This window comes from Cynocephalus volans, chromosome 4, assembly GCF_027409185.1.
Source record: "Cynocephalus volans isolate mCynVol1 chromosome 4, mCynVol1.pri, whole genome shotgun sequence".
NCBI classification, from domain to species: domain Eukaryota; kingdom Metazoa; phylum Chordata; class Mammalia; order Dermoptera; family Cynocephalidae; genus Cynocephalus; species Cynocephalus volans.
The window spans coordinates 50,260,079-50,404,257 of record NC_084463.1 but is presented as its reverse complement, the minus strand read 5'-3'; the positions used below and the strand labels follow the sequence as shown (position 1 = coordinate 50,404,257).

Here is a 144,179-nt window from a genome sequence, read left to right as displayed (position 1 = left end):
CCAGCACCATTTATTAAAGAGACTTTCTTCTCCTGAATATGTACATATATTGTATTAGTCCATTTCTGTCGCTTATAACAAAATACCTGGAACTGGGTAACTTTTAAAAAAGCAAAATTTATTGTTTAGAGTTTTATAGTCTGGGAAGCCCATAGGCCATGGAACACTTATGGTGAGGGCCTTCTTTGGTGGTGGCTTTACAGCAACACAGAGGTCTCACTGGCAGAAATGGTGGAGCAGAGAGATAGTTCCTCATGCACTTTCTTTTTAGAGCCCTGAGAACCATGCCCATGACTGCCATTTTTAATCCACTCACTAGACATGGTCCTACAGTCTAATCACTTCTTCAAGTCCCCACCTTTCAATTACCATAATAGGATTTCCCACCCTCAACATTTACAGTGGGGATGAAATCTCATTGATGTTAGTTGGGGGGGGGTGGCATTCAATCTACAGCAAATATTCTTGGTGCCTTTGTCAAAGATCAGTGGTCTGTAGATGCATAAATTGATTTCTGGGCTCTCTATCCTGTTTCATTAATCTAGGTGTCTGTTTTGGTACCAGTACCATGCAGTTTTGGTTACTATAGCTTTGAAGCATATTTTAAATTCAAGTAGTGTAATGCCTCCATCTCTGTTCATTTTTCTCAGGATTGCATTGGCTATTTGAGAGCCTGTTTTGTTTCCATATGTACTTTAGGGTTTTTTCCCCCTATTTTTGTGAGGAATATCATTGGTATTTTGATAGGAATTACATTAAACCTGTGGATCCCTTTGGGTGGAATGGCCATTTTACAAAATGAAATTTTCAAAACTGTGAACGCAGGATATCTTTCCATTGATCTCAGTCCTTTTCAATATTTTCTTCAAAGTTTTATCGTTTGTATTGTAGAAATCTGTCACCTCCTTAGTTAAGTTAATTTTTAAGTATATTTATGGTAGCTATTTTAAAAGGAACTGTTTTCTTAATTTCTTTTTCAGATAGTTCACTACTAGTATACAGAAATGCTACTTTTGTACGTTGATTGGTATCCTGTAACTTTACTGAATTCCTTTATTAGTTCTTAAATTTTTTTTTTGTAGAGTCTCTTAGGGTTTCCTATATATAAGATTATGTCATCTGCAGAAAGAAACAGTTTGACTTCCTCCTGTCCGTCTTGGGTTCTTTTTATTTTTTTCTCTTGTCTCATTGATCCAACTAGGACTTCCAGTATTGTGTTGAATAGATGTGGAGAAAGTGGGTATCTTTGTCTTGTTCCTGATATAACAGGAAAGGATTTCAGCTTTTCCCCATTCAACATAACATTATCTGTAGATTTTCCATATATGGCCCTTATTGTACTGAGGCACAAACCTTCTATGTGTAGTTTGTTAAGAACTGCTGTAGTGGGCTGAGCCCGTGGCGCACTTGGTAGAGTGCTGCGCTGGCAGCGCGGCGACGCTCCCGCCGCGGGTTCGGATCCTATATAGGACTGACCGGTGCCGGTCACGAAAAAACGACAAAAAAAAAAAAAGAACTGCTGTAGATCGGATGCCCCCCACCCTAACCTCACTGACCCCATTCTAACTGTTGAGGGCGGGAGATCCTATGATGATAATTGACAGGTGGAGCCTTGAAGAGCTGAATAGATTGTAGGACCACGCCCTCGTGAATGGACTAATAATAGTGGCCAGGGGCATGGTTCTGAGGACTTTAGAAGTAGAGCACATGAGAGGTTAGTCTCTGCTCTGCTCTCTCTGCTTCTACCATATTGCAATGTGAGATGCCTGGGTCACTTGTTCCCGCAAGAGCACAGGCTGGCTGCAGACGCACCGCAGGAACAGCAGTCGTCGGGGAGCGGGCCGATCGCAGGGCCCCGCCGCGTGAGCGCACGACTCGGAGGCTGCCGGCCCCGGGGCAGCGCGCGGGACCTGCTCCAGCTGCGCAGGAAGGTGCCCGCTCGCCTTGTGCCCTGAGCTGGCCGATGCGCTCCCAGGTGCCGGAGTCCGCCGCCGGCGTGCCGCGTGCCGGGGAGGGGGACGCTGCCCGCGGCGGTGCGGCAGACAACCATGGTCGGCGCCTGTGACAGTCCCGGGTCCGCCACCGCCAGGGGGCTCAGGGGAGCAGCGCCCCCGCCGCCCGCCCGGCCGCCCTCCGGTGCCGGACCGGGGCTCCCCCGCCCTCCTGACGCTGGGGGATCCGCAGCCGCCCGCCCGCCGCACGAGAGCAATTCGGCTGCGGAGCCTCTCCCGTGGGAACCGCTCCAGACCTCGGCTCTTCTCCGCTCGCTTTTTCCGGGCTCGCGAGGGCTGGTCGCTCGGCCCGGCCCCGACCCCTGGCTTTTAGCCATTCTCATAGATGTGTAGCCGCCCCTTATGTGGTTTTAAGTTGATTTGTATTATTAAAATTGCTCACATTTTTATCATCCTTAAAGAAATGTTATTGACATTGTGATTATACTATCTATGGGGTACGATCTGATGCTTTGATACGTACATGTTGTGTAATAATCGGGTCACTGTGGTTATGTCTTACTCTGCTCATGCACTTATCGACACAGAAAGAACTCTCTGCCTTCCCCTATCTTCCTCGAAGGAGAATATAAATTCCTCCTTGTGAAGGTGTCCCCGCTCTCCCACACGAGAACAATCCTATCACCAAATGCAGAGACAGCACCGAGGCGGATCTGTGTAAATACATCTTGTTAAATGACCCTTATCTATTATGTTTCCTTATGTATTTGCCTTCCCACAATTTACCAGCAAGAAGCCCAGACCTCCTCTGCTTCCCTTCGTCTAGTCACTTACCCACAATTTATCACCTGCTGTTACAGTGGCTATAAGTCCCCACGCTTTTTAGCTGTTTATGTTTTTTGGTTTTGTTTTAACATCTGGGAAGCCCCCATGCACATTATAAAATAACTTAGCATCAGGACGGCCAGTTATCTCGGTTGGTTAGAGCGAGGCGTTATGACACTGGTTTGGATCCCGTCACCAACCAACCACCAAAAAAGAAAAAAAAAGAAGAAAGAAAAGAAAATAAATAAAAAAACATTTAACACCAAATGAAATATATAAGGTTTTCTTCTGTTAAACTGTCTTTTGTCAGTTTAATTCACTAAGAGAGTTTAGGAAAAGGTTTTTCTCCCCTACACCTCAGAAAAAGAAATGTTACAAACATACGACTTTTCATTTGAAAGTTTATTCATATTTTTCTACACCCAGTTTTGTAAATTTCAAATAATAGTTGTTTGATTTGGAATTTGGGTTTCCATCCCTCAGGCTCATGGGGCAATCATGGACGGAAACAAAAATAATAAAAATTAAAATCATACAAACTTCACAAAACCAAATAAGTAGAAAAGAGCTAGATATGCTGCCAGTCCCGCGCTGGCTCCATCAGGTTTTCGTGGGGTGAGGCGAGACTCTGAAGTCCAAAGTCTCAGGCACTCAAGTGCTCCTCAGTCCTATGGGATGGTTTTTCCATTTAATCTTCTCCAAGATCCTGCACCATCGTCCACAGCCTCCCTCTACTTTCTACAAGCACCGTGGCCAGAGCTGCTGCTGTGCACCTGCCCCACCTGATCGGGCTTCCCACACTGGCCAGAACCCCAGCAAACACCCCCAGGCACAGGGCAGATCTCAGAGCCCATCCCAGGACAGCTTCGGGTGCATGTGCTCTCAGTGTTCCTCCAGTAACCTGCGCTGTGGAGAAGACAGGGCTCTGTTACCTGCAAGCCCTGAGTAAATAGCCTTTTGCCTCTTCTCATTAGGTGGTCTCTGTTTAGTTCCACACCAGGAAAAGTGGGGGGTTCTGGGGAAAGGAGCTACCCTCTGGATTTATTTGTCCTTCTGCATATCAAGACAACCTTTATTCACCCTCCTGTAACTTGTCACCACGCCCAGAAGCCCCAGCTCTATTCCTTTCTGTAGCTCAGGACGCTGTACAAACTCCAGTCATGTGGCCCTTCCTTGAGTCTCATGTTTTGCGGGACTCCTGTACCTATGCACACAATTAACATAGTTTTTCTCCTGTTGATCTGTCTTATGTCAATTTAATTCATTGCCCATCCAAAGAACCCAGAAGGGAAGAGGGAAGCCATATCCCCCTCCCCGACAGCATTAAAAAGATGAAGTAGAAAAAGATGAAGAAAAAAGTATTAGAAAAAGAAAAGAGAAACAATACTAATGTAAGTCTTAAAAGACCTCAAAACCGTGTTAGGATCCTGACTCAAACAAACCAACTTTTTACACACGCACGTTTTACGTAATAGGTGGAATCTGAACAGGAATCAGAGGTCAGAAAAAAACAGGAATTACTGTCAATTGTGTTGGGTAGGCAAAGCCTTGACTATCGGTAAGACGCAAATGAAACTTCTGGAAGTGAAACTACTGATGTCTGGGATTTGCTTTAAAAAAAGAAAACCCTTCCGTCAAGACAAAACAACAGAACAGATGAAGAAAATGCAGTAAAATGCTCATTTGGATTGTTTATTTATGGAGTTCATTGTCCTGTTGTCTTGGGTGCAACTGCTTGAAATTATTCATTAAAGGTTTTTTCCTTGCTGTTGTTTTTTAATCCTGATTGTATTTTCTAAACTGAAGGAAACCCTCAGGCCACATTCCCCCATTGATGTAAACAGCAGAGAGGGTTCCGGGACCGGGAGGGGGGTTGGTAAAGTAGAATTAACAGCAGTTGTTCGCTCATGCAGAGAACTGTGCGCGCCCACCACCCGCACCCTCCGGGCCACACGGAATCGAAGGCCAGACCCCGTCCTCGTGTGTTTAGTGAGGAGAGACCACGGAAAAGCTCCAGCCCGGAAACCCGGGGAAAGCCAGTCGTCTACACTGGGAGCCAGGCCGCCTACACCTGCGGCCGGGCCGTCTACACCCAGAGCCGGCCATCCACACCTGCATCCAGGGCGTCTACACCCAGGGCCGGCCATCCACACCCGCGGCCAGGCCGTCTACACTCAGAGCCGGCCATCCACACCCGCGGCCAGGCCGTCTACACCCAGAGCCGACCATCCACACCTCCAGCCAGGCCGTCTACACCCAGAGCCGGCCATCCACACCCGCAGCCAGGCCGTCTACACCCAGAGCCGGCCATCCACACCTGCAGCCAGGCCGTCTACACCCAGAGCCGACCATCCACACCTCCAGCCAGGCCGTCTACACCCAGAGCCGGCCATCCACACCCGCAGCCAGGCCGTCTACACCCAGAGCCGGCCATCCACACCTGCAGCCAGGCCGTCTACACCCAGAGCCGACCATCCACACCTCCAGCCAGGCCGTCTACACCCAGAGCCGGCCATCCACACCTGCAGTCAGGCCGTCTACACCCAGAGCCGGCCATCCACACCCGCGGCCAGGCCGTCTACACCCGGAGCCGGCCATCCACACCCGCAGCCAGGCCGTCTACACCCGGAGCCGGCCATCCGCACCTGCAGCCAGGCCGTCTACACCCAGGGCCGGCCATCCACACCTGCAGCCAGGCCGTCTACACCCAGAACCGGCCATCCGCACCCGCGGCCAGGCCGTCTACACCCAGGGCCGGCCATCCGCACCTGCAGCCAGGCCGTCTACACACAGAGCCGGCCATCCACACCTGCAGCCAGGCCGTCTACACCCAGAGCCGGCCATCCACACCCGCAGCCAGGCCGTCTACACCCAAAGCCGGCCATCCGCACCTGCAGCCAGGCCGTCTACACCCAGGGCCGGCCATCCACACCCGCAGCCAGGCCGTCTACACCCAGAACCAGCCATCCACACCTGCAGCCAGGCCGTCCATACTCGCACCCCCAGGAGGTGGCAGAAAGGTGCTGCTCAGCCTTCAAGGCCTTCTGCTCTCCTGCTCGCTTCCCCACACCCCACGCGTGGCCGGAGCCTCAGTTTCCTCCTCTGTCCGCTCAACCCCAGGACTCAGACACGGGTTGGTCAGGGTTGGGGGGCGGCATTTCGGGGCTTGGTAACGTCCCCCGCCCCGCCCCAGGGGACCGGACCTACCTGTCGCCTCCCCGCAGCCCGGCCTGCCCCGCCCACCGTCTCCGCCTAAGCCGGACGCCCTCTCTCTTCAACCCCGGACCGACGCCGACGATGCCCGGGAGAGTTGGGGGATCGCTACCCCCGGCGACCCGCTTCACCCTCCCAGGGGGGCACCCGCCCCTGCTCGCTGCCGCCTGTCCCCCCGACCCCCTTCACCGACCGCCCACGGGGGCGCCCTCTCCCGCCTCCTCCACAGGGACCCCCTTCCCCTCCCAACGACTCACCCCAAACACAGCGGACAGGCTGCCGCCCCCTTTCCTCCCTTGTCCCCCAGTCCCTCCCCCACCAGCAAACCTCCTGTCCATCCCCCTGCCCAGGACAAGCGGCCCCACTCCCGGCTGTCCCAGGACGCCGAGGCTCCTCCACTCTCCTCCCCTCCCCCACCCTGACCCAGCTGACGCCACCAAGTCCCCCGCGGCCCGGCCATCGCCGATCAGCCCCGGACGCCTGGCGTGGTGCGAGGGCCACCTCCCTGTGAGTACCGGCCCTGCAGGCCACCCTCCTGCGGCCTCTGGGTCAGGACCCCGGGTCCACCCCCGCCTTCTAACGGCGGCGCCTTCCCGCCCCTCCCGGGCGTCCTGTCCCTGCAGAGGGTGATACTTGGGAACCGTGGACACTCAGGTCCCGCGGTCACCTGGATGAGCCCGGCATTAACAAAGGAACATCCCCGGGACTGAAGGTGACCAGAGCCCTGATGACAGCCTCTGCCCAGACCGAGTCAGACCCCCCAAGCTCACTGGACGCTCCCCATCCCTGGCTTCTGTCCGCGTAGACAGCGTCCCCCAACCCTGAGGACCACGGAGAGAGCTGACGCCAAGAGCTAGGGCGCAGGAAGCGCTGATCAAGTTCCCAGGGGACAGACTCCGAATGTCTGCAGTCCATAGACGCCATCACTTTCGGGATTGCAGAAAAATAGAGGAGGGTGGTGCTTGGAGTTTGGAAATGATTTTCAAATCCCTTTCCTAACTGGGTCCCAACAGCACCCCCGTGAAGTAGGCAGGCGAAGGTGTGGATCTCCACTGCGTGGGGTTACATATTCTAACTCCAAAGGGTGCCTGTGTGCTCGCATGTGTGTGCCTGTGCACGTCTGTGTGAGTCTGTGTGTGGGCCAGTGTGTATGTGCATGCACGTTTATGTGTGTGTGTGCCTGTGCATGTCTGTGTGAGTCTGTGTGTGGGCCAGTGTGTATGTGCATGCACGTTTATGTGTGTGTGTGCCTGTGCATGTCTGTGTGAGTTTGTGTGTGGGCCAGTGTGTATGTGCATGCACGTTTATGTGTGTGTGTGCCTGTGCATGTCTGTGTGAGTCTGTGTGTGGGCCAGTGTGTATGTGCATGCACGTTTATGTGTGTGTGTGCCTGTGCATGTCTGTGTGAGTTTGTGTGTGGGCCAGTGTGTATGTGCATGCACGTTTATGTGTGTGTGTGCCTGTGCATGTCTGTGTGAGTTTGTGTGTGGGCCAGTGTGTATGTGTGTGCCTGTGTGTGTTTACATGTGTTTCTCTGTGTACATGTGTTTGTGCATGGCTGAGTACGTCTTTGTGCATTTGCATGTATGCATATGTATGTATATTTCTGTCTACATGTGCTTTGTAATTGTGTACATGTTGTGCATGTGTGTGCACCTGAGTTGGTGTGCTGTGTGCACATGTGTATATTTGTAAGCATGGGTGTGTTTGAGAGTACACATGTTTATGCATGCATGTGTGTGTATATGTGTTTGTCCATGTACACACATGTATTCGTGTGTGCATGTGTCTGGTCCCCTTCTCCATTCCCTGGGTCCCTAGGTGGGCTCCAAGGTGCTGGCATGGTGTGCCTGGTTGTAGGAGGGTGGTCCGGTCCCCCTTCTCCATGCCCCAGGTCCCTGGCAGGCCTCGAGACACTGGCTTGGTGTGCGTGGTTGTGGGACAGAGGTCCAGTCCCCTTCTCCAGGCACTGGGTCCCTCGGCAGGCCCCAAGGTGCTGGTATGTTGTGCCTGGTTGTGGTAGTAGGGTATGGTCCCTGGCTCCATACCTCGCATCCCTGGGCGGTACCCAAGGTGCTGGCTAGATGTGCCTGGTTATGGGAGAGAGGTCTGGTCCCCTTCTCCACACCTTGGGTCCCCTGGTGGGTGCAGAGGTGCTGGCATGGTGTGCTTGGTTGTGGGAGGAGGGTCCATTCCCCTTCTCCATGCCTGGGATCCCCATGCTGGCCCTGAGGCACTGACACAGTTTGCCTGGAAGTGGGAGTGGGGTCCGGTCGGCAGATCCAAGCCTCTGGTTCCCAGGCAGGCCCCAAGGTGCTGTTGGCTGGTGGTGTGCCCAGGCCAGAACTAATTTTTTGTCCTTTGCTTCTAACACGGGGGAACTTCCTGTGGGAACCAGTATTTGAGTGTGTGGTTGTTTAAATTGCTGCTTTGCTGCTGTTTCCCTAGGGAAGGCTTTTTGTGCAGCTCGGGGTTTAATGGTTGATCTTATAGGTATTTCCAGCTCTCCAGAGACCCAGTGGATCTGTGTTCTGTAGAATCTCTGATTTGGGCCTGAGTTTTTCATCAAACTGCACCCCATGCAATTCTGCATTCCTGACCAGTCTCCTCTGAGTGGTCCTGTGCTGATTGGGGGGCAGATCGGCTGTCCTTGCTGTGTCTCAGTGTTCTCCTGGTGGGCATGTCTCCCCCAACGACTGTGCTACAAACACTTCCCACGGGACCGGCCTGGTGCTGTCCCTTGCAATGACTCGCCAGCCTCTGAGGGGCTCCCTTTTTCTGGTTGTTCTGGTTCCTCGCTCCTGCGTGGGTCCATGGGAACTCTGTTAGTGGTCTGGTTTTCCTGGGGGTTGCCAAGGCCCTCTTCTCTCCTGCCGCCTCCAAGTAACGCCATCTGAAGTGCACAGCTGTGGCTTCTGCAGGCTCCTGCTCTGTGTGCTCAGCAGCTCCAGCCTTAAAGCAGCTGCAGCCAGAAACTCTCAGAGCAGCTTTTTCTTTCTCTCATTGTAGTTTCTCCCTCCTTCATGAACTCCATAGGTCTCTCTCCTCCTCTTTCCCTGTGCTCCAGCAGCCCGAGCTTGGCTGATGTTACATTTTTACAGTTGTAAATTGGTTGATTTGTGGGAGAGAGTGACGCTGGGAACCGTTTATTCTGCCATCTTGACTGGAAGCCCTGGTATTCGATTTGTAGTTCTTGTTGGAGAGATCTTTCACCTCCTTGTTTAAATTGATTCCTACGTATTTTATTTTTTCTGGTGACTATTATAAATGGGCTTCCTTTCTAGATATCTATTTTTTGCTAATTCATTATTGGAGAATACAAATGCTACTGATTTGGGGGCATTGATTTTGTATCCTGCAACATTACCAAAATTGTTAATCTGCTCTAAGACTTTTTGGGTAGGGTCTTTAGACTTTTCTATATATAGGATAATGTCATCTGCAAACAGGAGCAGTTTGAATTTGTCCTTTCTAATCTGGATGCCCTTCATTTCTTTCTTTTGCCTGATTTTTCTGACGAGTACTTCCAATACTGTCTTAAGTAGGAGTGGTGATAGTGGGCATCCTTATCTTGTTCCTGTTTCAAAAAAAGCTGAAAGCTTTTATCAGGATGATATGGCAGTGAGTTTGTCATCTATGGCTTTTATTGTACTGAGGTAATTTCCTTTATGCCTGATTTGCTGAGAGCCTTTGTCATTAAGGGATGTTGAATTTTGTTGAATTCTTTTTCTGTATCTGTTAAGTATTGAGATAATCTCTTTTTTTGTCCTTGATGTAGTTGATGTGGTTTATCATATTTATTAACTTGCATATGTTGAACTATCCTTGACTCCCTGGGATGAATTCCTCTTGATCACAGTGTATAATTTATTTGATGTGTTGCTGTATTCTGATTGCTAGTAATTTATTTAGGATTTGTGCCTCTATGTTCATCAGAGATATTGATGTTTAGTTTTCTTTTTTTTATTGTACCTTTGTTTGGTTTGGTATAAGGTGATGCTGGCCTCATAGTGTGTGTTTGGTTGCGTGGCCTCTGTTTCAATTTTTTGGAATAGTTTAAAGACAATTGGTATTAATTCATCTTTAAATGTTTGGAAGAATCCAGCAGTAAAGCCATCCAGATCTGGGCTTTTCTTTGTTGGGAAACTGCTGATTACTGCTTCAATCTTGTTGCTTGTTACTAGTTTGTTCAGGTTTTCTATTTCTTCTTGGTTCTGTCTTGGTAGATTGTCTGTGTCCAGAAATTTATCCATTTCTTTTAGGCTGTCAAATTTGTTGGTGTATAGTTGTATGTAATAGTGTCTAATGATTATTTGCATTTCTGTGGTACCAGTTGTAATATCTCCTTTTTAATTTCTGTTTTTGTTATTTGGGTCTTCTTTCTTTCTTTCTTTCTTTCTTTCTTTCTTTCTTTCTTTCTTTCTTTCTTTCTTTCTTTCTTTCTTTTTGTTAACCTATCTAATACTTTTTCTATTTTGTTTCATTAATCTGTTGCATAATTCTGGGGGTCTGTATATCATTTACTTCTGCTCTGATCTTAATTATTTCTTCCCATCTATTAACTTTGGAATTGGATGATTCTTGTTTTTCTAGTTCTTTGAGGAGTAGCATTAAATTGTTTATTTGAAATCTTCCTATTATATCAATGTAAATATTTATTGTGATGAACTTCCCTCTTAGTACTGTTCTTGCAGAAACCTACAGATGTTGATATGATTTTCTTTATTTTCTAGAATTTTTTGATTTCCTGTTTAATTTCTTCTTGGGCTCATAGGTCATTCAGAACCTGTTATTTAATTTCAATGTATTTGTATAGTGTTATGAGGTTCTCTTGTTATTAATTTCTAGTTTTAATCCATTGTGGTCTGAAAAGATAGTTGAGGTGATTTTGAGTTTTTAAAGTTGTTGAGACTTGATGTCTGACCTAATATGTGGTGTATCCTGGAGAATGTTGCATGTGCTGATAAGAATGTGTGTTCTGTGGTTGTTGGATGATATGGTCTTTAGATCTCTGCCAAGTCCAATTGTTCTAAAGCATAATTTAAATCCTGTCCTTATCTGTTGATTTGTTGCCTGGATGATCTGTCCAATGCTGAGCAAGTGTTGTTTGGTGCCCCACTATTATTATGCTTGGGTCTATCTCTTTCTTTAGGTCTGATAGTGTTTGCTTTATATATCTGGGTTCTCCAGTGTTGGGTGCATATATATTTGTGATTGTCATGTCTTCTTACTGAATAGATCCCTTTATCATTATATAGTGGCATTCTTTGTCTCTTTTTATGGTTTTTGTTTAAAACCTATTTCATGTGATATGAGAATAGCTACTCCTGCTCATTTTTTTGTTTCCATTTGCATGCTATATCTCTTTTCATCCCTTCACTATTAGTCTGTGTGCATCTTTACAGGAGAGGTGAGTATCTTGAAGACAGCATATAGTTGGGTCTAATTTTTATCCAATCCATCAGTCTGTGTCTGTTGACTGGAGAGTTAAACTAACTCATTTACACTTAGGGTTATTATTGAGAGGTATTGTCTTACTCCCAGCATTTGATCACATTTCATTTAGATGTTTTAAATATATGTTGTTTCTTTCATCCCCTTTTATTGTTGGTCATCAATGTTTGTTGGTTTTCTGAGGTGGAAAGACTTAGTTTCCTTTTTCTTTCTCATTTGCATTTGTGTTTTACCAGTGGGTTTTGTTCATTCTTGTGTATTCATGATAGGGATCATTACTTTTCAGATTCCAGATGCAGGACTCCATTGAGAATTTCTTGCAGGGCTAGTCATGTGGTGATAAACTCCTGCAGTTTTTGTTTTGTTTTGTTTTGTTTTTGTCCGGAAAAACCACTATTTACCTGTCATTTCTGAAGGATAGCCTTGCTGGTTATAGTTTTCTTGGCTGGCAGTTTTTTCTTTTGGTATTTTGAATGTGTCATCCCATTTTCTTCTCATCTGTAGAGTTTCAGTTATGAAGTCTGCTGTTATTCTGATGGGGCCTCCCTTATAAGTGACTTGATATTTTTCTCTTGCTGCTTTTAGGATTCTCTCTGTCTTTCAGTTCTGCCAGTTTGACTATAATGTGTCTTGTAGAGGATATTTTTGGACTGAATCTGTTTGGGCATCTTTGAGCTTCCTGAATCTGAAGGCAATGGTCTCTCTGTATACCTGGAAAGTTTCCCCCTATTATTTCATTGAATAGATTATCAATGTCTTTACTTTTCTCCTCCCTTTCTGGAACACCCATGATTCAGATATTTGTGCACTTACTGTTGTCTGCTAGCTCTCTTAGACCTCCTTCATTTTTAAAAAATTCCTTTCTCCCTCCGTCCCAATTTTTTTTGTCTTCCTGGGTTATTTAATAAAGATCATTTTGGGGATCAAAAGTTATTTCTCCTGCTTGCTCTAATCTGCTGCTTAAGCTATTGCTTGTGGGTTTTTTTTTTTTTAATTTTATTGAATATGTCCTTCACTTCCAGGAGCTCTGCTGCATTGTTTTTTAAAGTATTAATTTATTTTTAAATTTCCTCCTTCATATTCTGGATACTTTTTCTCATTTCATTGTGTTGTCTAACTGAGTCTTATCTCTTTCAGTTTCCTTAAGATAGTTACTACAAATTCCTTTTTAGTCATTTCAAGGGTTTCCTGTTCTATAGGGTTTAGTACTTGAGAATTACTTTGTTTCTTTGCTAGTGTCACATTTACTTTTTTCCCATATATTTAGTATCTTTACATTGATTTCTGGTCATCTGGTAGATCAGTTTCTTTTTGTATCACTCTGGAGTGGACTTTGAGGAGGAATTCTTCCTTCTCCTTTTCCAGGCTCCTCTAGTGACTCTACTTGTCTCAGTGCAGCTGAATATGCTGCAGGCCACCTGCACAGAGGTTGTGGCTGTTACTGTGGTGGCAAGCATGCTTGCTGTGGTAGAAAGTGTGGTGCTGGCTGTTGTTGATGACTTCCACAGAAGTGTTGTGGGGCCTCCTGGGTCATGGTGGTGTTAGCTCCTGCTTTCTGTAAAGGCAGGCTGGAGGGCTACCTGGGGGTTTTACCTGCCTAAGCATGCCTAAACACAGAGGTACTGACTCAAGCCTTTTGTCCATGAACTCTTTTTAGTCACAAACACACATGAAAAGATTAGATAAGACTTCTTGATTCATTTTATGAAAGTAGCATTACCTTGATATCAGAAGTAGACAAAAAATCACATGAAAATATAACATAAATGAAAAAAAATTTTTTATCGGTAGGGGATCGCAACCCTTGGCACTGTGTGGTCTGCACCATGCTCAGCCAGTGAGCACACTGGCCATCTCTATGTAGGATCCAAATCCATGGCCTTAGTGCTACTAGCACCACACTCTCCCAAGTCAGCCACAGGGCCCGCCCTATAAATGGAAATTTCTGATAAATGCAGATATAGAAATCCGCAATCAATACTAGCAAACTGAGTTCATCAACATGGAAAAATGATTATACACCATTACCAAATGGGATTATTTTACAGATGCAATTTCAACTTAACATCCAAATCAATTAATTCAATACAGAATATTAACAGGTTAAAAAAAAATTGCAAAGATTCTCTCAACAGACACACGAAAACATTTTCCAAATCCTACATCCATTTATTATAAAACTGCTGGCAAACTAGGAATAGAAGGGATCTTTCTATACCTGCTAAAGTGGACCTAGAAAAAATTTACAGCTAATGCTATACTTAATGGTGAAACCCTTGTGCTCTAATTTATCTCAAACTCGGAGAACAAAAGATGAATGTCCACTATTCCCATTCTATTTAACACTGAATTAAAAATTTTGCCAGCAAAACTTACATAAGAATTATAAGCAAAATTCTGAAAATTGAAAAAGAAGTAGGACTGTCATTGATTGCAAATGACATAAACTTGGTTATAAAATATTTAAGAAATTTGGGGCCAGCCCGTGGCTCACTTGGGAGAGTGTGGTGCTGATAACACCAAGGCCACAGCTTCGGATCCCTGTATAGGGATGGCCGGTTAGCTCACTTGGGAGAGCGTGCTGCTGAGGACAAACACCAAGTCAAGGGGTAAGATCCCCTTATCAGTCATCTTTAAAAAAAAAAAAATACAACAGTATGTTGCTGTTAATTGTAATGTCAAATTTATTTGTTAAATAGTTCCAAAAAGCAAAATCATTTTTGTTGCATGTTATGGGTTAATGTTCCTCTAATTGCAGTGCCATAAAAGCTTATTGAAGTTCTTTTGGTTAAACCAGGCACATCATGCCAGCACCTCGGGGCCTGCCCAGGGACCCAGTGCATGAGCGCCTTAAGAGCCAATCAGAGCATAGCCTGCCGTCGCGCCACCCGGCGGCCAACCAATGGGAGCGCTGCGGGCTCTATAAAAGCGAGAGCGCTGAGCCTCTCAGTGCCAGTCGGGAGCGGAGACAGCGGGAGCCTCTTCGTTGTCATGGTTCGCACCAAGCCGACGGCGCGGAAGTCGACCGGCGGCAAGGCGCCGCGGCAGCAGCTGGCCGCGAAAGGAGCCCGCAAGAGCGTCCCGGCCACCGGCGGCGTGATGAAGCCGTACCGCTTTCGGCCCGGCTCGGTGGCGCTGCGCGAGATTCGCCGCTACCAGAAATCCAGCGCCCTGCTGGTCCGCAAACTGCCGTTCCAGCGGCTGGTGCGAGAGGTCGCGCAGGATTTCAAGCCAGACCTGCGCTTTCAGATGTCGGCCGTGATGGCGCTCCAGGAGGCCTGCGAATCCTACTTGGTGGGGCTGTTTGAGGACACCAACCTGTGCGCCATCCACGCCAAGCGTGTCACCATCATGCTCAGAGACATGCAGCTCGCGCTCCGTCTCCGCGGGACGTGGGTCTAGGCTCCAGGGGCGATCGCCCTGAGGTCCTGTCACTCCAAAGGCTCTTTTAAGAGCCACCCGTTTGGTATAAAAAGTGGCTGTAATATGGCGGGTTGCCGGGCGTCCACGGGGCTTCTTCCGGCGGTCGGTGCCGGTTCTGTCCCCTCTGTTCGCTTACCAATTAGGTAGGTAATAAACCTAATGAGGTGTTTGCGGTAACTCAGCCCGATGCCAGTTAGGTTACGAGCCCTGCTAGTTGTCTGCACGAACTGGAGCATCTGTTCAGACGGCAGCCTAGTTAGGCGCGCTAACTCGGCTTAGTGCCAAGTAGGTTGGAAGCCCAGTGAGTGGGTGCATTGTAAACTTGGCCCATCTGCTGTTGGGCTGGTTAGAGGCCTGTGTGTTCTCATCCCATCTCCAGTTAGGCCAGAAGTCCAGAGTCACGTGTTAACAGCCTAAATGCAAGGAGGTGCTCTACCCCGGTAGCTAACTTCCTGAGCAGTGTCTGGCATTGACTGGCATTGATGGCCCACATGCTGGCACGTTGAAACAGGCTTCCCAGACCTACAAAGTAGACTGATAATCTGGGGACGAGGGGCGAGGAATCAATTTGAGGAGAAATCCTGTCACCAGGGTGGTTAGCCTGGAACCCAATAGTGGAGTTTAGGTCGGGATAACTTGAGAATGGCTGTAAGGATACGGATGTAAGAATTTTCTTTGGTACAAATTACAATTGTTCACTAAAGGCTTTATTAAATTACTGGAAGCCAGGCACTGTCTGGTGCTGAGAACACAGTAAAATCCATTCCCTACTGTCACTGGCCACTCGGTTTTCCAGGGGCTTACAGTTGAGTGAAGGAGGCTTGTATTGCACGTAGAAGCAATGATAGTAAAAAGTGCTCTTAGGAATAGCAAGGGGTGTGAGTAAGAGGCTCTCAGAATGCAATAGTGGGATCTGGAAGCCTCTGAGCCCGGCTTCTATCCTGCCGACTCAATTCAAACGCTATAGCAACTAAATGAGTACGCACACAATTAAAATCTCCACTTTTAGAATGTACTTAAGTTAGCTGATGACAAATCCTTGAAGGACTGTCCAGAAACAGTACGCAGAGACTGTTATAAACAGAAGCAGACTAATAATACAGTACTCAAGGAAGCCTTTCCAACACACACATTTGTGTTACATCCCAGGACTGTCTGTGCGGAAGGGGCACAGCTCTGCACTAGGCAGTGTTAATTCTGAGCAGAAAGACATGGACCTGTCCAGGAAGCGCAGCAGGACTGATAAAGCCCAGCAAGGGTTTTGCGTCCAGGGGTTTGCAGGCAACATGCATGTCAGGTCCCATGTGAATCCTTGACTCAAAACCATGTGGACCCAAAGCTGGAGAGTCGTGCTGAGAACTGGGCAGGGTGGCCAAGGACAGGGATGTACCAACTGGGTCCCATGGGCATGCCTTCTCACTCTCCAGATACCATGCCACCAACTTGGTGGTGCAGAGAGAAGATGACTTGAGAAAAGCTGGAAGAGGAGAGAGCACTGAGGAGAGGCTCGGGTTCTCCCTCTTGTGATATAACTGGGGTCGCTCAGGAAATAGCTTCTAAATACAGAACAAGTAACGCTGCCCTCTGTGGTAGGAAACAATTGCTTGAATGTTTTTAAGTTAATTGTTTTCAAGTGTTTGTCATGAGAACCAATTTAGTCCCACCTGGAAAATTTGAATCATTTTTATAAAACTATGAAACTATTACAATTGGGACTGGGGCCTTTGTTGCTGTCCTGCCGGTCCTACTCATGTGGGAATAGAAAGTTGAAGTGTAGACATTTGTTCCCCTTTTACTGAATTCTGTGAGCCCCTGAATGCTACAGAGACAGCCTCAGAGTGGAGCGTTTACCAGCAGAATGCAGCGGAAACCCTGAAAATAAACAATGGAAGGAAAAGAGGGCTGGGCATCAGAGGAAAGAATACGCCACCCCAAATATGCCAGGTGGGCATGTGGATTACCTTGAGCTAAAGGCACTTAAAAAGGCACTTCTGTTTTCTTCCTGAAAGCAGGGGACGTGACTCCCATGGGAAACATGCCCTCCTATACCAGGAGACAAGAAAGATTCTTATCACCAGAGATGGGGACTTGAGGCTGAGAAAAATACACACCTTGTTAAAATAACTTGTATCTTCGTTTAGCCTCATATAATTTAGTTACTTTTTTACAAGTCACTACTCTGCTCAACCTGGTATGTAAACACGTAGGCCGAACCACTTTGGGGGTCTTCATTTTCCTGTGAAGGTGCCCTGGTACATATAAAAATGCATATGTATGCTTTTCTCCTGTTAATCTGTCTTATGTCGTCTTACTCTGTTTAGGTTGCTATAACAAAATACCATAGCCTGGGTGGCTTTTAAACAGTACAAATTTATTTCTCACAGTTCTGAAGGCTGGAAGTCATAGATGGGGTGCCAGCAGATTTAGTTTCTCAAGGTCATTTCCTGGTTCACAGATGGCAGCTTCTTCATGTGTCCTCACATGGTGGAAGGGGTGAGGACCCTTTCTAGGGTCCCTTTCATTAGGGCACTAATCCCACTCATGAGGGCTCCACCCTCATGATCTAATCACCTCCCAAAGCCCCAGCTCCTAACCCCATCACCTTGGGGTTAGGATTTCCACATAGGGAATTCAGGGGAACACAGACATTCAGTCCGTCACAAACTGGATTTGTCTTTACACGACACAATGGACTTTCCTGACTAGGAGTCAGGGTTGAACACAGATGCCGTGACCCTGCTGTCCTGTTTCCGGGGGCCCGTCTTCCTTTCCGTTCAATGGAGCACACCATTTTTCAGGAGTGCCTGGTTCTTTCTCTCGTCTTCTCTGCAATGTTAATAACTTCATGGGGGCTGGAGGGAGCAGCATCACACTGAAAGAGTGCCACTGACCGTCACAGTGAAGGGACAGCCGCCTTGTAACTGTTTACACTTGGCTGACATTTTCACTTCAAAATTTTATTTATTTTTAAAAAGACAATCTATAGAAATGGTATAAGATTTAAGAATTTCAAGAGTTTATATAGTAAAAATTGAATCTTTTTCAATTGGAGGGGGTTTCTCAGCCCTTAATTTTCCCTTCAGATGGAGTTTCTTGTATATTTTTCAAGAGGTGCTTATACAATCATCTAATTATGACTTTTTACCGAAATGTGCATATATGTTGTCTGACCTGTCTTTTAGTAAACCTAACAGCTTACCAGGACACATAAGAGCTTTCTGATTCTCCTTAATGATTTTATAGTGTTTCCTTTTCAGGATATTAAGGCTGTTTCCAATTGTTTTACCATAAAGGAAAAATAGCATCTCAGCCCAATAACCAGGGGTCCCTAACAGAACATTAATACTGAAATCCTAGGCTGATGCAGTATTTTAGCAAGTATTTGTTGAATATCCACATTTTGCTGGGGGTGAGAGGGTGGGGAGGGAGGGCGAGGAACAGGTGGAGACCCTGTAAGGGCAAATATAACCCTTTCTTTCAGAACTTCATCCTCTGTCCTTCTCTTTTTTTCTTTTGCCACTGGGATAAAAACCCTTGACCTTGGCACTGTAACACTGTGCTCTAACCAACTGAGCTAGGCAGTAGCCCCATTCTCTGTCTTTTTCAAATTCAAATGTATGTAAATCTTGTTAATGGCTAAACAAACCTCTTGCCAGTGTGATACCTCAGGAATATATCCTGAAGGACGTTGGAGCTATTTCTGAAATGTAATTGTAGAGAAGGAAAAAAACCTCTACCTTCTTAGGTTTGTAACTGGGGCCTACAAAGTAAACTGACAAAAGCCAGATTAACAGGAGAAAAAGCATGCACTTTTCATCTTAAGTTTTTAATTTTACATGCACGGAGGCTTCAGAGAAAAAGGAAAAACCAACGATGCTGTTAGGCTCAGGCACTCAGATACCATTTTTAACAGGTGATGAATTATGGGAAGGTGACTAGGGCATGCATAGGAGACAAGGGTTGTTTAGTAAGGATTATTTGTGCAGACTCTTCTTGGTGCAGAATTTCCATCTTCTGCGTGGCCATAAAAACTCCCCTAGAGAGGAGATTTCCGGCAGTCCTCATTTCTCAAAGTTTCTGCTTTTAGTTAAAGGAAGCTCCAAGAAGGTTTCTTCAATTGTCTTCAGCTCAAAATAATCCCCATGCCTGTGTACTCATAGCATATGTTGGGATGGCACACTCTGATCTCCTTCATAACCATCGAGGAAGACAGCACCTCGTGGAGGACAGTGACATTAATAAAACATGTATTTCACAGGGCCATAGCCTATAGCGTAGTAGGACCAAAGTCCTTAGTTTAGCAGGACTAAAGTCCTGTAGTTTAAATCATAGCCCAACTCTTTAGAAAAACACATGCAAATGCTAAGATTGGGAAAAACCAGAAAAACTTTCACAGGACTGAAGTCTTTAATGTAGATAAGAGAATTGAAACACAGCAAAAGTGATTGCTCTGGGGGCAGTTGCCCTTGGTGCCGCTAAACCTAAATAATGGGAAAGTATGTGAACTAAACCCTTCAAGGCTCTTCTGCTAGTTAGTGGTTGGGGGATGTTCCACATCTTACCCTCAGCTGTTTCTTTGAGTTTCTTAGGGAGCTAAGCACTGCTATAGTGATTATTTCATTGTTTTTGTATGTCACATAGCTTAGTTCTATTACTCCTTTTGATGGTAAACTGCTTGAACTATTTTAAGTTACACCTGCTTTAATGAAGATTGTCATGTAGCCAGTTTGTTTTCACTATGACTGATTAACCCCCTGTGTTTCTTCTGTAACTTTCTTGCCTGTACAATAAAAGCTGAGAGAAAACCTGACCCAGTGCTGTGCCTGGGACCCTTCTCTCTTGAAGGAGTTCTCCCTGCAGACAGACACTTCAGGCCTCTCAGTGCTCTGCATACGTGAGCTCTGAGTAATCCTTTGCATCTCAGTCACTCTACGAGAGGTGATGACAACACTCCGTCTTCCAGCTGCCTGGAAGGAGATGGGCCTCACTTCAGATGTCACCTGGCTCTGAATTGCAAGAGCTCCCTGAGGTACTGAATGGGTGGTAGCCACTCAACTTGATGAAAGGGTGAGGTTGCTGTTCATCTTTTCAGTCTCTTAGTGAGTTGCCTGTGATGCGCATGATGTTCTGGTTTAATGCTTACTCAAAAATAAAATGGTTTTCTTTCTCTTCTCCCTCTGTGGAGGGGTTTTCTGGGTTGGGGAGAGATTTTGTTTTTTGTTATATTTGCCCAATAGGCACAGATGTACCTGAGGTCAGAGTGGACCCCTAGCACAGCTGCTGCCCTTCCCCTGATGGGACAACCCTGGGCACTGGCCACTGGGACTCACCATGTGCGCTAGAATTAGAATGCATTCATTTAAAGTCCTTTATCTTCTGCAGTTATTAGAATAAACTGATCCAGCCACTGTCTATTACATTAAAGGTTGTGTTCTGTTTCTTAGAACTCTTGGTTACAAGCAACAGAAATGACAATTCAATCTGGTTTCAAGTATATGGCATGTTTACTACTAGGATATCTCACAAAGCAGGGGCCCCAGTTTCCAATAAGATTGTGGCCCCAGTGCCAGACTAATCCATCTTTTTGTCTCCCACCTCTGTTCTTTTCAGCCCCCACTGTATTCATCTGGCTTTCTCCACACACGATAAACACCACAAACAACAGTTCTGTAGCCTTCTCACCCTTCCCAGCTTCATCCACCAGAGCAACAGTCAAGAAATGCTCTTTTTTCCTGAAATCCAAAACCTGAGAGGAAAAGAAATACTACATGCTAATTTTAATTGTAATGACCATACATTCATTTGCTCATGTGGCCATAAGAAAATACTGCAGACTGGATGGCTTAAACAACAGAAACTCATTGTCTCTCAGTCCTGGAAGCTGGAAGTCTGAGATCCAAGTGTAGGCAGGGTTGGTGTCTCCTAAGACCTCTCTGCTTGGCTTGTAGACAGTGTCTTCTCCCTGTGTCCTCACATGGTGATTCCCCTGTGCTTGTCTATGTCCTAATCTCCTTATAGGACGTCAATCCTATGGGATTAAGACCCACCTATATGACCTCCTTTTATCTTAATCACCTCTTTAAAGGCCCTTTCTCCAAATACAGCCACATTCTGAGGTTCTGGGTGTTAGGACTTCAACATATGAATTTGGAGGGGACAAAATTCAGCCCACCACAGATAGTGAACACAGGGACCCACCATGTGCAGACACCGTACAAGTGTGTTCATTAGATTATGATGTTCAGTGACCACCCTCTGATCTGGGCACTGACATTATGTATCAAGTCCAAGGCCTTGTGGCCCAGCTCAGGGCAGGTGTCCACCTGCATCTCATGCAAAGACCACAGGATGGCCATGGGGAGTGGAGCGGCTCATGCCCAGTGGGAAGCCTGCGGCTGGGGGCTGGGATGGTGGGGGCTGTCTGGTCACCATGAGCTGTCCCTTAAGAAGGGTCAGAGGGTAAGGCCAACAGGAGGGTTCCAGGATTCTTTCTAGAAGCTTCCTGCTGTGCTCCAGTCAATGGGCAGTTCTAGCTATGAAAGTTCCATACCCTCACCACACACCAGCCTCACCCTCACCCCAACAGGACCCTCCAGGAAGGCCCTGCTGTGGCCTCCCCTTCCCTGATGCACTGTCTGTGGGGCTCCCAAACCAGAAAAAAATTTACAGACTTTATTTTTTAAGGGCAGCTTTAGGTTCATAGCAAGATTGAGCAGATGCCATTAAATATCACCACAGAGCCCTATTGCTTAGTTTCCAAAGGCACCAGTATATGGAGGGTCGAATAAATAAATAAATAAATAGGGGAAAAAGGAAAAAAAACTACAAGAAATAAAAAATTAAAAAATAAGGATGATTTTAAAATTTAAAAAAGAAAAAAGGAAATTTAAAAAAAGAAATATATATATATATATATCAAGGGGAGGAAAAATAATTTTCTCCAGACACTTCATAGTTCTCAGCTGGGCCTACCTGTGGCACAAGACAGACTAACAAGAGAAAAACAGAAGTTTAATAGCACACATACCTCTTTGTACACATGGGAGATACTCAGGAAAATCTCCAAGAGTAAATCTCCAAGAAGTGGCTCTGACTTCAGACTTACATAACCATCTTTCTCTGAACCAAGAAAGGGGAGACTAGTTCTGGATAGGTGGCCAGGAAAATCACCTTAAACACAGGTAAGAAACATTACGCAGAGCTCAGTCAGTGTTGTTTTCACTACGAGTCTCTAGTGAGTTAGTCACCTTCTTCCTGGTGCTAAGAGAGAGCCATCCTTACAGATGGAGACTTTCATTATAGATATAAATTTCTCTTACAAAAGGGTAACTTCTACTCTCTTTTTAGGGTTTCTTCTCTGTTGGCTATTTCCTCAAATAATCAGCTTAAAATAATCCTTATGCCAAAGATGTGTATTTGGATAGTGTGTCCCAAACCCTATCACTAAAGCATTCCAGATGGTGGAGGCCATGAACTGGCCTCCTGAGTGATGATATGTCACATGAAACCCACAGGAGGCTGAATGGATCAGGACATGCCACCCTAAAATATGCCACTTTCATATATTGATTATTTTGAGTGAGGGCCACTGAGAAACAGCAAACACATAAGGAGTTTCCTCCCCTCCCCCTTTCTGCCTAAAATCAGGGTATAAATTTAAATTTTGTAAAGGAAATTTCCATTTGTACAGATGCCCCCTCTCCTGTACCAGGAAGAGGAGATCGATGCATCACCAGAGGTGAGTCTATCTACCACGAGTTTCCCCCATACATTCCCTAGTCACTTCTCCACAATTTATTGCTCTTTGTGAAAATGGTATAGAAGCCCCTGGGTCTAACTGCCTCTTTAAGTTTTCAGTTCTCATGTGAATCTCCCATATATGTGTTGATCTAAAAGAAACTGAGGCCAAATATTAAAAGTATAGCATTTATTATAGCCAGTGTGGCCAGTTAGCTCACTTGGGGGTTGGGGGGCTGTTGATAACACCAAGGTCAAGGGTTCAGATCCCCATACTGGCAAACAGCCAAAAAAAAAAGAAAAAAGATTTATTGAGCCAGTATGACAATTGCAACCAGGGAAATGCATAGTCAGGTCACCCTGAGAAATGAGTTCCAAAGAGAACCAGCAGAACTGAGCATTTATAACCACAAGAAGGAGGAAGGGTCAAAGGACAGTGAGAGAAGATAGTCCCACCTCATCTCTTCATCAAGCTTTCTATTTGTTGTACATTACATATAGATTTGGGATTGTTACTAGGTTACAACCTACATGCAGGGATCCAGGATGAAGGTCACGAGGATTATTCTAGGTTATTGTATGGCTTCCTGGTGCCATTATACCTGCTTCTAAGTAAAATGGTCTTATGATAATGTTTTCCAGGACAGGTGGACATGATTGCTGACTTATCCCAGATCCCCCAAGGCACTATAATTTAGCTGACTTGGTCAAAGCAGATTTTTTAGTTATCATATGTAAATTTTTTTTAAAAAAGATGAAACGTATGTCTTTTTTCCTGTTAATCTGTCTTTTGTCAGTTTAATTTGCAGTCCCCAGTCACCGAATCTAAGAGTGTATAGGATATTTTCCCCCTCCCCTACAAAGCCCGTGATGTACATGTTGTAAGTGTGAGAAATAACCTTGCTATGGTGAGCCTCCAGGATGCGGGGTTGTCTGTTACTGCAACAAAACCCTGACAGATACAGCACAGGCTCTAGTTTGACTACAGAGAAAAATAATCACATTAGTTAGTAAAAAGTCTGGAAACCAGGTCCTGTAAGAAATTGTGGCAGGCATGAAGATATTAAGGCTAAAGAAGAGACAACCTGGTGGTCAGGGAGCAAGGTTTGGGAGAAGGTGTGGGGTTGATAAAGTAGGAACCAGATATCTGAAGATCTCCATCTGATAGAGGAGTCAAGGACATGCTCCATGTTACTTCAAAAGAGCTGGAAAATTCTAGGCTTCAGATACCAGACATAACACCATTTCCACCAGATTCCTGGGAAGGTGGGCATGCATCGCACTCACTAGGAGGTGGGTGCCAATCACCAGGGTCATGTTGTTACCAGGCACGGGTCCGGCTGCTCCCTTTCAAAAACAAGCCACTCAAAAGTCAAATGGTGGTAAAGATGGAGGTCAGCTTTTATTCAGAAATACCAGTGACCTGAGGAGAGATGTCAGGCTAACCATCTCTCCAATAAACCTGACGGAGAAAGGCCAGACTCGTATTTACTGAGGGGTTTTTAAAGAGGGGATTGAGGGAAGGGAGCATGGGAAATGAAAAGCAGGACGGAGGGGGACACGAGCTGTGGGGGCTCCGTTCAAGGAGCCGGGTGCAAGGTCTCACCAAGACTCCGCCTGGTTTCTGCTCCCATCCTTGTGGTTATCTCAGGGTCTGGATAGGGTGTGCATCCTGGCAAGTCTGCAGCTTCAGGCTGTCTGGAAAAGAACTTTACGTTTCTGTAAATAATGTCATCTTGCCCCATATCAAGGTTTAAAATATCAAATAACCATGGGAAATGAAGGAACTCAGAAATACATGCCAAGAAAAAAAGTGTCCTTTTAAAATTTGCCTACAGCCCATGTAGTTTTAGGTCCCAATGTGGCTTCAGTGCTGCTCACTCTAGCAGTGACAGAACAAGTTGGGCAGGCCCTGTAACGCCAGAGTCCTGTATTAGTCTGTTTTCTGTAGCTTATAATGGAATACCTGATACTAGATCATTTATAAAGAAATGGAATTTATTTCTTACACTTTTGGAGGCTGGGAAGTCCACAGTCCAGGAGGTGCATGTGGTGAGGGCCTTCTTGGTGGGGACTCTCCACAGGGTCCTCTGGTGATGTAGGGTGTCACAGGTAAGAGCAGCACCCTTCTTAGAAAGCCATCAGTCTACACCCATGGTAACCCATTACTCCATGAATGGATGAATCCATTCTTGAGGGTGTAGTCCTCATGATCCAATCACCTCTCAAAGGCCCCACCTTTCAAGTACCATAATAGGATTTCCCACCCTCTTAATACTGTTAAAGTGGGGGTCAAGTTTCCAGCACACGAACTTTGGGGGAACACATTTGACCCATAGCAGGTACCTTCCCACACCAGCACCACACAGCACTATGGATCTGATATCAAAAATTGATATCAAATGCCCTTCAATGTTCCCTATATTTTATTCCATACAATACTGTCTTTAAGGTTTACAGGAATGCCAACTCTTCTCCCAGCCAATGTCACTATAAAATGTGCAAACACCCCTCAGCTCCCACAAACCAGATGGTGAGGGGGCAACAACTTGTGGCATTCCAGAAGTCTTAGAGCAAATCAAAGCTTTAATAATGACAAAGACTCACCCCTTGACCAAACTTCAGTCAGGTGCCTCTGGGCCCTCTTTTCCATGAGGCCTCAGCCTTGGACCCTGTCTTCATCCTGCCTAGCACAGTCTTAGCAAAAAGTCCCGCTAGGTCAGTTTAGAGAGAGCCCCCCACCCTTGACATCTCATCAGGCTGCTGTGGTTTGAATGTCCCCCCAAGCTCAAGTTGGAACTTAACCCCACTGTGGTGGTAAAATGTGGGGCTTTTAAGGGGCCATGAGGACAGTGCCCTCCGAATGGGTTGGTCCATTCGTGGAGTAACGTGCCGATGGTTTAATGGGCATGGTTCTGATGGCTTTGTAAGGAGAAGTTCAGCTCTCTTGCTCAGGCCATTCTCACCACATGATTTCCTGCACCATCTAGGACCCTGCAGAGACTCCCTACCCAGAAGAAGGCCCTCAGCAGAAGCGCTCTCTGGACCATGGACTTCCCAGCTTCCCGAAATCTAAGAAATAAATTATATATCTCTATAAATTACCCAGTTTCAGGGATTCTGTTATAAGCAACAGAAAATGGACTAATATCCCTCATCCCTCACCTTTGATTTTTAAGTCTGTGTTCTGTCCTTCACAAGAATCCTGTTTGGTGAGTTTAGCAAGAAGCCCCCTATCCTTGATGTCCCCTCTCAGTAATGTCCCACGCACTTACCGCCTGTGTTCGTTGGCTGTGAACCCCCTGCGGACCCTGCTATATTGAGAATCGAGCTCAGTCCTACACGGTGGCCTCTTTCCCCTATTGCAGTAGACCCACGTGACATCTGCCTTTACCACCTTTAACTCGTGTCTGCCTTAGTTGATCTTCAACTATAACCTCTGGAGGAGATCGGAATACGTCACCCTAGAATATGCCACTTTGACATTAAGATTATTGTGAGCTGGAGGAAGCTGAGAAAAACACGGACACAGGAAGAACTCTCTGCCTTCCCCTATCTTCCTAGAAAGAGAATGTAAATTCCTCCTTGTGAATGTGTCCCCCTCTCCCACACGAGAACAATCCTGTCACCAAAGACAGAGACAGCACTGAGGCGGATCTGTGTAAATAACTCTTGTTAAATGACCCTTATCTGTTATGTTTCCTTATGTATTTGCCTTACCACAATTTACCAGCACGAAGCCCAGACCTCCTCTGCTTCCCTTTGTCTAGTCACTTACCCACAATTTATCACCTGTTGTTACAGTGGCTATAAGTCCCCACACTTTTTAGCTATTTATGTTTTTTGGTTTTTTGTTTTAACATCTGTGAAGCCCCCATGCACATTATTTAAAAAGTTAGCATCAGGACGGCCGGTTATCTCGGTTGGTTAGAGAGAGGCGTTATGACACTGGCTTAGATCCCCTCACCAGCCAACCACCAAAAAAAAAAAAAAAAGAAGAAAGAAAGAAAGAAAGAAAGAAAAGAAAATAAATAAAAAATAGTTAACACCAAATAAAATATGTAAGCTTTTGTTCTGTTAAACTGTCTTTTGTCAGTTTAATTCACTAAGAGAGTATAGGAAAAGGTTTTTCTCCCCTATACCTCAGAAAAATAAATACTACAAACATAAAACTTTTCATTTGAAAGTTTATTCATATTTTTTCTACACCTAGTTTTGTAAATTTCAAATAATACTTGTATGATTTGGAATTAGGGTTTCCATCCCTCAGACTCATGGTGGCAAACATGGATGGAAACAAAAATAATTAAAATTAAAATCATACAAACTTCACAAAACCAAATAAGTAGAAAAGAGCTAGATATGCTGACAGTCACGTGCTGGCTCCATCAGGCTGTCTTGGGTGAGGTCAGACCCTGAAGTCCAAAGTCTCAGGCACTCAAGTGCTCCTCAGTCCTATGGGATGATTTTTCCATTTCATCTTCTCCAATATCCTGCACCATCGTCCACAGCCTCCCTCTACTTTCTACAAGCACCGTGGCCAGAGCTGCTGCTGTGCACCTGCCCCACCTGATCGGGCTTCTCACACAGGGCAGAAGCCCAGCAAACACCCCCAGGCACAGGGCAGATCTCAGAGCCTATCCCAGGACAGCTTCGGGTGCATGTGCTCTCAGTGTTCCTCCAGTAACCTGCGCTGTGGAGAAGACAGGGCTCTGTTACCTGCAAGCCCTGAGTAAATAGCCTTTTGCCTCTTCTCATTAGGTGGTCTCTGTTTAGTTCCACACCAGGAAAAGTGGGGGGTTCTGGGGAAAGGAGCTACCCTCTGGATCTATTTGTCCTTCTGCATAAGAAGACAACCTTTATTCACCCTCCTGTAACTTGTCACCACCCCCAGAAGCCCCAGCTCTATTCCATTCTGTAGCTCAGGACGCTGTACAAACTCCAGTCATCTGGCCCTTCCTTGAGTCACATGTTTTGCAGGACTCCTGTACCTATGCACACAATTAAAGTAGTTTTTCTCCTGTTGATGTGTCTTATGTCAATTTAATTCGTAGCCCATCCAAAGAACCCAGAAGGGAAGAGGGAAGCCATATCCCCCTCCCCTACAGCATTAAAAAGATGAAGTAGAAAAAGATGAAGAAAAAAGTATAAGAAAAAGAAAAGAGAAACAATACTAATGTAAGTCTTAAAAGACCTCAAAACCGTGTTAGGATCCTGACTCAAACAAACCAACTTTTTAAACATGCACGTTTTAGATAATAGGTGGATTCTGAACAGGAATCAGAGGTCAGAAAAAAACAGGAATTATTGTCAATAGCGTTGGGTAGGCAAAGCCTTGTCTATTGGTAAGACACTGATGAAACTTCTGGAAGTGAAACTACTGATGTCTGGGATTTGCTCTCAGAAAAAGAAAACTCTTCCGTCAAGACAAAACAACAGAGCAGATGAAGAAAATGCAGTAAAATGCTCATTTGGATTGTTTATTTATGGACTTCATTGCCCTGTTGTCTTGGGTGCAACTGCTTGAAATTATTCATTAAAGGTTTTTTCCTTGTTGCTGTTTTTTAATCCTGATTGTATTTTCTAAACTGAAGGAAACCCTCAGGCCACATTCCCCCATTGATGTAAACAGCAGAGAGGATTCCGGGACCGGGAGGGGGTTGGTAAAGTAGAATTAACAGCAGTTGTTCGCTCATGCAGAGAACTGTGCGCGCTCACCACCCGCACCCTCCGGGCCACACGGAATCGAAGGCCAGACCCCGTCCTCATGTGTTTAGTGAGGAGAGACCACGGAAAAGCTCCAGCCCGGAAGCCCGGGGAAAGCCAGTCATCTACACTGGGAGCCAGGCCGCCTACACCTGCAGCCAGGCCATCTACGCCCAGAGCCGGCCATCCACACCTGCAGCCAGGCCGTCTACACCCAGAACCGGCCATCCACACCCGCAGCCAGGCCGTCTACACCCAGAGCCGGCCATCCGCACCTGCAGCCAGTCCGTCTACACCCAGAGCCGGCCATCCACACCTGCAGCCAGGCCGTCTACACCCAGAACCGGCCATCCACACCCGCGGCCAGGCCATCTACACCCAGAACCGGCCATCCACACCCGCAGCCAGGCCGTCTACACCCAGAACCGGCCATCCACACCCGCAGCCAGGCCGTCTACACCCAGAGCCGGCCATCCACACCCGCAGCCAGGCCGTCTACACCCAGAATCTGCCATCCACACCCGCAGCCAGGCCGTCTACACCCAGAGCCGGCCATCCACACCCGCAGCCAGGCCGTCTACACCCAGGGCCGGCCATCCACACCCGCAGCCAGGCCGTCTACACCCAGGGCCGGCCATCCACACCCGCAGCCAGGCCGTCCACACCCGGAGCCGGCCATCCGCACCTGCAGCCAGGCCGTCTACACCCAGAACCGGCCATCCACACCTGCAGCCAGGCCGTCTACACCCAGGGCCGGCCATCCACACCCGCGGCCAGGCCGTTCACACCCGGAGCCGGCCATCCGCACCCGCAGCCAGGCCGTCCACACCCAGAGCCGGCCATCCGCACCTGCAGCCAGGCCGTCTACACCCAGAGCCGGCCATCCGCACCTGCAGCCAGGCCGTCTACACCCAGGGCCGGCCATCCACACCCGCAGCCAGGCCGTCTACACCCAGGGCCGGCCATCCGCACCTGCAGCCAGGCCGTCTACACCCAGAGCCGGCCATCCGCACCCGCAGCCAGGCCGTCTACACCCAGGGCCGGCCATCCACACCCGCGGCCAGGCCGTTCACACCCGGAGCCGGCCATCCGCACCCGCAGCCAGGCCGTCCACACCCAGAGCCGGCCATCCGCACCTGCAGCCAGGCCGTCTACACCCAGAGCCGGCCATCCGCACCTGCAGCCAGGCCGTCTACACGCAGGGCCGGCCATCCGCACCCGCGGCCAGGCCGTCCACACCCGGAGCCGGCCATCCGTACCCGCGGCCAGGCCGTCTACACCCGGAGCCGGCCATCCACACCCGCAGCCAGGCCGTCTACACCCAGAGCCGGCCATCCGCACCCGCAGCCAGGCCGTCTACACCCAGAGCCGGCCATCCGCACCTGCAGCCAGGCCGTCTACACCCAGAGCCGGCCATCCACACCCGCAGCCAGGCCGTCTACACCCGGAGCCGGCCATCCACACCTGCAGCCAGGCCGTCTACACCCAGAGCCGGCCATCCGCACCCACAGCCAGGCCGTCCGTACTCGCACCCCCAGGAGGTGGCAGAAAGGTGCTGCTCAGCCTTCAAGGCCTTCTGCTCTCCTGCTCGCTTCCCCACACCCCACGCGTGGCCAGAACCTCAGTTTCCTCCTCTGTCCGCTCAACCCCAGGACTCGGACACGGGTTGGTCAGGGTTGGGGCGGCGCCATTTCGGGGCTTGGTAACGTCCCCCGCCCCGCCCCAGGGGACCGGACCTACCTGTCGCCTCCCCGCAGCCCGGCCTGCCCCGCCCACCGTCTCCGCCTAAGCCGGACGCCCCCTCTCTTCAACCCCGGACCGACGCCGACGATGCCCGGGAGAGTTGGGGGATCGCTACCCCCGGCGACCCGCTTCACCCTCCCGGGGGGCACCCGCCCCTGCTCGCTGCCGCCTGTCCCCCCGACCCCCTTCACCCACCGCCCACGGGGGCGCCCTCTCCCGCCCCCTCCACAGGGACCCCCTTCCCCTCCCAACGACTCACCCCAAACACAGCGGACAGGCTGCCGCCCCCTTTCCTCCCTTGTCCCCCAGCCCCTCCCCCACCAGCAAACCTCCTGTCCATCCCCCTGCCCAGGACAAGGCGGCCCCACTCCCGGCTGTCCCAGGACGCCGAGGCTCCTCCACTCTCCTCCCCTCCCCCACCCTGACCCAGCTGACGTCACCAAGTCCCCCGCGGCCCGGCCATCGCCGATCAGCCCCGGACGCCTGGCGTGGTGCGAGGGCCACCTCCCTGTGAGTACCGGCCCTGCAGGCCACCCTCCTGCGGCCTCTGGGTCGAGACCCCGGGTCCACCCCCGCCTTCTAACGGCGGCGCCTTCCCGCCCCTCCCGGCCGTCCTGTCCCTGCAGAGGGTGATACGTGGGAACCGTGGACACTCAGGCCCCGCGGTCACCTGGATGAGCCCGGCATTAACAAAGGAACATCCCCGGGACCGAAGGTGACCAGAGCCCTGATGACAGCCTCTGCCCAGACCGAGTCAGACCCCCCAAGCTCACTGGACGCTCCCCATCCCTGGCTTCTGTCCGCGTAGACAGCGTCCCCCAACCCTGAGGACCAGGGAGAGAGCTGACGCCAAGAGCGAGGCGCACAGGAAGCGCTGATCAAGTTCCCAGGGGACAGACTCCGAATGTCTGCAGTCCATAGACGCCATCACTTTCGGGATTGCAGAAAAATAGAGGAGGGTGGTGCTTGGAGTTTGGAAACGATTTTCAAATCCCTTTCCTAACTCGGTCCCAACAGTACCCACGTGAAGTAGGCAGGCGAAGCTGTGATCTCCACTGCGTGGGGTTACATATTCTAACTCCAAAGGGTGCCTGTGTGCTCGCATGTGTGTGCCTGTGCATGTCTGTGTGAGTCTGTGTGTGGGCCAGTGTGTATGTGCATGCACGTTTATGTGTGTGTGTGCCTGTGCATGTCTCTGTGAGTTTGTGTGTGGGCCAGTGTGTATGTACATGCACGTTTATGTGTGTGTGTGCCTGTGCATGTCTGTGTGAATTCGTGTGTGGGCCAGTGTGTATGTGTGTGCCTGTGTGTGTTTACATGTGTTTCTCTGTGTACATGTGTTTGTGCATGGCTGAGTACATGTTTGTGCATTTGCATGTATGCATATGTATGTATATTTGTGTCTACATGTGCTTTGTAATTGTGTCCATGTTGTGCATGTGTGTGCACCTGAGTTGGTGTGCTGTGCGCACATGTGTATATTTGTTAGCATGGGTGTTTTTGTGAGTACGCGTATTTATGCATGCATGTGTGTGTATACGTGTTTATCCATGTACACACATGTATTAGCGTGTGCATGTGTTTGTGCAGGCATGTGTATGTATATGTGTGTGTACACACACACAGAGCGTGTCTTTTCCAAACTGCTCTTCACTCCCTAATGGAAGACATCTTTTTTCTTCTTAAAGTCTGCTTTTCCTTGGTTTTAAAGGGGCTTTGTTAAAGAAAAAATTATTCTGACATTTGTTAAAAGGCTCACTATTGAAGCTTTTTGCAATGGGGATGTCACCCTGGGGATGAGTTGAGGCTCTGAACCCAGCACAGACAGCTGGGGTCCGTGGATGGAAATAACTGAGAGGGACTTCAAGGGTAGGAGGCTTTTGGTGAAACTGGCCTAACAGGAAGGTCAGGGTCTTAGATGTCAAAGGTGGGGGTGAGGACTTGATCAGATATCGAGGTGGGGGCGGCTTAGGATTCTCTGCTGAGACTGGGCTGGGCAGGCAGAGGACTGAACAAGGTAGGGTCCAGAATTCATGGGCCAGAGGGGCCTGGCTAGCCTTTGGTCAAGGAGGGTCTGTAGTTTCCAGAGAGGCATTTGTGCCTCTGTCACTGGCAAGGCTAAAAATGACAGCTACGGACCCCCTAACTGGACCCCAGTTTTAGTTCTTGGCTCCAGCAGGAGGCCACAGAGGAAGCCTGCTCGTTGTCAGGGACCGAGCCCAGAGCTCCGGGAACATGAGAGGACCACTTAGCCCAGCCTCTCTCTGGGGGTTGCTCAAAGCGGAAACTCTTGCCTTGTGTGTCCCCAGGAGCCATGGACGCTGTGGAACTTGCCAGAAAGCTGCAAGAGGAAGCCACTTGCTCCATCTGCCTGGACTACTTCAGGGACCCTGTGATGACCTCCTGCGGCCACAATTTCTGCCGTGACTGCATCTGCCTAAGCTGGGAGAAGGCAAAAGGCAAGAAGGGCTGGAGGAAGCAGAAGGGCTCCTTCCCCTTCCCGGAGTGCAGGGAGATGTCCCTGCAGTGGAATGTGAGGTCCCACCGCCTGCTCGCCAAGGTGGCCGAGATGGCACGCCAGCACCTGGGCCTCAAGAAGCGGGACCTGTGCCAGGTGCACCAGGAGCCCCTCAAGCTCTTCTGCCAGGAGGACCAGAGCCCCATCTGCGTGGTCTGCAGGGAGTCACAGAAGCACCGGCTGCATATGGTGGTGCCCGCTGGGGAGGCCGTGCAGGAGTCCAAGTGTCTAGGGACAAGGTGGCCCCCATCAGAGACTGGGAAGGGAGCATCCAGGAGTACAAGGTGGGCCAGAGTCAGAAACCAGGGAGGGGGTGTCCAGAAGGACAAGGACTTCAGACTGCACGTGTGTGTGTCGGGGCAGGGGTGGTTTATTAGTCAGGGCAGACCATCGGCCTTGTAGCCAACAGCCCCATGTGCACAGCCAAACAGTGGAAGTGTCCCCTTGCTCCCGGGACAAAGCAGGGGGGTGACCAGGCCTCCAGGGTCCAGGCCCACTAAGGCTCTGCCCTTGTCCATCTCCCTGGGCTCCAGAAGCCCTGTTGGGCTGGCATGGCCACCTGCATGGGCGGGCCAGGAGGCACGTGCCCCACTTCATCTGTCCCCACTCCCTCAGCCACACCCGGGGAGCCATGCCTAACAGCAGGAAGCTGCGAGGAGCAGCCAAGCAAGACGGATGTTGGTGAGCTAGGCCAGGAGGACACTGTGGCACCATCACAGCCCTCTGCCAGGAAGGAACAGCAAGACAGCCACATGCTCCTGGCTCTAGCGCTCCATCTCCTCTCTCTCCCGCTCCATGGCAGACACTGTGGGAAGCGAAGGCCCCTGGAGGCTGCACTGCGAACTGTCGACTAAGACTAACGTGCAACACTGGAATGTGCTTCCCGTGTGCCAGGGTCCTTTCTAATTGTCTAATTCACTCATCCACTCCCCGCCAAAACCGATCCCTACTGCAGCCACTCTGGAAGGCGAGCGCCAGCTCTGTCCTACTTTCCACCAAGGAGCAACTCAGGACACTGACAGGGGCCAAGCAGGGTTTTTACCCAGGTATGTGGATCTGGGTCTGGGGTCTGGATGGAAGGAGCCTCCCTTTTCAGGCTAATTTCGGGGAGGAGGCCACATTACTTTCAGAGATCACAGGCAGGGCGGCTCATCAGAGACCACTCAAACCACATCCTGTGAAGTGCAGAGCAGAGTGACGTGGCTCTGAGGGGCTTGGATGGGGCTCAGCAAGCCTCTGCCCCATCGTGTGCCCCTCAGAAAACAACCCCACAGCATCTCTGATTTAGCCCTGCTCCCCAGCTCCAGGTCCTGCTGGTCATTGGCTGCTGGTCTTCTGTGGGTCACCAGGGGACTAGGGGTGATGTGGTGTCCCTTGCAGGGGCTGCAGCTCATGTCCAGAGGTTTCCTGCTCCCACAGAACAAGGAGTTTGAGAAGATGGGCCTCTTCTTGGTGGAGGAAAAGCGGAGGCATCCTCCAGTCTGAGGAGGCGACAGCTCAGCCAGGCCCCATCCTCTTGGCTGATGTGGTGCAGCATGTGGATTCCACCTCAGAGCCCCCAGAGCCACATCCATCCACACACGCCTTCCTGATCTCCACAGTGTAAGTGGCTGTGGTCACCTGGTGAGGGTGTGCAGCACTCATGGCTTGGTCCCGACACAGTGTGTCCAGCGATGGCCCCAACATCCAACCATGGCATCCTCCATCCATAAAGGTTTTCTATGAGCTGATGAATAAAAGCATAAAGAAGCAAGCGAGGTTTTCTGTTTTCTCACATTCTCCCCTATACAGTTTCAGCACAGTGTCATGTACACCGTCCATATGCAAATATTACTCATGATCCACACATGCCAGGGGACTGAACTTTTGTGCGTTTCAAGAAAATCCCTTTTTCTACAGATCACTGTAGATCTCCAGTGTGCTTAATGGCTGCATAAACACTGAGATAAGTCTGAAGTTTGAAGTAACAGAACTTAGTTATTCATTTACCCTTGAAAATTAATCTGACTTGATAGTATATTTCTCTTCTAAATGAGACTTTCATTGAAAAATCAATTATTTAAGCAATAGCTTTGCATACTTTTATAGTAGAATGTCATTTAGATGGTTTGAAGTTAATCATATTTTAACTGTTTTATTGAGGTATAATTGGTATACAAAGAGCTGCACACCATTAATGTGTACAGTTTGATGAGTTTTTAAAATTTAATTTAATTTTTTAAATTTTAAATTCTCAATATACATTGTAGCTGATTTTCGTGACCCATTCCTCTTTCCTCCCTCCCTCTCTCTCTTCCCCCCAACTACATCATATCTGTTCACTTGTCATAACAAGTTCAAGGAATTGTTGTGATTGTTGTGTCTTCTTCCCTGCCATTCTTTGTTTGTTTGTATATTTATTTATTTATTTATTTATTTTTGGCTCCCACAAATAAGTGAGACCATGTGGTATTTCTCTTTTTGTGCCTGACTTGTTTCACTTAATATAAATGCAAATCAAAACCACTTTGAGATCTCATCTCACTCCAGTTAGGATGGCTAATATCAAAAAGACTGAGAATGATAAATGCAGGCGAGGTGGTGGAGAAAAAGGAATTCTCATACACTGTTGGTGGGACTGCAAAATGGTGCAGCCTCTATGGAAAATGGTATGGAGATTCCTCAAACAATTGCAGATAGATCTGCCATATGACCCAGCTATTCCACTGCTGGGAATATACCCAGAGGAATGGAAACCATCACAGCAAAGGGATACCCATACTCCCATGTTTATTGCAGCACTATTTACAATAGCCAAGAGTTGGAACCAGCCCAAATGTCCATTAGCAGATGGGTGGATAACGAGACTGTGGTACATCTACACAATGGAATACTACTCTGCTGTAATAAAGAATGAATTACTACCATTTGCAGCAACATGGATGGACTTACAGTTTGATGAGTTTTGACATACATTGTACAAACACTGCTGAAACCATCCAAAAATCAAGGTGATGATCTGCCCAACACTTCCCCTAATTTCTGTGTGTGTGTGTGCATGTGTGGTAAGAACACTGAATATGAGATCTGTCCTCTTAGCATATTTCAGATGTGCTAACAATAAAATACATGAGACTTCATTGTAAATAGCCACCTTAATATTGAATTGATAATCTCTTTAATTTGAGGTTTATGTTCTTCATTCAGAATCTGTTAGACTTTTCAATTGTTCTTAAGTGTAGGTAATTTGAAGTCCTTTTATCTAGAAAATAAGAGATGTCACTTTTTGTCACGTAGCAGTAGGGAAATAGAAAAAGAAAATCTGCTTCAGTTCTTTAATTTCTAGCAAAATTATTCTTAAAAAGATATCTCATACTGAGGTGAATCCGACAAATACAAATTACAGCCAGTAGTAAAAATAAGCTCTAGTGTTCCACAGCAGTGCTGGCCATCTATAATTAACAGTAATTTATTGTGTTTTCTCAAATGGCTGGAAGTGATGAGCTCAAATGCTCTTATCACCAATAAATGGTAAAGTTTTGCAATGATGAATAGGCTAATTATCTGATCTGATCATCACACATTATATACATGTATTGAAATATGACTCTGTAATGCATAAATATCGATACATGTCAATTAGAAAATTAGTAAATAAAAATAGATTTCTTTAAATAGAGAAAACAAGAGTTAGATTCATGTGGAGAAATAAAGCTACGAAGGACAGAGAGGCACACAATCACAGACTGACCCAGCATCAAGCTGTACTAATGATTTCAAGGATTCAACTAATTTTGAGGCAAAGGCAAGCTGGGAGAATTCTGGATGCAGCGCGGCTCCCTCTGCCCTTTCTGCATCATTAGGACGCTGCTGCTCAGATATATTGTAAGGTCTCTGAGGGATGCAAGGCCCTCTGCCTCTCATCCCCCCCCCATGCTTCTGCTCCCCCTCACAGCCATCCTGACCCTGCTCCCATCTGATGGCTCTCTCACAATTCTCCTGCCTTCCCCATAGTCCCCAGGTGATGTTGTAACCTGGCACCTGCCTAATTCCCACCCCAAGCCATTCCTGTGGGCATGTCCTCCCTGCATCTGCACCCCCTTCCTGCATGTCTCCCCTGTACCCCTCCCTGTACCTCCTGTGTGCACCCATCCCCGCACCCCTCCCTGCACTGATGTCTCAACTTCATCAGGCCATGAGATGTCCTAGAATCCTGCACAACACAACGACCTTACCCACCTTTACCCTAGTCTGTTTGCTGTGCCTGTTCTTGTCTGGGAAACTCCTGCATATGATTTAAAACTGAGTGTGAGATTCGTTTTTATAATGACATGGACTCCAAGACCTTTAGATTCAAATGTTCAAATATTTAATTCAAAATGCTATCTCCTTTATTCTGCATTCTCCGTGGGTGCCTTTGATAATGCCATCATCAGTGGGCAGAGGAGAGAGCAGAGAGCACAGATATTGGCGAAACAGAGAACAATGGCCTCAGAGATGGGTGCTGGTGAAGGAGGCCAGGACACAAAGATGCAGCTTGTTGGGCCATACGGTTGAGGATTAGGACCCATCCTTCGGTGAGGTGACAATAAAAGCAGACACTGAACTCCTGTGTGGAGAATGCAAAGTCACCAAGTGAGGGCAGAGCAAAGTAGGATGCTGTTACATTGCAGTGTGGCCACACAGAAAACTGCCATTGCTGTGCTCCTAACGCCTAGACAAGAAATTCTCAGATACCCGCAGTTTCTGGACTGTTGTGTTCTGTGTTTCACCTAACAATTACTAAGCACTTGTTAGGAATAAGAATTTGGCTAGATCCTCCCTCCCTGTCTCTTTTTCTTTACTTCATCTGGATCTAACTGGGATCATTAATTCTCCAACATCCCTGTGAAACTTCATGAAACAAATGGTACTATGTCCAGTTTGCCGTTGAAAAATTGAGCAAGAAGGTTAAATAAATTGCCCAGTGTGCCTGGTCAATATTTTGTAGAGTGAACATTTAAATTGAGGTATGACTACAAATTTTATGGTCTTTCTATCCTTTCTGAAACATAAGGTTTTCATTTAAGTGAAACTCATCATTACAATAAATAACACAATTTTAAAAGATACAGACAAAGTAAAGCACCCAAACATGAAGAGGTGACATCTCTTCTGAGAATGGAATGATCCCTGCCAGGGTGGGGAGAAGGTTCTGTGGCCCTGCAGTGGCACCTTATCTGATGAAGAAGCACATGAGGTGACCTGTGATTTGACCCATGCTTCCGGCTTTTCACAAATGTTAATTGGATACAGCAATTTAAAAAATAATAATAAATGAACAATACATCATTTTCAAAATTTTCACCTCATTACGGTTTTTTCTTTTATCCACGAATTCAGTATTCTATCCTTTTTAAAAACCTATATTCCCTCTATGAGATCTTGTGGTTTCCTTGAGTATCAGATTTGAGATGCTTTCAAATATGTAACACTCATTGTATTCAAACAGGTGTAGAAAGGTCCTGTTAAGAGGTACTTGCTGGGGTTATGTCAGAAAGCTGTGCCAATCTTTGTAGTTGACGCAGGTTGTAAAATATTCCATTTAATAACTATTAATGAATAATTCAGTTTCAGGATTACTTGAAAATGACACCTTTGTTTGTATCATGTCTTTGTCCACAAATCCATGTAAATGCATTTTTTCTGGATGCAATTTTAGAATAAGGACACTACTTGGGAATGGTGGACAACTGGTCATCAAATAAAAGGCAGAGATTCCATTGTCGAGGCTTTGGAATCTTGTGAGTGACTTTTGTCCTCAGATGCTGTGGAGCAGGCACTGTCTGGATTTCACAGAACCCACCTCCTTCAGATCCAGAAGGTAATGAAAAGAAACTCAGGGCTTTGGGATCAGGGGTTTGGAATTCACTGAGCCATGAGCAGCTGAAGCTTCTCACACAGAGAATCTGGGAGGCACTTTGTGTAGTATCATTTACAGCAGGTCACTTTTGATCATTTCATAATTTTAGAGAATCTTCTTCCTGACTTATTATGACCAAGGAGAACATATATAATTTTATGCAGTTCCTTTAAAGAAAACCCTTATCTTTTAATAAGAGGAGTGGCCTCAGATATGAGCAGGTCAGTGCATGTGACACCCAGGGATTATAGCACAGAGCCTCAGGGGATGGCTTCACTGTTATGGACAGACTAAGCAGCAGAGGAAAGGTATCCAGAGGTGAGTTGTTGTCAGGGTTGAACTGTCCACGGATAACGGAGAAAGCCGGTACTGGACTGTCTTCCGGAAGGGCCCGTGGGTCTGGGGTCTGTGCAGATCCCCTGCCGATGCAAGACAGCAGCTGTAGCCAAACCAGAGACCCTGATCTGGAGTTGGTGACCTCAGCATTCCAGGAGTCACAGAGTCTTTATCAACACAGTTTTCATTTGCCTCAAATGGATCAATTTTCTGTGTCTGTAAACTTACAAAAGGCTCATTCCAAGGCCACAGTCCGTCAGTGCAGCCAGTCAGCCCCAGGCTGTCCCTGGTCCATTTTCTTCCTCTGAAATCCATTTCTTCCTAGGTCTTCAGTCTCTACGATGAATCAGTTTGTATTTTTCCTGCAGGGGAGCTTGTCCACACTCAGGACTTTCTAGTCTACCGATACAGACAGGACTGAGCTCCCTGGGGATGTTCACCTTGGCCCGATTGCAGGCGAGGAGCCCGAGAGTGGAGAAGTGGGTGGGGTGACCAGGATAGGGGTGGAACAAGGACAAAAAGGTGTCACCAAGGAGGGTCCTCTGTGTGAGGGGCATTGAGCGTGAAGCTGATTAGCAAGAGGGCAGATTGCTCCCTGGATTTGTCCTGTGGGGTGATGGGCTGGTCTGGGTTGCACTAGAGGTGGGTTGAGGGACTTGGGGGAGCAGAGACACCTCAGGAGTCTGCCGGGTGGAGGAGGATCCTGCCAGGGGTGTCTGCTACTGGGTTCGTCTGCATAGGTGGCCAGCTGTGGCCCTCGCGCCAAATGTGGCTGGGATCCTGCCTTTCCCGTGAAGTTTTACCGAGCGCAGCTATGCAGTACACGGATGTGCCCTCTCCGCTGCTTTCCTGTGACCAAGGCAGAGCTGGCTGGTGGGGACAGAGACCACGAAGCCCAAGACAACTCCCCTCTGTCCCTTGACAAAGGCAGGTGCCCATCCCTGGCTGGGAGGTTCTGGGAAAAGATAGAGATCCCTGCAAATGCTGCGAGATTTCCGGATGAGACAGGAGTCTCCCACGGAAGGCTTCTCCTTGCTCATGAAAGCGTGAGTTCGGGTCACCGTAGAGCACAGGTGGAGGGTGGCACCCGCGGAGGCGAGGACAGCCGCAGGCGTCCTGGGGGCCCGGGACGGCCACGCGTAGGGACGACGTCCGGGCTGCAGCCGTGGTGCCGCGGAAGCCGGGGCTGGGGCAGAAGCGACCTGCTGCGTCTGCAAAGACACGGACTGGTCTGCTTCTCGTGCCTCCTCAGGTCACAGAGGGGGCGGAGGGACGGCGCTGGTCGGTGGCTGAGGTCCCCAGGCGCCCGAGGGGTGAGGGGTGAGAGGTGAGAGGTGAGGCTTTGGTGGTGTCCTGAAGGGGAGGCGGTGAGGGGGAGGTGGCTCCGATGCGGGTGCTGAGGTCCCGAGAATGAAGGTCCTGGGCGAGAGGAGCCCGGAGGTGGCGCGTGGCCAGGGGCAGCGAGTTGCTGCGGAGGCGGTGGCGGGAGACGCGGGCGCGGCGGCCGAGGGCGGGCGCTGCACAGCGCAGGGCGCAGCCGGCGGCAGCGTCGCCGCGGAGGGGGAGGCTCGGCGGGTCGCAGCCGCTCGGGGCCGCGTCTCTGCCGGGCGTGGGGACTGGCCGGGGCCCCTCCCCAGCCCATTCCCGAGCCCATTCCCTGCTGGGTCCGGAGCCGCTTCTCTCACAGTCACTGGGTCAAATCGAAACGTGCCAGAAACGTGCTGGCTGACTCGACGCCCTTCTTTCAAAGGCGACATGTGCCCCTGCCCCAGCCATCCGGTGGCCCCCGGTCTCCGGCCCTCCCTGCTGCCCTGGTGCCAGGCTCGCAGTCCACACGCTGGCAGACGTGCGCGCCCAGCCAGGCTTGAGATCCGCTGTCGTGGGACACGCGCGCCCCCTGCTGCTTCCCTCTGGCTGTGCCCCTCTGGGCCTCTCTACCACACCTGAAGGCTGTGTCCACGCTGCTGAAATCCCACGTCCCCACAGGAACCCTGACAAACGTGGACCTCTCTCATGTTGGGCAAACCTCAGTCAACGGACACCGCGTTCCTTTGGTAGATTTTAATATGCTGGAGTCTCCAATTCCACCAGTACCTGAGACCCGTCACCCCTTGTCCTGAATCCCTTCTGCTCAAACACCTGGAGTGGTCTCTGCTGCCTGGCTGATGCTGCCTGCGATCACGTCCCCACACTCCTGGCACGATCACAAGCCACGCAGCTGGCACATGATGCCCACAGCCTGGATGCCAGGGCATCAAGTCACTGTTCAAGCCAAGCCCCTCCCCTGTGGCTGTTCACGTGCCTCTTTTGACCCCTCCTTCCCTGTCCAGTCCTCACCTGCTGTTCCCTTGTTTTACATTAAGAAGAACATGGCATCTGTTATTTATCTTGTCAGTCATGGCTGGAACCTGCTCAAGCCTTTGTCACAAACCTGTTAATTCTGCATTCTGATTTTTCAAGGTAAACTTTCTGTCAAGGTATTGTCCACACCAGGTATCTATTAAGGGTGAGCTTCAGCTATATCTTGCCACTTCAACTCTGAGTTAGACTGTCAAAGAACACAGGTCTTGTGGCATTTGGCTGACAATTTTTCTAATGAATTTGGATGACTATAAAAAATGAGTGCAGGTTATATAAAATTAACAAAAAAAATTGTTTGGGGGAGACACAGCAGGTTACATTTAAAAATTTTTTTTTCATGATTTTAGATTTGCTTTTCTTTTAGAAGATTTTCTCTTATTTGAGGTATTTCACTCAAGCATTGTTCGAAGTGCAAAGTAACCTAAAACTTTGGTAATTCAACAATAATGTTAACACTTAAAATCTTTACACTTGGACACATTTTTTTTTTTTTTAATGTGGTAAATAGGATTACAAAGGCTAAATGATTTTTCGGGTACACAAAGTTTTCAGCTCTTGGCAAGAATTAGGAATCAACTTTTCTAACATTTCTGCTGTACAGGCCTAGGGATGTGTGTGTGCACAGCATGTGTCTGTATATATGCACGTCTGTGCATGTGTGTGTATGTGTGGGAGCCTGTGTGTGTATATGTATGTATATGTGTGTGCTCATGCATGTGTCTGTGTCTGTGCATGTGGGTATGTGTGTGCACACGTTTCTTCATGGTTTACTTTTGTCAAGCATTCACTAATGTAAGAATCCAAGAGTCCTGAGCTAATCTATTCTCACCCTTATTTTGCTGTATGGAAAGTACAACTGCAGGGAAACGGGTGTTAAATTACTATAAAAGGTAGTGTGCACAACACATGCAGTTTATAGGAAAAACAGATGAAAATAAAAGTAGAATAAAGTCAGCATGACAAAAAATGACAATGAACCAAGCTCTCTGAGGTGCTGCTGAGGGACACTGGTGTGCTCTGCATTAGAGTGAAACCTAGAAAGAAACAGCTGCAAATTCTTCTCCTTGCCTTGAGATTTAGTTCACTGCGTTATTTAGAAACCTATGTTCTATGTTACTTTATCTTAAACTTTAAACTTATTTTCAACCTTTTATAGTTAAAAAAACCTGTAAGCAGTTAATGCTACTCTAGGAAGAGTCACATGTTTGAAATAAGAATTAGAACAGGCAGTAAGGAAAAAATTAAAGAGAGGGCACCTCCTTTCTGTCTCCCAGGGTCAGAAGCCTCAGTGAAGACAAAAAGGGTCAACGCTGAGAGAAGAATGAGCTCATTTATAGAAAAAACAAGAATTGCCTAACAGTGATATAGGCCTTCAGGAAGGATGCTGAATCCACGGAGCATTTATGAAACTTCAGTTACGGGGGCGTGAGGCTGAGGACTATCCAGTCTGCAGAGAATAAATCTGCTTCCCACCTTCCAGGCTGACAAAGTCAAGTCTGTTAGTACCTGCCCATGTGAAGCATGTAGAGGTGCCTCTCAAAATGCACGTAAATTCCATGGCTTTTCAGAAGACTTCTTGGCAACAGGTCGTAGTGGGGGAAACAGCCACAGGTGCAGGCTGGTCCCCAGGGGTCCAGCAGGGAAGGCTGTGGGTAGGGCTGCTGTGGCCCAAGGCCATTGGGGGAGCTGGGCCATTCCGTGGTGGGCCATGGGTGTCTGGGTGGGAGTGAAAATGCAACGGCCCCCTGCAGGCACCCACTTCTAGAGATGCTGGGGCCACCTCTGGGTGCCTGTGGAAGCCAGTGGTGCACAGTTCTTTCCACCCAGCTTCACAGGTGAAGGATCTGGATATTCACATTAAACACATCAGTGAGACCCCACAACTGTCACGATTCTGGGAGTTAGATTCAAATCCTGAGGCAGGTTGGCTCTGGTACTACCATCTGAGCCTCCACTCACTGCCTCTCCATCCTGGGGACAGGACGAGAACACAGCTTCTGAGATGATGGTTTAGGTGGGGGTTGGGGGGAGGGCAAGGACCTGCACCCCTTGGGTCTATGGCCTTCCATGTCCCAACTGTCCCCCAAGGGGCTGTGGGTACCCAGACCAAGCTCAAGGTGCTCTAAGGTGAAGTCTTTGCTCAGATGCTGAGATCAGGCAGGGGACAGGGGGACTCTTGCAAATGATGTATTAAATCAACCTTTAACCTTCAGAAGTGCTTTAAATCCCAACAGGAGGGAAAAGGCAAAAGTCCTCAGCAGGGATGGCAAGCCCCACTGTCCACACCCCAGCAGCTGTCACCAGCCTCGGACAGTCACTGTGGCAGGGGATACACGCTGCCTGTAAGGACACAGCAGGAGCTTTGGTGAGTGCACAATTTGACCTCTACCCAGGCTCCCTATTTGCATCCCAGAGGAATGGGGAAAAGGCCATCCTCTCATTTCTCTTTTTCTCTGGGGTTTTGTTCCCCTGGGCTGCTGAGCCAGTATCAGAGAAAATTAGTCTCACCTTTTGGAGAATATAAACTAATCTGATAGGTTCTACCAGTCAGCTGAGGCAGAGTGCACAGCACAGTAAGAAGTCATGAGACAAAACAATGTCAGCTAAGGAGAGGTCGCAGGACTCACCCGGGGCACTCTGAGAAACAAAAGTAAATCTAATCTCATTTCATAAATACGGAGGGAGCTATGACCATCCAGATGCACTAAATGCTGAAACGCTACTGTTAGGTTTTCTTCCAGAGGAGGATTAGACCAAGACTGTCCATTCCCTACGTGGATGGAATCCAGCGATTTGCACTCCCAATACTCAGGCCCTGGCCTAAGGGACACAGTGTCCACGCACCTGGCCAAAGATGAAGAGAGGTGCAGGGACTGGCCGGCAGGAGGGAATCCGGGAAGGTGAGGGAAGGACGGAGCCCCGTGGCCCCAACGTTTGGCCGTTCTCCACCTGTGAGGGGTCTGGGCTGACTTTGAATGGGAAGCACTCAGCAGTCGCCATCCAGCCCAGAGGTGCTGCCTTCCAGGGCTCTGCCTTATGCCCCTGGGAGGGTCGCGGCCGCCCACGTCTGGATCATCAATGGTGGGACCAGGCACGTGGGTACTGCCCACTCCTTGCCAGGCCACTGACCCTCCACAGCCCCGTGAATGCGGCACAGAGGAAAATATCAAATAGTGGTCTAGGGGTGTGACCTCCTGGCCCAGCCCCAGCTGCCTGCAAAGGTGGGGGTCCTTCCTGCTGCCAGGGCAGGAAATGGTGGCACAGGGACCCCCAATCTGGCTGGGGTGGGGACTAGGGCAGACATCCTTGAGCACTGGTAGGACACTGCTGGTCACACCCTTGACCAGACAGCCTTCAGGACCCCTGCAGGACTTGCTCCAGATAGATTTCTTCCTGACTCTGGGCCCTGGCCACCCTTTTCTGGAGTGTTGATTTCAGTTGTAATTTGCAAAGCAAGGGCTGATGAATATGCAAACTTGGAGGATGGAAAATTAATAGTTAGAAACAAAAATGCAGATTGGATGAATGAATGTGCTAGTCAGACACATTCATTCAAGGATTTCCTGATTTGGTAAAATTGTTCCTCCTAGAAGCATTGGTTGTTCTTGAGCCGCACAGAACAGTAGGAGTAGGTAGGACCTATCCTATGCTTCTCTGCTTCTCCATGTACTTCTGGCCTTGGCTAGAGCCTCTTGTGCTCTGTCTAGGACAGGTGAAAGGGGTGGGGGTGTATGTGCAGGGAAGGCTGGAGATGTGTATCCTATACTAGAGTGTGGCCTGGGGGTGGTGTTGGGTCTCCTGGGAGCCCCTCAAGTTCTGCATGTGAAAGTGGAGTGTGTCACTCCAGGTATGGGCTTTCTCCTTCAATCCTCCTGCCTGACATGCACACCTGTCAAGGGCTGCCACCCCAGGACTTTGTATCAGAAGTAGCCACAGCCTTTATTGGTGCCTTTTGAACATGCAAAAAACATGTAGACCCATGTATGAACCCTCCATTACCCAGTGGTACTGTCCACACCACAATCTCCCTGGGGCTGCCCTTGGTCCCAGGGCTTCATCCAGTGCCATCACTCAGACTGTATAGATTAGGTCACAGACCACTGTTGTGTCAAGAGACAAAAATTCCAAAAATAATGGTTTAAAGATCTAACTGGCTTTTATTTATGAGTCTAGAATCAGGCAAAACCTCATTCTATAAATGAGTGTTTTGATGAGCTGATCAGAGGGAGTTGGTTTTATAGGCAAAAGAGGGCTGAAAAAGCAGAAACAGTGCAAAAAGCTGATGGTCATTTCAAACTTACTTTTCTTATAGGTCTAAAGCACAGGGGACTTACTTATTACTCTGGTGCAGGTTGACTGGAATCTCCTGTATTTTTGGAAAACTGACTCATTTCCAGCTATAGTTTGATTACTGTGGCACTAAGCCCAAGTGACTCCATTCTAGTTTGATCTGGTCTGCTGGGGCCTAGTACCAGAGACTAGTCCAAAATAATGGTCCCCCGTAAATATCATAGTCTAAAAAAGATAAACACTCTATTTTAATGTTGTATAACAATAGGCAAAATATTCTAATCAAATCTACATTATTTTGTTGCTTTGCCTCCCACAGATTTGTCTACCCTTTGCCCCTGGATGATGGAGCCACCAAAGATTACTCTAAGCCCATCTCTTCTGAGCAGTGAGAAGCCCCAAAAAGGGGTTAATCTCATGGAACCCTCAAGATAGAGGCATTCCTTCCATTTGGGAAATTAACCACAAATTGGGGTTCTCTTCCCGCATTTATTCTTCAGACCAGGAAGTTGCAGGAAAAGAACAGAGGTGGGGGGTTTCTAAGTACAGTTTAGCAAGTTTAACCACAGACATTCCATAATGCAGTTTTCAAGAAGTGAAGTTGATCCACCAACAAATGCTTGATCTTAGCAAACGTTCCTTCTACCCACAGCAGTTTCCCAGCATCTTTACATATCAATCAGTAACCTGTCTGCCTTTGAGCCAGCAACTTTTTGTGTTACAAATTGTGTTACAATCCTTTATCTTGCAATAGAGACTATATAACCTGGGGGAAATTTCCTGTCCTTTGCAAGGTCAATATTTAAAACTGCAGGGCTTTGGAAAACCAGGCCCTGTGAAGTCCATTTGCTTTATGCATACTCCACACCGTTTGATGAGTTCTAAAGAAATACTGATAAGCAGGAATTCATTTATTATTCTGATCAGCCTTTATTTACCAAAAGAAACAAAAATAATATAAAACAACATCCCCTATAACTTTGGAGATTGATGCCTTAATCACTTATTTAATTCATAGGCATTATTTTTGGTCATTGTGCAATTGTAGAAATTATGCAATTTGAGAACTTATGTAATAATTTATAAATTAAATATATAATATATTTCCTTTTTGTTTGTCAACAAAGGAATTTTTTATATTTTAGTTGAAGTGTTTTTCACATTTTCTCCTCAAATTCTTTGCATACTAGATTTAGGGTAAAAATAAACTATGCAATTGTTATCCTTCCTAGTTTATAGAATTGACTGTTTAAATGCTCAATCAGAACATAGAAAGAAAGGACAACTATATCAGGAACAACTTCTGTGTCAACTCTTCTCTCTTACTATTTCTTCATTATGTTTAGACGTAAGTTACAGTACTAGTAAGTGATGCTTATGTTTTTATTTGCAGCTTCTCATCTCTCTGTCTTCCAGAATATGTTTCTCAGTGTTTTTCCCTGGCTACTCTCTCTCTATCCCCTTTACTCACCCATCCCTCACCAACACCCAAGGTTGTGGCCTCCCTGCTCTCCTCGTACTAATATATACTGTCTCCTGGTACACCCATGGCCCACAGCTTCAACAATTACTCATAAACCACACCTCAAGCTGCAACCTCACTTTGGAGCTCCAGAGCTCATTTCTAAATCTCCGTATATGACAACTACTAATATTTAGTACCTTCTAATTAGATTAATTATATTCTCTAACAAATTCATTCCAGTTCCTTCCATTTCCTATATTGATTATCGTACACAAAGTAACTTATGCTAATAAGCTGATGGCTGAGATTCTTGCTTCACTCCAACAGTCCAAATAACTTCCACACATGAAAATTTTTATTCTGAAATCCCTTTGAAATTTCACCCATTCTAATCTATCTTTCTCATATTTTTTTTTATTTAAACTTACTCATCATTTAAAAACCTAAGAATTCTGTACATTTGTTTCCTGTGTCCTATAGTTTAAAGCCTCAACTCCTTTACAAGTCATCCAAACCCTCTTTAACAATGCTCTATTTTATTCAATCAGCATGTTTCTAGTTATCCCCTTCCTCTATCCTCTCCCGTTTTTCCCATAGAATATGTGTTTTCACATATTACAATTAACTTTCTTGCTACATTTTTCATTTTCATGATTTCCAATGTCTAGCCAAGCATTCATGTAAGTAAAACAGTTATTAATAATTAAAATTTACATAAAAACACACAATACTACTGATATACTTGAATATGAATTTAAAATATCTAGGAATTTTTCTAAGCATGCAACTACCATGTAAATAGAGGGAATACTGTAAATATCTTCTGTTCAGAATATTAACATAGACATTTGCCTTTTTTGAAACTTTTAGTGCCAATGTCAATGCTGCTCATGGTATTTGAGTTGCCAGTATAACACTCTTGTGTACATGTACACACACATGAGGGTACTTCAAAAAAGTTCATGGAAAAATAGAATTAAAAGATAATACAAATATTTCCTTGAACTTTTTGAAGTTCCCTCATGCACATGTGTATCCATATATACGTAATGTTATTTAGACAAAAATAAATGAAGTACTGATGGTCACTGTAACACAAAAACATCTTACAAAGTGAAAGAGGCCAGACACCAAAGATCACTTACTTTTATGAAATCTGCAGAATGAGGAAATCCACAGAGACAGAAAGCATATGGCAGGTTGCTAGTTGTTGAGTGGAGGTGGGGATGGGCAGTAACAGCTTAATCATCTTGACGTTTTCTTTCAGGGTCATGAGAACGACCTCCATAAAAACACAGGCTACCTGGGGTGAAGGTCCACTGAAAGTACCCTTGGTGGAGCCTCTTTGGCTTTTGTTTTCTGATTGGTTGCTAACAGCGGTGAAACTATCCAATCAGAACGCGTATTCCAGGAGCCCTCATTTGAATACAGAGTCTATAAATGGGCCGAGCAAGCCCACTCTGGCATTTTCTCTTCTGCAGAGCTGGATTCAAGAGTGGTTTCTACGTTAGTATTCGCTGGGCTTTGCTGTTTTCAACGAACAGGAAAAGCTGCTCCGCAAGAGTATCTGAAGAAGAGAAGCAGGTTCCCCCCAAGGTGGAGAACTTTGCTGGGTCCACGCACTTCCCCATCCTCTTTGGACGTCTCAGGCCTGGTAAGTCAGTTTCCATGTTTGTCGGGAGCGCGAGTTGGTGGGGGGAGTGGCGGAAAGCGGGGTAGGTCGTCCCGGGCAGCCAGAGAGTAGCCGCAGCCTCTGCCCCGTTGAAGCCGCCGCCTGTGGGCCGGGAGCCTCACTGCAGGCGGTTCCTGCTCCTAGCCATGCGCGGAGCCGCGGAGAGCGGCGGGCCGGGCCCGGAGAGCGGCGGGCTGTGGCGCGGAGAATGGCGGTCCCGGGGCGCGGAGAGCGGCGGGCCGGGGCATGTAGAGCGGCGGGCTGTGGCGCGCAGAGCGTCGGGCCAGGGCGCTAGTACCAGGGTACCATTGGCTTTTTCTCTGGTTTCTGCACCGATTAGGGGAGAGTGTCGGTCCTGGGAGTGGAGAGTGGCGGGCCCAGGCGTGGAGAGCTGCGGGCTGGGGCGCCGGTATCGGGGTATCGTCTGCTTCTCCCATCCCTGCGGAGAGTGGCGGGTCAGGCGTGGAGAGCGGCGGGCCGGGGCGCGGAGAGCGGCGGTCTGGAGCGCGGAGGGCGGCGGGCTGTGGCGCGGAGAACGGCGGTCCCGGGTAGCAGAGAGTGGCGGACCAGGGCGCTGACATCGGGATACCGTCGGCTTTTTCTCCGGTTTCCGCACCGAGTAGGGGAGAGCGGCGGGCCCGGGCGTGGAGAGCGGCGGGCTGGGGCGCCAGTATTGGGGTATCGTCTGCTTCTCAAATCCTTGTGCCGAGTAACGGAGAGCGTCTGGCTTGGGCATGGAGAACGGCGGGCTGGGGCGCCGGTATCAGGGTACCGTCTGCTTCTCCCATCCCTGCGGAGAGCAATGGAGAGCGGCCGGCCCGGGGAGTGGAGAGCGGCGGTCCTGGGGCGTGGAGAACGGCGGGCCGGGGCACGGAGAGCTGCAGTCTGGAGCGCAGAGGGCGGCGGGCTGTGGCGTGGGGAGCGGCGGTCCCGGGGCGTGGAGAGCGGCGGGCTGTGGCGTGGAGAGCGGCGGGCCAGGGCGCCGGTATCGGGGTACCCTCTGCTTTTTCTCCAATCTCTGCGCCGAGCAGAGAAGAGCGGTGGGCCGGAGGGTGGAGAGCAGCGGTCCCGGGGCGTGGAGAGTGGCGGGCTGTGGCGTGGAGAGCGGCAGGCCGGGGCGCTGGTATCGGGGTACCGTCGGCTTCTCCCATCCCTGTGCCAAGCAGCGGAGAGCGGAGGGCCGGTGCGTAGAGAGCGGCGGGCTGGGGCGCCAGTATCAGGGTACCGTCAGCTTTTCCCATCCCTGTGCTGAGCAGCGGAGGGTGTCGGGTTGGGTTTCTTTTGATTTAGATTATTTGGTGCCCTTTGAGCTTCCTGAATGTGGATTTCTATCTTATTTCCCAGGCTTGGGAACCTTTCTGCCATTACTGTTCATTTATTTAAAAAATATGTTCTATATTCCTATCTTTGTCTTTCTGGTATACCAATCATGTGTAAGTTGTTTCTCTTGATGGTGTGCCATGAGTCTCTTAAGCTATGCTGTCCATTCATTCATTCATTTAATTTGCTGCCCAGATTGATTGCCAGTGACCAGTCTTTAAGTTCTCTGATGCTGACTTCTGTTTTCTGTAGTGTACTGTTGAACCCTTCTGTTGAAATTTTCAGGTCGTTTATTGTATGCTTCAGTTCTGTGTTTTCTGTTAGCTACAATTTCATCTCCATTGAAGTAGTTATTTCTTGCATTGCGCTCCTGGTTTCAGCAAACATCTTTATGACTAATACATGCACTGTTCAAATTATGATGGGGCTACATCTTGATAAACCCATTATAAGTTGAAAATATGGTTGTTAAAAATGCTTTTAATACACCTAACTTATTGAACATTACAGCTTGGCCCGGCCTACCTTAATCATGCTCAGAACACTTACATTAGCTTACAGTTGGGCAAAAATCACAGACCACAAGGCCTATTTTATAGTGTTCAGTGCTTTATGTAATTTATTGGACATTGTATTATAAAGTAAACTGAATGGTCATATGGCTACCATGTACGGTTTCTACCTTATGTGTATCCCTTTTGAAGCATTTATGTGTATGGTGGGGAAGAATCATGTTTTCTAAAAGCCAGTTTTCCCAGATGGATAAAACAATATACACTCCAACTTCATGATAATTCAAGATATTCCACATCCTTATCAATACTGTATAGTCTTGTCTATCTGATGTGGTTTTAGTTTGTATTTTCCTAATTTCTACATGTTTACCATGTTTCATATGATTATTGAACACTCAGAAATCTTCTATGTAAAGTGGCTCTTCAAGACTCTTGCCTGCTTTTCTCTTTGGGTTTCTCTGTCTTGTCTTTTTTTTAATAAAAGTATTTGGTTTTCTGTGAGGCAATTAATTTCTCTCTGTGACTGCTATTTACATCTTTTAACCAGTACTGTTTGATGAATAAAATTTTTATTTTAATGTCGAATTTATGAATATATATTTTTAAATTTATGCTTAGAAAATACATAGTTAAAATTATATAATATGTAATTTTTAAATTAAATTTCAAACAGTCTGTTTTTTTCAATCCCTTTTTTTCTTTTTCAGAACCAGCATTTGGATTTTTTAATCCTCTCCGTCGTATATTTATTTTCAGTATCTTTGATTTTTTTATTATGATTTTCTTCTACCAGCTTAAACATTTTCTTTTCACTGTACTGAAACTAATGATTAGCTAATATATTCTTAGTCTTTTCTTATTTTACCTATTTAAGACTATATGTTTTCTTTTAATTTTTGTTTGAAATTCATTCTATATCTTTAACAGCTTAATTAAAGTATAAGTGAAATGAAAGAAATGCATATACTTAAGGTATATACTTTTATGTTTGGACATATGTATGCACCCAAGAAACCATCACCACAACCAATATAATGAACATACCTATTATCACAAAATTTTTCTCATGCCCCTGTATTATCCCTCCTTCCTGTTCCTCCTCTCCATCCTTTATTTAATGAACTTGATTTCATTGAGCAAAGCATTAAAAAAAAATATATAACTAATATCGAAACCGTACTGGTCAATGAATAATCACAAAGGGAACACACCATGTAACTACCACCTAGGTCAAGAAATGGAGCATGAGCACTGCCTCAGGAAATCTTTGGGCCTCTTCCACTCACTATCTTCTCCATATTCTCTTGCGGAAACTGCTATGTTTCTATTTCAACTAGTCCTGTTACAACTTCCTTGTAAAATCTTTTGGTGCATTTCTGTCCCATCTAGGACTGGAATTGCTGGTTCATGGGCGTGCCTGAGTAGGTGCTTCCAAACCATGGTCCAAAGTGGCTCTGCCAATTGACACTGCCACCAGCAGTGCTTATCAATTCCAGTTGCTCATTGTCTTTGCCAACTCTTGGATCTGTAGTGTGTTTTTTATTGTTTCATGCATTTGTTGTCAGTGTTTTTGCATTCAGATGAGTATGCAGTAGTTTCTACCGGTTTTAATTTGTACTTCTCTAATTGCTATTGAGTTTGTACACATTTTCATGTATTCATTTGTCATTGGAATGTCTTCTCCTTTGTAAAGTGCTCATTGAAGTGGCTTGGCTCTCTTTCTATTGGGAAGTCTTTTTCCTTGGAAATATGTAGTTCTTCATGTATTCTGTGCACTATAAGGCCTTTGTTAGAAATGCGAACTGCACATTTTTTCTTCCACTCTGTCTTACCCTTACACACTCTTAAATGATGTTTCTGATGAGCAGAAATTATTAAATTCTAATAAAGTTTCATAGAAATTCGTTAGAATTTCTTTAGAATTTATGGTTTATAAAAATGCAATGTAAGAGCACTTTACTCATAACAAAGTTATAAAGATTTTTTCCAAAATTACTTTTTACACTTAAATGTGAAATGTCTTTTTGTATGGTAGGATATACTGATCAAATGTTATTAAATTTTTTCTAATAAACATCCATTTGATGCAGCAACATTGATTTAAAAATTGAAAACAGCTCTGCATAGCAATCTCTGTTCTTTCTCAGCTGTGCAACATGCACCAGCCTCTTTCTAGATTCTCTTTAGGTCATTTGTCCCTCTTTCCATCAATACCACAAGGTTTTATTCCTTGTACCTTCGTAGAATGTTCTGATACCCTGTAGAGACATCTCCCCACCCTGTTGGTTTTCAAAAGCATGTTGGAGATTATTGGACCCTTTGCATTTTTATATTCTTCTTCAAATCAGCAGTGAATTTACACAAAAAGACTTGTTTTTCATTGATATTGTAATAGATGCATGTATCATCTTTAGAGGAAATAACATCTTTATAATAATGATCTTCCAATTTATGAGCATGGTTATTTTTTATTTAGGTTTCTAAACTATGTTATTTCTTGGAGGGGGGATCTTATACATGTCATTATATTAATCCCTAAGTCATAGTATTTTTATGATATTGTAAGCATCTATTTTTTAATTTATTTTTGCTGTTTGTTACTGTCTGTGTTAATTCCAGGAGGTGTGGAATGAGCTGAGCTGTTCTGCTGGGGTGAATGACTTACCTGGAACTGAGCCCTGATTGAGGTGTCAAAGGAAATGATTAATAGTGGGTCTTAGCTAGGTTTGGCTGAGGTTTATATCATCTTGTCGCCATTATTTATTGATAGTAGTGAATGTGGTGATTGACCAGGTTTTTACCTGGTCTTGGTGAGAACACAAGAGGGCTCTTCTGCTGGGGCTGGCCCACAGTGAAAATATGCCTGCAGGATCAGCAGGGTGTAAGAAGCTCAGTCCACACTTTATATAGGGGTCCCTGGGCCTGAGGTGTTCTGTGCACACACAGATGGCTCCTGATCTGAGAGAGGAAGTGCCTCCTGGTGTATCCCTGTAGAGAGGAGCACTGGAGCCCATGCCAGCCTCTCCTGACCTGTCACTGCGAGGCTGCCTTTGGCTGAGATGCTCTTCCTCACTTGATGTGTTTCTTTAATGCTATTGCTATAGCATATCTTTTTTCTTCAGCACTGCCGTTTTTTGCTCCAGTGTCCTGGCATTTACACAGAGTTGATTTTTTATATTTAGCAAACTTTTATACTCATTTAGCTTATCTGTGCTTTTTCTGTTTGTTGTTTGTTTGTTTTGTAGATTCTTTCGGCTTGTAGGTTACTTAGTCAGAAATTTTTATGCCATTATTTCTTACCTATTTTATTGTCTAGCATTTCCAGTACGGTGGTCAATTGTATTTGAATATACCAGGCATACTTAAATTGTTCTGAACCTGAAGTACCTTAAACATGTCACCAATAAGAGTAAAGGAATTTACTTTTTATTCCTAGCTTTACATGAGGTTTTTAAATCACAAATAATTGTTGAATTTTGTCAAAGGCCTTTTATTAATTTATTTGTTTAATTGTGGTGAAGTAAACAAGGCTATAAAGTTTTTTCTAATCACGGGCTTAGCTGAATTGCAGTGTGTAAATGTGATGTCTTTGTTGCCATTTGGTTCAATATATTATCTAATTTCTACTTGATGTTAGGTGTTGGGTCATTAATAACACAAATGTGATTAGTCCCTTCTCATAGGTAGAAAGATGAGAGGTCGAGTTTTAAGTTTGTTGTCTAATGTCCTGGACTGACAAGAATTTTCCTACCTTGCCATGGTCTTCCATTCTCCCATGGAAACTGCTCTCCAGTCTTGGAACCTGGGTGGGCTTCTCTCTCCAACCTACGATGTCAGTGTCACTGGCCTCCGTGGTGGGGTTGCTTGTCAAGAGAAGGAATCTCTTTGTCATTAATTCAGTGTATTTGGACCTGGGAGATGCAGACCTTGACTCCCATCATTGGTTTTAGTGGGTCGATTTATGTTGGTAGATTTAAAATTTGCATCAGGTAGACACAATTTAAGTCCTCGTTGACTGGCTCCCTGCACATTGAGGATTTCTAACATATTATGTTTCTGCCAACAAGTGCCTTAGTTATGTATTTTATGATCATGAAAGGGGAAACTACCTTTATATTTCTATTTTTCAGCTATACAGTAGGGACTACAGCATGGAACTGATTGCCTTTGGGTCCCAGCTCATTGACCCTCTTTCCTTTCATTTTTCTCTTTTTCTTCAATTCTGAGACCCCCTAGACCTATTGTGAGAGGGTTTCAGGTCTGCATCCTTCTGCCTGGAGACCCAGAACACCTGTCAGGTCCTAGAGAGGAGTGATCCAGAGACTGGCAGGTGGGGAAACATTTATTGAGCACCTGCAGTGTGACTGTGGCCAAGGCCATGAAGGAGAGTCAGGCCAAGGCTTCACCCAGCCTCAGGGACCAGGGGTCTTGAGCCACACCCACATCTTTCCCACAGCACAGACTCAGCCAAGGCCGGTTGTAAGCACAATGGCCCTTCAATTCCTGCAGCCCCAGGTCAGGGCAGGGTCTCTTCTCCCTGTTCTTGAAGGCATCAGGCTCTCCCAGTAGGTGGCTCCCAGTGTTTCTCCTGAGGACTTGTAAGGCCTTGGGACTTGTCTGTGAGAGGTGTGGGTCTGGGGTGGGGGGTCTTCACCCACGTTTGCACATGTACCATCCACTCCTGCTCCACCACCACCACCACACCTCCATGCCTTTACCTTGACCATGCCTCCTGCAGGAACACCCTCCCCCCAGATTCTCCTCTCAGGACTTTCCAGGAACATTCTTGCCCTTTGTCACCCAGCCCCATTCAGGAGCTGTCTCTGCTCCCTGCCACCTGATTCCAGGGCTCACTGCCTCTCGGGCCAACCCCTTGCTCATGCATGCACTGGGCTTGGGCAAGGATCTGCATCTGTGATTTCCCAGCCCTCAGCGTGTAGGAAGGAGGGAGCTGTAGAGAGGAATGAAGTGGGATAAGGTGGGATGGGGGAGAAAGGGAAAGGGTTTAGGTGGGTCAAGAGGGGTGTGAAGAGACACAGACAGGAGCAGAGGGGAGGAGAGGCCCTTCAGCCTCTGTGGTGCAGGGGGAAGAATGGGGGCTCCACATCCAGCTCTGCGGCTTCCTTGGTCTTCCTGTTTGGGAAAAGTTGCTGTGTGGCTGGGGCTATGGTGGTCACCACTGGCCTCTCCTCGTACACCCTCCAGTTCCACACCTTCCCCATGGCTGGTGACTCCTGGCTGTGGAGGAAGAGCCCTAGGTGACAGTGGAGGGGTCCTGGGCTCACACAGGGAACACAGCTGCAGCTTCATAGCCTCCACCTTCACCTTGACCCATTCCTCTGCAGCCGGGAGGGTGATGAGCAGGTGAGGACAGGTAAGGGCCACCCTCCTTCCAAGGTCTTCCCTCCTAGCCACCCATCCACATCTTCCCAGCTTCCCCCATACCTCAGAAAAGCCCACCTGGATCTAGTCACTAAGTTGGTCACCATGCCTCACTTCCTACTACTATACTCGTCCATGCACACCAGCCAGGGTCCAGTCTCAGGACCTTTCCACAGGCCATTCCCTCCCCCTGGACCTCTCTCACCCGTATACCTACGGTGTTGTGCTGGAGAGGATCGTTGTTGATGTTTAGAAATTTTGTAAGCATTCAAGTTGGTTCAGTGTGAGTATTTAAAACAGAAAAACTGCAAACACTATAAATCCAGGGTGTTGTCAGGAGAGTCACTTACCAGCACAGCTGCAGCTCTTCTCCCCTTCATCGCTCTGGTGACCCCACTGACCCGTTCCCTCTTGACATCCATTCTCTCTCCATTCTCTTGTTTGGTGCATGGGATCCATTGGGGGCAAACGCTGGCTGCTTTGCTCCCCACTTTCTCACCTGGGCCTGTAATGGTCCCATACACATCCATGGCCATGAAGAATGGCTCCACCTTGTTTTACCAGCATCCTTTTGGCCTCTGAATGGACATAAGAGGGCAGCAGGGATGGGTTAGCAGGATCAGTGATGAGGATGCTGGGTGGTCACAAGGGTGGTAACAAGTGACTGGATTCAGGGTGATGTTGACATTAGTACCACCACGGCTTGCTTAGGAACTGGTGTTGCAGGTGAGAGAAGACCTGGGTATGACCCTATGGTTTGGTCCTGGTGCTGCTAGGGAAGTTGTGGAAAGAGCAAGAAATGGATTTGAGAGATTCATGTGGAGTTCCCAGAGGTCCTTGTGTGGGCCCATCAGGTCCTCCAGCTTTTCCTCAAAATGCAGCTTGGGGGCTGACCGCACAGGCATTAGGGCCCATGGGCTGAGAACTCATACCATGGCCTGGCCCAAGGGGGGTCTTCATGCAGACACTTCAGGGGCTTTGTCCATGCTCTGCCCCACTGGATGCACCTTTCTGTCAACCATCCAGGGCTCAGCTTAGCCAGCTCCTCTGGTCCCATCCTTGATAGTGTTCCTCTTGCAACCCAGCCCAATCCCCAGGCCTCTGGCAGTGGGACCACCTCATCTGCCTCTGTTCTCTTCCTCTCTCTGGCAGTTTGAGGAAATTCTCTCCTTGCTCTCCTGCAACATGGTGTGCTCCCTGGGAAGCGGCAGCCCGCAGCCATGTTCTCTAAATGACTGCCCAGAGGGGCTGGGGTGGGGCTTCTTCCTCCCTCCAAAGGGGCTATTCTGTTCCTCCACACTGAGGTCCTTCTCTGTAACATAGTGGTGGGCGGGGGTGATATGGGTACTTGCCCCCTGGAAGCATCCTTGTGAGATTTAGGGAGATCAATGTAGATATGTTCAAATCCACGTACATACGTGGTGTTAATATCATCCGATTGTCCCAAACAGTCCCCATCTCTGTGTGCTACAGTGTGGGGCCTCTGGTCACAAAATAGGTAAGATTCCAGGAGGTGGAGGGATGGGTGGACATGTACTTGGGATAATGGATGAATGGAGAGAGGATGTTCAAATGGTTTGCTTGATGCCTAAATGAACAGACAGATGAGTGAATAGACCACTTAGGAGCTGGGTGACAGTGAGTAAAAGGCACAGAATAAAAATGGTGAAGACGTTTAATTGATAACGTAGCAAGTGAATGGTTATCTCAGTGAGTGAGAGAGTGACCCTCAATGCTACTGCCTGCTGTGCAGTCCGAGGGGGAAGACATGCTTCAGTCTCATTGTACAGAGAAGAGAGTGAGAGCTGTGGGCCTGAGCCTTGTCTCCCTCTCTAATCTACCAGAATGAAGGGAAGGGCAGAGCCAGGCTGAGCTGCGAGCTTGTATCTCTGTGCCTCACCCTCCTTTTGGTAGTGTAGCTGCAGAGTTCTCAGGGTTTCTGGAGGGACAGCAACAGGCTCTGTGAGAGCCCCTCAAGCATCAGGTTCAGGCAGAGGAAACAGGGCCACATCATGTCAGGTCTGTGAACACCTGACTGGGCTTTGACACTTACTGCAAGTCTGATGGAAAACACAAGGATAAGCTGAGGCAGGTTTCAAGGGCTTCAGCTGCTGTAGGGAGAGTGGCTTCTGTGGGTGGCAAAGGCAAAAGCCTGGAAATCTTGCTTTTTGCTCAGGGTCTCTTTCACGTGAACTTTTTCTCCACGTAAGGGAAAACACAGTGACACATTAAGGCTTCAGGGACCGCTCCCTGCACCCTAAGGGACTGGGCTTGCGAAAAATCAGTTGGGAGGTCTGATACAGTCCTGTCCCCAGTCCAAGTGTGGATCCCTCAGTTAGGCTTCTCCCCTCTGTTGCTCACTCCCTGTAGGCACAAGTGAGCCCTGGCATTTACAAAGAAAGGCTGTGAGGACCCTGCAGGATGCCCCTGGTTTTACAAGGAGGGGAAGGTAATAATCAACACACCACATGAAGTGGGGTAAGGGCTGCAAAGAAGCACATCAAGCAGGAAGGGGCGTGTGACCAGGTGGGGCAGGGCACTATCTTCAGATGGGAAGATTGGGGAAGGCCTCTTTGAGAAAGGGACATTGGAGCTTAGAGCTGAATGATGACATGAGGCGAGAGGAACATGTAGTGTCTGGGGGAACACACAGACAGCCTGGCAGAGGCCCTGAGGTGGGAGTGTGCTTGGAGGCTGTTTCTGGAACACTTCAACCAGCAGAGGGAAACATATAGGTAGGACATAAGGTTGGAGTGGGGCAGGGCCTTGACCCTGGCAAGGATGCTGCATGTCTGAAATATTGAGCCTGGAGAGGCTGGAGATGTGTGAAGACCTCTCAGTGACCCTGGCTCACTAATGTGAGTCCAGTTCCTTCTGCAGGGCCTCCCAGACAGCCTGAGTCTCTCCCAGGTCCTCAATGGGTTTAATTTTTGCTGGGGGCAGGACTCCAGCCAGAGTGGCGCCCCTGGTCCTGGTCCTGAAGAGTCAGGCCCCTCCATGGCCAGATTTTCCCTCCAGGGTGAAATGATAGCACAGATCATCGTCAGAAAACTCAGGGCAAGGGTAGGGTGCATTCTCACTGCTGATGCTGTTCAAAGTTAGGTCAAAGCTTGTATGGCAATAATACAAGAAAAAATGGGTTTAAAATACTGGAAACAAGGTGTCAGAAATCACTGAAACTGGCATATGGTGTAATTACTGAGAAAAAGTTCTAGAGATTCTTGTCTAGAACTACAAAAATTAGTAAGAAATGTTATAAGATGTCTGTTATAAACATACGTAAATACAAATAGCTTTTCTATCTAAAATCAATATGAATTTTAAAGCCTGTTGGTAAAATAATATTTTATATTTGTTTTTAATCAATCTAGGCACCTATTTTTACTCTCCTAATAAGTTAGAAGATGTAAGAAATTGCTATTTATGGCATTAACACCACAATAATGATTACTAGACATCATGAGCCACCTGATGTAAAAAGTCAATATCAAATATTAAGGACCCCTCCCCCCCAAAAAAAGAAAAATGACACATGATTATTAAAGCTCTATATTGAAATATGTAGTTGGAGAAGAAACAGAGATAGAGCAACATACTCAGTTGTACATGGTGGTGCAATTAGCAACGTCCAGATTGGGAAACTCCACGGGAAAAACAACCCTGCTTAGTAAATAAATTCCAAGGGAGAAAACAGGAAAAATGGAAGACCTTAAAGACTAAAAGGGCCTAGCAGACTCATCAGCCAATCTCAGTAAATGATTTGTAACTAGATCTTGATTCAAACAAATGCACTGAAAAATTTATTGATAACGTAAGCAGGGAAATTTGAAATTGACTAGATATTTGATGAAGTAAAAGAATTATCATTAATGTTATTTAGACGTGACAATGTTACTACTTTTCTGCAGAGTACTTATCCTTTACAAATTTAAAGGAGATATTTACAGATGATATGCTATGATGCCTGAGATTGCTTTAAAATGAAATAGTGAGACAGATAGTCGGGAGTGGGTGAGGATAAAGAGGAAACAAGGTTGGTCAAGACTTGATCGTTGTTAATGGTGGGAGAGGAGTTTATAGGCTAATCATACTTTGTGTGTGTGTGTATAAATATATGCTTAAATTTTTTCCTAATTTGTTTAAAAACCAATCAATATAGAAAAGTTGAACAATCTTGTCTATAGAAGAGTGGAGAATGGAAGAGAACAACAGACAAATAATTACACAAATGGTCTGACCAATTAGCACTATTGGTTAGAGAGTGGTGTTATAACACCAAAAACAAAATAAAACAAAAAACATGTATATACACGTACATATATGTATGTGTGTGTATATATTTTTACATGCCATTCATATATATATACATAAATGTTTGAAAATATGTACTACCTCAGTCATAATTAAATAAATGCAAATTTACTCATTGCACCTAGCAGACTGGTAAAGATCGATATATCTGATAATGCCCAGTGTCTGTGATGATGTGTGCAGACAGGTACTCTTCTTCACTGAGCGACAGGTACTCTTCTTCACCTTTTGGAAGGCGGTTTGGCTACATCCATATTTTAATAACAATTTCACTCCTAGGAATTTATCCATCAGATATTCTCAGTGAAGTTTGCAAAAGTGATGTTCAATGATGTAGAAGCAATATTTGTCAAAGCAAAAGAAGAAAACACCTTGAATGCCCATCAGTAGATTAACTTATGGTTAATCCACAGAACAGAACACTGTGTAGACAATGATCAGGGGGTAGATTTATATATTAATTTGAACAGACATCCTATATATGTTAAAGGGAAAGAACGTGCAAAATGATGTATCTTAGATTTCCATATGGCTACAAAATGAGACAAAATATATATCTCTTAGTCAGCAAATATATGGATACCCTATACAGATAATCTAGTAGAATCACACGCATACACACACACACAAAACAAAACAAAACAAAACAAAACAAAACAAAACCCAAACTGTAGGTAGTGGTTACCTGGAAAATGTAAAACTGGCTGGTTAGGAACAGGATGGTAACTATTCACTGAATATTCTTGTGCATACTGTTTTAATTAAAAAGTTAATATTAGAAACAGGTTTATACCATGTAAACCATGTTAAAACTCTTGAAAGTCAACAAAAAGATGCCAAGTTCACAGTACTATTTCCATTTCAAAGAGAAATGAGCAGAGTGCACTGAAAGGAAGGTGACATGAAGTGACTGCAGGACTGTTTCCCCATTTAGTGTGCAGTGAGTTGTCTCCCTCTCTCACCAGTTCCCCTATTCCCCTCCCCTGAGGAAACCACTGTGACCAGCTGTTTGTTTGTCCTTAAAATAATTGAATTCATAGGCAATCCTGTGTCTGTGTCCCCAACCATCAATCTCTGGCCCATTTTCTAATAGGAATTGTGGCCTATTAGATATGATGTCTCACACCTTAATTTTTTCATGTAACAATATATTTTTGGAATCTTGTTAGCATGTATGGAAATTTTTGCACTTTTAAAAGGCTTCATGGTGGTCAGCTGTATGAAAAATCTATAATGTAATTGCACTCCCCTATTGATGGGCATTTAGGTTGTTTCTCATGTTTTGCTGTTACAAGCAGTGCTGCAAAGGCCATTGTGCATTCATCTTTGTGCTCATATGGGAGAATCTGTCAGATGAATTCTGAGAAGTCTAATTGCTGTATGTGTATAAAATTTTGCGTGACACAAGTTAAAGGGAAAATAATCACACATACCTTCCCATGTCATTATATTAGAGTAGATTAAATTTTGAAAAAGATCAGTAAGGAAATATACCAGCCTGTTTATGGTGGTTTGTATATTAATAATTGTCAGATAAAAATTATATGCGTATTTAAAAAGTAAGAAATACTTTAGTCAAGACTTCTGCAGAAGGAGCCAACTCTATTGCAGTAGGAGAGAGATTGAGCTCAACTCCTAATACAACAGGGATAAGTTGGAATTTATAAGCATGACAACCTAAGGGGTCATTGGCTGGAAAATTGCCAAGACAGGATATCAAGAGTGAGGGGATTCTTCATAAACTGACTTAGCACAATTTTTGCTGAAAGCAGGGCAAGGTTGAGACAAAGTTGAGAAGAGGGTTCAGAGGAACATGACCAAAGTTTGCTCAAGAAGGGACTCTTGTCACACTTTTGATTGACATTACCAAACTTCCCAAAAGATGTTGCACACCTATTATGAGCCTATTAGTATTTGCAAGATGCTCTGTTTTCCATTGTTGCCAGCCAGTTGTTTTCCAATATGTTCATCCTTGTCAACCACATATGCAAAACTAGCATGTCCTTACAAAGTGTATGGTAGTAAATATCAAAAGTCTTAAATGGATACATCGACCTTCTTAGGAATATATTCTGAGAAAATAATGATGATGTTCATTATTGTATTGTTTAAAATGGTAAAAAGCTAAAGAATGCCTGGGAGGATTCGTTAAATAAAATTATAGCACATCCATAGGATAAAATTTTTTATAGCCGTTAAAAATAATGCAAAGTGTTATGAAAAATCAGTTTTCAAGATTACTTTTTAAAAAACATTTGTTGTTCTCACCTGAAATCTCATTCAAATTAGTTTTCATAATTTTTTGCATGAGCATTTTAAATGATTCAAGTAATTAACATTAGGTATTAGAATATAAAGCCAAAAGTGAAACACCAACACCCCCTTCTCCTAGTTATTCCCCTTTCTAGAAATATCTTCAGCTGGTTTGGTGAAGACAGCAGACCTTTGGCTAAAATGCATTCCAAGTAGTTCTTTTTAGATTTACCATTTTGCTTAAGTGACACTTCAATAAATTCTGCCTTAAAATATGCAGACAGCACAAAGTTATGTAGATTAAACTTCCCTGTTGATAGAGGCAGGGATAGAGGCAGGGGAAGATGGTGGACTAGAGGTTCCCAGTGTAGGATGCTCCCACAGAAAGGGACTAGAGCAAGGAAAGGACAGCTACATACTGGGGATAGCATTGCTGGGAGAGCATGAGAGGGCAGCAGGAGTCTGGTGAGGAGCCTGTGGAGCGCAAAAACTGTGCAGGGTGGTGTAGAGGAGAAAGAAACATATGGCTTCAGCTGCTGCTATGTCTCCCAAACCAGGATCAGCCAGGAGGAATTGTCCCTTGCTTCTGAAGGAATCTGCTTGTCCGTGAGCACTTCTCAGCTGGAATCCCCCTCCTACTGTTGCCCCAGCCTGCCCCCACCACCCCTGCAGTTACTTGTGACATTGTCTAGTCCCAGAGAGAGCCATGGCCCTTCTCTTGCACAGGAGTTTATCCTGCACAGCACACCCCATCATGCAACATTTGTCAACCATGTGGCAAAGGGCACTTGTGCAGCTCCAGCCGCCAACATGGCCCCACCCACCTGCCTGGGCCCAGCCATCATTTGTTGCACTTGCAGCCCCAACAGCTTCACAGCCCACATAACCCCAACCACCCAGCAACCTATGAGGTCCCACCTGCCCACATGGGCCCTGTCTTCTGGCTGCCCATACAGCCCCCACCACTAGTGTGGGCCCAACCATCAAGCTACCTGCTTGTTCCCAGCCTCAGTACACAGTACCTCAAAAGCCTTGTTGGCTAAAGACACCATTTGATTATCTAGAATTGTCTTTTTCAGTATGCAATAGTCATTTACAGAGTGAGGGACAGGAGTTAGAAGGGGTGAGCTGAATATCTCTTGGGGTGAAAAAAGAAAATATTAAAACCTTTATGTTATTTTATCTAATTATTTTATTTCTTTTTGGCATATAACATAACATATAAATATGGTAATAACATTATATATAGTTAATTACATTTTTTTCTTTTTATTTTACACATGTATTACTAATCCATGCCCAAATATTACTTTACTGGAATTGAACTGTAATACTCAAAATGTGGAGACCACTAAACCCTTGAGTCAATATTATCCTGGTGCTTCTTTTGGCTGTCTAGCCACACACATAGCTCCACCGACTGACCTACTAATGTGGCCCCACCTGCCAGTGTGAACCCTGCCATCCAGCCACCTATGCAACCCCAGCTGCCTACCTGGCTCCACCCACTAGCAAGGGCACAGCCATCCTGCAGTCCATGCAGTCCCAGCTGCCCACGTGACCTCAGACATCCAGTCACCTGTGTGGTCTTAGCCACCACAGCCATCTGTGTGACCACACCTGCACTTGTGGTCTCAGCCACCCACATGGCCCAGCCAACTCAGCTGCCCACATGGCCCCTTCTGACCTGCATAGGCTCAGCTGCACATGCACCTTAGTCACAGATATAGCTGCAAGCACCCTCCAGAATTACTGAGTCGACCTAGAATCACAGAGTCTACCTAGAACTATTGAAACTACTGAGTCCACCCAGAGCCAAAACTAAAACACCCTGCCCAATGGACAATATATAGCAAATGTACAGGAGGGAGTCTCTCCTCAAAAGCCACCCCAGAGTAATAGAAGAAACAACCATTCCATCAGATGACTAGACATCATTGCAAGGATACCAGAAATATGAACAAACAAAACAAAATGACACCAAAAAAGAAAGACTACAATTCTCAAATAACAGCCCCCAAACAGGAAACTCTTGAAATATCTGAAAGAGAATTCTGAGTAATAATCTTAAAACAACTCAGTGAGATACAGGAAGACTCAGTCAGACAACACAAAGAAATGAGAAAAACCACCCAGGATGTGAAAGAGGAAATTTACAAAGAGATATACTGTACAAAAGAATGTACCAGAACTGGAACTGAAAGCCTCATTGAATGAAATGCTAACTACAATTGAGTGTATAAGCAGTAGGCTAGAGCAAGGGGAAGAAAGAATTTCTAATCTCAGAGACAGTCTTTTCTAAATAATCCAAGCAGACAAAAAAAAATTTTTTTTTTAATTAAGGAAAATCTAAGAGAGCTAGCAGAGCACCTTGAGCACACACACAAACATCCAAATCATGGGTGTTCAGAAGGGGAGAAGAAAGGAGAAGTTATCAAAAACATATTCAATAAAATAATAGCAGAAAACATCCTAGGTATTGAGAGAGATACAGACTTCCAGATCCAAGAGGCTCAAAGATACCCAAATTGATTCAATACAAAAAGGTCCTCTCTGAGGTACATTGTAATCAAACTGTCAAAAGTCAAAGAAAAAGATAGAATCTTGAAAAGAGTAAAAGTGTCAAGTCATATATAAGGGAGTCCCCATCATACCAACAGCAGACTTCTCAGCAAAAAGTCTACATGTCAGAAGAGAATGGGATGATATACTCCAAGTACTAAAAGAACAAAGCTGCCAACCAAAAATACTATACCCCAGCAAGGATATAATTTGGAAATAAAAGGGAGAGTATTTCCCAAACAAAAACTGCAGGAGTTCACCACCACAAGACCAACTGTACAAGAAATCTTTAAGGAAGTCCTGCGCCTGGAATCCAAAGAATGATAATCACCACCATGAGTACACAGGAAAGAACAAGCACTACTTGTAGAGCAGATATGCAAATGAGAAACAGAAAGAAACTATACCACATCAAAAGACCAATAAACACTGCAGACAGAAAACAAAAAGGAAAGGAAAGAATGAAATATTTAAAACCTTCAAATTAAAATTGATAATATGCCAGGAGTAAAACAATAGCTTTCAATAACAACCCTAAGTGTAAATGGATTAAATTCCCCACTCAAAAGACAAAGACTGACTGATTGGATTCAGAAGCTAGACCCAACACTATGTGGTCTACAAGAGACTTGCCTCACCTGTAAAAACACACACAGGCTAAAAGTGAAGGGATGGAAAAATACATACCACACAAAAGGAAACCAAAAATGAGCAGGAATCACTATTATTATATTGAATAAAATAGGCTTTAAATGAAAACTCATGAAAGGAAGTCCGTTATATAATGACAAAGAGATCTACCCAGCAAGAAGACATAATTATATATGCAACTGAGCTAGCCATTAGCTGAGCTGGTTAGAGCATGGTGTTGTAACACAAAGGTCAGCCACACACCCAACACTTGAACACCCAGATATATAGAGCAAACGCTATTAGACCTCAAGAAAGAGATAAACCCAAATACGGTTATAGTTAAGGACCTGTATATTTACAGAGAAACACAGAATTTAAACTACACTTTAGGTGAATTGGGCTTGGCAGCTATGTACAGAAAATTTCCTCTAACAATCACAGAATATACGTTCTTCTCTTCAACACATGGAACATTCTCCAGAGCAGATCACATGTTAGGTGACAAATGAAGTCTCAACAAATTTTTAAAGGTTGAAATTATTTCAAGTATCTTTTCAGGCCGCAGTTCCCTAGGCAGGGATATGCAGGCATCAGATAAACATCAAAGAACTTCTCAGGTGGGAACTGATTCATGATGACTGTCTTCCATGATGTCAAGTCACAGATTCAGTTCCTGTTAACCTCAAAAAGATCTGGTTCATAAGCTAATAAAGAATAGCCACCTGGATTAATAATTTCTTGTATAATTACTCTGTGTACAGTGTGAGCAAAAGTCATTATGTTTTAGCAAGTCATGTGAATGAAAATCATTGTATTCTAATGTCCACCTGCAAGCTATGCAGTTCAGGTTACAAGAGTAAGAAAAAAACTTTTTAATTTAGAAGTTTAACAAAATGGAATCACTTCTGTTCAGCCTGTTACAACCTATAAAATGGGAGAAAATAGTTGAAAACTAGGAATCTGACAACACATAAATATCCAGAGTGTACAAGGAACTCAAACAACTTAAGAGTAAAAAAAAATTGGGTTGCTTGTTTTTTTCTTGTAAAGTTGATTCAGTTCCTTGTATGTTCTGGATATTAATACTTTGTCAGATGTATATTTTGCAAATATTTTCTCCCACTCTGTTGGTTGTCTTTTAACTCTGTTAATTGTTTCTTTTGCTGTGCAGAAGCTTTTTAGTTTGATATAATCCCATTTGTTTGTTTTTCCTTTGGTTGCCTGTGCTTTTGGGGTCATATTCATGAAGTCTGTGTCCAGTCCTACTTTCTGAAGTGTTTCCCCTATGTTTTCTTTAAGAAGTTTTATTGTTTCAGGGTGTATATTTAATTCTTTAATCCATTTTGAGTTGAATTTAGTGTATGGTGAAAGGTATGGGTCTAGTTTCATTCTCCTGCATATTGATATACAGTTCTCCCAGCACCATTTTCTGAAGAGGCAGTCTCTTCCCCAGTGTATAGGCTTGGTCCCTTTGTCAAAGATCAGATGGCTGTAGGTGTGCAGGTTGATTTCTGGATTCTCTATTCTATTCCATTGATCAGTGTGTCTGTTTTTATGCCAATACTATGCTGTTTTGGTTATTATAGCTTTGTAGTATAGTTTAAAGTCAGGTAGTGTTATGCCTCCAGCTTTATTATTATTATTATTTTTTGCTCAGCATTGCTTTGGCTATGCATGGTCTTTTGTTGTTCCATATAAATGTCTGGATAGTTGTTTCGATTTTTGAGAAAAATGTCATTGGAATTTTGATGGGGATTGCATTGAATTTGTATATTGCTTTGGGTAGTATGGACATTTTCACAATGTTGATTCTTCCAATCCAAGAGCATGGGCTATCTTTCCATCTTCTTGTATCCTCTCTAATTTCTCTCAGCAGTGGTTTGTAGTTCTCATTATAGAGATTTTCACATCCTTGGTTAACTCAATTCTTTAGTATTTTATTTTTTTGGTTGCTATTGTAAATGGGCAAGCTTTCTTGATTTCTCTTTCTGCATGTTGGCATTTCTCAAAGGAAGATATAGGAATGGCCAACAGACACAAGAAAAAATGCTGAACATCACTCAGCATTTGGGAAATGCAAATCAAAACCACACTGAAATACCATCTCACCCCAGTTAGGATGGCTAATATCAAAAAGACTGAACGATAAATGCTGGCGAGGTTGTGTAGAAAAAGGAACATTGTTGGTGGGACTTCAGAATGGTGCAGCCTCTATGGAAAATGGTATGGAGGTTCCTCAAACAATTGCAGATAGATCTACCATATGACCCAGCTATCCCATTGCTGGGAATATACCCTGAGGAATGGAAATCATCAAGTCGAAGGTATACCTGTTCCCCAATGTTCATCGCAGCAGTCTTTACAATAGCTAAGAGCTGGAACCAGCCCAGATGTCCATCATCAGATGAGTGGATACAGAAAATGTGGTATATCTACACAACGGAATACTACTCAGCTATAAAAAAAGAATGAAATACTGCCATTTGCAGAGACACAGATGGACCTAGAGAGAATTATATTGTGACACGAGTCAGGCACAGAAAGAGAAATATCACATGTTCTCACTTATTTGTGGGAGCTAAAAATAAATGCATAAACACACACACAAAAAAAAATGGAGGGGGAGGGAAGACATAACAATTACAGTTCCTTGAAATTGATACGACAAGCAAACAGAAAGGACATTGTTGTGAGGGAGGGGGGAGAGAGAGGAGGGAGGGAGTTTTTGGTAAATGGCCACAATAATCAAGCACATTGTATACTGACAAAATTAAATTAAATTTTTTTTAAAAGGAACCTGATTAAAAATTCAGGCAAAGGAGATGAATAGGCATTTCTCAGGAGAAGATATATGAATGGCCAATATGAAACAATTCTTAGCATTACTAAGCTTCAGGGAAATGCAAATCAAAACCACTTTGAGATATCATCTTACCCCAATTAGACTGGCTAATTATTAAAAAAAAAAAAGAATGAATAACAAATGCTGGTGAAGATGTAGTGAAAGGGGAATTCTCCTACTCTGTGGGTGGGACTATAAATTAGTGCAGCCTTTATGGAAATCAGCATGGAAGTTCTTCAAGTAACTACAGATAGAAGTGCCATACCATCCAGTAATTCCACTGCTGGATATATACTCAAAGAAATGGAAATCATCATGTCATATGAATAAGGATATCTCCACTCCCATGTTTATTGCAGCTCTTTTTACAATAAATAAAAGTTGGAACCAACCAACCTACATGTCCATCAATGGGCAACTTGATAAGGAAAATGTAGTATATATGCTTAATGAAATACTACTCTTCCATAAAAAAGAATGAAATTCTGACATTCTCTGCAACATAGATGAAATTAGAGAAAATTATAAGTAAACAAGGCCAGGCACAGACAGAGAAATACTACCTGTTCTCATAAGTGGGAGCTTAAAAAAATAAAAGAGAGAGAGAGAGAAGAAAGAAAGAAAGAAATTATGAATGAATGAACAAATCTCAATAATACATTGAACTTTCAAAACGTGGAATAGCACTGAGATTACCAGAGTTAACAGAGGTGGGAAAGGGGGAAGGGGAGTTAGTGAGAAATTGATAAAGTGCCACAAAAAAAATGATTACATTGTGTGTTGTTGAATATACTAATTGATTTGAGCATCACGTATTGCACACAGGCACCCCAAAGATATGTACAATCAATATTGTATCAATTTTTAAAAAGTAAAAAAATTATTTACTTTCATTTTGGCTCTTTTCATAATGTGGCTTATCAAGTCTTTTGTTGTTATTTTTATATCGTTTGGATTTAAACATTTTTTTCTGTTGTGTCAATTTAAGCATTTCAAACACAACTTCTATATCTGCAGGTTATGTGACATGAAATTTCTTCTGACCTTCATCCTGCTACCTTTTTTGTGTGCAATAGAATTTGTAATTTGGTTCTCACATATGGGAGATATTTCATTTGAGATGTTTGCAGTCAGTTTCTTTCTTTTTTTCTTTTATCATTTTTGTTCTTGTTTTCTTTTCTTTTGCCCTCTGGCAATTTGGGCAACCCACATAAATTTGTCATCCTTGCAATAATCTACCATATCCAAAGGGAGCACTTACTGTTTAGTGTGATTACTTTTCTGGCATATTTCCTTGGTTTACTCAAATACCTGGAAAGTTTTCATTTTTTTTCAACTCTATTACTTAATTTAAGGCTTCCTATAACGTTCTGAAGATTTTAATTTTCTGCACAAAAGAATTTGGAATAAATAGTACTAGACAAAACAAAAAACCAAAACACAAATGTCAGCAATGTACACGAGTAAAATGTTTCACATTTATTTCCAGTGGCAGACAACAGCATCTCATGAGAAATTCCAAGTTTCTTCATTTAGTACACACCCTCAATATATCACAAGGTATTAATAACATGTAGAATGTGTACTGAACCGGTGCCCAAGTGCGCTGTTCCCGCCGGATCCAAGCCTCGGCTCGCCGAGCCTCCACGCATGCGCGTCTGGTGCCCTCAGCCCGCGCAGGCGCGCGAGCGCTCACACGGCTTCGCGCAGGCTCAGGGCCGCATCTGCTGAGTCCGGTTCTTCGCGTAAACGGTTCTCCGCTGTAAACGGCCGTTTCTCGCCGTCCTGCAGCCTCCTGCAGCTCCTCAGGTGGGCGGCGGCGCTCGCCTGGGCCTGGTCCTGTGCCCAAGCGCTTCCGCCTGTGCCTCGGCGTGGTCCGCCCGGACGAAGAGGTGATGAGCTGTCCTCTCTCCAAAGTCCCAAGGGCTGGGGGACTGAGGTGGGATGAGGCCTGCACCGAGAAAGGGACAGAAGGAGCAAGGTAGGGAGCTGGGGGACGGTGGGGCCTAGAAGGGACGGTTGGGGGAGTAGAGGGATGGTGGGGACCCTATGCGGAGGGCGGCGGCCATAGAAAGGATGGTCACGTGGCCTTATTAGTGCCAGCAACGTGGCCAAGGTCCATCTGGTTGACATTTATCATGTTTATGAAAATTTCTACATGTGATTGTGAAGTTCTGTTGATTGTAATTCTTAGTTCTTGTCTACTCGTCAATACGTTAAATACATTGAGTTCTGGGTAATTGCAGGTAGCAGAGTTTGATGCAGGGCAAATCAACAAAAACTTACTGGTTTGAAAAACAACCATTTTATCTCTTTGTGATTCTGTGAGTCAGCATTTTTGGCTGGGCTGAGCTGGGCAGTATCTATGCTGGTGTCACATGGGAGCACAAGTGAGGCATTAGGCTTCGGGTTCCTTGACTGAGGCTGGTTCCTTAGGAAGACTTCACTCACGTGTCTGGTGGTTTGTGCTGGCTCTTGCACAGGGCATGTGTTTCCAACAGGCATGCCCTCGGGCTTCTTCCCCAAATGACAGTATTCCAAGAAGGCAAACTTTGTTGTGCAACTACTTTTCAGAACTATGATCATATCCCTTTTACTCGTGTCCCATTGACCAAAACAAGTGAAATGGCAAAGCCCCCGGGGTCATTGTAGGAGGGAACTACATGAAGATGTGGATACAAGGTGACGTGTCATTGGGAACCATTACTGGAAAAGTGTGCTGCAATTAATATACATTATGTGCACTTTTTTCCTATAAATCATTGGCCAAAAATGTTAGTTTGCAGATGCTTTTCTTCCATGAAGTTTAGGTCTATAAAAGCAAGAGGTGTTCTAGTGGCTATACTATTGTTAGAGTCCTATATAGTACATATGTATTAATAGGAACATAGTTAATACCACCCAAGTATTTCTCTATAAAGTCAATTTTAATGAGGGCACAATGTGCCTTTTTTTGATGTACTGTAATTTATTCAACCATCCTTAAAATTTTTAAATTATTTCTTCACAGTAACATTAATTGTTACTAAATCACTAGCAAGTCAATATTTTTACTAACCTAAGGATTAATCGTGTGTTTAATCTCTACCAATGAATAGAATTGTGGATGCTCTTTTGATGAGGTCTTTCCTGCCCTTGCTCATGTGTAAGAGTCTCTTGCCCCACAGCCAACCTCATTTCCTTTTGTTTTTTCCAGCTATTGTGTAGAGCACTTTGCACAGCAGACTCTAGGAGCAAGTGTCACCATTTCTCTCATGACTGCCTCCATTCACCTTCTCTTCCAGAGTCCTCTGTGTTTTCAAGAGCAAAGAAAATGTGTACATCTCTGGTAAGTTGTTTGTTTATTTATTCCTCAACTTATTTTACATTTTATTTTAGGAGCTTTATAGGAGTTTAATTAAAAATGGAGAAATGTAAACAAAATTCCCCATCAGAGAAATACACATAAGCAGGATAAAGTTGACATGTTGATAAAGGCAGGTTACAAGTCCTTATTGCCATCTAAGTTGAATGCAAATTGGTCTCTGGTCTTTCTGATACCATGGCAAAAAGAACACATTTATTACATGATTGGAATTGACCCTAAGAGGAGAATGATAGAGTTTGGATGTGTTTTCCCCACCGAAACTCATGTGGAAATCTGATCCCCAGTGTGGCAGTGTTGGGAGCTGTTTGAGTCATGGGGGCTGATCCTTCAAGAAAGTATTAATGCTCTTCCTGGGGGAGGGGTCCTGAGTGAGATCTCGCTCTATTACTTCCCACAAGAGCTGGTTGTTTAAAAGACCGTGGCACCTCCCCCCTCTCTCTCACGCTTCCTCTCACCATGTGATCTACTTGTACCTGCTGGCTGCCTGCCAGTTTCCGCCATGAGTAGAAGCAGCCCAAGGACCGTACCAGATGCAGCTGTCCCAGAATCATAAGCCAAATAAACCTCTGTTCTTTATATATTACACAGTCTCAGGTATTCTGTTATAACAACATGAAAATGGACTAAGACAGAACATGCTAAATTCTCATAGGATATGAAGTCTGAAGCAAAGTCTTTATTGGTCACATAGGTGATGTAATGGACAGTGTTTTACTACTGACCTGGAAATTAACAGGGTTCTGCAGTGGTAATGGTTACCTAGTGCTAAAGCACAAATCAGTTAGAAAGGTTTTTCTGGAATTAGTAAAATACTGTGGTCCCAAACAGCCCTTGCAAGTCCCCACCTGTTTCGTGGATAAAACCTAGAATGTGTGGAGGATAGAATCTACTGCAGGTTTTTTGGGGGTGTGGGGAGGACTATAGGGAGATTCGAACCCTTGACCTTGGTGTTATAACACTGAGCTCTAACTAGCTGAGCTAACTTGCCAGCCCTTTTATAGTTTTTTAAATAACTGCATACATTTCTCTCAGCTGGTCTGTATATGCAGGTTGTACCACAGCCAATCCAAATGTTATACTTTCTGATGAGTATTTTCATTGCTAATTTGAACTTTACCCAATTCAATGTAGTCTTAGTTCATTTCTTCAGAAGTTCACCAGTAACTTAAATCGGTGTCCAATCCAAAGACTGCTTATTTGCTTTATTTTATTTGAATCTTCTGCCATATTTGAAATTACTATCCGTGATGTCCTGGAAATACTTCTTTGTTAGTGTATTAGTCCGTTCTGTGTTGCTATAACAGCATTACCTGAGACTGGGTAATTTATAAAGAAGAGAGGTTTATTAGGCTTACGATTCTGGGACAGCTGCATCTGGCATGGGCCTCAGACTGCTTCTATTCATGGCAGGAAGTGGCAGGCAGCCGGCGGATACAAGCAGATCACATGGCGAGAGGACGTGAGAGAGAGAGAAGGTGCCAAGTGTCTTTTTAAGCAACGAGCTCTTGGGGGAACTAATCGAGCAAGAACTCACTCATTAATCACCCCTCTCCCAGGGAGAGCATTAATCCATTCATGAGGGATCTGCCCCCATGACTCAATCAGTTTCCAACACTGCCACATTGGAGATCAAATTTCCACATGATTTTTGGCGGGGACAACACATCCTCACTTGGGGGTGTTATCCGGCCCATCTACCGAGTGACATGAAAGGCTGCTAGTTTTGATTGGGGCCCAGAGCAGGAGAAGGTTCTGCAACAGGTCCAGGCTGCTGTGCAGGCTGGTCTGCCCCTTGGGCCATATGATCCAGCAGACACAATGGTCCTTGAAGTGGCAGTGGCAGATAAGGATGCAGTACGGAGCCTTTGGCAGGCCCCTATAGGTGAATCACAGAGGAGACCCTTAGGATTTTGGACCAAAGCCCTGCCATCATCTGCAGATAACTACTTTCCTTTTGAGAAACAGCTCTTGGCCTGCTACTGGGCCTTAGTAGAAACTGAATGCTTGACTATGGGCCACCAAGTTACCGTTGTGACCTGAGCTGCTCGTCATCTCAAGTTCAACAAATCCACAATGAAAACACATGCACCATTCTTCCCATATAAGAAAGGTACTTCAAAAGTTTCACGGAAAGATTCGTCTTATCTTTTAGTTCTATTTTCCGAGGAACTTTATGAAGCACCCTCATATATAGTATTACTACCTGCTAGCCTTGACCCAAACCACCAACAGGGGATTATTCCTGGTCTCCTCCCTCTCTCTCAGTTGCTGTCTCATCTGGCATCACATCCTGCTACTTTTGTTTCTGTGTTTTTAAATGTTTATTCTAATGGCTACATGCAGTGCCCATAGAAGGGTAGGAACTTTTGGTACTCAAAAGTGGATATAGTAACTTTCGTTTTTAACATTAGAAATGTCACTCTTGGCAGAACCTGAAGGGCATGTTTGCTCAGTGATGAGATTCTGTGCCTCCTGAGCTGTGCTACTGACAAGTGACAGTCATAGGAGTTACCGGGATACCTTTGAATGAGAGTCAAGAGAAAAACATGCAAAGAATAAAAATAGCACATGATTTAATCTTTTGTACCTTTTGCTGTGTATACTTCAGTAATTTTAGCAGTAGTTTGTACTTATACAGAATTATAGGTTTCTAGCTCAAAAATGGCTTTTCATATTTTCAAACTCTAAAGATTATATCTAATTCTGTTATTTCAGCTAATCACTCACTTAAAAATTAGTAGGGTAATATAAATGTATGCATCAATGATGCATTAAAACTGTGGTTAATAGTTGGATAAAAACAAACTTTTTTGTGAGAAATTATACATAACATAAAATTTGACCCTTTAATCATTTTTAAGGTTACAGTTCAGTGGCATTAAGTATGTTCACATTAATTTGCAACCATCACCACCATCCATCGACAGATATTTTTCATTTTTCCCCAAATGAAACTCACTATTCATCAAACACTAAACTCCTATTCCCCTGAACTCTGGGACGTGGCAAACGTTATTCCACTTTCTATCTCTGTGAATTTGTCTACTCTAGGAGCCTCACGTAAAGTGGCATCTTACAATGTTTGTCATCTTGTGACTCACTTATTTCATGCAATATAACATCTTCAAGATTCATCCATATTGTAATGAAAATTAATTTTACTTTTTAAAGCTCAATAATATTCTGTTCTTTGTATTGAGAACATTTTGTTCATCCATTCCTCCTTCAGTGGACACTTGGGTTGCTTCCACCTTTTGGCCATTGTGAATAATGTTGCTATGAACGTACATGTACCAATGTTTGTTTTAGTTCTTGCTTTCACGTAATTTGGGTTATGCCTAGCAGTGGAGTTGAAGGATCCTATGATAATTCTATGTTTAGTTTTTTTCAGGAATCTCCATAGCATCTTCCACACTTTATATTCTCACCAGTAATGCTTCAGGATTGCAATTTCCACATCCTTGCCAACCCTGCTGTTTTTTGTTGTTTTTTTGTGATGGCCATTGTAATAGGTGTAATGTGATACTTTATTGTCATTTTGTATGCATTTCTCTAATGACTAGTGATGTTGACTATCTTTCCATGTGTTTATCAGCAATTTGTGTATCTTTTTCTGTCCATTTTTTAGTCCTGTTTTTGAGTTGTAGGGTTTATATATACATTTTTTTTTCCAGATATTAATCTCTTATGAGATACATGCTTTGCAAATATTCTCCCAGACTTAGCGGGTTGCCTTTTCACCCTGTAGATAGTGTCATTTAATGCAGAAAATATTTTAATTTTATACAGTTCAACTTATCTTTTTTGTGGTTGTTGTTGTTGTTGTTGTTGTTTAAGCTTTTGGTACCATATTGAATCAATTATTGCCAACCCCAATGTTATACAGAATCTGTGTGTTTTCTTAACCAAACATTTTAAATTCACAGTCGTAGTTTGGCATCATAACATAAAATATGAGATTATTTTTATTCATTTATTTAGAAACTAATCTAAATTTCTTATTTTTTATTTGGTTGTCCCATCTGTTACTGAGAGGAGTATTAATTCTCTATTTATAATTGTCAATTTGTCAATTTCCCACTTTAGTTCTGTTTTTTGTTTCAGGTAGTCATGTGTCACATAATGGTGTTTTAGTCAACAGCAGAGCACAAATATGACAGTGATCAAAACAGTACTCTATAACATACCGCTTAGGTGTGTAGTAATTTATATTATCCAGGTTTGTGTAAGTACACTCTGTGAGGTGCACACTATGACAAAATTGCCTAATAACGCATTTTTTGGAACATATTTCAGTTGTTAAGCAACACAAGTCTTTACTTTGAGGCTCTGTGTTTAGGCACAGCCACATTTATAATTGTTGTGTTATCCTTACATATGATCCTTTTATTATTGTGAAAGTGTTTTTTATTTCTGGTAATATATTTTGTCTTGAAGTTTCCTTTGGCTACTACTAATATTTCCACTTAAGCTTTTTGGATTAGTGTCTGTGGAGCATATCTTTTTCCATTTTTTTAGTCTGTTTGTGTCTTTGTATTTAAAATGTATCTCTCTAGATAGTGTGTTTTTGCATCTTACTTTCCTATCAAAGCTGACAGTCTGCCTTATGGAAAGTGTTTAGTCCTATTTCATTTAAACAAATTAATAATAAGGTTTGATTTGGATCGATCATTTTGCTACTTATTTTCTGTATGTCTCATCTGCTTTTTGATCCTCTGCTTTTCCTTCCCTAACTTATTTTCAGTTGATTAAATATTTGTTAATATTTTAGTTTGGTTCATCTATTGGCCCTTAAAATAATTTAAAAACATAACTTATTTTAATTTTGGTAAACACACATAATATCAAATTTATCATCTTAACCATTTCATAACATTTATGTGGTGTTCAGTATACTCATAGTGTTTTGCATCAGATATTCGGAACCTTTTATCCTGGAAAACTGAAACTCATACCCATTAAATGTTGACTCTCAATTTCTCCCTCCTTTTAGCTCCTGACAACCACCATTCTACTTTGTTTTTCTAAAAATTTTACTCATATCAGTGGACCCATAAAATATTTGTCATTTTGTGAGTGGCTTATGTCACTTTTCATAGTGCCCTCAAACTTCCATGTTGTAGCATACGACAAGATTTCCTTTCTGTTTAAGGCTGAATAACATTCCTTTGTATGTATATACCACGTTTTGTTTATGTATTGTGGAGGGTACTAGCATTAATAAAACACATGTATTTCACAGGGCTTTAACCTTTAGCCTAGTAGGGTCACAGTCCTTAGTGTTAGAAGGGCCACAGCCCTATAGTTGGTTGTTGCTGTATATAGGCAAGTGATTGACTTTTGTATATTAACTTTGTGTCTAGCAGTCTTGCTGTGATTACTTATTACTTAATTCCTTGTGATTATTTCCTTTTTAGTGTTTTGATATGATGGATTAAGTTAATTTATGTCCAAATATAACCCAGCCTTGTGTGTTTGGAATAGATACCACTTTGTTATGTTGCATAATTCTTGGGTTTGCTAATATTTTGTTGAGGATTTTTGCATGTATGTTTATGAGAGGGATAATGGTTTGTAGTTTTCTATTCCTGTCATATCTTTGTCTGGTTTTGGTATTGCGGTAGTGCTGTCCTCATAGATTAAGTTGAGAAGTATGTCATTTTCTGTTCTCTGAAATATATTATAGGAAATTGGTGTAATTTCTTCCTTAAATTTGGTGGAATTCACCAGTGAAAACATCTGGGCCATGTGCTTTTTCTTTAGAAGGCTATTATTCACTCAATTTTCATAATGTAAGCCTATTCGGATGTGTATTTCTTGTGTGTGTTTGGACAAATTGTTTCTTTGGAGGAATTGATCCATTTCATCTGTGTTATCAAATGTGTGCACAGAGAGGTGTTCATAGTAGTTATTATTCTTTAATGTCCACAGGATCTGTAGTAATATCCTGGTACTGCTAATGTTAGTAATTTCTGCACTGTGTCCTTATCTTTTTAGTTAGCCTGGGTATAGCCTTATAAATTTTACTGATCTTTTTAGAAAACCAGATTTTTTGTTGTTGTTGGTTTTCTCTGTTGATTTCCTGTTTTCAATATTATTTATTTCTGCTCTAATTCTTAATTATTTTATCCTGTTTTCTTTTGATTTAGTTTGCTCTTTTTATTTCTAGTTTCCAATGGTAGAAACTTAGATTATTAATTTTAGATGTTTCTTCTTTTTAAATATATGAATTCAGTGCCGTAAACTTTTTTAATGAACTGCTTTTCTTGTATTTCACAAATTTTGATAAGTTGGGTTTTCATTTTTATTTAGTTAAAAATTCTCTTAAATTTCTCTTGAGATTTTTTTGGGGGCCCATGTATTATTTAGAGTTGTTTGGTTAAATCCCACTCTATTTCCAGATCTAGTTTGATGGGTTTCTTCTCCCATCACTGAATATTTGACTCCACTCTCTTCTTGCTTGCATGCTTTCTGAGGAGATGGTGGATGTAATTCTTCTGTTACTCTCTGGGTAAGGTTTTTTCCCCCTTTTGGCTTGTTTCAGATTTTTCTTTATTTTTGATTATCTGTATTTTGAAAATTATATTCCTAGATATAGATTTTTGGCCTTTATCCTGTTTGGTGTTATCTTTCCTCCCTGGATCTTTTGTTTAGTGTCTGACATTAATTTGTGGAAGAGCTCAGACATTATTGTTTCAGGTATATTTTTTTCTCCCTTTCTTCTGTTATTCTCATTACTATATGTTATATCTTTCATAGTTGTTCATAGTCTTTGAATATTATGTTGTGTTCTTTTCATCTTTTTTTGTGTGTGTGTCTGTTTTTTTTATTTTTTGAGCGGTTTTATTGTTGTTGCTGTTTGTTTTTGGCTTTTCAGTTTTTGTAGTTTCTCTTGACATGTCTTCAAGCCCAGGTTTTTTTTTTTTTTTTTTTCTCAGCTGTGTCTAGTCTACTAATAAATCAATGAAAAACATTTTTTACTTCCGTTACAGTGTTTTTGATCTGTAGTATTTCTTTCTGGTTCTTTATTAGGACTTTTTCTCTCTGCTTACATTGCACATCTGTTGCTGAATGTTGTCTGCTTTATCCATTTATGCTCTTAACATATCATCCCCTGATGATTTCAACATCTTATCCATGTGTTGTTTTGATGCATCACTTCAAGTTATGCTTCTCGTGCTTTAGAATGCCTTGTAATTTTTTTTAGAATGCCTTGTAATTTTTTTAAATAGCCAGACATGATGTGCTATGGAAAGGAAGTGCTGTAATGTATCTTCAGTAATGTGTTCATAAGGTGTGCAGAATGGGAAGCTGTATTAGCTTGTTTTGGAGGCTATAACAGTATACCTTAGAGTGGGCAGTATATCAACAACAGAAACATATTGCTTCCAGTTTTAGAGGCTGGCAAGTTCATGATCTAGGCTGTAGTAGATTCACTGTGTGGTGAGGACCCATTCCTCATGGATGGCACCTGCTTTATGTCCTTCCATGGTGAAAGGGGCCAAGAGGCTTTCTTTGGTCTTTTTTATCAGATCACTAATTCCTCTCTGAGGGCTTTGCCCTCATGGCTTAATCTCCTCCCATAGGATCCACCTCATAAATCCAGTGCATTGGTGATTAAGTTTCAACACTTATAAAGTTAATTTTGAGGGGACACAATGTTTAATATGTTTAATAATGTTAATTATGTTAATGTTTAAAACTGTCGATTTTGTGGGGATACATTCAGACCATAGCAGAAATGTTTTATAGTTCTATCATTGTCTCATTCTCTTAATGAGCCTCTTTCTTTGGTCTGTCAACTTTATAAGTGTTTTTTCATTTGTTTTTTCTTTTTCCTTACATGGGACAAGATGTCTGGAGTGGGCCAGAATTGGGTATTTCCCTTCTTGGCTGGAGTTAGTTATTTCCCTTTACCCAGGTTGAGTAGGCTCTGATAATAGTACAACAGGTTAGGCTCTCAAGAAGTAGTTTTTCTTGAAGCCTTGTTAAGAAGAACAGAGTGTTCTGGCATATTTCAAAAGAGTTTGCCTCTTCCCCTCTCACAGGTGGAAGCAGGAGGGGAATTTTCTTTATTATTTCCTTTAGAAACTTGGTGGAGTTCTTGGAGGTGAATTGCACAGTATTTTGGTGGCCCATTTATGACTGGGTTCCCCTGGAGTTTTTAACTCTGAGTAGTTTGCACTGAGCCTCCAGCAATGTGTCACTCACAAATCAGGTTGTCCTGATCCAGCACTGGTTTTCATGGTGGTTCCCACTACTAAGTCTTCTTCTGTAAGCTGTGACTATGGATATTTTCCTGTCTTCCTCTCTAATTGGGGACAGTGGTTTGCCCTGTGTCCTTCCCTTTCACAGATCTAAGAAGAGTTGTTAGTTTTTCAGGCTGTTCAACTTTTTAGTTGTTGTTGGGATGGAATGGTGACTTCCAAGCTTCTTATGTGGAAAAATAGAAACCTAAAATATATTTCTAAAAGTCCCTTCATGATGTCTTTGATAATCAAAGAGTTATTTGGTGTGTGTGTGTGTGTGTGTGTGTGCGCGCGCGTGTGTGTGTGCGCGCGTGTGTGTTTTCTTTCAATCTCTTAGGTTCATTCATTCTGATGGCAGCTTCGGGTTCCACTGATATTCTGATACTTTCCAAATCTTTATCTTGAGGTTTCCAAATCTTTAGCTTCAGATCTATCTCCTGAACCGTGGAATCATATATCCAATTGCTATTTGGACATTTCCACAGAGATTTCAAATGTAAAGTGTCTGAATCTGTGTCACTCTGCTCATTATATTTTTCTCTTATTTTCCAAATTTCACTTTACAGTGCCAGTACCTAAGTAGCTGCCATAGCCTTGGATTAAAACTCTTCTTTATACCCTCTGCAGAACAAATTTCTACCACATTCTGTTTGTTTCTGCTTTTTTGTTTTTTGTTATTTGTTCCCTTTTATAGGATTACTTCCCACTTCTCTGTGTTTGCTGCTCTGTGTCCTGATGTATGTGGTCATCTCTTACCCTGTTTTCTTCCCCTCTGAGTCTCCCTTGCCTTTTCCCATTCTCCTTCTAGTGGATGAATGTTAAAATGCAAATCTAGTAATATAACTTACCTGTTCTTATAGTGACTCATTATTTATACCCTTGGTTTGGAAAGTGTCAGGGTTTACCTTGTAGTGGCTGTCGAGAGCCGTCCTGCAGGCTACAAGGGGGTCCCGTGTGTGTGGCACAGCTCCATGGAATTTCTTGTTTGTTCACCTTTGGTTGCTTGACAAGGCTTCCCAGAATTAAACAGCCTAACCTTTTGGCTTAGTATGGCTTTGGGAAATTCCCTGGAGTTTCTCAAAGGACATGTTAAAATACATCAAAATTAACTGGTTTATTTAAAGGGCATTGTCACTACTAAAGGTGTTTTTGATGCATGTTCTTGGTATGGGTTGATCAGTTTAATTTTATTATTAATCTTTTTTGTTAGTGATGTGTGCATGGACCCATTGTGGCTGTGGTCATGTTCTTGTACGTGTGGAGTGAAGTTATTATGTTGGATTTCTATCCACATCCAACAGGGAGGTGGTGGGTCTGAGTGCTGTGGTGTTTACAATTATTTGATCATCAACCAGTTACAGATTTCTTTGTTTCTCCCCACTCCCACAGTTTCACTTGATTTACCAAGAACGTGTTCTTTCCTTGGTAACAATAAAGTGTGTTTTTGTTAGTTTGAGTAGGATCATTTAACCTTTCACTTTGTCCCCTGTGCTGTTCCCGGAGTCTGTTGGCAGGGAAATAAAAGGTATAAACATTGTGATTTTGTTTATAAATTAAAATGATCAATATAAAGTATAAGCAATATTAAATTGTCAAACATAACTAATCAATGTTATTAAAATCAAGTATAGTAAGTGTAAGATTAAAAAAGGGTTAAATTGTAAGTTTAAAAGGTTAAGAATTATAGTTTAAACTAAAAGTGTGACGCTCTTTAAAGCCAAGCATGCTGCTATTGTATAGTTTCCTGGCCACAAGCCACAGGCTTTGGGGTGAACTGTTGATGCATGAGTAGATGTTTGTGTCACAGCATGAGAGCCTTGGAACGTTTTGACCTTTCTTTTTCAATAGAAACAAAACAAGAAATGTTCTGATTAAAAGATAAATCATCATGTAAAAGGTTAAGTAAAAAATATATAAATAAAGCAAGATTCTTATGGTTGTTGTCCACTGATGCACTAGACATCGTGGTCCGTGTCTTTTCTTTCCTCGCTGAAGCCACACCACCTATTCAGGTCCAACGAATCCTGCGGAGCTGGTCTTGGGCAGGTGGACACAAACAATGCTTTCGCATGTAAGAAATACATTTTGGGATACCTTTGTATGTGCTTTTCGTTTGTAAGTAATTAAAAACAATTAGTGAATAAAATGTTTTCTTGTTTAAATTGGGCCAAATATTTAAATGCAGAATCACTCCATAATCACTTTCTTCAATATTGCATTTGTCTGTCATCTCAGCACAGCATCATTTACCTAGACACGGTGTTGTGTGTAGTTCCATTAGTGCATTGTATGTTCCTTGTGCTGTTGTGACTTAACTCTTGCTACTACCTCATATTCGTGAGAACACATGGTTCACATGGAAGAGCTAAAACATCTTTTGTCACTTCAGTGAACAGCAAACTGAATATGAAGCAGAACAATATTTTCTCCTTCTTTCTTATCCCTGTCTGTATTGAACTTTTGTCTAAATTAGTTCATGTAACATAAGATTTTAGGCATGTGTTTATACTTATGTCTTCATACCAGATCGTAAGCTCCTTAAAGGAGCAGGACTTTATTCATACTTTTATCACTAGCAACAAGAATGATCCTAGACCTATAAGGTAAGCTTTGTAATCATGTTTTTAGTAATTAATAAATTATTAAAAGGCAGAATGTGTCTTCTGTGATTTTTCTTTCTCCCACCATGTCGAGTACAAAGAAGCTGCATCTTATGTAACACACCTATGACACACACACACATAGAAGTTTGCCCCTCCCAGGTTCCTGTTATGTGATCCAGGGCTGATGATTTGAGTTGAGGAGAAATCTGTCATTACAGGGATTGGTGTCGTTTGAGGATTTGGCTGTGGACTTCACCTGGGAGGAGTGGCAGTACCTGGATGATGCTCAGAGGAGCCTGTGCAGGGATGTGATGCTGGAGACCTGCAGCAGCCTGGTGGTGTTGGGTGAGTGAAACTCCATAGTAAGTCCTAGGAGCACCACTTTCTTCTTTGTTGATAAATATGGGAACCACTTATAGGGTTGAATTCTATTTAGGTAAGATTCCATTTTGTGGGGAATGTGAGTGGAGAATGTAAACGTCATCAGTCTCTAACTGGCCCCTTCATTGCACAGCTTCTGAAGCCAAGCTCTTGGACTAATATACCAATCCTCATCCCTCACCTTTGATTTTTAAGTCTGTGTTCTGTCCATCACAAGAATCCTGTTTGGTGAGTTTAGCAAGAAGCCCCCTATCCTTGATGTCCCCTCTCAGTAATGTCCCACGCACTTACCGCCTCACTGTGTTCGTTGGCTGTGAACCCCCTGCGGACCCTGCTATATTCAGAATCGAGCTCAGTCCTACACGGTGGCCTCTTTCCCCTATTGCAGTAGACCCACGTGACATCTGCCTTTACCACCTTTAACTCGTGTCTGCCTTGGTTGATCTTAAACAATAACCTCTGGAGGAGATCGGAATATGTCACCCTAGAATATGCCACTTTGACATTAAGATTATTGTGAGCTGGAGGAAGCTGAGAAAAACACGGACACAGGAAGAACTCTCTGCCTTCCCTCTGTTTTCCAGATGACCCTTATCTATTATGTTTCCTTATGTATTTGCCTTCCCACAATTTACCAGCAAGAAGCCCAGACCTCCTCTGCTTCCCTTTGTCTAGTCACTTACCCACAATTTATCACCTGTTGTTAGAATGGCTGTAAGTCCCCACAGTTTTTAGCTATTCATGTTTTTTGGTTTTTTGTTTTAACATCTGTGAAGCCCCCATGCACATTATTTAAAAAGTCAGCATCAGGACGGCCAGTTATCTCGGTTGGTTAGAGCGAGGTGTTATGACACTGGCTTAGATCCCCTCACCAGCCAACCACCAAAAAAAAAGAAGAAAGAAAAGAAAAGAAATCAAAAAACATTTAACACCAAATGAAATATATAAGGTTTTCTTCTGTTAAACTGTCTTTTGTCAGTTTAATTCACTGAGAGTATAGGAAAAGGTTTTTCTCCCCTACACCTCAGAAAAATAAATACTACAAACATAAGACTTTTCATTTGAAAGTTTATTCATATTTTTCCTACACCCAGTTTTGTAAATTTCAAATAATAGTTGTTTGATTTGGAATTAGGGTTTCCATCCCTCAGACTCATGGTGGCAAACATGGACGTAAACAAAAATAATTAAAATTAAAATCATACAAACTTCACAAAACCAAATAAGTAGAAAAGAGCTAGATATGCTGCCAGTCGCGCGCTGGCTCCATCAGGCTGTCGTGGGTGAGGTGAGACCCTGATATCCGAGGCCTGTAAGGCCCGAGTGCTTTCAAGTGGGGGCATATTTTCCCAGGCATTTGGGAGGCCACCCTGGTGGCAACCTGCAGGCCACATAGGGCTCACCAGTGTGCAGCCAAGTGCTGTGCCAAGCACCCCTTAGTGCTTGTGTGGTGGATTTGGAACTTCCACTGTTTGACAAATTGTCACTGTTGGGCTGGATCGCAGACCCCTCTGCCTCGTCCTGTGCAGGTCCAGAGTTAGGTAAGGGAAAGAAAAACCGAGCAGCTGCCAGCAAAGTGGACATGCTTTATTCTTCAGACACGAGCTCCACCAACCAGCAGTTCAGAGCCGCTGCCTTCCATACTGAAGTACACAACAGTGGCAATGAGCCAAGGGGTGCCCGGGCACATGCGCACTAACTCTACTCTTACGTCACTTATTTACAAAGGATGTGCCGAGTCACACCCAGCTGGACATGAGGCGAGGGGGCCCGACCAAACCAACTCCACTTCCCCTTCAGAGCAGTCTTCCACGAGGGACACCTACACACGTGCCACCACTCAGCTTGACAAGGCCCTTGAGGTGATGGGGCCATCACGGAGGCAGTGCCAATGGCTGTGACAGCAGTCTGAAGGGAGTGGGGGGCTGTGTGGCCAGCACAGGTAGTCAGAGGGGTCCCGTTATGAAGTCCCTCCCTTGTTACACTTGCCTCAGGTCTGCATGAGCTTGGCTGGGAAATGAGACACCAGCCCCACTAAACATTCTGCCACACAAGGCCTGTCCTGCCTGGGCTGGTCAACACTTTGTTCAGGAACATCCCCTCAGTGTCTATGCTCATGGCTGAGTTGTGGACATACACACTTGTTGAAAAGCTCTGGCTCAAGGGTGACCAGATCAATCTGCCATATGGAAGGTGGGCCAGACCCACACCTGCATGCTCCTCCCTGTGGTGACCATGCACAGCCATCTCCCTTCCACCTTCAAGTACTTGTTCTGGGCCACCAACTCTGCCCAGTCACTTCCTAAGAAGCCTGAATGGCAGCTGGATGCTCCTTTGAATCCCAACGGGCTGGGATTTGGGGGCAACCTCCTGCCCAGCAGCCACATACTCGGCCCCTCCCTGTACCTCCTCACTGTTACACTGTGACCACGTTTCCCCCTTCATCGCACTCTGTGGTTCCCTGGGAGGGAGGCTCCTTGGTGGCCCCCAGCAGGGGTGTGTGACACCTGCAGAGTGATGAAGAATGTGGGAACCCGGGTGGCCAGTCATGACTAGGATCATCCCCCAAGTTCAGGAAGGGGCCGAGGGCAACAGAAGCAGGGGGTCCAGGTGCCCTTGTCCAACCTCTAAATGCCCAGTCTTATGGAAAAAAATGCTGAGTGAAGATACGAGACAAAACTCTTTGTAGATATTTATTCTACTTCAAATAACAGAACCTGACAGCCCAATAAACAGTGATAAAATACTCTGCAATATAAATACAACTTACAGAAATTTCTATCAACAAAACCTAAAGAAACAAACTTCATTTTTACATTTGTATATTTAGACAAAAAAACTCTTCACAACATATTAAATATTGGAAATGACACCTACTTCAAGGTAATTTAACCTAGTGACACTTGGGGTCACAAACACCCCAAGTAGATAAGTTCTCCATATTTCCATAACTTAAAATTGTGCTATGAAGGGAAAGTCTGTAGTGATGTGTAATGCAACAGACTCCAAAAGAACATGTGAAATTCTCTAATTTTGCATCTGAAAAAGTAAGTTTAAGAAAATATAAAAATTATCAACATGTATTTTGTACAGTCAAATAAATTAGCCAGGTTTTCTCTATTTCACACTTCAGAAGGGCTTGAAAAATACAACAGGCAATATCCTGTACTTCACAGTGAAAAGCTTTCTATTTAGTTTGTAGTTTTTTAACTAATAATCACTATTTTCCCTCGCTCGGCGAGCTGTGCATCCAAGGCTCTCTCCAGGTTCTGCTCTTCTTCAGGGCTGTGTGGCTGATCCTCCTCCTCTTCCTCTAGAGCCTGAGCCTTTGAGAACTGACCCGAACTGCTGAACAGTCGGATCTGGCCAAGGAGCTGTGGACACCCCGTCGTCTGCCTTGGTGTTGGAGTCCTGGTGGAAGGAAGGAAGAGCTCCGACAGACTCCTTGGCAGGGAGCTCAAATGATTTCTTCTTTCCGAAGAGAATTTGGAAGATGGGTTCCAGTGGTGAAGCTGTTTTCCACATATTTGACACGACACAGGAAGTTGCTGTAGTGACTGCTGCTCGCTTAGATGAGGCTCTGTCAATCCGGGTAGCTTCTGGCTTGATGGATGACTGTATTTCTAACACTGATGTTTCTGGAAGAGAGGGTGGAGGCGGAGGGTGTGGTGCCGACAGCGGTGCCTGCAGGGTACCGGGGACACTTGGAGGGCTTCTCCTCAGACCGCGGGGCTGCGGTTATCTTTGGGTAGATGGAAATGTCCACTTCTTCCTGTTGAAGTCGGGGCCGTTTCTTCTCAATCCTGTCTAACTTTCCAGCACTTGAAGGACGTTTTATTTTATGACAGATTACTAACCCAAGGATTATATTTGGACGTGGTGACTCAAGACCTGAAAACAAAATATTTGTGTGAATTTTAGAATCTAAATCCAGTTTTCATCCTTCAGAGGTAAATTTTATTAAGGGCTTTCACGTGGGAAATCCTGTGGGAAAATAAAGCCGAGTGTTTGAGGAGCTTATTGCAAAAGAACGAATGGTTCCCGTCCCACGAAGTCACCACCAGGCCTACCCAGCCCTGATGGTGGCCGCTGAAAGGGAGGGATTAGCCCCCTAGCCACCAACTACAGAACCAAGCGCCCAATTCACGAGTAAACTCACCCCAATTGTCAGAACTTGTTACATGTTTCATAAAAAATTACACGCAATGCTACAGCAACAGCACGGTGGAGGCGGCGGGAAGGGCACTACAGCAATGACTAACATTGTTAACCTAAAGGGATCAAAAGTGCGTGTGGACCAGCATGTCTTTTAAACAAACGGATCTCAGATACGCTCTTATGTGCCTCTTGTGACATATCCAGAAGGTAACAGCCCTTTTTGTCATTCACTTATGAGTTGCAACACACAAGTTGTGTTAATGATTAAGGACCAATTCAACTCAATTTACAATGACCAATAGGATCATAATCAGTAAAGCACAAAAACCATTAGGTAAAAATTCATTAGTTTCTGGTACCAGAATTACAATGAATGAAATAATAATGCTGACTGAAATAGCTAGAGTAGATGTTTGAGGCTTAGAAAAAAATTCAATGAGCATTAATTTATCAAAAACTTGCTCATGTTTGAGTGTTTGTAAACACAGGACTTGTGCTTAAGTAAAGCGCCAAGGCATTCAGCACACTGGTGGGGAAGGACAGTCACACGGAGACAGACTGGGAGCTTTGGGGCACAGCACCAGTTTACAGAATAGGTATTTGTTAAGAAACGGTTACCCCAAAAATCCTAAATTGTGACAACTTACATCAGGAATTTCCCATAATGATCCCCCACGCCCACACTCACTCCATCAAGAATTCCCAAAGGGGAACTAACTAAACAGCCAAGTCACAAACAGTAACTTACAGAAAAATCATTCACGAAGGACAGAATATTTGTTTCAATAGCATAAGGATACAGTCAGTCAGATTGTATAAATTCAATTTACAGATAATATACAGGAGGTAATCACACATTTTTCTTACAACTTAAAGCAGTTCTAAGATTGTCCTGTTCTTTTTGTGATTTAGAGATGATCACACATCACTTCACAGTGTTTTCATAGTTTTAAATGTTTGCTGTGAGTCTTCCAAAATTCCAGTACGGAATTGATTACCGACAGCTGAGCACACGAGGGCAGGTGGATGTCCTGCCCGCCACTTAGGAGGAGGACACCAGGTTGAACTCGGGCAACCCGGCCTCCGCAGACTGACGCCGTTTTGCTCCCCTCCCTGCTTAAGGGTGTCCTAAGGTCTCCTGCTTGACAGGCTGCTGTGTAAGAGATTCATGTTGAAGGCACCCCTGGGTGAGCTGTGATCACAACATATCCTAGTACCACGCCACCCTCCTCTCATGAGAACTTTCTTTCTGTCAAAACGTCCTCTCCCTGCCCCATCTGGTAACAGCAGTGTGTCAGCAAAAGAAAAGGCAAAGGAGGGGATAGCATGTGGCGTCTGGCCACCACACTGAAGAGCACTTCCAAAATTTCCTGCTTGGCCAATGCGAAGAGCAACTTATCAACTTAATTTCCTAATTAGCATTCATTATGGGTATTTTATCTTCAAATACTACTTCTTTCACCGTAATAGCTATTTACCGAATACTTTATAGCTAATTTAAACAGACAGTTTTGGGGTTTGGTCAATTGTTAAATCAGCTATCACGGCCTTTGTGGACCAAGTATCTGCTGCAGATGGTCCCAGAGCTTTAGTACAGGTTTAACTGCTGAGCACATTCGGACCTACTGAGTCACAGCTGAAGTTCTGTCTGTGGGGCAGCTCTGTAAGCCAGGCTCTCTCCCTACAAACTTGGTCTCAGGAGCAGAAGTAGGAGTGGGCTTGGCCGGGGTGGTGGTGGGGCACTGGACGGCAAGGACTGGGGGGTCTTTGCATGGGGAAGTCACCAGGGACTACCTCACTCAGGGAAAGGCTCAACTTCTAAAGGGCTAACCTCAGGGCTCTTGCACAAATCAAGTTTCTTGCATGAATTAACTGCGTGTGCTGGGTTAACTATTGTTAAACTCAGGAAGACACAGTCTCTGTAAGGTGCTTCTCTCCAACTATCTTTTAATACCTTAATATGCTTATTGATGAAAAGAATTAGTGTATCTCAGCCCTGACAAGCTGGCTTTGACCTTTGTTGTCATATTTATCATAGGTGACGTTACGTAATATTTGTGTTGGTCTTGAAAACAGCGAGCTGTCTAGAGATTGGCATCTAATAAGCAGCTGGTTTTTTAGATACTTTCAACTCTCGCCCATCTCATCTGCACACACTGGGAGATGATCTAGTGAAGCTCCACAGTTTTGAACATCCCCAGCAAAATTCCCAAAGATTTCAAATTTAAATAGGCCTGTCCCAAAATGCATACTCCTATCTTGAGATAGTCAAGTCTTATCACCTCACTCACATATTTATGTCATGTTACGGTTCCATGAATATTTGAAATATAACTAGCACTTGGAAATAACTTATATTCCTGGAAGAAACAATAAAACCGTAACTTATATTCATGGAAGAAACAATAAAATTCACTTATCTCGGACCTTAGAAGCAATGCTTACTGAGATGAAGGGACTTGTCTCAAATTTAATGATGCTCTACACTGCTGTAATACAGGTGTCCAGCATGACAATACCAAACAAATGAGGGCAAAGGGCCACATGAGCACCCCCAACTGTGCTCCACATCTAAGGGAGGAGCAAGAGAGGACCAGGTTTCCCGGGGGTAACTCTCTGGGCTCACCCCATTTTTGCAGCTCCTGTGTCATGAGTGTTTACCTGGAGAGTGGTATGTGTCCCAAGAAAGCGCAGAAGCAAAGGTGACGCCAGCTGCAGCAGGGAGGAGGCAGCCCCGTGGGAGGCCAGGCACCAGCTGGGCACAGGATGCTACTTACTCACCTCCCATATGAGGGCTGCTGTGAGGTTTACAATTCATAAAGTGTGTGAAAATAAGCAAGTAGGTAGGTGAGATATTTAAAGACCAGCTGCAGTTAAATGTGCCATCTTCCACTTTCACAGAGGCGACACCCCCACCTGATGCCCTCCAAAACACCAGCGTGTACAGTGTATATGAAGACTTTTTAGCCCCATGTCTGTGTCCCTTGAGTTCATGGTGGAAGGTCTAGCCTCAGACTCAGTAGTAGAATTAAGCCACATGTATGGGAAAAGAAACCAAGGACAAGGGGTACATACTGATACCAATCAATACCTCTATGGGCATTTAATTCCAGAAAGTTAGCACAAGCCAAGCCCATGCCAGGTGTTAAGAATGAGTTCCAGTCGTTGCCTGGGCCATGCTGGGGGTGATGGATTCCAGCCCCTGAACAAGCCCATGAAGTGGAGGGACCCCTACAGGATCCCAGCTGGCTTAGGTGATGTGTGGGTGCAGCTGTTGATGGGGACAAAGGCACAGGGTCTAGGCAGCACCTGTCAGTGCTCAGGGTGTTTAGTTGCCGCCACTATGACAAAGCACTTGGAAGAGCACTTGCTGTGTGTCAGAAACATCAGCTTTCAGATAAGAGCAATCCTCTGGGGACTTCGTGGCCAAGAACACTCCAATTTAGGCACCTGGTGCCAATTTACTAATTGAAGTCACATCAATTTCCTCTGAGGGGCAAAGAAAACTGGACACTAACAGACCTGCTCCCCTTGGAGTTACCCTAAACCCTTGACAAAAATGAAATAGTCTTTTAGGTTAACTTATAAATAACCCTTTCCCACAGTACTTTCTAAGGAGAAGCAAACAAAAAGTAATTTGCCAAAGATGAAATAACTTAATAAAATTTGAGCAGTAGACATAAAAGTAACTATTTCCAGAAACAGTTTTCTATATATATCACTATTTTTTGTATGTGCTAGAAATTAATCCATGTTACACAGTGACCTCAGAAGGAAGAAAGTCACTTATTGACATCTGCTTACTCCAGGGCTGAGACTAAAACATGAGTTCCATTTAGAGAGAAGAATATGACAGGAGCAGATACAAAGCACTGCCTTTCCTCTCCACTGACCCTGAGCAATTGATCAACCCACTGATCTGAGGCCATGACAGGCTGATTGTGAGCTGTACAACTTTTCAGAGATAATTTATGCTACAAACAAGGGGCCCTCCTAGTGTCACACTCCTCTACCCTACAGGATGAATTATTCGGCTAAACATGGCTTCATCTGTATTTCACAATTCTGTTCCCAGAGACTCATGGTTGGATATGACAGATCTACCTTGCGACAACTCAGCAGGACTCCATGTCAGGGGGAGAAAAGGGGTGGGTATCAGATGTTCCTCATCACCACCCAGAAAGTTGGTGCTTACCTGGTCCCTCAAAGGGCAAGAGTGCGGATGGAATAGGGTCCTTAGCACCCAGTGGGATGAGGTAGAGGTTCTTGATGTGCCTGGTCTTATTAGGTACAACACCAAAACGGCCACGACTGCTCAAGTAGGAGTAGAGAGAAACGTAGGCAACCTCTTCTTCCTCTGTCAGGGGGTGAAAGCGGATCAGACAGAGCTCCTACAATGCAAACAGAGGACAGGGGAAAGCCTTCACCTGTGGCCATGCGAGGAAAGCATCTGCTTTAAAATTTGTACCCAAACCTCAAAAGTACAGCCTGAAATGGGAGATTTTAGCAATTCTGATTTTGACTTTCATAGCCTTATTGTCCAACATTTGAAACAATGAGATAATGAAGTAGTAAAAGAAACTCACGATCAAGCATCCGACTTCCCAACTCAAATCTTGGTTTCAGCAGGAGGCCCTTTAAAATGACTTCCACTCACAGCCTCGATTTCAGAGAGCTCTCCTGTGAGAGGCACAGGCCATGTAACGTGTAGGCTTAGCTGCGTCTGGAGCAAAGTGTAAGCTTTCCCGCATGCACAGCGGCTGTGGGCACGGGGAGCAGCTGCACGATCTGCAGCCATTCCCTGTGTGTCTCCACACGGGAGGGTTAAACTAGGCACAGGGTCTACACCCTTTTGGGAATCTGATGGAAAACTGTACATACAGAAACACGCAGCTGGAGCTAAACCTCAGGGGTTCCCAGAAAACCAAAACCCATTCAAGAGCCCAGGCTTGGTGCCTTTTGCCAGATCACCTCCAAATTCCCACTGTACTCCCTCAATCATAAAAAAATAAAAATAAAAATGAGGAAATAAAGTTTTTACATTTTTTTTAGTAAAATGTAATCATATAGACATGACTACAGTAAAGAAAAAAAAAAAACCTTCTATCACCATATTTCTCAAACACACCATCACACAGGAATGTAACTAGATAAACTTATTTTAACATTCACCTGAAAGTATCTAGTAAGTTGCAGGCTGACATTTCAAGTGTTAACCATCAAAATGAAAGGTTAAAAAAGATGTTTAAATAAGCTCTATGTTCCATTGTTGCAGAGACTATACTATAAGCAGATACCTTAGACACAGAAGACTTGAGTTCACCAACATAATCCCAAACCATCTTCGGTGCGATCCTCCCACCGATGTGAATTGTGTTGGGCAAGTCCTAAATAAAAAGTACTTTGAGTAAATCACCTGTGAAACTCTAGTGTTCAAAAAGAGACTAATGTAGTAACATGAAGGCACCAAACAACCCAAACTTCAAGAAAACAACAATTCCAAGGAAAATGGTGATAACCGTATTAAATACTGACTGGTGAACTACCGTCCAGGATTACGAGCTCCCAAACCCAAAGGTGGTGTAATAACCTTCTGACAAACAGCATTGTTTAGAAACTGCTGCCCAACCTTTTTACGTTATCTTTTGTGAACACACACACACACATACAGTAATGATTCAGTTATTACCAGGATAACTGACTTGCCACTCCTTCCTAAGGTCATAAATTCTAGTGCCATCTTTGTTAACTTTGAAAAATGAAAGACCTGTCAGGGGGTTACACCTGCCACCCACACTATGCAGGTTACAGACGCCTGGCCATGCTGGTGGCTGGGCACACACGTGTGGTAAATGCCCTTGCTAAACAGATCACTGGGCTGCCCAACTGCTCAATCAAATTTCTGCTCTGTGCAAACTGCATGACCTGCTGACCCACTGTGGCAACCATTATCTTGCCTGTGGAGGTATTTAAGTACCCAGGCAGCCAGCGTAAGAGTGTCACATGTCTGCCTGTAGTAGAGGAACTCCTGTGAAAGACACATACACACAAGCACACACACATACCTTTGGTACTAACCTCACTGAGATAATCAAAACACCCAGAGACAGGATATGCCTTAGTGACAAACTTTGCTACACTTTTCATGTTAATAAATCCTTTCCAAATGGTGCTGAGTTGAGATAAAAAGCGGGGCGTATCTCCTTCTGGAGAGGAACATGACTCTGAGACATTGTAAAACAAAACCAAGAAAAATAAGGAAATCTCTCTGTGGACAATCAGAATTTCAAAAGAATGAAGACCATGTGTTTAAAAGTAAAAGTAAATTCCTACAAGTTTTAGTAGCTTACTTTTGCCAAATAAATGCTTTAATCATAATGATATAAATAGACATTTTGGTCAAAGAAAAAATAACCTGAATTGTATTTCTGAGTAAAATTCGGAGTTGAAGTCACCAATTGTCTTTCCATTCATTAGTTTAAAAGAAAACTTCATTGGCTCTTTCAGACTATATCTGAAATACACACCTGATATTCTGTGATGGAACTGACAAGTGTCCTGGGTCAGGGGATGAGGACGGCTTAGCCAGTATGAACCTGGGCACCGTCACAGAAGTCAAAGCAGGCATCGGTGTGTCTTGTTTGGTTTCTACCACATGGGCACTGTCTGACTGGGCTGGTATGGAGGCTGTCACTGTGCACGATCCACTTGGAGCAGTCCTGGAGTCCCAGCTGGACATGACGACAGTGGTGACAACCGCATTCCCACAGCCTTCCAGTGGGGAGAGCTCAGGAATGAAATCTCCTGGGGGCCCAGGGAAATACTTTCTCTCCAGGTCTGGATGAGAAGCACTTTCCAGGTCTGGCTCAGAAGCATTTCTGGGCAGAGTTCCTGGTATCCCTTCATCAGCTGAGTTAGGAACTGGATCAGATGGAGAGCTGACACACTTGGATTTTAAGTCTTCTTTCTTAGCAGAAGCCAACAATTTCTGTTTTTTCAGAGGTGGCTCATCTTCTGATGAGGAAATCTGACCTGAGGTAGATGAGGAAAGACATGGTGAGAAATCTGACACATCCAAGACCACAGCGTGCTCATGAGCAGGTAATTACTTACGAGAACCCAAAAGCAACAATGCAAAGAGAGGAGCTAACTTCATAAACTCCAGAAATCCATTCAACCCCCCCTCCCTTTTTTTTTTAGTTTAAAGTCACATTTGGAACGATTAGTGATTTTAAGCAAAATCCGGTTTAATGGGATCCCAAAATTATGCTCACCTGTACAGATTTTACAATTTAGATTAAAAAGATGCGCCTCATGCTGGCTTGTGTCTTTCAACAAACTGCTACGGACGTCCAGAAGGGGCTGGGGGCTTTTTTCAGGGACAGCTTGTACTGATTCTTGCTGTTCCTCAAAGAAAAAAAAATGACTAGGTAATTTATTTTCCAATGCCACTTCCAAATTAACAGCACACATGAAAAATTTTGATGTGATTAAGAACCACTGGATGAAAAAAAAAAAAGATCACTGGATACAAGTACTTGACAATTAATAAAATTATATATATCTGTTATAAGCTCAGTGTCCTGCCCAATAATGAAAGACACCTAAAAACATTTCAAATGCATAAATTTCACTCTATCTTTTGTGAAACCTGAAAATACCAAATGCTCACATCTAAGTCTGACAGGAGTGTAGAATCTTTTATATCGGGAATGGTTTCCTGTTTTCAATGTCAGTCTTTTTGTTTTCATTACACAATTTAATTCTGGACTCTATCGCCTAAAATAAAAAACACAACTCTCAAGCCCTACACCTTGTTTTCCAGGAGGAAAGCATATCACTCCTGCAAATGGTCTATTAATTTACTTCTGGTAAAGTTAAGTCTCTGGTATCTGAAGCAGCCATTCTAAGTCAGTACTCACAGATTTCATCAGTTTCTCTCGCCACAGGGAAATTTCCTTAGATCCAAGTTCTTCTGGCTTCATTCTCACAAGTTTTGCCAAAGAGATTTCTCCACACAAAACACGACGGAAGAGTCCCTATAAAGAAACATCTTTCATTCTTTCATTCAAACAATATCTGTGTGTGTTAATGTGGAGCCTACGGAAACAACAAAGCAGCACAAGAAGCTCTGCCTGGAGGTTCAAGGACCACAGGACAAAGACCGAAGCTTTCAATGGAAAGCTGCACTGCACAGAGCCCTGCAGAGGTGCAACCTCACCTGCCTCCCCAAACAGTCCCTTGAGAGCAGGCACCAGGCCGCCCAGCTGAAAACAAATGGAGGCCCAGAAAACATGGGTGTCAAAGTCAAGCAAGGCCCATGTTGCACTGATTCTTCTTTAAAAAATAAAACTCACCTCCTCAGGAAAAACAAAACCACGTTCATAATTTGGAATACAGGTCACAAAGATACAATGTTAGGAATATAGACAGGAAGAAATGACTTGTGCTGGGGGGCTGTTAACCATGATGAGATGCAGAGTATCTGACCCTGGTTCTACTGCACCCCTAAGAGCTCAGAGAGTGACACACAGGACCAGAAGACTGTGAGCCCTGGTGGCAGGAGGCAAGGGGCTGTAGCAGGTGTGCAGCTCAGCCTTTCCAGACTTCATTTCCATTTTGATCAATCACAGGAGAACAACCCCCACTCCACGGCTGCTATGAGGACTGAGCTGCCCTGCAGCACCCGTCGAAATGGTGAGAACTGGAGGGGCTGCTCCTTATTATTACTGGGAAGTAGCCCAAATTGTCGGGCTCACTCAAGTGCTGAGAGAGAAAAAAATAAGGCAGAAAAGCCTGTCTGAAGCCAGAATATGGACACAGCCATATTCTAGATTAAAGAATCTGTACTTTACTTTAGAGCCAATGAAGGGATGGGCATGTGATTTGGCACTGCAATGTTTAGAAGAGGCTAATCTGGTGAAATAAAAGATGAACTTCAGCCAGTGAGATCCCTGACAAGAGTCCACTTAAGGTAGGGAACAGAAAGATCCTCAAATAACACCAAGTACATGGGGGCATACAGAAGTGTCAGAGGATAAAAATACTTTCTAACTTTCATGGAAAGAACATAAATGTTGCAAATGCTCTTTGATGTATGACTCTGAAACTCAGCTAATAGAAAACACACACCAAGTTTCCTTCTGCGTCAGGAATATTGCAGTACACAGAGACCACACACACCTGATTTTTAGGATCCTTGAGGTTGAACAGCAGGCTGCGGTATTTTCTCATGTAGCGAATATCTGTAACTTGAAACAAGTTAAACATTTCCTTCTCCAGATGAAGGGTGATGTTTCCTACTTCTTTCTCTGTCATGATTAAGTCATCACTGTCACTGACTCTGAATGGAATGAAAAAGAAACTACATAAAACCCTTGAATTTGGATACATTACATTTTTGAAACAGTGGGGCAATCTCAAAGTGATCACGCCATACATGGAAGAGCCTCCACAGATAAAAGCCAAGGACAACAGCCCACCTTTTCCACAAAATCTCTTTCAAGGAGCATCTTATATTCTGCCGAATTTGTGAACTGGGCTGTGACTGGGCAGGGCTCCAGGTCCCAAGGTGTCCTGGGACTGGAGAGGCCACAGGGAGAGATGTTGCTACCGGCTTCCCGATGGCTCCAGCCAAAGCAGCAGATCCAGGGAACTGTCTGGAAGCAGCCCTGTGCCTGACAGCGGAAGTGCCACCTGAGGGGGTGGCCGAGAGCCACGGCTTCTTGGGGATGGTGCCCTTGAAGCCAGAGGGTGCCTTTTTAATGGCCAGTTTGGCTGCTGCCACATTAGCAAAAGGAGGAGACATCTTTGGAGCGAGATGTCTTGGCGATGGTCGTTTGCCCACCAAGCAGCCCGGGCGGACTTCTCTCTTTGAGGCCGAGGCCACCGCTGCCTTCTCCTCTGCTCTTCCGTCTGCCTTCCTGGCTGCAAGAGAGAGCGCAGGTGTGCAGGTGACACAGGAGAACAGGCTTCAAACACACCCACCCTTAACTAGCAGGAGCTTACTAGGCATTACTGAATAGGATACATTTAGAAAAAAGAACTTTTAAAATCTTAAAATTCAAAAAAGAAGCTTAATTAAGGGCTACTAACAGTATTTATGATAGTGACTATGGCTTACTTCAGAAAGAAAAATGCTTTATTATATTATTATATTAAAGCTCTTACTTCACCCAATAAACTCCACAGTCAAAGTGTCAATTTACTCCTCAGCTGAGCTTTAAAACTGAAGGACACACTTAATTTTACACCAAAAACAAACAAAAAAACCCTACGTGGATTTAGGGTAGCAATTAAGAATTCAAGTGCAATTTTTTTGTAAACTTGAATTTCATAAGTTTTCTCAGGAAGGGTAAACAGACGAGTGCTCCTTACATGCACATTCAACCTCGAGTGGACCTCTGTGGCCAGCACATCTGAGCATGGAGGCAGGGAGGTCTCACATGCCACATTGTCCTATTGGACAAGTCACTTGGAGGTGATGCCATTAATGAAATATGGAAAGGTGACAGGAATTTGCAACATAGGGAAAGTCAGTCATGTTTCCATACTAAGAGTTGGCAACCAACAATACAGTAATGCTGCTGTATGAATGTCCCCATTTACAGCCCTCTAGTCACAACTGAATTAATGTGGTAGACAGTAAATTAGTGCTTTTAAATCAAACAAAGATTGTAGTCAAAAGCTCAAAAAAAAAAAAAAAATCCCTCAAAAGCCCTGAACCTTTACATGCCAGGAAAGAACCCATTGCATAGTCCACCAGAACTCAAAGATCAGCACAGCAACCCCTCAGGGAGGCAGGGGCTCCAGTGCAGATAGCGTGTCGATGGATGGTGCTTGTTCGGGCAGCCGTGTCACATGTCAGAAATCCAGGTAGTGGGACAAGGCGTGAAATGCCAACAGGTACAGGGCTGCAGGTGGTCTTGGGCCTTGTGGGATGAGGGTTTCCCAGGGTGAGTGGTTGAGGTACAGGCTCTTCTCAACCTATCTGCTCAGCAGCAAGCCTCCAAACTCCCAAATATCTAAGTGAGAGGATTCAACATATGTTCGAGCGATCCCTTCAGTTTTCAGTCAATTCACTAAAAACCTGGGAGCTGCAGTTTTCCCAATTTACAGGACAAATAAAATTCCTTCGTTTTACAAATTTGCAACAGTACTACATGGATCCAAAGCTTAGGACAATTAGACAGTGTTAACAGGCATTAAAGTTAACTTTAATCCCAACTTCTTTCATACTTTTTGTCCTAACCCTCCTTTTAATGGTAATTCACACAAATGGCAAATCCCATATTTTCCTCTCCTAGAGCCTTTCCAACCTCACACACCCTGCCTGCCTCTTGCCACAGGTGGCTGCCCACAGAACCCCATACTTGGCAGCATTTCTAAGCCTCAGTGGTCGAGGCTCTCCACAGACCACTGTGTCCCCTGGGGACTGTGGCTCACATGCTACAACAGCCACACCTCTCTAAATGTTTCATGCCTCTGGGAGTTGAGTTTTCAACTGAAGTGCACTACACAGCAATGACAGTGTCTGACAAAATAGAAAACAGAGACACACTAGGAAAAACAACAAAGACTACCTTTTAATGTCCAGACACCTTGTTTTAACATTTTTACGTGTATTATTTTATCAGATCAAATTTGTATACCTAAGGGATCACAGTATGTTAGTATTTGGAAATTTATTTTTTAACAACTCAGATTTAGCTAGTGAGGTTTGCTGCATCTAAGTTGAATGGCTCCCAGAGTTTAGATTAGATGAAATCAGCATAGTCCCCTTTCCACGGGAGAAAATGTGCAGGGGACAGGGAAGGGCTGAACATGTAAAGCACAGCAAGGAAGTAGTGCTAGATTCACAATGTCAAAGGACTCTGACATTGAGCAAGGGCACCATGAAGCAACTATTGGCCTAGATAGTTGTATGAAACCACCCACCAGCCAGGAAGACGACCACCCAGCAGTCATGAAAAGAATGAACCTATCATGATAGAAATCGAGACCTAAAACCAGTTCAGTCACTGCCTTTATAAACAGAAATTTTTCTGAGAATATTTTAACATTATACTTCTAGATAACTCTAAAAAACCGGTCTAAGGCATTTCCAGAAACCTCAACAAAGCACTTTGAATGCAGCACACTGGAACCCTGTGTGATATGACCTGAAACCAAACCTTAGTGACATTTAACGTTCACGTTTCGGGTTACAAATACACGTTCACTTCAGAAACATTATCTACACATTTCTCCAAACCATAAGCTTTAAAATGAGATGTCCATGAAAGATTAAAACTTCCACAACTGCTCCAGTTGATGTATTTTCTCCCTCATTCAAGGAAAAACCAAGAGATTATTTCTGGGACATTTCCAAGACATGTGACTAAAGTCACCGATTACCGAAGAGCAGTAATAGTAAATTAATGTAATACATTAAAAAAGGTAATTGCCTTCCTTAACCATGAAGATGATATTTTATAAAATTAGCTGCTTCTCTTAAAATCCAACCTTCATTATCCTTTACCTACTCTTTAAAGAGTACATAAATAGGAATAAGTAAATTATTGATAAAATGTTCTATAACTGGGAGACATCAGTGGCCAGTTGCCCACAGTTCTACTTTGAAGGAAAATGTTCAAAACATGCCAAAAGATCTACCCAGCATCCGCCCCAGGGACCTGCATGCACTTCTGTCCCACTGTGAGTGGCAACCGCAGCGGTGGTGCTGGACTTGGGTCAGCTCAGCTGGAATGGCAGCAAAAAGAGAAACTCATTTTTGAGCACAGCTAAAATGTAACTTACAAGTTCACTTTTTAGTGAATTATGTTGTGTATAAATTTACAGGAGAATAAGGAATAACTCTTTAACCAACCAGAAAAAAACCTATTCTAGAGAAACAGCAGCACCGCCTTTCAGGGATGAGACACCCCTGCCAGCTGCCGAGCTCTCTGCTGGTCAGCAGTGATGTCATCCCGGCAGCACTGACTGTGTCATGGTCATTGGTGTGCCACCCAGTCCCCTCCCATCTGTCCAGTGGACAGGAGGGAAAGCCATTCTGTCCACACAGCCTCCTTCAGCATCTGCACCCATGGGGCCTGCTTGTGGGGAGGAAAGGTGTCACCTTAGGGAGCTGCCTTAAACCTTAGCAGCAGGAGGAACAGCTCCCCATGGCCAGGCCACGGCCCCGGATGAAACTGCTGCTGCCAGGCCTGGCCATTTGTTTACAATGGAAATAAGTTGTTTGGGGTCCAGCCGACCATAGAATGAAGCAGGCTCTTGGGCACAGGGAGCAGCAGCACACCCTAGTGGGCTAATTCCCCCAAAGCATGAAACTAGGTGTCTTGTCTCACTAAAAGGATGGCCGTGGCAATACATACAGCATCACCGGACACTGGGTGGCACTAGAAGGCCTCACAGAAACCAGGAGGACATAATCTGGCCCCCAGCAAAGGAATTATGCTAACGTGCTCGGTCCTCTGGGTAGAATCTGCCCAATAAACCACATGGAAGTTGCAGCAGGACAGGGATGAAAAATACGGGGCAAGAGATCAAGTCAGCACAGTCCCAACCAACCCCACAGACACTCATGTCCAGTGACCGCACACACTGGATGGCTCCTCACAGGCAAAGGAACAGGTGAGACGCACCCCTTTCTCAGTGCTGGTGACTGATTCAGGGAAGTCGGGCTCCAGACCCTCTCTCACGCCCACGATGTCCTGAATCCTCACCATCAGCTACAGCTGTAAGGACTGTTTCTCTTCTATGAACCTGCAAGCGTAGGCTCTGAAGAGACACAGTGGAGAAAGCATGTGAGTAAATTCTGCTCTATTTTTAGATCTCAGTAAGGCACATGCACAATGTCATTTCCCATCTCAACTGTTTCTTCAACATCAAGATTTTTCCTGGTGTGAAAAATCAAGGTGCCAGTAGCAAAAGAAAATGTTTTGCTTTTGCTTCCCTCAATATGCTTGAACGTTCTCAAGTGAATTTCATATCATGAGGGGATTTTGCTCTCAATTGCAGTGCAGGTCACTTCCCAGCTGTGCACCTATGTGCCTGGCTGTCAAGGCCATGGCTCATTTGGGAGCAGAGCTGCTGTTTGTCCAGATTTTCTGAGCCAGAAACAAACACTATTCACTTTAATAAGGTTAAATTTTAACAAACATCTATCTTTTTTTGGTGCCTAAATTGTTTACTACTTAAACCGGCAAGGCAGAAGCATGTTAAAATAGTCCATTTACACTCCCCCTGTCCCAGAGGGCCATATGCACAGAACCCCAGAGCTGAAGGCACTGTGCAAATCACAGTGCAGGATGTGCGGCCAGTTACCGTGTGTTCTTCTCAATGAACACTTCCAGGTTTGCATCGAGTAAAAGTTGCCTCAACTTTCATTTAAGTAGATAAAAGTAGCAAAATTTCCTAAATTTACTTCTCTAATTCCCCAAAGCTAAGACTATAACTATGTTAGTGTTGATGTATAACAAACAAATATTAAATAGTTTACAACTTTATACAAATGTATCTGTAGCTTGTGCGCTATACCAGAGGAACTGTAGCAGGTTTCTTCAGAGGAGACCTTTGCAATCTCTGACACTGACAATGCCATCGAAGGGACTTTCCTAGAGTGCTAACCTTTAGGGTGTATTAGAGTAGATCCATAGCTCTAAAAGGCTCTAAGAAGGTTACTGAAGAGCAGGCGAATTTACTGAGTGGTCTGGCTGGAAATTCTACCCCTCACCCAACTTCCCCAAGGTGGCTGATGAACAAGAACAAAGGGAACAGGTAAGGGCCAGACTGAAGGATGCCACAGGATGGTGCTGACGGGATCGCACCCTGCAGCTTCAAGTTTACAGAGATGTGAAACCTTTCCCTGACCTAATTTTCTCAACAGTAGGCTACTTCTTTAATTTATAAAAAGTAAAACACTTCCTTAATGCAGCTGCAGGCCCACGCACACATCCAAGAGCCCTGGAGGGGCCTCCACATACCAACTGAGCCAGCACCCAGGTGAGTGCAGGATCCTGCAAGCCAAACTCCTCTGCAGCTGCGGGGCCATGCACATTGACCCAAAAGGAGCCAAGGCAGCCCAACATGCACCCAACTGCACTGATACAAGAGTCACCACCACAGCCTACAAACAGAGGACGAAGTCTCTTCCCTCATAGCCCCCTCCAGAGTAATAGAAGAAACAAGTGTCCTATCAGATGACCAAACACCAATGAAGATAACAGAAATACAAATAAATAAGAATATATGACACCACCAAAGGGATATGGTAATTCTCAAGTTCCAGACTCCATCAAGCAGGAAAACCTTGAGATGTCTGGAAAGGAATTCCAAGCACTGATCAACAAAACTCAGAGAAATAAGAGAAGAATCAATTAGAGAACACAATGAAAGAAGAAAAAATATCCAGGTTATGAAGGAGGAAATTTAGAAAGAGATTAATACTTTTGAAAAGAATCGTAACAAAACTAGAAAGGAAGGATTCATTCAGTGAAATAAAAAACAGAACAGGAAGCTTGAGCAGCAGGTGAGAGCAAGCAGAAGAAACAATTTCAGACCCAGAAGATGGTCTTTTTGAAATAACCCAGGCAGACAAAAAAGGGGGGGGGGGTATTTAAAATGAAAATTTAAGAGAGCTAATAGAAAACTTCAAGTGCACATACATCCAAACCATGGGTATTCCAGAAGGGGAAGAGAAAGGAAAAGTCATTATAAACCTAACCAAGAAAGTAATGACAGAAAGCTTCCCAGGCACAGAGAGAGATGCAGACCATCAGATCCAGGAAGCCCGAAGATCCCCAGACAGATGCAATCCAAAAAGATCCTCTCTCAGCCACGTTACAGTCAAACTGGCAAAATTTAAAGACAGAGAGAATTCTAGAAGCAGCAAGAGAAAAGTGTCAAGTCACCTATAAAGGAGTTCCCATCAGACTAACAGCAGACTTCTCAACTGAAACCTTAAAGGCCAGAAGAAAGTAAGATGATATATTCAAAATACTAAACGGAAAAAACTGCCAGTCAGGAATTCTTCATCCCACAAGGTTTTCCTTCAGAAATGAGGGAGAAATAGTGTATTTCCAAGACAAACAAAAATTATGGGAGTTCACTACCACATGACAGGCCCTGCAAGAAATTCTCGAAGGAGTCCTGCATCCAGAAACTGAAAAATGATAATCACTCTCATGGATTTACAAGAAAGACCAAAACCCACCATTAAAACCAAAATGCTAACAAGAAAGAGAAAGAAGTTAAATCGTGTTACCTGAAAAGTCTAACTAACATTGAGGGTGAAAAATAAAAGAGGAAGAAAGGAAAAAACAATATTGAAAACATCTAAATGAAAAGCAATATAATGGCAGGCAATAAAGCAACAGTTACCAATAACCATAAATGCAAATGGGCCAAACTCCCCATTAAGAAGACACAGATTGACTGATTGTCTAAGGAAGCTACACCCAACCATATGCTGTTTTCAAGAGACCCACCTCACCTATAAAGACACAGACTAAAAGTGATGGGGTGGAAAAAGATATACCACGCAAATGGACACAAAAGCTGAGCAGGAGTGGCTGTTCTTCTATCAGATAAAACAGACTTCAAACCAAAATCCATAAAAAGAGACAGAGAAGGTAGTTATATAATGATAAAGAGATCTTTCCAGTTAGAAGACATTAATAATCATAAGTATATATGCAACCAACACTGGAGCACCCAGATGTAAAGCAAACACTCATAGACCTAAAAAAAGAGATAGACCCTAACACAATAATATGAGGTGACCTGAATACCCCTCTCTCAGCATTGGACAGATCTTCCAGGCCACCAACCAACAAAGAAACACAGGGCTGAAACTGAGCCTTAGACCAATTGGACCTGGCAGACATCTACAGAACATTTCATCCGACAACTAGAGAATACACATTTTTCTCATCAGTACATGGAACATTCTCTAGCACAGACCACATGTTAGGTCACAAAACAGGTTTCAGCAAACCTTAAAAAACTGACATCATTCCTAGTATCTTTTCTGGCCATAATTGACTAAGACTGGAAATCAATAACAAGCAAATTTCTGGAAACTATTCAAGGGCATGAAAACTAAACAGCAGACTCCTGAATGACCTATGGGTCATTCTTTTGAAACTAATGAAAAAAGATGCATCATATCACAACCTGTGGGATACTGCAAAAGCAATAGTAAGAAGGCAGTATATTGCAATAAGTGCTTACATCAAAAAGAATGGAAACACTTCACAAAAATGACCTAACACTACACCTCAAAGAACCAGAAAAATAACAACAATCCAATCATAAAAGTACAAGAGAGAAAGTAATAATTAGCATCAGGACAGAATTAAATGAAATGGAGACCCCAAAAATGTTACAAAGGATCAATGAATCATAAAGTTGTTTTTTGAGAAGATAAATAAAATAGACAAACCATAGGTTTGCACACTCCACCATACCTATTTAACATAGTATTGCTCAAGCAAGAGCAAGAAATAAAGAGCATCCACATTGGAAAGGATGAAGTCAAACTGTCCCTGTGTGCAGATGACGTGACCTCACACATAGGAAACTTACACACTTACCAAAAACTCTTACAGTTGACTAACAATTTTGATAATGTTGCAGGGTACAAAATCAACACCCACAAATCAGTAGCATTTTTATCCTCCAATAATGAATGAACTAGCAGAAAAAGAAATCAAGAAAGCAAGCCCATTTATAATAGTCACCAAAAAAAATAAAATACCTAGGAATCAATTTAACCAAGGAGGTGAAAGATCTCTACAATGAGAGCTACAAAATACACCTAGAAGAAACTAAAGAGGACACATAAAAAGTGGAACGACACTCCAGGCTCTTGGATGGGAAGAATTAACATTGTAAAACTGTCCATTCTACCCAAAGCAATCTACAGATTCAATGCAATCTCAATCAAAATATCAACAACTTTCTTCACAGAAATAGAAAAGGTAATGCTAACATTCATATGGAATAAAAAAAGACCCTGAATAGCCAAAGCAATTTTGAGCTTAAAAAGAAAAAAAAAAAAAAAGCTGGAGGCATAACACTACCCAGTTTCAAATTATATTACAAAGCTCAAACAGCATGGTAATGTCACAGAAACAGACACTCAGATCTATGTGACAGGAGAGAAAACCCAGGGGATCAACTTTACATACTTGCAGCCAACTGTCTTTGACAAAGTCAACAAGAAAAGACACTGTGGAAAAGACAGCCTCTTTAGTAAATAAATCGTGCTGGGAAAATTGGACATCCATATGCAGAAGAATGAAACTGGACCAGTATCTCACCATATGCCAAAATCAACTCAAAATGGATTAAAAGACCTGAATAAAAGACCCCAAACCTTTAAATTGCTAAAGGAAAACATAGGGGACACACTCCAGGAAGTAGGAAGGGGCAAAGGCTTTATGAATAAGACCCCCAAAGCCACAAGCAACAATATAAACAATAAACAAGTGAGCTAATATCAAACCACGAAGCTTCTGCACAGCACAGGAAACAATCAACAGAGCAGAAAGGCAACCTAAAAAATGGGAGAAAATATCTGCAAACTCTACATCTGCCAAGGGCTTAATATCCTGAATATACACAGAATTCAAACAGCTATACAGTAAGAAATCAAGTAATCCAATTAAAAACTGGGCAAATGAGATGAATAGACATTTTTCAAAGACACACAAATAGCCAACAGTACATGAAAAAATGCTCAGCATCACTAGTCATCAGAGAAATGCAAATCAAAACCACATTGAGATATCATCTCACCCCAGTTAGACTGGCCATTATTAAAAAGACCATTAATAACAAATGCTACTGAGAATACAGGGAAAGGAGGACTCTTCTACAATGTTGGTGGGACTGTAAATTAGCACAGCCACTATGGAAAACAGTAAATAAGTTTCCTCAAATACAGACAGCACTACCATATGATCCAGCAGTCCCACTACTGGGTATATATCCAAGGAAATGGAAATCATCATATCGAAGGGACACCTGCACTCCCACGTTCACTGCAGCTCTATCTACAATAGCCAAAATATAGAACCAAACTCCGTGCCCATCGACAGATGACTTGATAAGAAAAATGTGATACATGTACACGATGGAATACTACTCAGCTATAAAAAAGAACAAAATTCTGCCATTTGCAACAACCTGGATGAGTCTGGAGAAAATTATGTTGTGTGAAATAAGCCAGACAAGGAAAGATAAATACCACATGCTCTCACTTATAACTAGGTACTAAGAAACAAAGTAACAAAGAAACAGAACAGACTACAACAATTCCTTGAACTTTCAGAAGGACAGAAGAAACCAATGGTTACTAGAGATGGGGGGATGGACGGAGGGAGGGAGTTGGGGGTGTGATGGGTCAGGTAAAGGGCATAAAGAAAAATCATGATTTGTAATAATGAATATGCTAATAACAATATTTTTAAAAGTAAGACACTTTAAATACAAAAAGAATGTCATTATTGGCTTTCAAGAAAATTCCAGCTATGTGGATAACATTAAAAACCAGCTGTCAAGCTAAATCCTTTATCAGTACAAATTTTGGTATTTCTTCAAATTGGGAGGGGAATATTGGTTTACATGTACAATGTCTGGTTACTCCCAGCCTCATTTATTTGTCACTGACAACTCTGGGAGAGACAGAGAAAATGGCTTATGCAACTTGTAAAAAAAAACACAGACACACCCTCCACCACCAGCTTTAAATTTCTACAAAACAATCTTGGGATCTGGTATTGTACCATATGTTTGTTTTATTAAAGGAAATTTGCTCATGATTTCAACGCAATGTGCTTCTGGAGCCAATGACAGAATTTATCCTTGAGGACACCTGTTCTCCTGGATCCATTTCACCCTGTGTCTGGCCACCTGTGTGGCACACACACGAGCAGGAGGACAAGGCTTTCAGATGGGGAACATGCACAAGCAATTATCTGGATTTAGGTCTGCAGGTTATTCAAGTTTTCCATTTCAACTCCCACAGCTAGAATTAAACTGTGGAAATCTGTTTTCTAGTTAAAATCTGTTCATATCCCAAGTGTTTAAAATTACTTAACAAGCCTTTAGGAGTCCAAAATTCTGGGAATTGTGCCTGTAAATATAAATACCAAACACTTCCATTTCAAAATTGCAATAAACGAGGAATACTTTAGAAAAAAAATTTCAGCCCACTTCATGCCTTGACTAATGGGGGGTAAACAGTGGAAACAAAGAGAAGCAATATGGAAGCAAACAGATATAAAAACACAAGGCAAACATCATGCTTTTGGGGAGCACTAAAATGAAAATTGTGCCTGTAAACTAAAGAAATTATATAGAAATCCCCCAAAATCAATTTACTAAAAATCAGAGGAACATTTGCATGTTAATCCCATCACCTTGAGAACGTGAAGGATACTTTAACTGGCAGCACACCTCCTTAAAGCAGCAGCAGAGAGCTTCCTGCACAGCAAGGCCCAGGCCACTGAGAAGCTGTACCTGTGCCCACACCCTGAGGGCAGCACCAGCCACATGGAAGCACACTGGATGTTGTCACAGTCACCTCCACAAGCAGCAGCGATGCTCAGCTCTATGCCACAGGACTTCTCACAATGTACACAGTCACACAGACTGGAAGTGGACCCAGTATCAGCCTCAAGACCTCCACCACCTGAAGACATCTCCACAGCCAGCCAGGGAGGCAAAGGAAGGGTCTTCATGGGGTGCGGAGTTACGACGGTCTGTGTTCATGCTGCCCCCTCCCGCTGTACCTGTCAGGACTCAGAGGATGTGCCCTGCTACCACAAAGTCCAAGAGATGTTTGGTGGGAGAGAGAGGTAGAGGCACATTGAATTTAGATTATTTTACCTATAACCCTACTCTCCTCCCAACCATCTTTTGGAAAGATGAAATTTCTGGGGAAACAGAAAATGATCAGAAGCAAGTAGCTCAAAGCATGTCCCTTATAAATTTTGGATATCCATCAATTTCAATTTTGAGATGTAGAGATGTGCTGGGAAGGTTAATCAGCCGTATCAGCATCAGTGAAGAGCTGATGGAAGAAGTGGGAAAGGCCAAAGGAGTAAACCTATGAGTACAGAAATTAGCCTCACTGATCTGGGCTTCTATTCATCCCTGTCCCCCATCAAAAGTTGAGTGAGGTAGGAGATAAGATTGAGATTAGGGCAAATTATTTCCTCGTCTTTTCCTTTCTCCAATGCACAGTCTCCTCAACCCCCACACTTGGAGTCTCAGGGTCAGCTCTCCAGTTCTGGTCGACACAGAGGAAAACTAACTGAACTAAAATGAATCACCCAAATTATCTCTCCCGTAGTTATTTATACCCCCGGGGTTTTCTTTCCTTTACTGTTAAGTGGCTAAAATCAACTCAGTTAAAGCATTTTACCAGAGTATTAAAAGGTGACTGTTCCCAACCCATTCACAGAAAGGTGATGCTTATTTTTACATCTGTTCATCAGCTGTGTAAACGTGCTGTTTTGTAGAAGTGCTGTAACTTAATGAACATATTAGATGTGCTATTTGCTAGCATGAAATTCTCAGTTCAAACAAGCTAAGGTGTATGGAGATTAGTTATAATACAGTAATTGGTTAACTCAATTTACTTGGGACTCCATTTCTTAGGTCTTGTGCTGTTTACATAACCAAAACGTGTGTGTGTGTGTGTGTGTGTGTGTGTGTGTGTGTGTGTGTGTAAGTGATGTATTAAAAGGCAAACAAAAGGAAAACACAGAACACATTTATAATCCTGAAATCTAGGGCTATTTAACCTTTTTGGTGTTTTAAAAGGCAAAAAAATGCACCATGAATGGCATAAATAACTAATTTGAGCATAGTTTTATAATAGAATAAAATGTATCTGATAAGTCTAATCTAAATTTCTATAATTTAACTGTGCAGCATTAGTCTCAGAAACAAGATCTAAAGCTGCATGATCTAATCTGGAGTTTCATGGATTTAATTGAAATAACTTCATTTCATTAATATGAAATGTATGCCAGGATATGACCTTTAATACTAGGGAGCCACTCATGCTTAGAATTCTCAGCACTTTCCCTTCAGTGAGGACACCCTGCAGCTCCACGTGTGTGAGCACAACACTGTGGGATCTACAGAGCAGCAGTAAATGCTCTTCAAAATTCAAATGCACGTTATGTGGGCGTGCGGTATATGAGGAGGACATGAAAAAACTCCCACCTGTCCAGAGAGAAATAAACTTAACTCCTGAAAAGCATACCTAAGTTGAATATCCGATGCAACACTAATTTGCAGAGGTTCCCACAGCATATAAAAATAGGGGCTGATTTTATGTGCTGAGAGCAGATCATGTGTGAAAACTAAAGTTTTATATGGGTTGTAAGAAGATTAACTAATGTCTGGACAATGAGGAATTTTAAACGCTGAGCAGTCTGTCTATTCAGATTTTGCTGAAGACAATACAAATACTTATCAGAGCCCAATAATAAAAACAGGTTAAAAAACTTAATCATCAACATGAAACATTTAGTACTGAGGTTTGTACAGCTTTTTGGAAAACACTGATTGGAAGTCCCAACAGACTAGAGATAGATTTTTGGTGTCAGGTGGTATCTTTGACATGGGCATTAGTTTCCAGCCCTGATGGTGCAGCCAGTGTTTATGATCAGCATTAAAACACAACTGCAACCCCAGTCCTGGACAGGCTCAGGCAACGGCTATCTGGAAAGAGTGGGAGGGGTTCAGGAGGCCAGCCCCCAGGTGATACATACGTTTGCACAACAGTGATGACGAGCCAGTGGAAGTCTTTTCCAGCTTTACTGCACTGTAATTCTGGTTGCTTGCCCAGGATGGCATGCTGCTTTCACAAGTTGTCTCCTTCCTGAGAGATTTGCTCTTAGAAAAAGCCACCACCACCTTCTTCACTGTGCGTTCACTTTTTTCTGGAGCCGGTCTCTTGTGCAGAGAAGAGCTTTTAATGCCTCCCTGGATAATCAGTAAAACCTCAATCATTAAGAAGGCCAGAAAGTACACCTCCACTTCATTTCACTGAGAAAGAAAGGTCATAATCCTATTTCTTCTTTGGGTCATCTACCCTGAGTCTGCACACCACATTTGCTCAGCAGCAGTCGGACTACCCTTGCACATCCAGCCAACCCTTAGCACTTCCACCTATTATTCAGGATTCCAACTTTTTGAGCGACAAGAAGATCCCTGACACAGAGGGATCCTTGCTGAGGTATGAGAGCAGTGATACAGGATGCAAGAAGAGCACAAATGATGTTTCTTTATCCTCTGCCATGCCCAGGGCACACTTGGTGCTGCCATTCTCCTCCTGGGTGCTGCAGCAGCCACTTCTTTGTCAGTTCTATGATTCAAAACTACCAACTTTAAAAATTAAGTCACCTAAAAGTTACATAAGCATTTGAAAATAATCAAGAAGACTCTCCAAACAGTGCTAGTTAACACTTTGCTTGTCATAAATGTAACGTCAACCTGAGCCCCAGGACAGGCCTGGACAAGAACCTGTGATTTCCAGCCATCCCTGAATTCTCCCCAAATTCCACAGAGTACCAAAACAGGACAATCTTGGCACGAGCCAAGGGCAGTCTCCTCTAGCCGGAAGCAGGCCATGCCCGGAGTCCTTGGCATGAACTGAGGGCAGCATCTCCTGCCTGGAAGCAGGCATGAAGCACACCAAAACACCACTTCCACGTGGGTGGGCCACCACAGCCACCACCACAGCCATGGCTGCTGCAAAAGCAGCTCAAGACCACCACAGTAGCACAGGTGTCATGCAGGCAGCCCAACAGACCCTCGACTGCATTGACACAAGGAAAGCCACCAGTGGAGTCTGGAAAAAGAAGAGTACATCCCTCTCTTTAAAGCCCACTCCAGAGTAACAGAAGAAGCAACTATTCTCTACCAGATGACCAGACATCAACATAGAGATACTAGAAATAAGAAAGTCCAAGAAAATGACACCACCAAAAGAATACAGTAATTCTGATATACCAGACCCTATATAGCAATAAGTCCTTTCAAGGACTGAAAGGGAATTCCAAGCAACAATCTTAAAGGAACTCACTGAGATAAGAGAAGACTCAGACAGCAAAATGAAATGAGAAAAAAATCTAGGATATAAGGAAGGAAGTTCACAAAGAGATTAATACCTTATAAAAGAATGAAGAGAACTCATGGAACTAAAAGATTCACTCAACAAAATAATACAACCAATACCCTTAAGCAGCAGGACAGAACAAGCAGAAGAAATAATTTCCCATCTTGAAGACATACTTTTCAAAATTACCCAGGCAGGAAAAAAAAGAAAAAAAGGTAAGAAAGGAAAAAAAGAAAAGAAAAAAAAAGTTTTTAAAAAGGAAAGCTAGCAGGCAACCTTAAACATACAAAAATTCAAATCAAGGGTGTTCAAGAAGAGGAGAAATGAAAAGGCATGGAAAACCTATCCAGTGAAATAATAATGGAAAACTTCCCAGGAACAGGGAGAGACATGGACCTTCAGACCCAGGAAGCTCAAAGATCCCCACACACAGATTCACCCCAATAATCCTCTCCAAGACACACAATAGTCAAACTGGCAAAGCTCAAAGATAAAGAGAATATTTTAAAAGCAAAAGAAAAGCATCAAGTCACCTATAAGGGAGCCCTTATCAGACTAACAGCAGACTTTTCAACAGTAACTCTGTGGGACAGAAGGAAGTGGGATGACATATTGAAAATACTGAAAGAAATAAACTGCCAGCCAAGCATACCATATGCAGCAAGGCTATCCCTCAGAAATGAGAGAGAAATAGTGTATTTTCCAGACAAAAACTGGGGGAGTTTACCACGTCACCAGCCCTGTAAGAAATCCTCCAGGGAGTCCTACAGCAGCAATCCAAAAAATAGTAATCACTCATCTTACTAGTTATAGTTCCGTTCAAACTGTTTCTTTCAAAATTCAGTTTTAGTAGGTGCTGTGTTTCTAGGGATTCATTCATTTCATCTAATGATCTAATTTGTTGACCAACCATTATTCATAGTATACTCTTATAACCCTCTTGATTTCTGTAAATTTGATTGTAACGACACCTTTTGGTTTTGATTTTAGTTATTTGAGTCTTTCTTAGTCCCTAGATAACGGTTTGCCAGTTTTGTGGATTTCATCAAAGTACCAACATTTAGTTTCATTGATTTTCCCATTTTTTCTATTTTCTGTTTCATTTTCTATGTTCTAATTTTTATTATTTACATTCTTTGCTAGGTCTGGGCTTAGTTTGTTCATTTTCTAGCTTCCCAAGGTGCAAAGATAATTGTTGATTTGAGATCTTTCTTTTTCACTAATATTCACATTTGTATTAAATAAATTTCTATTTTAGCAAAAAACTAAAATAAAAAACAAGTAAATAAATAAGTAAATAAAAACAGGTAAGCTATGGAGACAGTAAAAAGATCAGAGGTTATGGAGGAGGAATGGATGAATAGGCAGAGCAGAGAGGATTTCAGGGCAATGAAAGTCTGCAACAGTACCATGGTAGATACATATCATTGAACATCTGTCCACACCCACAGAGTACGCAAAAAAGTGTGAACTCTAATGTAAACTATGGTCTTTGGATGATGATGATGTGAAAATCCTTTTCATTAACTGTAACAAATGTACCACTTTGTTGGGCAATGTTGCTAATGGGACAGGCTACACATGTGTGGGTCAGGGGTATACGAGGGAAATCTCTGTACTTCCTGCTCAATATTGCTGTGAACCTAAAACTGCTCAAAAAGTAAAGTCTATTAAGAAATAAATAAAAATAATAAACAAACAATCTTGTGAGTGAGGTCTCCAATGAAGAACGTAGCCTTGTCCAGAGCTCACCTCCCTCCCAACTGCCCTGTGTGTCTACTCTCTATACAAACTCCGTCGGGTGACTACCAACTCTTTTTTCAAGACTGCTGCCAGTGTCCTGAAGTCTTATGTTCTCCAGGCAGCAGTGAGTTGCCTGCTTTTGCTTTACTGCATTTACATGACTGAATTTCAGCTAACGGGTAATAAAAAACAAATACATGGAAAAGGTGGAAGACAAAAGTAAAGGTGATACTATCTGCAGTACATCTGTACCTGCTGTCCCCTACATTCTACAGATAAATTAAAAAAAACAAGTCTCGGGGAGAAAACACTTTTACACAAATTTTGCTCCAATTGTTCAAGTGGCTGGTCTTAGTCAGCTTACCTGAACACCATACTGTGGAAGATGGAGCTTTTCTGGCTTCTTCTTGATCTTCTCCTTAGATTTTGGCTTCTGTTCTTTGCCTGAACTTAGGCATTTCATAGTAGCTGCAGCATGTATAAGAATACTGTCCTTGCTGCAGTAGGCCAGGTTGGGCTGCGCCACACTGGAGCACCCAGGGCGGGGACACCTGGAGGTGCCCGGAGCCTCTACCACCTGCAGAGCAAAACAGGGAGCTTCAGACAGTGCGCTGGCCAATTTCAGCATTAAAGTGCTGTGTAAAATCACTATGTAGAATACCAAGCTCACGGTTTTTAATGAAGAGATACCAACAGTATTTTTAATATGAATAAAACCTTATTTTATGTATTCAAACTACATGAATGTATTTCACTGAGGCAAGGCATTCACATTTTAACTGTCCTTCACACCATCTGTGGTGGGCAGAACTCTGAGGTGACCCTCAGGACTCCGGCCCCTGGTACATGTCCTCTGTATAATTCCCTCCCCCTTGAGTGTGAGCAAGGTCCGTGGACATGATGAGATTTCATATCCACAATCAGCTTCTGCTATAGGGCAAATGTGCAGAAATGTAATCAAGGCCCCAAATGAGGTGACCAGAAAGGGCCTGACTTCATCAGGCAAAATCCCTTAAGAAAAACTGGCCTTTTCTTAAGAGAGGAGACTCCATATTACTGATTGTGAAATAAGCTGCCCCATATTGAGAGGGACAACCAAGGTTAGGATCTGAGTAAGGCTGCCAGATAATATACAGGACACACAACTAAATCTGAACTTCACATAAACAAAAAACATTATATAAGTATGCCACAAGTATTGCATGGGACATACTTATATACTGAACAACATGAGGGCTTCTGCGCTTCTGGAAGGGGATCTTTCCCCTGCTGAGCCTCTGATGAGTGACTGCAGTCCTGTTAAGACTCTGAGCAGAGGGTCCAGCTAAGCCATGCTCAGGCTTGAGAGGTACAGAAACTGAGACCATAAATATGTGTTGTTCTAAGCTAAGTTTGTGGTAGTGTGTTATACAGTAACAGAAACCTAACACAGCACAAGAAGTACACTTGGTTGCATCTGTTTTGATGGTCAAGACTAAATACACATGAAGGTGTCCCTCAAGTGTACTTAACTGAAAACTTATTTCTCAAATTTAATTATTAACATAGTTATTTTTCCTCCATAGAATCTATTTTACTGAGAATACAATTTTATATAGGCTTAAGTCAAAGACATTGACAATAAAGACATGAAATAGATAATTTTCCTACTAATTTTTCTTAATGATTGTGACAGTAATGTCATATTTCCATTTAGTCCCTCTTAATACTTTCATGGTTCAGTCCTTATTCAAATGGCTCAGTCCCTCCACTTCCACCTTCCAGCTAACACAGTGCAAGAGTGTTCGTAAGGCAGAGACACAGCAACCTCAAAGCTTCCTGCTCAGTTGACCTCTGTTAGAAGACAAGCTGCCAGGGTAGGGGTGGGCCAGGGACTCAGGAAGGCCCAGAGTGAAACATGCTCTGAGTCACACCCCCTCATGGGCACTGGAATGGAGATTATGACAGCATGTGACAGCTCTCAACAGCAGAAGCTGACATATGTAGGAAAAATGATAAATAATCAGCCCCAGAGGGGCATAAAAACCAGGTGGGAAGGAAAGTCAAGGAAAGAGCCGCAAGACAGAGAAGTGATACACTGAGGACAAGAAGTAGTGAGGGTCGGACTGATGCAGGCGCCACCACCACTCAGGGTTTCCCACACTGAGTTGGCACAAGAACCACGAGGCAGCTCGAGAAGGTGTGTATGGGCACATAGGGGTGCACATGCACTTAAGCAATTGACAAAGAATGCTGCTGATACACGTAAAATACGTAAGTAACATCAAGAACATGGAAATAAAAGTGATTGTTAAGAATTAAGTCCACAACAGCAGACGAGGTAGGTACAGATGCTTGTCCAGATGGTGTGGGCAGGAGACGGGGGCAGAGCTCCTGAGACCCCACCCCAGATGCACCAGCTGTCCTGGTAAAAATTAGCTTATTCCAAGACAAACTTTTCTAGCCTTGATATTTCTACCAATAGCAAGTCTGGAATCCATAAGGTCAACCCCTTAATGTTTACCTCGCTCGGTAGGCAAAATACTCACAGGCTGGCAAAGCTTGAGTTTTTTCTTTCTGCTTGGATTTGCAGCTTTCTCAACTCTCCTCTTTATCTTTCGGTCTTCACTAGATTTTTGCTCCACTGTTCCTGTACTTGTAAACTCTGTGTCATCAGCATCTCCAGGTCTAAATTTAGTTTCCCGATGATCTGTGGTTTCTGCATTAGTCTCATCCTGCACTTGCAGAACGGTGCAGTTTGGGCAGATATAATCTTCCCTGTTCCTTTCCAGAAGCCTTCCTCGAGCCTGAGAAGCGCCCCCACAATCACCACGAAACCGTTCTTCACATCGGTCACAGCAACTCATAAACCTGAAATCACAAAACAGTGATATTAGGAATGGGACGTGAGGGACAAACACTCACTTTTTGACAAATTAAGAAGACCAATTAGTTTTAACATTTTATTGCTTAGAAAATACCAATATAGAGAAATGTACAGAGAACAGAATGAAGAAGATGCATATGTCCCTCTCTTGATTTTACTAACATGCAAGTAAGTCATTTTTATCCTTTTTTGGCTGGAGTGAGCTACAGGGTTTCAAGGCATTGTACCCCAACTACTTCAGTGTACGCCTCCTCAAAACAGCAGTGATGCCTTTGTCCCACCAACAAGCCAACAGAGATTCCTTAACACCAAAGTCTAGCGAAGACTCTGAGCTGCCCCCAGGTCCACACTGGGGTTCAACTAGTCTGCACCTGGCCCTCTGCTGTCTCCCAAGGAACAGTCTATGGGAGCACTCTCTGACAGATTGCTGAGACCACGTGTGGTCTACTCGGCAGCCACTGGCTGCACATGGCTGGGTGGGGGCAGAGGATTCTCACCTCTTCCCATGCTCATCACTTTGACTGTAAACAGCCACGTCCGGTGGCTACCACAGGGGAGGGGTGGCTCTAGGCAGGCCTTTCGTTCCTTTTTTGATAATGATGTGTTCGTCTTTTTTGAATGAACAAATTATTCATCCAGCCTAGCTTTGTAACATTTAAAATCAAAACAAATATAAACACTATTTTCACCACCCGGATTTCTTTTAAAGCTGGGGCAGCCCATCCCTGTCCTCCCATGACCCACCTGTTGTTACGAGGCTGGAGACACATGTGGTCCAGGGTGTTGGGGTCGTGCAGCTCACATTCAGGCTTAGGCTTGCCCGAGTCCCTGCTCTCTTCACCTTTCACTTGCTGAGCTGCTGTCCTCTCCAGCTGACTCTCTTGGTCATGGGTCACTGCCTGGGACACAACCCTCTGGACAGTCTCTGGCTCTTGCTTGTTGGGCAGAGCATTCTCGACAGTAGTTCCTGCCTCGACATGCACAGTTTCCGTGGGATTCTCCTCCCGACGCTTCTTTCTCAGGTGATTCTGGATGCCTTTCAGGGGCCTGTCAGGTGGCTCTTGCTCTCGCTTTCTCCAAAGGCGATTCTGAAGCTCCTTCAAAGTCAGGCCATCACTGTCATTGTTGGAAGTGTCCTCCTTGTCCTCTCCTCCTGTGGCCTTTCCAGAAGAGGCAGGTCGCTCCTGTACACTCAAGGAATCAGAGTGGGGGCCACTTTTCATCTCAGAGGTACTTCCTACGCTCCCTTCCAAGGCAGTTTCAACATCTGGGACTGGACAAGACGTTGGCTCACTGGAATCCGCAAGGGAGACAGGAACATTCTGTCTTCCTTGGTGCTGAGCTGCTGTAAGGAATTCCTCCACCCACTTGGTGCGCTGTGGCTGCCTCCCAGTGCGTCCCAGGGCCAGGCTGTGCTGCCGTGGGGGCTGCTGCCCCAGCGAGCCTGCCTCCATGTCTCCCGTACCCTCTCGCTTAGCAACAGTGGTTCTTCCAAATCCCCGGGTTTTGCTGAAGCCTTTCTTTGTGGGTTTGATAGTCTCAGGTGCCTCCGCACTGCTTGGGCCACCTTTATCTTCCATACCTCATGAGAAAATGTCATCACATCATGAGCAGCAAGCCACTGAGTCAAAAGATCACACAAACTCAACCACACACAGGAGGGAGCACAACCTGCCTACATGTAAGTAAGAGCAGGACATGGAACCATCCACTTTCTATCTACAAGACATGGAGCAGTGCAGCAGTCAGTCCTGTTAATCAGTGTTTCATGAAGTGTGGCGTGTGAGATGATTTCAAGAGACTCATTAAGGAAACTTTAATTAGTTACATATCTAATGTTTAGCAGGAAAAGACAGTCAGCAAGTCAAATGTGTCCTGCTGCCATTTACCTGCTTAGGACAAGGCTTTACAGAACATGGAGCAGGGAACATAGGAAGTAATTACCAGTGTGAGTGGGGTAAGGACACAATCACAAGAGCGAGTTTGACAACCCACAAGGGGACTGGCCATGTCCACTCTGGGCTCTGGAGCCCTAGGCTTCTGACCACCCCCTGCTGGAGACCATGTGGAGGGGAGGAGCTCAGCGGAGCCCAGCTTTCAGCCACCCCCACCCAGGCCCAGGAGGGACACTGCCATGGACCCTCCACAGCAGCCCTGACTCTAGCTACTTCTCAGTGACCCTCCTGGATGCCAAGTGGGAGGAGGACCACCCTGATTCCACATGGTTCAGAGATACGAAACGGGCCTTGTTTTAGTCCACTGAGTTTTAGGGATATTGTCCGCAGCGACAGATAACTTTAGACACTTAGAAAACACTGACCTAGACAATAGCTTTAAGGTGTACCATTCTTCTCTGTTTTTTTTCTTTCACTTTCTAATATATTCTAAAGGGTCATGTTTGTGAAACTTTTACTCTTGTTTAAACCAACAAAACCTGAACAAGACGGTACCATGAGAATTATTTTCCAAGCTGTCCAGTCTTTAATCACATTTAAATATTAATTATGACTCTGGCTTATGCCATATTCCATCCGATGGAAAGTACAGGTATAAAATGAAAACCTTAAAACATATAAAATACACAAACTTTAAAATCACTTGCAACCTTTTTTTTTTTTCTTCTTCTGTCTAAATGCTGTCATTTCCCAGTTTCCTGTCTAGCTATAGGTGCTGCCTGACTGCAAACCTGACCCACACACTCCTTGGTCACTCAGAAGCTGCTGAGGGGAGAACCAAACCCCTTCGTTCCTCCCCAACACAGCTGAACTAAACCAGCTGCCAAAGTGACCCAGCATCAGTGTGGAAATACCAGACCCCCCCAGAGCATGCAGAGGAACCTCCATGATGGTGGCAAACACAAAGGGGGGCTTCCCATGCCAGCTGGGGATCCAAAGCAAGTCACAATCCAGGAGGCAACGCTGACCTCAAAAGTTGTGGGTTTTAAATGTGAGAAATAACATGAAATGCAGAGACCTGCTCCTTATAAATATATACAGCAGAGCAGTTATTATATTACAGTATTAACTTATAATTACAATATAATCATATGCTAAATCACAATTTCTTACTCATTCTCTCTATAAATTTTACTTTTTGGAAAAAAATTTTTCTGCTTCCACAAATCATCAAATTTGCAGCAAATTTGATACACATCTTGAAAGTGGGTCAAGTTTCAATTCTCATACAACACACTTTGAATTCCTACTAAACACACAGCCTGAGGAGCCTTCAGCAACAAGGCATATGGATGCAGTCCCCCCACCACTGCAACCTGCCTCCGTGGGGATGGCATCCTGCAGGAAGAATAAAGGAACACTGTGAATCAAATATTTGTTTTTGTTTTTTGGGCGGCTGGCCGGTAAGGGGATCCAAACCCTTGACTTTGGTATTAGCACCTGAATCTAATTCTCACAAATAATTAAACACAACTAAAAACTTTAGGCTAAAGTTTAGAATATTTCAAATAAACATGAATGGTACATTAAATAAGTTTCTTTATACATATTGCCACTTTAGAAATGCTAAATACAAACTTATTAAGTTAAAATTTAATTGCTACTGTTTAACACTATTGGATACTTTACCTGCCCAACACTGAAAACTTGGACAATTTTTCTCCTGGAATCAGAAATACAACAAAAAACCTGGCCGATGAAATCTTTTGGTCCAAATAGACAACCAGTCCTCACATCACTGTTGTCAGTCACTGTTCACAAGTAACGGGATTCATGTTTTCAACAACTCAAATATCTAGAGACTACTCCCATGGAGTAAGTTCCTAAAAGAAAACATAAAAACAAAAAATTACCGCTCTTAAATACCTGTAACTAAAACCACATATCAGCAGTTTTAAAATAAAAAGGCACCAAAATTTGAGTGATCTGATATTTGAGTGATCTTATATTTGAGTGTACATTATGTCAACCACAAGACCCCCAGGGAGTTAGGAAAAAAAAAAATACAACACCCTCTCCTTTAAGGACTTTTACACAGAAAAGCATATATTATCACTACACTCTGAGAGAAGGTTCTAGGACAGCCCAGAAGGAGAGGCCAGTCTTGGACTTGCTCAGGGGAGGCTGGCAGAGGTGCAGGAGATGAGGGCTCAGAGATCAGCCATCCAGCATCAGCTTCTTTCCCGGTATGAGCCTGGTCTTGGGATGAACCCAGCTCAATAAAACCCAACGCAGAGCAGAGAAACGTGAACAAAATGTGAAAAGGGTGAACAAAATTATATATGAATTTAATTATTCAAAAATTCTCAATATTGTCACTATGTCATCATTTTAATTAAAAACCTAAGAAAATTTTTAGAAGACTAGTGTTTATGATTACTGAACACCAACATTCCACAGTTCACCTACATGTACTTAAAAAACATTTCTCCTCGTAGATTCTCTTAATAGCCACATCCTAAACATTCACTCAACAGGCCTTTATTTCCAGCTAGGACCTGAATTTCTACTTTTTCTAGCACGTCTGCCTGAGAGCCCACCCACCAGAGCAGTGCTTACTACCTCCTACCTTCTCACCTGCTCCAGCAGCCCCCTCTAACTGTGGTCTCCCTGGTAACCTCAGAACAGAGAAGCAAACATTCCGCCTCATCCTTTTAAAGAGACGGTGACCATTTAGACTTCAGAGTTCACCAACTAGCCCAATAACATCACCATAGTCATATAATCTCTTCAATGAAGTAAAACTACGCTTAAAATGATTGTTTCAAGAATTCAGAAACTATTTGGAAATACACTTTTATATTTCACAATACCGAACATTTATAAAAGCAAAGGAACTGATATGTTCTCAGGAATGAAAAACCATTTTAAAAAATTCAATGTATTTGTTAATCTGAAAAATAAACATGTTTCTCAATTTGATTTGAGTTCTGAATAATAAATCAGAAAAAATGTAGTTATTTCAGTTAAGTACAATGAGATAAAGGACATACTTAGAATAGCATAGATCATTTTAAACATGATTTTTCATAATTTCTTCAACACAAAAAACCGAATATGAAATTTCACTTAGCTTGTGAAATAAAAACATATGTATATCGAAGCAAAATTTTTAAAAAAATTGTTAAATATCCAACACAACTCAGAATTACTACATTACTCTGCCCACTACCCAGCACATTACAGGGGGAATGTGGTCAATCACATCATATTAATAAAAAAAAATTTTTTCCAGAAAGGAAGAGAAAGGTGGGCATGTCTGAAACTGGGAAAGTAAACTGTAGGGTAACACTGAATGTACTAAACTTAAAGTTATCTTTCTAAGAACACATTTTTTCTCATCTGAAAACTCCATTTCCTAGTAACTACAAGAAGTCAGGATAATGCTACGAAACCTTAGGTTAAAAAATATATATATTTGTGCATGTGTGTGCGTGTGTATACGTAAATGTATATATATGTATGTGTATATATACGCCAACATTTCTCAATAGGTCTGTTAACAACACAGCCTGCAATAAAAAGGCTGAAAAGTGACAATTCAAGAATAGGACATGTGGCGGACTTTCACACTTCAGCTCTCAAACTTTTTCTCAGGGCTCCTTTATACTCTTAAAAGTTGAGGACCCCAAAGAGCTTTGTTTATGTGGAATACAAGGGGTCTTCTAAAAGCTGATGGAAAGACTGCCATTATCTTTTACTTCTATTTCTCCATGAAATGTTTAAAACACTCTCATATATTCATTGATATTTCCAAAATTTTAAATATTAAAAAATAAATCCATCACACATGCACACTTTTTAAATTAAAAAGTAATGTTACCTCTAAAATAATTTGAGCCACAGTGGCATTGTTGTATATTTTTGCCAATCTCTGTCTTAACAGAAGACAGTGGGACTTCATGTCTCCTTGTGCAGTCAGTCCACATATTCTGTGGGTGAAAAAATGAGAGAAAACCCTGCCTCATACAGATGTCATTAAGAATAGAGGAGCATTTTACAATATTTTCACATAATTATGGATGTTCTTTGATACTATATCAAATCTTAAGAAGTAGTTTCATAAAAGTTCGCTGCAACATGGAATCTGAAACCATATGAATGAACTTTTCACGCTTTCCTAAACTAAAACCCACTGTTTGTTTCGCACTTTAAACATATCTTTTACTCGTGTGTTGGTCATCTGGAAACACTGGTTCATCAAGTTTTGGGCAGAGATGCCAAACGTCAACACATTTCATTAGATTAGTTCATTTTGTGTTGCTGTAACAGAATTACCTGAGATTGGGAAATTTATAAAGGAGAGGTTTATCAGGCTTACGATTCTGGGACAGCTGTGTTTGGCACAGGCCTCAGGTTGCTTCTACTCATGGCAGAAAAGTGGCAGGCAGCTGGCGGGTACAAGCAGATCACATGGCGAGAGAGGAAGCAAGAGAGAGAGAAGTGAGAGAGAGAGAAGGTGCCAGGGTCTTTTAAACGACAAGCTCTCATGGCAACTAACAGAGCGAGAACTCACTCATTTATCCCCCCTCTCCCAGGGAGAACATAAATCCATTCATGAGGGATCCGCCCCCATGACTCAATCAGTTTCCGACACTGCCACATTGGGGATCAAAATTGCACATGAGGTTTGGAGGGAACAACACATCCCAACTCCATAGGATGGTATTAAAACAACATTTGTTAATGTCACTTCCAACCTCCTCAGAAGTCTTATTTACTGGGAAGCCATCATCAAGGTCATGATGGCAGATACAAATTTTCCAGAATTCTAATTTTTGCATGAAAGCTTGAATTGTGTCATTAGTAGCAAATACTGTCCATCGCTTTCTTTGAGACTCACATCATTCATTTTGGGGAAAAAGGCTTACCAAATAGAGTTGGGAAAGTGCCGTCTGTCTGCTGTTGTGCCCAGGAGGGCTGGCTTCCCTGAGATGTAGCTGAGCAGCTCAGAACTCAGCCAGTCCCACCAGAGCCTTCCTGGAAATGCCACCCCCAGATGCAGCAGGTGTCCTGTATGCTTGTCCCTTCATCACAGGGACAGGTGAAAAGACGTCTATTTGAGGGTTGAGACTTACTAAAATTAATATTTACCACTCCATCAAGGACATGCAGAAGGGAAATCAGCATATTTTAACCACCCAGTGCATGGCGGGGAAGAGCACAAAGCACCTGAGCTCTGATCCACCTCTGCACCACAGTGCACACGTCAGCTCACAGTGCCCAGCTGCTGCTGCGCAGCTAGTTTTGACCTCTCAGTCCCAGAAAGGGCTTGGGGGACTCCCAGGGGTCCGTGGAATACACTTGAAGAGCCTTTGTAACCTGCCATTTCTACTAGTTTGAAAATACCTTGGACATGTGCAAAGTAGTGGTACATATCCACACTTCAGGTATAAGAAGAAACTTTAAACACTTTTTTCGACAAGAGTGTTCTACAACAACTTCTAGATTTTTCCTTCAGATCCCCCAACTCATCAAAATGTTAGGCTGCCAGAAGTGAATTTCTTAAAAACTAAAGAAAAAAAATAGCCCCCCAAAATGTTGTTACTTAAAAACAATTATAAGCTTAAGGGACATAACTTTATAACCATTATAAATATTAATACTCAACTTTTAATACTCAAAAATCTGCTTGAAGTAAATAACTCAAGCATACTCATTTAAAGATGTGTAGTTCCACAAACTCTCCTTTCACAACAATAACAATGTGTGTAATCATCATGGAGAGCAAAGGTTCTCAAGTGGTGGTCAAGGGTGGTCCAGTGGGCCCCGCCTTTTCAGGAGGTCCCCAGGATCAAAGCTCTTTTCACAACACTAGAATTTTATGTGCCTCTGTCACCCTCTCAGGAGTATATAACAGAGTTTTCCAGAAGATAAATGATGGTGGTATTAGGTTGAATGTGGCAGCAGATCTGAGACTCCAGCTGTTGTCAGTTAAGCCAAAGAGATCTGTAAAAACTTTTAAAACAGTTCCACCTTTCTCATTAAATTGTTTTGGTTTGGGGACACAGTTTCCATAAAATGTTATTTAGGTTATCTTGTAAAGGATTATTATTTTAAATAAAGGTATTTAAAAATGAATAAATAAAAACTTTGTCTCATTTTTAGTGTTAAATGGCGTGAATATCAACAAATATGACCCAGATAAATAAAAAGCTCTCAAGTTCTCAGAAGTTTCTTGGAGTAAATTTAGGAATTTTTAAGAGTAATTTTTAAACTTTAAGAGCAAAATTAAAATGAAATCCCTCCACTCACTGCCATGAAGAGAGTTTGACAACACTTTTGTACACACCCTGCCACGTGCACACATCCGTGCTCACAAGCACATGGTAATGTGGGATGTGCGGACAGTGCCCCTTCTGGTGTTGTTGCTTTGTTTTTACATATAGCTTAAATTTTTATCTTGACAACATAAACACACTAAAGCTACCTTCATGCTGGAAAAAAATTGTTTTTTTAATGAACGTATATTAATACCACTTAAATGTCTCCATTAGCAAATGGAAAACAAAACCACAGCACTAAGTTTGATACTGAGAGACATATCTACTTTACAAATTACACAAAGATAATCACCTACTGATTATGTTTCATAGTCAAGGCTACGGAATTCTTATTAAAATATGTACAATTCCCTATTCAACTTCATATAACAACTTACCCTCTAAATTACTAACAAAAATAAAATGAGGCTGAGGCAATGAAGACCGTCTCACAGGCAGGTGTGTGCACTGAGAAGAGGTGAGCTCAATTCAGACCGTGCTCTTTGACCTCCTCTTTCCTGATTAGTACGTTTCCACTGATGATCATACAACCTTTGTAATGGAATCAATATACATCGTTTGATACTAACCACACAGAGGCCAATATTAGATATCCATTTTAAGGGCCCCACCATTTAAGAAAGAAATGAAAAAGGGAGACCCCATTTAAGGAAAACTCTCCTAATGGACTTCTGAGTCCATCAGACATAAGAGCCTCTCAGACACGTGCCACACCGCAGGGACTAAGGATAACAGGAAGCCGGCCTGTAAAAAACACATTCAATCTTTGCTCTTCAACAGTCAAACGTAAGTCACTTCGTATCACAGAACAGGTGTATTAAAAAGGTAAGATGTGTCTTTTTAACAGACGTATAAATCAATCAGGTACAGTTCATAAGTAAATACTAAAGAGAACCACTGCCTTGAGCTGCACAGAACTGACCCCAAGGGAATTAGAACCCCATGGCCTTAGAAAAACTTACGGTATCAACAGCAAGACCTGCAAACTTCACTACCAAAGAAACTGGGAGCCAAAGTCCCCACTCTAATCCCTCCCCTCCCCACATGAAGACAACCCATTCACCCCTCGAGGTAGAGGCTGGAAGAATTTAGAGAAGCAGGCTGGAAAAAGCTTAGATTTCCATAAACAAAGAATTAAGGGAAATTATGCTGAGGGCTCAGAAGAAGAAATGTAGGGAAAGTCTACAACTTCTTAGAGACGACTTAAGTGGTTGTGATCAGAACGTTGGCAGAAATGTAGACAGTATGGGCCATTCTGATGAGGTCTCAGAACTGGGGAACAAGGTATTGGAAACTGGAAAAAAAAACCATCATTGTTATATAGCTGCAAGGATGGGGCAGGATCGTGTCCATGTCCTGGAACTTGTGGAGTGCACTATTTATTTATTTATTTTAATTAATTTATTTTTTTACAAGTTTACCAGTTTGGTATTATCAATACTTAGTAAATGTCAAGCCCAAAATTTCAATATTCAGAAGTTTGAGGTTTGAACTTTTTATAAGTCTTTGCTTCAGAATACAGTGACATTTCCAAAATAAGATTAAATCCTCCAATCACAAAGATGAATACCTTCACTAAGACTGCAAAGTATTTTTTATTTTTCCATTACTACAAAGAACATAATGCTGTGTCTTTAGAAGACATTATTAATTTGTAAGTGTCCCTAAGCTATTACTTTGCCTATACAAAGATTTGAAACAGCCAAAAAAACATTTTTTATTGAGATTTAATCCAAAAAGCATATTTCAAGACTGCAATATTTATCTGACAACCATGGTTTAAAGATATTCAAGTTGTACTAAGTTCTCAATTAATGCTTATTTAGTTTTATTAAACTTAACAGCATCAGTTCACCATTTCAAGGAGCAGTACATTGCCATGTTTGGTGAGTTTGATGTCACCTGCACCAGAAACAAGACTGTTCAGAGAACAGTGATGTTATTAACCTCATACGGCAAGAGCCAAGCAAGACACTCCCAATGCTTGCCACCCCGCGATCCTTCATACAGGGAACTGAGCTTGGAAAACTTCCACTGTGTCACTGGGAAATACCACAGGGAAGGCATAATTTTAATAGCAAGAACTAGAATATCTGATGGAATAAATTTCTGAGCAAAATATTGAAGAAGCTGTGTGCTCCTTTTAATTGCACACGGTAAGATGCAAAAGGAGAAAAATTATCTAAAGACAAAATTTATAACTAAAAAGTAAGCAGCGCAGAAACATTTGAAAAATTTGCAGCCTGACCAAGAGTATAAAGGCATCTTCAGGAGAACAAACCAATTGTGTGGCCAAGAGAAGCTTTGCTAAATAAAGTACCATGAACAGAAAGAAGCCAGGTGCTATGCATCAGGACAATGGAATGAAGACTCTGAAGGCATTTCAGATATTTGAGGCTGCCTCTCCCATCACAGGCTCAGAAAGATAGGGCCTTAAGGACAGAAATGGCTCATGGCTCAGGGCTGCCTCAGGTCTCTGTCCCATGAATCTTGTGAGTGTTTTGTAGTCACTTTATCCATGGCTCAATTGGCCCTAGGTGTGACTTAGGCCACCAATCTAGAAGGTACAAGCATAAGCCTTGGTGGTGTTCCAATGGTGTTCATTTTGCATGTGCACAGAACTCATCAATGTGCCCAGAAAGCAAAGCATGGAGTCAAGGAAGATTATTCTAGAGGATTAAGATTTAATATTTCCCCGTTAGATTTAAAACTTATATGGAGCCCATTACTCCTTTATTCTTGCCTATTTCTTTCTTTAGAACTTCATAAAATTTCCAATGTCTGGATCACCATTGTATTTTGGAAATACATAACTTGTTTTGATTTCCCAGGCCCACAGTTCAAGAAAATTTGCGTCAGGATGAATCATGCTTGAAGTGTCACACGTGTCTGATTTAGATGAGACTCAGGCCTTTAAACTTTTTAACTGATGCTAAAAAGCAAGCTAAGACTTTGGGGTTACTGGGACAGAATAAATATATTTTGTATGTGAGAACACAAGTTTTGTAGAGCAAGGAGAAGGATGCTATGGTTTGAATGTCCCTTCAAAACTCATGTTGACAGTAGGGGCCAAGGGCTTCAGCCATACCCCCTTGACATCTGCATCCAGCCCAGCAATGACCAAGCTGCCACTGGAAGCCCCCGGTATCCCCTGCTGGAATGAGGGGGGTTCCACAGGCCTCAACCATGTACACTCTCCTGTCTCCTCCTCCCACCCTATTTCCCTCTCTCTTTCTCTCTCCTCCTCACACCCAACTGCTCCACAACCTCTTATATAATTTAAAAAAAACTCATGTTGAAATTTAATTGCCATTGTGACGCATTAAGAGATGAGTCATTAAGGAGGTGACTAGATCATAAATGCTTTGCCTTCATCAATGGATTAATGTCATTATTACAGATGTGGGTTAGTTGAGAATGCACCTGTAATAAGTGTGAGCTCTCTCTTTCTCGTGCCCCGTCACCTCTCATGCCTTCTGTGATGTTTTGATGTAGCCAGAAGGCCCTTTCAGCATGTCAGCACTGTGCTCTTGATCTTTCCAGCCTCTTGAATCATGAGTCAGAAAAAATTTCTACTCTTTGTAAGTTCCCCAGTCTGTGGTACTGTTAAAGCAGCAGAAAATGACAAAGAGTGGCTTAATTGATTAAAAAACATGAAATCAAACAGTACAGAGCTTACAAGAGACTCATTTTAGATATAAGAACACACAGACACTAAAAGAGAAAAAGAAAAACAATTCATAAAAATTATAAACAAAGGAGTACAAGAGTAGTTATAGACAAAATAGACTGCCAGGAAAAATCTGTCACAAGAGTCAAGATCACTACGTGATAACAAGGTGGTAAATTTGTCAAGAGGATATAGCAATAAATATATATATACACTCACACAGCCTAAATATATAAAGAAAATATTTATAGAACTGTAGAAATAGACAGAAATACAGTAATAATAGAGAATTCAAAACCTGAATTAAAACAATAGATCATTCAGACAGAAAACCAAGGAATCCGTGCACTTGTACAACACTATAGACCAAATGAGCATAAAAGACAGATACAGAACATTTTATCCAAAGGTATCAGAATACACATTTCTCAAGCACACATGAAACATTCTTTAGACATTCTACAGGACAGATATGTTGGGCAAAAACACAAAACAAAAAAAAATCTTAACAAATTTAAAAAGGATTCATTTATATCAAGGTTTTTTAAATACCACAATGGCATAAAACTGGAAATCAAAACTACTGCAGATGTGCTTCTGAAAAGCCAATTGATTAAAGAAAATTCAAAAGGTATCTCCAGATGAACAAAAATAAAAACAAACTAGACTTATGAGATGAAGCAAAAGCACTTTAGGATAAAAGTTTCCAGTGAATAATTTCTAAGTTAATTTTAAAGGATATGAAATAGACGATCTAAGTTTAACCCCCAAGGAAATTTGCAGTGGATTCAATGTCCCAACCCAAACTCACTGAAGCTTAAAAAGTGTGTCCCCCAAAGTTCCAGGTGTGGAAAACCTGGCCCCCTCTGTAACTGCTGAGGGTAGAAAACCCTATTACGGTAATTCAAAGATGGGGCCTTAAAGTGGTGATTAAACTGTAGAACCATGTCATAGTGAATGGATTAATAATGGTGCTCAGGGCTGCGGCTCTGAGAGCTTTAAAAGGAAAGCACAGGAGAGTCTCTCTCTCTGCTCTGCCATTTTCTGCCCTGTGAGACCCCTACATTGCTATAAAGCCACCACCAAAGAATACCTTCACTAGAGGTGTCCCGTGGACTTTGGACTTCCCTGCCTCCAAAACTATGAACAATAAATTTTATTTTCTTACAAATTACCTAGTTCCATGTATTTTGTCGTAAGTAACAAAACAATAGAGTATTGGTACCAAGAATGGGGTGTTGCTTATAACAGATACTCAAAAATGTGGAAGCAGCAGCTTTGGAAATGGGTAATGCGCAGAAGGCTGGAAGAATCTGAAGGAGCAGGCTACAAAAAGTGTAGATGCTGGTGTGAGTTTAAAAGACAAGAAAACCAGGGAAAGTTTGGAATATTTTAGAGACTGGTTAAATGGTGCTTATAGAAATATGTCCTGTAAAGACCATTCTGAGGAGGTTTCAATCAAACTAAGTAGTTTATTGGAAACTAGGGCAAAGATCACCCTTGTTATGAACTTGCAAGAAACATGGCTGCATTCTGTCCATGCCCACAAGTTTTATGGAATGTGGAACTTAAAGTTGCTGACCCTGGGTTCTTGATGAAAGAAATTTCCAAGGAGGCTACATGGCTGCTTGTAACCATCTATGCTGAGTTACAGCAGTAAAGGCATGAGGAAAAGCCAGAATTTACAATTCAAAAGAAAGCATATCACAAATAATTTGAATACTTCCAGCCCAGCCACAAAAGCAAGAGTGTAGACCAGGGACCTTTTGCTAAGGAGAGGATTACAGAAAAGAATTAGCAAGAGAAGGGAAAAAAGATCCTGAAGGGATTTCAGGGTTTATCTTTTCCATTACAGGCCCAGAGGCCTAAGGAGACAGAATGGTCTTGGGGAACAGGCCTGAGGTGCCCACTGCAGGCTCACTGGCCAGGGCCACCTCAGGATGCTGCTCCCCACAGCAGCACTTCAGCGGCTTTGGCCACTTCAGCTGTGGCTAAACTGGTCCCAGGTGTGGGTGGACCCACAGCTTTGGAAAATACAAGCCTGAAGCCTTGAAGGCATCCATGCACTGTTAATTCTGCAGGCTGGCAGAATATGCCAGAGCAGTGGAGGCTCCCAAGGTGGAGGCACCCTGATTTCAAAGGACACAGAGAAGGCTGGTGACCCAGGAAGAGATCTGTCTCAGGGCAAATTCACAGTCAGCCTTCACCAGAGCAATGCTGAGTGGAAATGTGAGGTTAGAGTGGCAGAAGTGAAATCCCACCAGCTCCATGCCTACTGGAGAGGTAGAAGCAGGACCACAATGGAGACCCCAGAACTGTGAAGCTACCAGCGAGCAAAGCCAGCCTGAGAGAGCTGAAACATGGCCTTTAGACCAGGAAAACCATAGGAGTAGAGGTGCCTGAGGACCTGGAGACCCAACCCCTGCACAGCACGCAGAGGACAAACATGCAGTCAAGGTAAAGGATTCACCAGCTTGAGACTTAGTGCCTGCCCTTCTGGGATTCTGACTTGTTTGGGACCTGTATCAGTCCATTTTGTGTTGCTATAACAGAATACCTAAGACAATAATCCATAAGGAAAAGAGGTTTATTTATTTGGCTTATGATTCTGGGATAGCATCTGGCATGGGTCTCAGGCTCCTTCTACTTGTGGTGGAAAGCGGCAGGCAGCTGGCAGGTACAAGCAGATCACATGGTGAGAGGAAGCAAGAAACAGGAAGGAGGTGCCAGAGTCCTATGAACAACCAGCTATAGCAGAACTAATAGGGCAAGAACTCACTCATTACTCCCCCCACCTAAGAGAGCACTAATCCATTCATGAGGAATCTGCCCCCAAGACTCAATCACTTTCCAACAGTGCCACACTGGGGATCAAATTGCCATGAGTGTTGGAGGGGACAACACATCCAAACTCCATCGAGACCTGCTAAACCTTTTTCTTTTGGCCTATTTCTCCTTTTTTGACCCTGTGCTTGTCCCACAACTGAATCTTGGAAGGAGATAACTTATTCTGATTTTGCATATGGGACTTTGAACTTGGGTCTTTTTGTTTGTTTTCATCTTTTTCGTGACCGGCACTCAGCCAGTGAGTGCACGGGCCATTCCTATATAGGATCCAAACCCGCAGAGGGAGCGTCGCTTCACTCCCGGTGCCGCACTCTCCTGAGTGCGCCACGGACTTGGCCCTGAACTTGGGTCTTTTGAGCTGAAACAAGTGAAGACTTTGGGGATGAAATAAATATATTTGTATGGGTAAAGAACATGAGTTTTGGGGGGCAAGGAGTAGAATACTGTGTATTGAATGTCCAACCCCAAACTCACTGAAGCTTAAACTGCATCCCCAAAAGTTCCAAATGTTGAAAACTTGGTCCCCACTGTAACTGTGGAGGGTGGGAGATCCTACTGTGGTAACTGAAAGGTGGGGCCTTGAAGAGATGATTAGACTGTAGGACCATGTGGAAGTGAATGGATTAATAATGGTCAGGAGTATGATCCTGAGGGCTTGAAAAGGAGAGCACATGAGAGTCTCTCTCTGCTCCACCATTTTCTTCCATGTTGAGACTCCTGCATGGCTACAAAGCCATCACCAAAGAAGAACCTCACTAGATGTGTTCCATGGACTTTGGACTTCCCAGCCTCAAAAACTGTAAGCAATAAATTTTGTTTTCTTACAAATTACCCAGTTTTATGTATATTCTTTTAAGCAAAAGGAATGGACTACTATAAACTTGAAAATAAACTATTAAATAATGCCACTGTTAGCATGGTGAATGAAAGAACATTAGAGTGCAAAGGGATAAAATAGAAACTCAAAAGAGAACAGAAAACATCAAACTAAGAATTGAGTTGTTTTTTTTTTAAAGGCAACAAAATTGGCAAGATTTGGCTAGGTTAACCAAGGTTAAGAAAAGAGAGAGAGCTCAAAAAATTACAAATTAAAGAGGAGACATTACAAGTGATACCACAGAAATACAAAGGATTATAAAGGACCACTATGAACAGGTGTATGCCAAATATAATATAACTGAGAAAAGATAGATAAACTTTTAAAAATGGAAAACATATGAAGATTAAATCATAAAAAATTGAAAAACCTGAGCAGATCAATAATTAGTAAGAAGATGAAGCAATAATCAAAAATCTCTCAACAAAGTAATGCCCAAGGAAGGATGACTTTGTGGGTAAATTCTACCAAGAATCAGAAGAGGAAATAATGCTAATTCTTTCCAAATTCTTCCAAAATATTGAAAAGGAGTGAACACTTCCACACTCACTTGATGAGGACAACATTACCCTAGTACTGAAGCCAGGTAAGGACATTACAAGAAAAAAAAACTATGAGGCAATATTCCTGATAAAGATACCAGTAAATATCCTCAACAAAACTCTAGAAACCAAATTCATCAAGTCCTGAAAAGGATCCTCTAACATGATCAAGTGGAATTTATCCCTGGGATGAAAGGATGGCTCGACCTATGCAAATCAATAAAAATGGTATATCACAATCTCACTATGAAAAACAAAGATCATACCACTCTCTCAAAGGATGCATTAAAAACATCTGACAAGGGCCGACCCCGTGGCGCACTCAGGAGAGTGTGGCGCTGGGAGCGCTGCAGCACTCCCGCCGCGGGTTCAGATCCTATATAGGGATGGCTGGTGCGCTCGGTGCGGCCGGTCACAAAAAGAAAAAAAAAAAAAAAATCATCTGACAAAATTTAACATGCATTCATAATAAAATCTCTAAACAATACACATACAAAAAAATATATCTCCGCACAGAGGCCATACATAATAAGCACTTATGTAACATAACACTCAGTGGAAAAATGCTGACATTTTTTCCTCTACTCTCAGGAATGAGACAAGTATGCCCACTCTCATCACTTCAATAAACATAGTACTGGAACATAGAGCTACAACAATTAGGTATGAAAAAAAGGAACAAACAAAAAAAATTCAAATACAAAAGGAATAAAAATTGTTTCTGCTTGCTAATGATGTGATTTTATAGATATGGAAAGCCTTAAAGACTACAGCAAACAAAATCATAAAATTAATAAACATTTAGTAAAGTTACAGATCACAAAAATCAACATAAAAAAATCAGTTGCATTTCTATACACTAACATTGAACTATTCAAGAAAAAAATTAGCAATCCCATATAAAAGAGCATCAAAACTTATAAAATATTTATGAGTAAATTTAACACAGGAAGTGAAAAATCTGTTCCTTGAAAACTGTAAAATATGACAGAAGTAATTAAAGTAGACCCAAATAAATGGAAAGACATTCCTTGTTTATGAAATGCAAAACTAATAATATCCATAAAATGTTCATACTAAAGAAACTGATCTATAGATCCACAGGAATCCATCTAAATTCAAGTGGCACTTTTCAGAAAAACAGCAATAAAATTCTAAATTCATATGGGATCACAAATGACCCCAGATAGCCAATGTAATTTTAAAGAACAACTAAGTTGGAGGTGTCACACTTCTTCACTTCAAACTACATTACAACGCTAAGGTAATCAGAAGAGGATGGTACCAGCATAAAAACAGACACACAGACCAATGAAACAGGACAGACCACAATTAAACCCATGAGTATAGATCAACTAATCTTTGACCAAACCACCAAGATATAAAACGGAAAGTGTAGTCTCAACAAAAATTTCTGGAAAAAGTGGATATCCACAAGCAAAGGAAAGACACTGAACACTTATCTTGTACGACATACAAAAATTATCTCGAAATGAGTTAAACACTTTAATATAACACCAGAAACTGTAAAACTCCAAGAAGCCAGAGAGAATCTCCATGACATTGACCATGGCAATAATTTTGGGGGGTATGACACCAAAAGCACAATCAAAAAGAGCAAAGAAGAAACAACACACACACACACACACACACACACACACACACACACACACACACACACACACACACACACACGAGAGTTTATCAGGCTAAACAGTTTATGTACAACAAAGGAAACCAATGGACTCGGAGAAAATATACCTGCTAAGTAATAATGATCTAACAAAACTTAAGAGTGAAAAAAAGAAAGTAGTAAATCTAATTGAAAAATATGTAAAGGACCTAAATATATATTTCTCTACAGAAGATGTAAAAGTAGCAAAGAGGTTTATGAAAAGGTGCTGCTTGGCATCACTAACCATCAGGGAAATGCAAATCAAACCACAGTGAGATATCACCTCACACCCTTAAGATAGCTTTTATCAAAAAGTCAAGATAACAAATGTTGAGGGTGTGCGAAAAAAAGAAACTTTCCTACACTTTTGATAGGGATGTAAACTGATCCAATCTATATGAAAACAATATGGAGGTGTCTCCAAAAATTAAAAATTGAACTACCTTGCAATCAATTCAATTCCACACCTGGGTATACACACAAAAAAAATAGAACTAGTATGTCAAAGAAATTTCTGTACCCCCTTGTTCATAGCACATTATTCACAATAGCCAAGATATAAAAACAACCTAAAGGTCCATTGACAGAAGAGTGGATAAGTAACATGTGGTATATATGAGGGTACCTCAAGAAGTTCTTGGAAAAATAAAATGAAAAGATAATTTGACTCTTGCCATTAACTTTTTAAAGTACCTTCATATACATAGTATTCAACCATAAAGAAAAAGGCAACCCTCCCACTTGTGACATCATGGATGAACCTGATAGGACATTATGGTATCTGAAATAAGACAGGAAAAATACAAATATTTTGATATAAGTTACATGTAAAATCTAATAAAAAAAAGGTAGAGTTAAAACACAATGGTGGGTGCTGACAGCCAGGGGTAGTGAGATGGAAAGACGTTGATCAAAGGCTATAACCTTTCAGTTACAAGGTAAATTTGGGGGAACTAATGTAAACATTGGGACTATAGTTAACTATGTATTGTACACTTGGAATTTTTTAAGAGAGCACATTGTGTTTCCACCACAAAAAAATATGGCAACTGTGAGCCGATGACTGTGTTAGTTAACATGGTTATGTTGGTCATTACACAATGTATACTTATACCAACTCATCACAATGTACAGCTTTAACATATGCAATTTATATTTGTAAAAATTCCACGTCACAAAAAAAGGGGGGGAACTGAAGAAGAAACGGAGGAGGGGGCAAAAAAGCAAGAACGAACAGAGGACACATTCTCAGTAAGCTTCATACTAAATCAGACAAAATTATACACTGATAAGATGTAAAGCAACACTCAGAACTTTACTACATACTAGCCAATGTTCTAAGCTCCCATGGACACTAGTTAAGAATTCTCTACAGTAAGAAATGCACTACACCACTTCACAGTTGCAAAATTTGTTTAAATTCCTCTCTTATTTTAGTCTAGAAAAAAAAGAAAATTTAGAGGTGAAATACAGGGTTAGATTTTCCTCTAGTTAGGGAGATGCTTTGTGCTCAGATGAAATTACTGAGTCTGAATTTCTATACAGTTGCCTTTGAAAACTTCATGGGATTGGAAATATGTGACATCTGTCTACACTGTTTCTAGGATTTTTGAACTAAATCCCAGTATGTTTCACCACACCTGTCACACACTTCTGACTTGAAACAAACAAACAAAACTTAAAATGACTTAACATAGAGGTCCCTCAGACAAATGCCCAGATTAACCCAGGTCTCCTTTATCAATGGAAGAGCAGTCAGATTGTGAGACCCTAAAGAAAGCTTTAGCTCTCACTATTAATTTGAAAAAAGATAATTGAAGGGGAAGAAAAATGATCAGAAAAACTTAAGAGCACTAAATAGAAAATGTACCTCTGTGAAAACAAGAGAAATAAACCAAGGCTCCCCCAAAATTATTTTCACTGGAGCAGATCTTCCCAATTCCCACTTTAAAGTCTGGTTTCTTCTTTGACCTTTGGACGTGTCCTGACCTGTGTTATCTGCTCACGTACACTCACCTACCTGGGTGTTTGGCGACGGTCATTTCTCTCTACATATTCCTGGATTCTTTCCTCTGTTCCAAAAAGATGGCCAGGTACAGCTTAAAGACAGGAAGGCCTGTTTTATCAGAAAAAGTCACATGACTTCATGAAATTTTTTTAATCCATCTAATTCTGTGCTCAGTGGAGAACACAGAACACTCTGGAAAACTGTACAAAACGATATCCCAAAATACTTTCCTGGCACACCCATTAGAATATTTTGAAAGCATTACAAATTTGTGGATCTTGACCTCCACTTCCAATTACTACTGAATCAAATACAAAGGGGGGAAATGTATTTTAAGGTGTGGGCGACAATATTATATGCCACTGAATATCTAGAATTGTTAATAAATTAGAGTGAAGGCTAAGGATCACCCTAAGAAAGGGAAGACTAACGTCAAGATGAAACATCATGAAGATTTTCTTTTCCACCAACAAACCTCTTTTTTTTTTCTTGAAAACAGAAATCTTAAATGCATATATGCAAAGCACAATCTCTCAAGAGACCTTCTACATAGAAAGGAAATAAAAACCTTGGTGTGGATTGGCAATTCTGGAGGGAAGTTATCCTCACCCAGGGAGACCAGGTTTCTGTAGTTCTCTAACATCACAACTCTACGCAAATTCCACTGAGCAGGGTCCAGGCATTCCCATTCCTCTGGAGAAAATTCTACAGCCCCATCTCCAAATGTTGACAGTCCCTAAAATAAAAATAAATAAATAAATAACATAACAATCATGGGCGGAGTTCTTCATTTGACCCAAGATAAAATTACAGAGTTAGGAAAACATGTCCTGACTCATATAAGTGACCTGAATTATCCAATAAGATACTTGTCAACATCGTCATATTCTCTAATGTATTTCCTAACTGTGCAAAAAGAATGACATAAGATTTACATAACCAGTGTAGACACTATGCTTTTGAGATATAAAGTATAAAATTAAAGCATCAATATAGGAATATACATTTTGGAGTTCCATATTTATATCACTTAGGATAAGTCATGTATATTTCTTAGAAGAAAAACAGTCATGGGGAGTAACAAGCATACTTCTCAAAATTTAATGTGTGCAACAATGAACTGGAAATCTTATTAAAAGCAAAGTCTGATCTAAAGATGTCTTGGGTTGGTCCTGAGTGTCAGCATTTCTAACAAGTTCAAGTGATGCCAATGCCGTTGGCCCAAATGCCACACTTTTGAGTAGCACAGAGGTAGAATACCGAGGAAAGGATTCCTGGATGACTTTGAACTGAATGGATTGCATGTGACATACAGGCTCTAATATAATATTAAGAATAGCAACACCACTTCTTTTTGAACACTATACACAGGATGTCATTCTAGCAGTTTTAAAAAATATATTAATGCATAAAACCACATAAATAACCTGTGAGAGCAAATACATAAATCTTGCTTTTTTATGAGAATATTTTGTCAAATTTCCAGTAAATGGTAGAGCCAGGGTTTAAACCCAGTTAATATGTCCTAGAATTATCTCAGGCCCATATGCAAGGTGACCTTAAATGAATGTTCAGAGTAGATTTCAAAACTGAGAAGAATAATAGAAATAAGTTAAGAAATCAGCAACACAGAACTAATCAAACAACTTTTACATATTATGCATGCACATACATACAAATGGTAATTATAGAGGCACCAAACATGATAAATCAGAAAACTTTTGTGTAAGTAAAATTTAAAAATATTCTTAACTCTTTTACCACACCTTCATATCCTCCTCTGCTATGGGAGGCCCAGGTGGCTGCACACAGCATCTGTGACCTGCAGGTATTCGCAGATCTGCACAGATGATGCAGGACACTCCAGCAGCTGGTAAACGATTCACTCTTTCCATGGGTGATAGATGAATCATTGAGGGTCCCTGCAGATGTGCAGGCAAAGACAGTAGAACAGCACCTGTGAATATTAACTGAATGAATGTCGTATGTCTGAAAGAAGATCCTGGGATCCCGAGCTAGACAAGGCCTCCAAATCAGGGTTCTAGATGTGCATACTGAAATTTGGAAAATCAATAAATAACCACCACTCTCAAGAGGAAGGGAGGAACTCCATCCCCACCCATGTAGGAGGCAGGAAAAGCACAGGTGCCATGACAGGGAGGCCAAAAGCAGGGAAATGCCCAGGCACAACCAACCCCACTCCTGCCCATGCAGACAGCAGGAGGAGCTTTGCCACAGGGACAGAGAAGACACAAACCACTTCCACGGACATGCACCACAACAGCAGGCACCACAGATTGTACCTCAACAAGGACAGCTTGCCACCACAGAGCAGCCATGACCACCATGCAAGGGGGCCCACCACATATCCAACTGCACTGACACAGAGAAGAGTCACCAGAGCTGCCTGGAAAAGGAAGAGTCAGTCTTTCTCCTCAAAGTCCACTCCAGACTCCAGAGTAATAAAAGAAGCAAGTGATCTATCAGATGAGCAGAAATCAAGGTGAGAGACTAAAAGTATGTTTTAAGAAAAAAAGGAAAGAAAAGAAGACACTAGAAAGGAATAAGTAATTCTCAAATGCCAGATCCTACAGAACAGGAAACCCCTGAAATGACTGGAAAGGAATTCTGAGCAAGTCTTAAGGCAACTCAATGACACACAAGAAGACTCAGCACAACAAAATGAGAAAAAGTATCCAGGGTCTGAAAAACAAAACATATAAAGAGATTAACATTCTAAAAAAGAGTTTAGCTGAGGTTCATGGAGCTGAAGGTTCATTTGATAAAAGAAAAAACATAATTGCAAATTTAAATGGCAGGCTAGAACAAACAGAAAGAAGCATTTCTGATCTTCAAGATGGTCTTCTCAAAATAACCCTGCTGGGCAAAAAAATAAAAGAATTTCAAAAATGAAGAAAATCTAAGAGCTAGCAGACAACCCAAAGTGCACAAACATCTGAATCATGGATGTTCCAGAAGGAAAGAGAAACAAATAAAAAGAATTAAAAACATAATCGATGAAAAAGTAGTGGAAAACTCCCCAGGTATAGGGAGAGAAATGGACCCTTCACATCCAGGAGGCTCAAAGATCCCAAAACAGATTCAATCCAAAAAGGTCCTCGAGACACATTACAGTCAAACTGGCAAAGCTCAAAAACAAAGAGAATCTTAAAAGCAGCAAGAGAAGAGCATCAAGTCACCTATAAGGGAGCCTCCATCAGACTAACAGCAGGCTTCTCATAAGAAACCCTAAAGGTCAGAAGAGAATGGGATGATATATTAAAAATACTAAAAGAAAAAAAAAACTGCCACCAAGAACACTTATACCCAGCAAGGCGATCCTTCAGAAACGAGGAAGTAGTACTATATTTCCCAAGCAAAAACTGCAAGAGTTCACCACCACACAACCAGCCCTACAGAAAGAAATCCTCAAGGGAGTATACTTCATCTACAATTCAAAAAACAATAATCACTACCATGAGTACACAAGAACAAAATCCACTGGTAGAACAAAAATGCAAATGAAAAAGGGAAACTTTATTTAACCACCACAAAAAACCCACACACACAGAAGACAAATAATAAAAAGGGAAGGAACAAAAGATATCTAGAACAACATTCAAACAAAACTCAATTAAATGCCAGGACTAACTCAATACCTTTCAATAATAACTCTCAATGCAAATGTATTCAATTCCCCACTCAAAAAACACAGACTGGCTGACTGACTGGATTAAAAAGCTAGATCCAACATATACTTGAAAAGACTCACCACACCTGTAAAGACACACACAGACTAAGAGTGGAAGGATGGCAAAAGTTGTGCTATGCAAATACAAGCCAAAAACGAGCAAGAATATCTTCTCTTATATTGGATAAAACTATTTAAACCAAAAGCCATCAAAGAAACAAAGAAAGCTAGTATTTAATTATAGGGATGTATCCAGCAAGAAGACATACAAATCACAAATATATGCACCCAATATCAGAGTACCCACATTAGACCTAATGAAAGAGATAAACCCAAACACGATAATGGCGGAGGACTTGAACAACCCTCTCTCAACACTGAACAGATCACCTAGGCAAAAAAAGCAGTGGAGCAACGCAAGATTTAAAACACACTGTAGACCAGTTGGATTGGCAGATATCTACAGAACACTTCATCCAACAAGCACAGAATATACATTCTTCTCAGCACATTTGAACATCCTTCAGAATAGACCCCATGTTCAGTCACAAATCAAGTCTCCACAGACTTTCAAAAACTGAAATTATCTGAAGTAACTACTCAGACCACAACAGATTGAAATGAGAAATCAATAACAAGTGAAACTCTGGAAAGCATACATGGAAATTAAACAACATGCTCCTGAACGAAGTACGGTACAAGGAGAAATTAAACAGGAAATCAAAAAATTTCTTGAAACCAATGAAAATAAAGACACATCATACCAAAACCTGTGGGATCCTGTTGAGAGACAGGTTGTTTATTGTTGTAAACTTAACACTACATCTCAAAGAACTAGAAAAACAAGAACAATCCAATCCCCAGGTAGTTGATGGAAAAAAACAATTAAAATCAGAGCAAAACTAAATTAAACAGAAGCCCAAAAAACAATATGAAAGATCAATGAAACAAAACTTTGGATTTTTGAAAAGATAAAACAAACTACTAGCTAGGCTACCTAAAAAAAAGAAGACTCAAAAATTAGAAAAGAAAAAGGAAAAATTACAACTGATACCAAAGAAACACAAAGAATCATTAGAGACTATAACAGCCATACACCAACAAAACTGAAAACCTAGAGAAAAAGGATAAATTTCTGGACACACACAAACTACCAAAGACTGAACCAAGATGACGCAGAAAACCGAAACAGTCCAATAACAAGCAACAAAACTGAAGCAGTAATTAGCAGTCTCTAGAAAGGCCTAGGACCAGATGGCTTTACTGCAGAAGCCTACTAAGCCTTTAAAGATGAATTAAGGCCTGAGCTTCTTGCCCCTCCTCGTCCGGGATGCTGCTGCAGCTGCTGCGGAGCAGTTGCTTACCTTCCTCCTCTCCGGGCAGTGGTGGCAGTGATGAGGGCGCGGGGAGCCAGCAGGTGGCACAGCTGTAGCTTGGAGCCCGTGGGACGCCGGGGCTGCTCAAGGGAGGGGATCAGGGGTGGCGGTGGCCTGGGCGCGAGCTTCCCGGAGCTGTTGGGTGGCCAGGACCGCCTGAGGAAGCAGGCCCCCAGGCAGGCTGACTTCAAGCTGCAGATCATCATCACGGGCTCCCGGCATGGGCAAGACCAGCCTGCTGGAACGCTTCAGCGATGATACCTTCTGCGAGGCCTTCTGCGAAGCCTGCAAGTCCACCATGGGTGTTGACTTTAAAATCAAAACTGTAGAGCTAAGAGGAAAGAAAATTAGATTACAGATCTGGAACACAGAGGGTCAGGAGAGATTCAACAGCACTACTTCAGCTTATTACAGCAGTGCTAAGGGGATCAATTAGTACGTGATATCACAAAGGAAACATTTGATGATTTGCCAAAATGGATGAACATGATTGATAAGTATGCTTCAGAAAATGCAGAACTTCTCTTGCTTGAAAGTAAGGTGGACTGTGAAATGGACAGAGAAATCACCAGACAACAGGGTAAAAAGTTTGCACAGCAGATAACAAGCATGCCATTGTGTGAAGCATGTGCTCTCCGAGCCCTGCCTCCCTGACCACATGCCCTGCAGTGGAGATATCCCTCATCAACCAGTGGGACCTGGCCGACACCCTGCTGGACACGATGTGCAGCCTGCAGAAGCTGGCCCAGCCTTCAGGTGGCCTCTTCCCTCAGGCCTCACCCATCTAGGTCTACCTATTTTGCAGGTGAATTTAGAGGGGCCAGCCCCCTTTGCCCCCTGCTGGGGGCCCCTCTGGCAGCTTAGGGTCCCACCCAGAGATGATGGAAGATGAGAAAGAAGAGGAGGGAGATGGAGACACTCTGGACAGTGATGAGGTCTGCATCCTCGACGCTCCTGGCTTGTGCATTCTGCCCTGAGATGGGGAGCCTGTGAGATGCAGCTGCACCCAGTCCCATCATTGTGCAGGTCAGGTTGGGCACTTCTCACAGCCTCTGGTCAGCACAGACCTGCTGGGGGTGCCCGCCCACTTCCCAAGTGCCCAGGTGACGACTATGTGGTGCTTTGTGAAGTCTCCCTCATTTGGCACCGATATAATGGCCAAGACTGTGACCCACTTCTGGCCACAGGGCAAGAATTGGCCTCACAGGGCCCAGGGGCTCTCCTTCCCACTGCTCTGGCCCCAACTGACTCCAGAACTCATGGCCTACACAGAGGGCAGTCGGGGGTAGCACCATGTCCTCATGGAGATACAGCTCAGTAAGGAAGTGCTTCAAAACGCCAAGGAAGGAAAGAGCCTAGAGCTGGAAGCAGCTTGAGCTAAGTAAGGCTGGTCAAGTGGATGGGAACTAGAGCAGGCCAGGTGCTTTCCAACTAACTCTCACTTGCTCTTACAACCACCCTGTGTATCACAGAGCATTTCCCATTTGACACATGAGAAAATTATATGCATACCGATTCAACAGTGACTGTTCAAAGCCACACATGCACTCCCATATTCACTGCAGCTATACTTTGAACACCCAAGAAACAAAACTAACCGAAATATTCAACAGGAACAACTAGATAAGGAAAATGTAGTGTATGTACACAATGGAATACCACTCAGCCATAAGAAAGGTGGATATTCTGCCATCCACAACTAAACTGATGAGCTTGGAAAAAGCTCAAGTGAAATAAGACAAACAGGGAAATCTACTGCACATCCTCACTTGTATGTGGGCACTAAGAGAAAGAACACAGAGTGGTGCACTAGACTTTGGGAGAGAGAGAACAGACCTAGGGTTGCCTGGGGTGGAGGGGGAAGTGGGGAAGTTAGGCAGGGAGAGGTTTGGCTGGGGACATGGAGAGTAATTGCAACTGGTGGTAATAGGCATGCTGATGGTTTTGACCTGATCATCACATCTTGGGCACACGTGGTGACGGTCAGCTTCGAATCCCATGAACATACATAATCAAAACAAAGACACAGAACAAAAATACCGACCTTTCATAAGTACTTCTAAAAAGTAAGAGAGCAACAAAACGCAATTCATTCTACTAAACCGGGATTACTATAACACAAAAACCACTCGGAAACATCACAATGAAAAGGTAACTACAGAACGTACTAACTGTACACAAAGAAAACCTCACTTAATACGAGCACACTGAACTCAACAACAGAGAAAATACAGCATGACCAAGTGGGACTGTACACAGACGTATTGTCTGTGTCACATCTGAGAAATTACCAACGTTCCCTTCCACATCAACCCTTCTAAAAGCTTCCCCACCACCATGTGTATTGTGGGAGCAGCCCTTAGCGCCGACATACTTACCATCCTGTCTGTGGTGCTGCACCGCGGGAGTATGTTTGACTCCTAACCTAATTGGTTTCAATCTTTGGCAGTAGGGAGTCATTTGCCTCTATGGCGAATCGCCCACGTCACCTGCCAGCTCTCACGACCGGGGCTGTGGCCTGCTCCGGCACGGGCAGAGGCAGGCAGGGCCTCAGCTGCCCGCACATAGGCACCCTGCTCCCTGGCCACCGCTCTCCATGTCTACGTGCACAGCTGAGAGAGAAAGCCAACGGCGCCCGGTACCCGCGCCCCAGCAAAGGCACCACGGCCCGCCGCTCTCCACGCTCCGGACCGCCGCTCTCCGCTGCTCAGCACAGGAATGGGAGAAACCGACGGTAACCTGATACTGGGACCCTGGCCCGCCGCTCTCCGCTGCTCAGCGCGGAAATTGGAAAAAAAACCGACGGTACCCCGATACCGGGGCCCCGGCCCGCCGCTCTCCACGCCATGGCCCGCCACTAGCCGCGCTCCGGTCCGCCGCTCTCCATGCCACGGCCCACCGCTCTCCGCCGCTTGGCGCCGGGATGGGAGAAACCAAAGGTACCCCAATATCGGCGCCCCGGGATTGCCGCTCTCCACGCCCCGGGACCGCCGCTCTCCGTTTCTCAGCGAGATTAGAGAAAAAGCTGAGGGTACCTTGATACTGGGGCCCTGGACCGCCGCTCTCCACGCCCGGCCCGACACTCTCCGCTTCTCAGCGGGGAGATTGGAGAAAAAGCCGACGATACGCAATACCGGGGCTCAGGCCCGCCACTCTCCACGCCACAGCCCGCCACTCTCCGCTGCTCATCACAGAGACGGGAGAAGCCGACGGTATCCCGATGCTGGCGCCCCGGCCCATCGCTCTCCACGCCACGGCCAGCCACTCTCCACGCCCCGAGACCGCTGCTCTCCACGGAGATTGGAGAAAAAGCCGACGGTACCCCGATACCGGTGCCCCGGCCCGCCGCTC

General features: G+C 43.5%; 3 protein-coding genes, 1 long non-coding RNA gene and 1 pseudogene across 4 annotated transcripts; 3 read left to right on the top strand and 2 right to left on the bottom strand.

The window, feature by feature from the left end:
• The first annotated feature begins 14,435 nt into the window (after nt 1-14,435).
• LOC134376770 (histone H3.1-like) lies at nt 14,436-14,846 on the top strand. Its single transcript, XM_063095294.1, has one exon. It carries the CDS (start codon nt 14,436-14,438, stop codon nt 14,844-14,846), a length of 411 nt encoding a protein of 136 aa, XP_062951364.1.
• A 33,848-nt stretch (nt 14,847-48,694) lies between these two features.
• On the bottom strand, nt 48,695-49,312 carry LOC134376126 (uncharacterized). Its single transcript, XM_063094790.1, has one exon. The coding sequence runs from the start codon at nt 49,310-49,312 to the stop codon at nt 48,695-48,697; it is 618 nt and encodes a 205-aa protein (XP_062950860.1).
• A 20,901-nt stretch (nt 49,313-70,213) lies between these two features.
• On the top strand, nt 70,214-86,993 carry LOC134376776 (uncharacterized). Its single transcript, XR_010023418.1, has 4 exons — nt 70,214-70,375; nt 71,591-71,722; nt 82,832-82,958; nt 86,312-86,993. It is a non-coding gene; the product is annotated as an uncharacterized LOC134376776 (long non-coding RNA).
• A 4,328-nt stretch (nt 86,994-91,321) lies between these two features.
• LOC134376757 (death-inducer obliterator 1-like) lies at nt 91,322-117,483 on the bottom strand. Its single transcript, XM_063095264.1, is given in 14 exon segments — nt 91,322-91,543; nt 92,450-92,539; nt 93,231-93,384; nt 93,680-94,184; nt 94,427-94,559; nt 94,825-94,878; nt 94,881-94,931; nt 95,075-95,191; nt 96,336-96,495; nt 96,635-97,079; nt 109,946-110,159; nt 113,402-113,614; nt 115,566-115,887; nt 116,648-117,483. Coding segments are annotated over 14 exon segments (3,516 nt in total).
• A 23,299-nt stretch (nt 117,484-140,782) lies between these two features.
• LOC134376125 (ras-related protein Rab-12-like) lies at nt 140,783-141,805 on the top strand (annotated as a pseudogene).
• The last annotated feature ends 2,374 nt before the right edge of the window (nt 141,806-144,179 follow it).

What these genes read in the sequence shown, in the direction of transcription:
- LOC134376770 (XM_063095294.1), top strand. Translation starts at nt 14,436, where the DNA reads ATGGTTCGCACCAAGCCGACGGCGCGGAAGTCGACCGGCGGCAAGGCG.
- LOC134376126 (XM_063094790.1), bottom strand. Translation starts at nt 49,312, where the DNA reads ATGCCCAAGCCAGACGCTCTCCGTTACTCGGCACAAGGATTTGAGAAG.